The sequence below is a fragment of the Canis lupus genome, chromosome 35, assembly GCF_048164855.1.
Source record: "Canis lupus baileyi chromosome 35, mCanLup2.hap1, whole genome shotgun sequence".
In the NCBI taxonomy this organism is placed as follows: Eukaryota; Metazoa; Chordata; class Mammalia; order Carnivora; family Canidae; genus Canis; species Canis lupus.
The window spans coordinates 32,875,381-33,019,559 of NC_132872.1; positions in this window are offsets into that span (position 1 = coordinate 32,875,381).

The window sequence follows — 144,179 nt, forward strand, 5'->3', positions numbered from 1 at the left end:
TGAGTTCCTGTACGTTTGTTGTTAATTGGTTTCTATATTTAGGTACTCCCATGTTGGCAACATAAATATTTAGTTGTTTGATCTTGATAGAGAGTCTTTTTAATTATGAAATAATGCCCTTCTTCATCTCTTCTTACAGCATTTGTTCTTTCTTTTTTGAAATTTAAATATTTTATTTATTTATTCATGAGAGATACACAAAGAAGCAGAGGCAGAAACATAGGCAGAGGGAAAGGCAGGCTCCCCAAATGGAGGCCGATGTGGGACTCGATCCTGGGATCCCAGAATCACACCCTGAGCCGAAGGCAGATGCTCAACCAGTGAGCCACCAGGTGTCCCCTAGGGTTTGGTTTCAAATCTCGTTTGTCTGATATAAGTATGGGTCCTCCAGCTTTCTTTTGATATCCATTAGCATGATAGATGATTTTCCATCCCCTGACTTTCAATCTCCTGGTGTCTATAAGTCTAATGTGAGCATCTTGTAGGCAGCATACAGATGGATCTTGTTTTTTAAATAACGACTAAAGTGAGAGAGTGAGGGAGAGAGAGAGAAAAAGAGAGAGAGAGAGGCAGAAAATTAGGCAGTGAGAGAAGTAGGCTCCCCACCAGGAGCAGAATATGGGACTTGATCCCAGACTCCAGGATCACACCCTGAGTCAAAGGCAGAGGCTCAACCCCTGAGCCACCCAGGCATACCGGATCCTGTTTTTTAAGCCACTCTGATACCCTATACCTTTGATTGGAGCATTTAGTCTATCAGCATTCAGAGTGATTATTCAAAGATATGAACTTTGTGCCTTTGTGTTTCCGGAAGAGATTGTGTTTCCAGTGACTTTCTCCGGTCCTTTCTAGTCTATGTTTCTTTTGGTCTCTTTATTTCCCCCACTAGAAGAGTCCCTCTTAAAATTCCTTACTGGACTGATTAAGTGGTCATGAACTCCTTTATATGTTGCCTGTCTAGGAAAATCTTTATCTCTCCTTCTCTCCTGAATGACACCCATGCTGAAAGAAGAATTCATACAAATTGGACTCCAATAAAAAGAAATTTAAAAACCTAAAATAAATTCTTTCTAATATGATTGAGGAAAATGGCATGTAGGAGGAAAACCAGAAGCACAAAGAGAGAAGGAGATATTTCACCCTCTGTAGCCTTCACAGGGAACTGGTGTCCTTTCCTAGCAGGCCCCCCCCCCATCCGTAGGATGCTTCCTTCCCCTCTGTGCCCTTGTTGGAACCCAGCAGGCACATCTCCGTGCCTTCAGCACGTCTGCAGTCGTGGTTTATAGCGTCTTCCATGTATCCTATTGGGGATCACAGCGTGGTGTATGTAACCATCCGGCTGCTGTTTGACAACATTGGGGGATTCTGACTTTTGTTGGTTTGGGGGTGTGTGTGTCTATCCCATGCAGCTATCACATGCAGCTATCGTATCCTCTGGCTGGGTAACCCAAAACCCGGAAATGGTTGGCACAACATCATTTCTGGTGCTGGCGCTGGGTGGCTAGCTGGGCTCTCCTGTCCACCCCGGGGCTCGCTCATGCAGTGTCTTTCTGCTGGAGAGTCAGCTGAGCTGGAAGGTCCGGCTCGGCCACATTCCCATGTCTGGCAGTGGGTCCTGCCGAGCGCCGGCTGCTTCTCTTCTCCCCAATGCCTCTCCAGCAGGGAGCCAGACATTCGGGCCACCCTTGGGGGTAGCTCCTGAGGAACCAGCTGCCCATGGCGGGGAGCCATGAGGCTGCCTGTATGTGGGAGTCAGAGTGGGGATGGGGCTGGGGTTCCTTGTTCCCCTGTACTGACTGGCCTTCAGGCCGAGCCTCATGCTCACCCACCCCCTACTCACTCGGGCAAGGAGGGTGCGCTCCACACGTTGGTGTGAGAGATCCAGCACCAAAAGGTGTTCACGCTGAGTCCACCTGGTGAGGGTGGTCCAGGTGGATGAGCTGCAAGTGTGGGACCCAGGAAATTTAACAAAAATCCCCTACCCCTGGACAAGCAGAGCAGAAGTGATTCAATTTTGTGATACATCCGCCACCTCCCCCTACGACCCCCAAATGACCTTCTTATGGCTTAAGGTGCTGCCCCACCCTAGTCATTCCGCTGGGCACACCCTAATGGGAAATCTGCTCATAACAATGTAACCGTGCTTTGTGCCGCCAAAACCCCGCAGCGATTCTGACCAAAGTAATAGACCAGCTCAAGTGGATACTATAGGGTAAGGTGTAATTCAATTGGCCACCTACATGTGGACCGACATGACTGTGCAAATTTCTGCATATCCCATGGTCCCCTGGTCCCTATAAAGCTGCCTCGCCTCTTAGTCTCAGGGTCCAAGTCCCTGCTGCAATGTGTCTGGTGCACTTGGACCAACTTTTGGTTGGTCCCAGTGGGGGCTCCAGCTTGTAAAGAAACCCTCGGGAGTTTGCATTGGTGTCGGCTCCTTGGTGGTTTCTTGGATTCGCAATCTTGGGCACAACACAAGGGCCTGCTGTCCTGAAATCACTTCCATGGCCACACGACCACCCCGCAGGCCCTCTGTGCCCCAGGCACCCAGGCACGGGGATGCAGGGAGGGAGAAAGTGCCCCGGAATCCGGCCAGCCCCGGCCCCCTGGACAGAGGGAGCAGTGACCTCTCAGGTCACTTTGCACAGACCCTGGTGACCTGAGGCTCCCTGGCTGTCACACTCTCCTGCCCATTCTGGCCCACGGGGTACAGGCTGAGTCCGAGTAAAGTCTGTGAGGCCTGACCCTGGCGTCCGGCCACCCCTGGATGGCACGTGGGGACGTCAGCTGTGTGTGACTAGCGGCACCCCTGCATGGGCTGGTTGGGGCCTCAGTGATGCCCCCTCCTCCTCACTGTGGGTCTCTCCACGCCCCATGCACAGAGTTCTGGGAGACACCGAAACGGGCTGGTTGTGCATTTTTGCACCACAACACTTTATTGACTTTCTACAGCAAACAGGCTCAGAGCAGAGGGTGTGCGTCTTCCCCTGGGGAAGGAGACCCTTCTGTCTTAGGGGAGAGCAAGAATCACACGGAGTGGGGGGGCGAGAGCTGGAGTCCCCCACCTGGGAGCATGTGTGGACTCTGCTTGGAGGTGTGTGTCCTGAGGTTACAGCCTGAGTGACGGTTCTGAGGACAGCAGAGCTGACCTGGAACTGCAGCTCCTGGGCTCCTGGGCTGCATCCCTGCAGGGCAGCTGGACCCCAGCCTCGGGACCCCTGGGGCCCCAGCACCTGTAGGAGCTTGCTTCCTGGTGTGGGTGTGGGTGGGGCCCACCGACCTACCCCTCCTCTCCCCACCCTGTGGTGTACCGGGATCCCCCGGTCTGCCCTAGGTCAGCGACCTGGATCTGTGGGTGCACACCCAGTGCCCAGGAGGCCACATCCAACTGTGAGAAGGCTCGCTCATACCAGGGCCAGAATCCAGGGCTGGCCAGGGCCATGGGGGGCTGGATCCTATTAGTCTTTGTGTTGGGCCTGGTTGGGGCTCAAATCAACCCAACCCCCCAGAGCCTGGCACCCAGTCAGCCCAGGTTCCTCTAGGTTAGGGGCTGGTGTCCTGTGCAGGGTGTGCCCCGCTCCAGGAGGGACAGTGGGCATGGCAGTGCACAGTGGGTCCTCTGCACCACTCACCTGCACACACCCTGTTGTGGGCTCCCTGTCTTCCCTCCTCCCTCCCACCCCTGGGTACTCTATGGGATACCTGAGGTTCTGATGGGAGCAGGGTATCCATAGAACCCTGGGGGAGGCTGAGCATGTCCCACAGGGGGCAGCTGCATCGGGTCCTTGCTCAGGGACGATAGTGTGGGGGTGGATGGTGTGGGGGCATGGGTATGATGGTGGTAGAGTGTGGGGGATGGTGTAGGGGGGATTGTGTTGGGGTATAGTGTGGGTGGGGATTGTGTGAGGCTGTGTGTGTGTGAGGGGGATGGTGTAGGGGTTATGCCATGGGGGATGATGATCTTAGGTGATGGTGTGGGTCTGGGAAATGGGATGGGGTGGGGGGGCTGGCAGACACACGGCAAACCCTTTATCTAAGATCCACAGGGGAAATCTACAGAAAAAGGTGACCCCGGTCTGGGGTTTGCTGTGACACTTGCCCCTGGGGCCCCGTGTGTTCAGTGCAGGGCCCTGTCTGGACCGGGGACAATATCTCGGGTCATCATACTATGTATGTTTACAAATTGCAAATTGTCTCAAATTCAATGCATAGAATTTAGAAATATATAAAGCACCGAGAGGGGGTGTCACCCTGACCCGTCCGACCCTCATCAGATCGATGTGTGTCCTCCTCCAGTCACAACCATGCACCCTGCCCCCTTGTTCCCTTACTGACCCCCACGGCCCGCACCCCCAACCCCTGCTTTTCAGGGGGCCGTCCCTCACCCCTTTGGTTTTCAGCTCACATGGCATCCCCTGGAGGCCCCATCCTAGTGGCCTCCTCATCCCCGAGACTCCAGGGGAGGGGTCACGGGGGTCATCCCCAGCACCTTACCATGCCGCCGTGTGTTGTTGGCTTCTGTTCTTCCCCCGGCCTCAGAAGCCCCGTGTTCCCTACCCAGAAACCCCTGGTCTTCCCCGGGAGCCCGATTCCCCCCTGGCCCCTCAGCCTCACCCTACCCTGTAGTAGTATCAAAACATGTGACTGCTGAACGTCCTGTTGACGTCCAAGTCTACCTCCGTGATGTCCTAGGAGGAGACCAGGGCCTCCTCTTTCATTTACTGTGGGAAAACCAAGGAGGAGATGCAGGCATCAGGGACACAGACCCCGACATGTCACAAGCTGCCGTGCTGAGCAGGGAGCCCTGGGGCAACCATGCAAGTGTGTCCTGCAGAACCTCCTTCCTTCCTCTGGGAGGCTGGGGATGGCAGGAGTGCCCACCGTGCCCATGGGACCTGTGTGAGGGCCTGTGCACAGCTGTTGTGGGCGGGGAGGTGACTGAGGGTCAGCCTGGGTGGGATGGCATAGGGGTTCAGCCCAGGTGGAGGGGACATGGGGGTGTTGTGCCCAAGATTGCGAATCCGAGAAACCACTACAGAGCTGACACTGATGCAAACACACAAGGTTGATTTCCAAACTCGAGCTTGGGTCCAAGTACACCGGACACAGCTGAGCAGGGACTTGGACCCCGAGGTGGTGTTTTGCTTTTAAGGGCTTGTCTCGGGGACCTCCAGAATGGCTGGAGTAATTCCTCAAGTTCTGTTTACATTTTGATATGGGGCCTTCAAGGGCATTGACCTCTGTTCTCATTCTAATAGACGCCTCCAGCCCTTGGTGTGGGCTCAGTTCTTATTCTAATGTGGGGCTTTCTAGGACATTAAGCTGTAAACTTTTGTTTTTTTCCTGTAACTGTAGGCATGTAAATTTCAGCTCTTCTTCACAGGGGCCTGGGATGGCTTGACATGTTCGAACTCTGAACTTAAAGTGGAAAGGCCTTCATTTTCTTGGCCTACTTGAGTCCCGTCTCATCCTATCTTGCTCCTTTCACCTTCCCCAGAGCTCCTGAGAGAGCAATTGCAAATGACCACAGCATGGCAGCCTGTGTTGGGGGACAGGACCAGGGATTTGGGATCAGGAAGAGCTGGGGTTCGGTCATCCCGGCTGTGCAGCGGGATTCCATGCTGCAGACTCTTATTCCCTAAGGCTATCTTGACAACTGACTTTGTACATACAAAAGCTGTCCTTTATCTTTAAAGTTGAAGAGCCAGTCAAAGCCTTTTTTCTCTGCCTATCTGATTGCTCATATTCCAATCTGAGATGTATTTCCTGTTAATAAGGATAATTTACTATCCGTAGTACTATGCTTAAAATATTCTGACACAAGTAATTCAGAGGGATGAGGGTTTCTCATCTCTTTCTTCACAGCTCAGTCACTTATCAGGAAATGCATCTTTATGGATTTGGAAAGAACTGAGAGACATTATTACCAATGGTCTTATTATTATGTGAAGGATTCTTCCCTGAGATTCTTCCCCTGTTTCAACTGACACTGAAACACTGTGAACTCTTTGGAAGACAAATGTCAAGGAAATAAATGTTATGCATTACTAATTTTAAATGCCCTTGCAATATGGTGTCTATTATACTAGAAGTACTTTTATCTGATTTTTGCTATTTGTTATCCGTTCCTGCTTTTCAGGTTGAGGAGGAATTATACGTGTTCATAAGTGTTTTTATTTCCTTCTTTTTTTTATGTATTTATGATAGTCACAGAGAGAGAGAGAGAGAGAGAGGCAGAGACACAGGCAGAGGGAGAAACAGAGGGAGAAGCAGGCTCCATGCACCGGGAGCCCGACGTGGGATTCGATCCCGGGTCTCCAGGATCGCGCCCTGGGCCAAAGGCAGGCGCCAAACCGCTGCGCCACCCAGGGATCCCGTTTTTATTTCCTTCTGATATAAAATTCTTACTTTGTTCCCATCGAAGGAACTCTTTAAGAATAAGGCAAAAGTTAATTCAACGATTCTTAAAATGTCTTTACACTTGGAGCCTGATTCATTTAAGTCAATTTTCATTTTTTTTAATTTATTTTTTATTGGTGTTCAATTTACTAACATACAGAATAACACCCAGTGCCCGTCACCCATTCACTCCCACCCCCCGCCCTCCTCCCCTTCTACCACCCCTAGTTCGTTTCCCAGAGTTAGCAGTCTTTACGTTCTGTCTCCCTTTCTGATATTTCCCACACATTTCTTCTCCCTTCCCTTATATTCCCTTTCACTATTATTTATATTCCCCAAATGAATGAGAACATATAATGTTTGTCCTTCTCCGACTGACTTATATTACTAAGTCAATTTTCAAAATAAATCTTATGTATTAGGAAAAAAACAAAGATTTATAGGGAAATTGAGAAGATAGTACAGAGCATTCGCATGCACTTGCACTCAATTTCTCCCATTATTGATATCTTATATTAGTATGGTACAGATATTAGCTAATGAATCAATATTAAAATAGTCGCATTAACCAAAGATGAAATTTATTCAGATTTCCTTAGTTTTTGCTAAGTTACCATCCCTCATATCACATTCCATTTGTCCTCCTGTTTTCTTACGCTCCTCTGGATTGTGACATTCTTTCAGCCTTTCCTAGTTGTTGTTGCCCTGGAACACTTGAGAAGTAGAGTATTTTGTAAAATTTCCTTCAGTTGGGACATGTGTGTTGTTTATCTCATGATTGAAGTGTTTTTGCGGATTATATACAGAGATATACTGCCATTTTCATTATATCATATAAAGGATAGATACTCTCAACATGATTTATCAGACTTGGTATCGATCTGATCATCTTGCTGAGGTAGTGTTTGTCATCTTTTCCCGTAGTTAAGTGATGATTCTTCTTCTTCTTCTTCTTCTTCTTCTTCTTCTTCTTCTTCTTCTTCTTCTTCATTTTTATTATTATTATTATTATTATTATATTATCATTGTTATTTTAAGTTTTTCATAATATATTCTGTAGAAGGAAGTTACTATGTGTATTCCACACCTAAGAGTGGGAAGCTATGCTCATCAACTTGAAGGTGGAATGTCTGCACAAATTGTTTGAAATTCTTCTACATGGGAGATTTCTCTTCTTGTGGGTTTTTTTTTCTTTTTCAAAGATGTTATTTATTTATTTGAGAAAGAGAGGAGAGAAAAACCATGAGTGACAGGGGCAGAGGGAGAGGGAGAAGCAGGTTCCCTGCTGAACCACGAGCCTTCCTTGGGACCTGGATCATGATCTGACTTAAGGCAGAAGCTTAACTGTCTGAGCCACCCAGGTGCCACTATTTCTTTCTTTCCCTCTTTCTTTCTTTTTTAAAAATAATATATTTACTTTTTATTGGTGTTCAATTTGACAACATATAGAATAACACTCAGTGCTCATCCCGTCAATTGCGCCCCCTCAGTGCCCATCACCCATTCACACGGACCCCTGCCCTCCTCCCCTTCCATCACCCCTAGTTCGTTTCCCAGAGTAGGAGTCTTTATGTTCTGTCTCCCTTTCTGATATTTCCCACACATTTCTTCTCCCTTCCCCTATATTCCATTTCACTATTATTTATATTCCCCAAGTGAATGAGAACATACAATGTTTGTCCTTCTCTGATTGACTTACTTCACTCAGCATAATACCTTCCAGTTACATCCACCTTGAAGCAAATGGTGGGTATCTGTCGTTTCTATTCGATGAGTAAGGCCCACCTTTTCTCTCCCTTGATCTTCTGAGTCTCCTATGATATGAATGTTATTGTTTTAATAAGTGGCTGAGATCCCTAAATCTGCCTCTGTGGTCCATAACTTTCCTTGTTTTTAAGGCTTCCACTTGGGACTGCATCTCATTTATAGCATTTTTAATGTTTGCCTGACTAAATTTTAGTTCTTCTATTTCTACTGTAAGGGATTCTCTAGTTTTCTTCTGTGCTCTTTTTCCAGCCCAGATGCTATCTTTATAATCATTGTTTTATTTTTATTTTTTTTTTAAATTTTTTTTAAAGATTTTATTTATTTATTCATGATAGTCACACAGAGAGAGATTGAGAGGCAGAGACATAGGCAGAGGGAGAAGCAGGCCCCATGCAGGGAGCCCGATGTGGGATTCGATCCCGGGTCTCCAGGATCGCGCCCTGGGCCAAAGGCAGGCACCAAACCGCTGCGCCACCCAGGGATCCCTATAATCATTGTTTTAAACTGTAGTTAGACATCATATATTTGTATTGATGGACTTCCTGGCTGAGAGTACTACCTCATGTTATTTTATGGAGGTGAATTTCTCGATCTCATTACTTTTTCCAGAAAAGAAAGAAGGAAGAAAAAGAAAAACCAAGAAAAACAATAACAACTGCCCTCCCCCCAAAAAACCACTAGATTATTTTGGTCTCCTTGTTAAAAGATTCTAAATCCAAAAATAACAAACAAAATTAAAGTTCCATGAGAGTAAAAATAAGAAATATACAAGGTACATACATAAAAAATAAAATAAGGCAATTAATAAAATAGAATCAAAGAAAATAAATGATAATAAAGCACAAAGTACAAAGGAACTAGACCCTACTTTCCAGGCAGCGCTAAGGATCTGCATCCTCTGTGGTCCGACAACTTGGTGGCAGCGAGTGGTCTGTGCAGGGTCTGGGGATGGCCCATGGCGCTGATTGACAGGTGCACATCTGCCTGGGAGATACACCTGCAGGGTCAGGGGCGGGGTGGTCTTCAGCGCCTCTGGCCTCCAGCGGTTGGCGCTGTGCTGCTCCTTGAGACTCAGCGCTGTTTGGTGTGATGCAGTTGGGGACGCTGGGTCCTCTGGTTCTGGGGCTAAGGATCCCACCCCCCAGTCTGCAGGCCCTCCACAGAAGAGCCCCCAAGCGCATCTCTCAGAACCCTGCTTTCACTTTGCCCACGTCTGAAATGCTTTTGGTTTTGTTTTCTTATCTCAGACTGTTGTGCCCAAGATTGCGAATCCGAGAAAGCACGGAGAAGCCCACAACGATGCAAACACATGAGGGTTTATTTACAAGCTCGAGCTTCTGTCCAAGTATGCCTGACACAGAGGAGCAGGGACTTGGACCCCAAGGTGGGTTTTTGCTTAGTTTTAAGGGCTGGTCTTGGGAAACTCCAGAAGGGCTAGAGCAATTCCTCAAGTTCTCTTTACATTTTGATATGGGGCCTTCAATGGCATTGAGCTCTGTTCTCATTCTAATAGGGGCTTCCTGCCCTTGGCCTGGGCTCAGTTTTGATTCTATTGTGGGGCTCTCTAGGACATTAAGCTGTAAACAGCAAAGGTTCCACACCTGGAAGGGGGACGTCACACTGTTCCTATATGCTGAAGATGCGGTACTGGAAACATGAAACCTTGGAGCCTCCACCAAAACCTGTTAGAACTAAGGAGTGAGTTCAGTAAAGTCACGGGACACAAACTGACCCTACAGATCAGAGTAGCCTTGCTGTGTCCCGACAATGAGCACTCAGGAAGGAAATGAAGGACGTGACTTCATTCTTCTCAGGAGCATCAAGGAGAATAAATAATGAGACTGAACCAAAGGAGCACAAGACTTGTGCACTGAGCCATACCAGTCTCTGGGAGGCCTTCCTGGGCTCGTGGGGTGGGAGCCTCATCTTGTGAAAATGTCCGCATTTCCTGAAGCCACCCCTCAGTTTCAATGTTATTCCTATCAAAATCATGGTGGCAGATGTTAGAAATAGGAAAAGAAAAACCCATAACATTCATCCGCCCTCACAAATGACCCCGGACATGAACTCAGTACTGGAGGAGCAGGAGAAAGCGGGACGCAGCACTTCCCTATTTCAAACAATGTCGCAGAGACACAGGATAAAGCATTGTGCTTCTTGGGCCCCCAACTGGCTCCGTTGGTTAAACATCTAACTCCTGACCTCACCTCCGGTCCTGATCTCAGGAGTCGTGAGTTCTAGCTCTGGGCTGGGCCATGGACGAGGCGTGGAGCCTACTTAGGCAAACCAGTCCCACGGGGGGTGGTCCCGGCATAAGCTGAAGGAGCAAAACAGAGAGTCCAGAAGGAAATGTGCTCTGATACAACTGATTTTTTAAACTTAGTTTAATTTAAACCAAATTAATTATGGATAGTGTATAATACTTTCAGAGGAAGAATTCAGGGATTCACCAGTTGGGGATAACAGCAGTGCTCATGACATCACGTGCCCTCTTTCATGCTGGTCCCCTGTTAATCCCCCCGCCTCCAAATATCCACATCATTGCAAATGGCAAGATTTCATTCTCTTTGATAGCTGAGTGCCATTCCTCTGTCTGTGACCATCATCTCTCTCCCATCCTTTTTATCCATCATCTGCCACAGGGCACCAAGGCTCCTGCCACAGTGTGGCTACTGTGGACCCGGCTGCTGTGGACATTGGGGTGCAGGTGTCCTGGTCTCACTGCATCTGTACCTTTGAAGTGAGTTCAGGCTGTTCACCTGCTGGTCGCAGGGCGGCTCTATTTGTAACTTCCTGAGGAGCCTCCACACTGTTTCCAGGGTGTCTGCACCAGCACGCAGTCTTGCCCACAGTGGAAGAGGGTTGAGTGAGTTTTGCGGGACATGGTAAAAGTCTGGTCCACATTTCATTTCACGTCCTGTGGGCTCCAATTCCTTGTCCTTAAGTATTTCTGAGGAAGCTTGGTGTAGGGCTCCGTTTCAGTGAGAAGTTTCCGAAGCTAACAGGCCACAGCTGGAGCCTGGAAGAAGGCAGTTGCATCCCCTGTAGCGCCCGCTGCCTCCTGCACAGACTCCTGCAGCGCCTGAGCGCCCCGCAGGGGGCACCTGAGCCCAGGCCCAACCCAGGGGGCATGAATGAGGAGTAGGCCTCCTCTGCCTGCACTATTGGGAGCCAGCTTGTGCTGGGGAGGCATGAGGAGGACGTGGGGACGTGTGCACCCTGATGAGCCACAGCTTCAGGAAATTGTTGGCTCGCATCCATGCTGAAAGGAGCCCCTGGGCCTCCTCAGGACCCATGGGGAGGCTTCAGGAAGATGTGGGCCTGTATCCACGCTGACAGGAGCCCCTGGGCCACCTCAGGACATAAGTTGAGGCTTCTGGAAGATGGGGGCTGCATTCACGGTGACAGGAGCCCCGGCCTCCTCAGAACCCTCGGTGACACTTCGGGAGGACGTTGTGTCACTTCGACACAACAGGATGCTGACTCCTTAGTACCCCCGGTGTTGACTTGAGGAAATATGAGATGCGTCCATGCAGACAGAAGACCCCAGCCTTGTCAGGCCTGTGGTGAGGCCTAAGAAAAATGGTGCCGCATCCACACTGACAGGAGTCTCCAGCCTCCTCAGGACCCACTGTGAAGGTTTGGGAAGATTTGGGGCCACATCTATGCTGACAGGAGCCCCCAGCATCCTCAGGTCTTATGGTGAGGCTTGAAGAAAATGTGGGGCCACCTCAACACTTACAGGACCCCCGTCCTCCTCAGGCCCTGCACTTTGGTTTTGGGAAATATAGGGCTGCGTCTATGCTAATAGAAGCCCACAGCTCCTCAGGACGCACGGTGAGTTTTCCGGGGGATGTGGGACCATGTCCAGGCTGAAAGGAGCCCCCAGCCACCTGAAGACCTGCTGTGAGGCTTCCAGATGATGTGAGGCATAGTCCACAGTGAGAGGAGACCCAGCGTCCTCAGGACCCGCTGACTATGACTCAGGAACACGTGGGGCCATGTCCGCACTCACAGGAGCCCTGCTTCCTCAGGACCCCCTGGAGGACTCTGGAGGTGCCTTTGGGGGCCACGTCCACATCAGAAGGGACTCCTCAGAACCACAGGGTAAGTGAATGGGTAGAATGAATGGTAGGGCCAGGGGAGGGGACGCAGTTGGTGGTTAGCCTTAGGTTATATGTTAGGTGTTTGTGATTAAGCTTATGGTTACGTATTACAGGTTAGGGTGAGGGATAAGGGTAAGGGTCAGTGGTTAGGAGTTAGGATGGGGCTTAAGAATTAGGGAACAGGGTTAGGGTTAGCAACAGGATTTAGAGTTAGGTTTAGGGTTTGGGCTTTAGGGATTAGGACAGGAGGTTTAGAGGTGGGGTTAGGGTTATGCTTACAGTTAGGGTTGGGCTTAGGTTTGCAGTTAGGGTTAGGGGTTAGGGTGTGAGTTAGGGTTAGGGGTAAGTGTTAGGGGTTAGGGTAAAAGTTAGGGCTAGGTTTAGGGATAGGGCAAGGGTTAGGTTATGATAGGGGTTAGGACAAGGGTTAGAGTTAGGGATTAGGGTCAGGTCAGGGTCAGGTTACGGTTTTGGAAAAGGGTAAGAGACAGGTTTAGGGAGTGGTTTAGGAGTTAGTTTTAGGGTACAGGTTAGAGTGCTGTTTGGGGTATGAGATAGGATTAGTATTAAAGGGTTAGGGTTAGGGTACAGGTTAAGGTTAGGAATCGGATTTAAGTACATTAAGTTAAGGTTAGGGTTAGAGGTTAGGGTTAGATTTAAGATAGAGGTCAGGGATAAGGGTTTAGAATAGGTTTAGGAGTTAGGGTGAGGGTTGGCAGGAAGGTTCAGTGAATATGTTTTGGTCTTGGGGTTTGTGTTTGGTTGTCGATTAGTGATGGGTCTTGTTTAAGGTTTAGATTAACATTAGGATTAAGTGTAGGGTTAGGGTTATGTCTGTGTATGGTTAGAGTTTGGGTCTTGGCATGTGCCTGCGCTGGGACTCCTACTATCTTGGGCAGTTAGTTTTATGTACTCTATTTAGGTTTGGGTTCAAAGATAGCCTGACTCCACCAAGTCAGTGACCTCCCCAGAGCTTCAAAATCCAGGCTTCTGCTGAGGTGAGAATAGACATGGCAGGCTTCTCCCGTGCTGAGATAAGGAGGGGATTTGTGGCTCTAAATACTCTTTCTTTGGATTTTTTTTTAATTTTTATTTATTCATGATAGGCACACAGTGAGAGAGAGAAAGGCAGAGACACAGGCAGAGGGAGAAGTAAGCTCCATGCACCGGGAGCCCGACGTGGGATTCGATCCCGGATCTCCAGGATCGCGCCCTGGGCCAAAGGCAGGCGCCAAACTGCTGCGCCACCCAGGGATCCCTTTCTTTGGATTTTTAGGTGCCTTTCAGATTTTATCTCTAGTGCGCACATGTTTTTTTAATTTTTTTTATTTATTTATGATAGTCACAGAGAGAGAAAGAGAGAGAGGCAGAGACACAGGTAGAGGGAGAAGCAGGCTCCATGCACCGGGAGCCCGATGTGGGATTCGATTCCGGGTTTCCAGGATCGAGCCCTGGGCCAAAGGCAGGCGCCAAACCGCTGCGCCACCCAGGGATCCCTTTATCTCTAGTGCGCACATGTTTTATCAATACTACCAATTATTATTTTAAAGTTTTACTTCAATTCCTGTTTGTAAACACAGTATGATATATTTTCAGGTTTGCCACTTAGTGATTCAACCCTTGGATACAACACCTGGTACTGGTCACAGGTGCCCTCCACTGTCCCTATCCCCTGATTCCCCATCCCCCCACCTTCCTCTGATGTTTATTAGTTTATTCTCTGTGGTTAAGAGTGGATATCTTGGTTTGCTTCTCTCAGCTCCCTGCACCCCTTTGCCAGTTTGTTTGGTTTCTTAAAATTCACATGTGAGTGCAATTGTATGGTATTTGGTATCTATCTTTCTCTGACTGAGTTCATTTAGCATAAATCCTTTCCACTTCTTCCACGTCATTGTAAATGGCTTCATTTCATCCCTTCTGATGACCGAGTGATGTCACAGTGTGTATATTTACCACATTATCTCTGCCCATTCATCTGCCGATGGACATAGGCCTGTATCCACAGTTTGGCTGTTGTTGATATCGCTGCTACAAACACTGGGCTGTGTGCCCCTCCTCAAATCTTCTAAAGTACTTTTGTATCCTAGGGGTAAATACCCAACTCTGCTATTTTGGAATCGTATGTTAGCTCTATTTTTAACTTCTTTTTAAAAAAAATTTTTTATGAATGTCACAGAGAGAGAGGCAGAGACACAGGTAGAGGGAGAAGCAGGCTCCATGCACCGGGAGCCCGATGTGGGATTCGATCCCAGGTCTCCAGGATCGTGCCCTGGGCCAAAGACAGGCACCAAACCACTGCACCACCCAGGGATCCCCCTTTTTTTTAACTTATCGAGGACCCTCCACACTGTTTTCCACAGTGGCTACATCTGTTCGCATGCCCACCAGGAGTGTAAGTGGGCTACCCCTTCTCCATAGCCTCACCAACACCTGTTTTGTCTTGAGTTGTTAATTTTAGCCATTATGACACCTCTCAGGTGACATATCCCTGTGGTTTTGATTTGCATTTCCCTGATGATTGGTGACGCTTATTGTCTTTCCGTGTGTCTGGTGGCCTTCTGGCTGTCTTGTCAGAGACAAAGTCCATTCATTTTTCTGCCCATTTCCAGTTGCATGATTTGTTTTTAGGATCTTGAGATTTATATTTCCTTTATGTGTTTTGCATACTAACTCTTCATTGGATGTGTTGTTTACCAATGTCTCCTTTCATTTTATATGTTCTCTTTTAGCTTTGGTTGTTTCCTTCACTTTGCGGAAGCTTTTCAATTTGATGAAGTCCCAATAGTATTTTTGCTTTTGTTCCCTCACCTCAGAGGAATATATAGAAAGAAAATCCAGTGGCCAATGTCAAAGACGCTGCTGCCTATCTTTTCTTCTTTGATTGGTTTCAGGTCTCACATTTAGGTCTTTCATCCATTTTGAATTTATTTTTTATATATATGGTGTAAGAAAGTGGTCCAGTTTCATTCTTCTGCATGTGGCTGCCTGGTTTTCCCAACACCATTTGTTCTTATCCTGCGGTCAAGGTTAGGGTTTGTTGAAGAGACTGTGCCATTGGATATTCCTTCCTGCCTTGTTGTCCATTATGGGTCATAGATACATGTTTGTATCTTGTTTTGGCTTTCCATTCTGTTCTATTGATCTAAGCGTCTCTTGTTGGGAGAACCCTGATTGCTGATTCAATTTCTTTGCTGGTTAACTGTCTGTTCAAATTTCTTATTTCTTCATTTTTCATTTTTGCTATGTTATATATATCTAGGAATTTATCTATTTCTTCCAGGTTCTAGGTTGCTGGCATATAATTTTTCATCATATTCTCTTATAATTGTTTGTATTTCTCTAGTGTTGGTGGTTATTTCTCTTTTCTCAGATGTGATTTTATTTGGGTCCTTTCTCATCTTTTTATCTTTTTTCTTTTTTAAAGATTTTATTTATGTATTCATGAGAGACACAGAGATGCATAGGTCTATAGGCACAGGGAAAATGAGGCTCCATGCGGGGAGCCTGATGTGGGACTTGATTCCCGAGGACCCCAGGATCATGACCTGAGCCAAAGCATATGTTCAACCACTGAGGCACCCAGGTGCCTTTCTGATTCAATTCCTTTGCTAGTTATGGGTCTGTTCACATTTTCTATTTTTCCTATATCAGTTTTGCTTGTTTGCACATTTCTAGGGATTTGTCCATTTCTTCCAGGTCGCCCTATTTGTTAGCATACAATCTTTCATAGTATTCCCTTATGATTGTCTTATTTTTCTGCTGTTGATTGTGATCACTCTTCTCTCATTTGTGATTTTATTTATTTATGTCTTTTCTCTTTTCTCGTCATAAGGTTGGCTAGGGCTTGATCCATTTTATTAATTATTTTTTTTATTTATGATAGTCACAGAGAGAGAGAGAGAGGCAGAGACACAGGCAGAGGGAGAAGCAGGCTCCATGCACCGGGAGCACGACGTGGGATTCGATCCCGGATCTCCAGGATCACGCCCTGGGCCGAAGGCAGGCGCCAAACCGCTGCGCCACCCAGGGATCCCTTTTTTATTAATTATTTTGAAGAACCAGCTCTTAGTTTCGTTATTCCATTCTACTGTTTTTTTTATTTCTGTTTTGTTTATTTCTGCTCTCATCTTTATTTTTTCCCTTCTTCTGTAGGCTTTAGGCTTTGTTTCCAATTCCTTTTCCTGCTCATTTAGGCGTAAGGTTAGGTTGTGTATTAGACACTTCTTGTTTCCTGAGATAGGCCTGTATTGCTATGTATTTCCCTCTTTGGACTGCCTTTGCTACATCCCAGAGGTTTGAAGAAACATGTTTTCATTTTCATTTGTTTTAAATTTCCTCTTTAATTTCCTGGTTGCTCCATTCATTCTCTAGTATGATGTTCATAATCTCCATGTATTTTTGGTCTGTCCAAATTTTTTTTCTTACTGTCGACTTCGTGTTTCATAGCACCGTGTTAAAAAAAGTACAGGGTGTGATATCAACCTTCTTGTACCTGTTGTACCTGTTGAGGGCTGATTTGTGGCCCATGATATGATCTGTTCTGGAGAATGTCCCATGTGCACTTGAAAGGAGTGTGTATTTTGCTTTAGGAAGAAATGTTCAGACTATATCTGTTGAGTCCCTGTGGTCCAGTGTGTCAAGGCTATTGTTCCCCTGTTGATTTTCTGCATAGATGATTGGACAATTGCCATAAGTGAGTAGGTGTTAAAATCCCCTGTCATTGTATTATTATCAGTGAGTTCCTGTACGTTTATTGGTATTTGGTTTCCATATTTAGGTACTCCCATGTTGGCAGCATAAATATTTAGTTGTTTGATCCTGATAGTCTTTTTAACTATGAAATAATGCCCTTCTTCATCACTTCTTACAGTATTTGTTCTTTCTTTTTTGAGATTGAATGTTTTATTTATTTATTCATGAGAGATACACAGAGAAGCAGAGGCAGAAACATAGGCAAGGGAGAGAGGTTCCCCAAATGGATGCCGATGTGGGACTCAATCCTGGGATCCCAGGAACACACCTTGAGCCGAAGGCAGATGCTCAACCACTGAGCCTCCAGGGGAACCCCAGGGTTTGGTTTCAAATCTAGTTTGTCTAATATAAGTATTGGTCCTCTAGCTTTCTTTTCATAACCATTAGCGTGATAGATGATTTTCCATCCCCTGACTTTCAATCTGCTGTTGTCTATAGGTCTAAGGTGAGCATCTATTAGGCAGCATACCGACGGACCTTGTTTTTTTAATAACAATTATATTTTTGAGAGCATGAGAGAGAGAGAGAGAGAGAGAGAGAGAGAGAGAGAGAGAGGTGGGCAGAAAATTAGGCCAAGAGAGAAGCAGGCTCCCCACCAGCAGCCCAATATGGGACTCGATCCCAGACTCTGAGATCACACCCTGAGTCAAAGGCAGAGGCTCAACCCCTGAGCCACCCAGGCATCGCGGATCCTGTTTTTTAAGGCACTCTGATACCCTATATCTTTTGATTAGAGCACTTAGTATCAGCATTCAGAGTGATTATTCAATGATATGAACTTTGTGCCTTTCTGTTATCGGTAGAGTTGGTGTTTCTGGTGATGTTCTCTGGGCCTTTCTAGTCTTTGTTGCTTTTGGTCTCTTTTTCTCCCCCACTAGAAGAGTCCCTCTTAACATTCCTTACTGGACTGGTTTAGCGGTCATGAACTCCTTTATACTTTGCCTTTCTGGGAAAATCTTTCTCTCTGTCCTGAATGACACCATTGCTGAAGCAAGAATTCATACAAATTGGACTCCAATAAAAAGAAATTTAAAAACATAAAATAAATTTTAGTTATTATGATTGAAGAAAATGGCATTTAGTAGGAAAAGAAGAAGCTGAAAGAGAGGAGGAAAGATTTCACCATCCGTAGCCTTCACAGGGACCTGGTGTCCTTTCCTAGGAGGGGCACCCCCTCCGTAGGATGCTTCCTGCCCTTCTGTGCTCCTTTTTGGAACACAGCAGGCACATCTCCGTGCCTCCAGCACCTCTGCAGTCATGGTTTATAGCGTCTTCCATGTATCCTTTTGGGAAACACGGCGTCATGTATGTAACCATCCAGCTGCTGTTTGACAATATTGGGGCGATTCTGACTTTTGTTGGTTGTGGGGTGTGTGTGTGTATCACATGAAGTTATCACGTGCAGCTATCGGATCCTCTGGCTGGGTAACCCAAATGCCGAAATGGTTGGTAAAACATCATTTGTGGTGCTGATGCTGGGTGGCTAGCTGGGCTCTCCTGGCTGACCCGGGGCTCGCTCCTGTAGTGAATTTCAGGCAGAGGGTCAGCTGAGTTGGAGGGTCAGCTCGGCCACATTCCCATGTCCAGCAGTGGGTCTTGCCGAGCGCCGGCTGCTTCTCTTCTCCCTGATGCCTCTCCAGAAGGGAGTCAGTCCTGGGGGCCGCCCTGGGGGGAGCTCCTGAGGACCCGGGTGCCCATGGCGGGGGCCCTGAGGCTGCCTGTGTGTGGAGATCGGGGTGGGGACGGGGCTGGGGTTCCTCAGTCCCCTGTGCTGCCTGGCTTTCAGGCCGAACCCCATGCTCACCCAGCCCCTACTCACTAGGGCGAGGAGGGTGTCCTCCACACACTGCTGTGATAGATCCAGCACCTCAAGGTGTGCACGCTGAATCTGCCTGGTGAGCGTTGTCCAGGTGCGCGACCTGCAAGTTGGGACACAGGAAATTTAACAAAATCCCCTACCCCTGGACAAGCAGAACAGGACTGATTTCATTTTGTGCTACACCCGCCACCTTCCCTATGACCCCCACATGAGCAGCTTATGGCTTAAGGCGCTGCCCCACCCAAGTCAAGCTGCTGGGCACACCCTAGCCGGAAATTGGCTCATAACAATGTAACCCTACTTTGTGTCCCCCCAAACTGCGCACCGATTCTGACCAAAGTAATAGGCCAGCTCAAGTGGATACTATAGGGTAAGTTGTAATTCAATCAGCCACCTGCGTGTTTACCGACATGACTGCAAATTTCTGCATATCCCACGGTCCACTGATCCTATAAAGCTGCTATGCCTCTTGGTCTCGGGGTCCAAGTCCCTGCTCCGCTGTGTCAGGTGCACTTGAACCCAAGCTCCAGCTTGTAGAGAAACCCTCGGTGTTTCCACCAGTCTCAGCTCCTTGGTGGTTTCTCAGATTCATAGTCTTGGGCACAACACAAGGGCCTGCTATCCTGACATCCCCTCCAGGGCCACGCTGAGCGCCCCACAGGCCCTCTGTGCTACAGGCACACTGGCATGGAGATGCAGGGAGGGTAGTACGTGCCCCGCAACCGGGCCAGCCCCGGCCTCCTGGACAGAGGGAGCACAGACCTCCCAGGTCGCTTTGCACAGAAACTGGTGACCTGAAGTTCCCTGGCTGTCACTCTGTCCTAGCCCATTCTGGCCCATGGGGCACAGGCTGAGTCCCAGTATAGTCTGTGGGGTCCTGTTCCTGGCGACTGGTAGCCCCTGGAAGACACGTGGGGACGTCAGCTGTGTGTGCCTTGCGGTGCCCTTGCAGGGGCTGTTTGGGGCCTGGGTGATACCCCCTCATCCTCTCTGTGGGTCTCTTGACGCCCCGTGCACAGAGTTCTGGGAGACACAGAAAAGGGCTGGCTGTGCACAACACTTTATTGACTATCTACAGCAAATGGGCTCAGAGCCGTGGGTGCGCGCTTTCACCTGGGGAGGGAGACCTTTCTGTCCTTTACGGGAGGACAAGAATCACATGGGTTGAGGGTCGAGTGCTGGAGTCCCCCACCTGGGAGCATGTGTGGACTCCGTGTGGGGGCGTGTGTCCTGAGTTTTCAGCCTGAGAGACGGTTCTGAGGACAGCAGAGCTGAACTGGACCTGCAGCTCATGGCCTCCTGCGCTGGGTTCCCACAGGGCAGCTGGACCCCGGCCTCAGGCCCCCTGGGGCCCCAGTATCTGGAGGAGCTTGCCTCCTGGTGTGGGTGCCGGTGGGGCCCACCGGTGTACCTCTGCTCTCCCCACCCTGGGGTGTACCAGGATCCTCAGGGCTGCCCTAGGTCAGCGACCTGGATCTGTGGGTCACGCCCAGGACCCAGGAGGCCACATTCAGCTGTGAGAGGGCTCGCTCAGTGTGGGGCCAGAATCCAGGGCTGCCCAGGGCCATGGGGAGCTGGAACCCATTAGTCTTGTGTTCGGCCTGGGCGGGGCCGAAATCAACCCAGCCCCCACAGATCCTGGTGCCAGGGCAGCCCAGGACCCACTGGGTTAGGGGCTGTTGTCCTGTGCAGGATGTGTCACCCTCCAGGAGGGAGAGTGGGCAGAGGCAGGGCACAGTGGGTCCTTTGCACCACCCACCTGCACCCACTCTGTTGGGGACTCCGTGCCTTCCCTCCTCCCTGCAACCCCTGTGTGCTCTATTGGACACCCGGTCTTCTGATGGAGCAGGGTATCCAGAGAATCCTAGGGAGGCTGAGCATGTCCCATAGGGGGCACCTGTACCGGGTTTGCTGGGGGCCGATGGTGTGGGGTAGATGGTGTGGGACCAGGGGCATGATGGTGGTGGAGTGTGTGGGATGGTGTAGGGGGGATGGTGTTGGGGTGTAGTGTGAGTTAGGATTGTGTGGGGCTGTGTGGCTGTGAGGGGGATGGTGTTATGTGGGACGCCATTGGGGATGATGATGTAGAGGGACGATGTGGGAGTGGGGAATGAGAAGGATGGCGTGGGGGGCTTGCGGACACAGGGCATCCCCTTCCTCTAAGATGCACAAGGAGACGTCTACAGTTAAAGGCGACCCCAGTCTGGGGTTTGCTGTGACACCTGCCCCTGTGGCGCCGTGTGGTAAGTGCAGAGCCCTGGCTGGACCGGGGTCATTATCTGGGGGGTCATCATACTATGTATGTTTTCAAATTGCAAATTGTCTCAAATGAAATGCATAGAATTTAGAAATATATAAAGCACCGAGAGTGGGTGTCACTCTGACCCGTCCGACCCTCATGGGATTGATGTGTGCCTGCTCCAGCCGCGGCCATGCCTTCTGACCCCCAGGTCTGGTTCCTGCCCCCCACGTCCCCCACCCCATCCCCTGCTTCTCAGGGCGCCATCCCTCTCCCCTTTGGGGTTCAGCTCCCATGGAAACCACTGGAGGCCCCATCCAATTGGCATCCTCATCCCAGAGGCCCTGGGGTTGGGGGCATGTGGGTCATCCCCATCACCCTACCATGGAGCGGTGTGTTGTTGCCTGCTGTTGCTCCCCCCGGCTTAGGAAGCCCCGTTTTCCCTACCCGGAAGCCCCCAGGCCTCCCCTGGGGCCCCTAAGCCCCCTGGCCCAGCAGTCTCACCCGACCCCCTAGCAGGCCCAAAACATAGTGTGGCTGCCGAACGTCCTGTTGATGTCCAGGTCTATCTGCGTGATGTCCCTGGATGAGACCAGGGCCTCCTCCTTCATTTCCTGTGGGAAAACCGGGGAGCAGGAGCCCGCATCAGCGACACAGACCCCGACCTGTCACGAGTTGCCATGCTGGGCAGGGAGCCCTGGGGACACCATGGGAGTGGGTCTGCCGAAACCTCCTGCCTTGCCCTGGGAGGCCGGGGATGGCGGGAGTACCCACCGAGACCATGGGATCTGTGTGAGGGCCTGTTCCAAGCTGTTGTTGGCGGGGAGGAGACTGAGGGTCAGCCTTTGGGGGAGGGGACAGGTGGTCAGCCCAGGTGGGGAGGGGACATGGAGGTATTGTGCCCAAGATTGCAAATCCGAGAAACCACTGAGGAGCCAACACCGATGCAAACACACGATGGTTGATTTCCAAACTCGAGCTTGCGTCCAAGTACACCTGACACAGCGGAGCATGGACTTGGACCCCGAAGTGGGTTTTAGCTTAGTTTTAAGGGCTGGTCTCGGAGACCTCCAGAAGGGCTGGAGCAATTCCTCAAGTTCTGTTTACATTTTGATATGGGGCCTTCAAGGGCATTGAGCTCTGTTCTCATTATAATATGGGGCTTTCTGGGACCTTAAGCTGTAAGCTGTTTTTTTTCCTTTTCCTGTAACTGAAGTAATGTAAATTTTAGCTCTTATTCACAGGGGCCTGGGATGGCAGTACTTGTGCTAACAGTGAACTTAAAGTGGAACCGCCTCAATTTTGTCAGCCTCCACACAGACAAGTTACTGAAGTTTAAAACTCCAAATTTTAGGGGCTGCCTTGGTGGAGACCTGTGCTCTTCCTGCCCGGGAGGGTGTCCTCCCACTCCTGGCCTTTGCTGGCCTGTCCCAGGAACGTGGCCCTGTAACTGCACAGGGGTTTGCAGCTTATGGTCACACAAGGCAGAGAGCTGGCCCGAGTCCCACTGCTCCCAGCCGTATTCCCACTCCTGTGCCTGGGAACAGTTGGTGCCACCATCCTTGGGACCTTTGGATCCTGAGCCCACCCTGTCGCTCCAGGGACTGCCCCTGACTTCTCCACCTGAACACCTTAAGGCTGGTCTGTCCCCCACTCTAGGAGACATCTGAAAGTTCACATTTTGTGCTCTGCTGCTAAATATTGTGCATAGAACCATCAGCTGGATCCCTGCCCTTGTATGTCTCCCCAAGTTAAACATTGATATTTTTAAGATTTTATTTTTCTGTAATCTCTACAGCCAACATTGGGCTTGAACATGCTACCCCAAGAACAAGAGTCCCATGTTCTTACGAACCACACTGAGCCAGTTAGGCTCCCTTTGATTGATTGATACATGTTAATTGAAGCAGGGGTGTTGCATGTGTCAGGGCAGAAACTGAGCCCACGCTTTGAGGTGTGGTGGAGTCATTTGGACCTTGATCAATGTTAAAGAAACCACAGCTTCCCTGGGAGCCCAGGGAGCAGGGACCACATACGTGAAAATTTGATAATTTCCTTTTCTGTAGTAGTTATCTTACTGACTATTTATTTAAAGTGCTATTCAATGGTAAATGTCAATCTAGGATTGGGATACAGTGAGAACATTCTAGGATTCGGAGGTTACTAAAGCTCCCCGTCAAGGACTTAATGTTCCAGTTCAATGCAGAGATAGGCAAGGAAGCAAAGAGTTATGAAACATGGCACTGGGGTGCCTGGCTGGCCTGGTTGGGGTATCTTGAACTCAGGGTTATGAGTTTGAACACCGTGTTGGGTATAGACAGGACATAAAATTAAAATATTTAACAAATAATAAATGGATGAACAAATAAAGCATGATATCAAAGGTAAGTGCCTGCTTATGTCTCACCTGCGACCTATTCTTGATCACCCCATTTGGACTACTTGGCCCAGATGACGTCCTCCACAAGGGACAGTCCCGCTCGAGTGATAGTGGGCGTCTTTCATTGTAAGACCTGTGGTTCCCCTCGTTCTGTAGGGAGAGAAGAGCCATGAAGGCACGAGTTCGGGGGATCAGCATACACCTAGAAAATGATCGTTTCTGAACCCTGTAGCCAGAGCTCAGCATCCTTTTAGGATCGGATATCATAAAGAAGCCTCTTTGGTCATTGTTTTGGATGCAGGGTGGAGGGTAAACTAGAATTAGGAAGAAGAAAGGAGGAGGAAATCCAGAAGCTGAAGGAGAGGAGGAAAGATTTCAAAATCCGTAGCATTCACAGGGACCTGGTGTCCTTTCCTAAGAGGGCCCCCCCCCATTGAAGTATGCTTCCTAGCCCTCTGCTCTCCTTGTTGGAACCCAGCAGGCACATCTCCGTGCCTCCAGCACCTCTGCAGTCGTGATTTATAGCGTCTTCCATGTATCCTACTGGGGACCATAGCGTCGTGTATGTAACCATTCGACGACTGTTTGACAACACTGGGGGATTCTGACTTTTGTTGGTTTCGGGGTGTCTGTGTGTCTATCACATGCAGTTATCACGTGCAGCTATTGGATCCTCTGGCTGGGTCACCCAAACACCGAAATGGTTGGCAGAACATCATTTCTGGAGCTGGCGCAGGACAGCTAGCTGGACTCTCCTGGCCGACCCGGGGCTGGCTCGTGCAGTGACTTTCCGCTGGAGGGTCAGCTGAGCTGGAAGGTCTGGCTCGGCCACATTCGTATGTCAGGCAGTGGGTCCCGCTGAGCGCCAGCTGCTTCTCTTCTCCCCAGTGCTTCTCCAGCAGGGAGCCAGACCTCGGGGCTGCCCTGGGGGGATCTCCAGAGGCGCCAGGTGCCCATTAAGGGGAGCCATGGTGCAGCCTGTGTGTGGGAGTAGGGGTGGTGATGGGCTGGTGTTCCTTGGTCCCCTGTGCTGCCTGGCCTTCATGCCGAACCCCATGCTCACCCAGCCCCTACTCACTAGGGCGAGGAGGGTGCCCTCTACACGCTGGTGTGAGAGATCCAGCACCACAAGGTGTGCACACTGAGTCCACTTGGTGAGGGTGGCCCAGGTGCATGAGCTGCAAGTGTGGGACCCAGGAAATTTAACAAAAATCCCCTACCCCTGGACAAGCAGAGCAGGACTGATTCCATTTTGTGCTACACCCGCCACCTCCCCTATGACCCCCACATAACCTGCTTATGTCTTAAGGCGCTGCCCCAACCCAGTCATGCTGCTGGGCACACCCTAATCGGAAATCGGCTCATAACAATGTAACCCTGCTTTGTGCCTGCCAAAACTGCACGCCGATTCTCACCAAAGAAATAGGCCAGGTCAATGGATCCTATAGGGTAAGGTGTAATTCAATCGGCCACCTGCGTGTGGACCGACACGACTGTGCAACTTTCTGTATATCCCATGGGCCACTGGCCCCTTTAAAGCTGCTACGCCTCTTAGTCTCAGGATCCAAATCCCTGCTCCGCTGTGTTGGGGGCACTTGGACTCAAGCTCCAGCTTGTAAAGAAATCCTCGGGATTTTGCATCAGTGACGGCTCAACGGTAGTTTCTTGGATTTGCAATCTTGGGCACAACAAAAGGGCCTGCTGTCCTGACATCCCATCCAGGGTCACGCTGACAGCCCCGTAGGCCCGCTGTTCCCCAGGCACACAGGCACAGAGATACGGGGAGGGGAGAAGGTACCCCTGAAACCAGCCAGCCCCGGCCCCCTTGACAGAGGGAGCACAGACCTCCCAGGTCGCTTTACAGAGACCCTGCTGACCTGAGGCTCCGTGGCCGTCACTCTGTCCTAGGCCCTCCTGGCCTGTTGGGCACAGGCTGAGTCACAGTATAGTTTGTGGGGTCCTGACCCTGGCGTCTGGCCGCCCCTGGACGGCACGTGGGGGCGTCAGCTGTGTGTGCCTTGCGGTGATCCTGCAGGGGCTGTTTGGGGACTGGGTGGTGCCCCCTTCTCCTCTCTGTGGATCTATCCACGCCCCGTGCACAGAGTTCTGGGAGACACAGAAACGGTCCGTCTCTCCATTTTCGCATTACAACAATTTATTGACATTCTACAGCAAATGGGCTCAGAGTAGAGGGTGTGCGACTTCCCCTGTGGAGGGAATGTCTGTCCTTTAGGGGAGGGCAAGAATCACATTGGTGGGATGCGCGTGCTGGAGTCCCCCACCTGGGAGCATGTGTGGACCTTGGGTGGGGGCGTGTGTCCTGAGGTTTCAGCCTGAGAGATGGTTCTGAGGACAGCAGAGCTGACCTTGACCTGCAGCTCATGGGTTCCTAGCTGGGTCCCCGCAGGGCAGCTGGACCCCAGCCACGGGGCCCCTGCGGCCTCAGCACCTGCAGGAGCCTGCCTCCTAGTGTGGCTGTGGGTGGGTCCCACCGGCCCACCTCTGCCCTCCCCAACCTTGTGTGTCCTGGGATCCCCAGGGCTGCCCTAGGTCAGCGACCTGGATCTGTGGGGCACGCCCAGGGTCCAGGAGGCCACATCCAGCTGTGAGAGGGCTCGCTCAGCGTGGGGCCAGAATCCAGCGCTGGACAGGGCCATGGGGGGCTGGATCCCATTAGTCTTTTTGCTGGGACTGTGGTGGGGGCTCAAATCACCCCCGCCCTCACAAAGCCCGGGGCCAGGCCAGCCCAAATCCCCCTGAGTTAGGGGCTGGTGTCCTGTGCAGTGTAAGCCGCCTTCCAGGAGGGACAGTGGGCGTAGACAGGGCACAGTGCGTCCTCTACAAAACTCACCTGCACACACCCTGTCGGGGGCTCCCTGTCTTCCCTCCTCCCTGCAACCCCTGGGTACTCTATGGGACACCCGGGCTTCTGATGGGAGTAGGGTATCCAGAGAACCCCGGGGAGGCTGAGCTTGTCCCACAGGGGGCACCTGTATCGGGTCCTTTCTTGGGGCCAATGTTGTGGGGGTGGAAGGTGTGGGGGCAGGGGTATGATGGTGGTGGGGTGTGGTGGATGGTGTAGGGCGGATGGTGTTGAGGTATAGTGTGGGTGGGGATTGTGTGGGGCTGTGTGGGTTTGAGGGGGATGGTGTAGGTGGGTTGCCATTGGGGATGATGATGTAGGGGGATGGAGTGGGAGTGGGGAATGAGGGGGATGTCGTGGGGGGCCTGCGGACACAGGGCATCCCCTTCCTCTAAGATGCAAAAGTAGACGTTTACACTTTAAGGAGACTCCAGTCTGGGGTTTGCTGTGACCCCTGCCCCTGGGGCCGGGTGTGGACAGTGCAGGGCCCTGGCTGGACCGGGGGCATTATCTGGGGTTCATCATACGATGTGTGTTTTCAAATTGCAAATTGTCTCAAATCAAATGCATAGAATTTAGAAATATATAAAGCACCGAGAGTGGGTGTCACTCTGACCCATCCGACCCTCATGGGATCGATGTGTGTCCTGCTCCAGCCATGGCCATGCTGCCTGGCCCCCAGGTCTGGTTCATACCCCTCACATCCCCCACCCATCCCCTGCTTCTCAGAGGGCCGTCCCTCTCCCCTTTGGGGTTCAGCTCCCATGGCAAGCCCTGGAGGCCCCATCCTAGTTGCCTCCTCATCCCCGAGGCCCCGGGGGTGTGGCATAGAGGTCATCCCCAACACCCTACCATGGAGCAGTGTGTTGTTGGCTGCTGTTTTGCCCCCTGCCTCAGAAGCCACGTTTTCCCTACCCAGAATCCCCTGGTCCTCCCCTGGGTCCTGATCCCCCCTGGCCCCTCAACCTCACCCTAACCCGTAGTAGTCCCAAAATATGATGTGACTGCTGAACATCCTGTTGACGTCCAGGTCCACCTGCGTGATGTCCCTGGATGAGACCAGGTCCTCCTCCTTCATTTCCTGTGGAAAAACCGGGGAGAAGGAGCACATTCACCCCCACCCCTGCCCTCCTCCCCTTACATCACCCCTAGTTCGTTTCCCAGAGTTAGGAGTCTTTATGTTCTGTCTCCCTTTCTGATATTTCCCACACATTTCTTCTCCCTTCCCTTATATTCCCTTTCACTATTATCTATATTCCCCAAGTGAATGAGAACATACAATATTTGTGTTTCTCTGATTGACTTACTTCACTTAGCATAATACCTTCCAGTTCCATCCACGTTGAAGGAAATGGTGGTTATTTGTCATTTCTAATGGCTGAGCAAGCCCACATTTCCTCTGTCTTCATCTTGGGAGTCTCCCATGATATGAATGTTATTGTTTTAATAAGTGGCTGAGTTCCGAAGTCTGCCTTTGTGGTCCATAACCTTCCTTGTTTTTATGCTTCCACTTAGTACTGCATCTCAGTTATAGCATTTTTAACGTTGGCCTGACTAGATTTTACTTCTTTTATTTCTACAGAAAAGGATTCTCTAGTTTTCTTCTGTGCTCTTTTTCCAGCCCAGATGCTATCTTTAAATCATTGTTTTAGACTGTAGTTAGACATCATATATTTGTATTGATGGACTTCCTGGCTGTGAGTACTACCTCATATTATTTTGTGGAGCTGAATTTCTCCATCTCATTATTTTTTTCCAGAAAAGAAAGAAGGAAGAAAAAGAAAAACCAAGAAAAACAATAACAACTGCCCTACCCCAAAAAACTATCAGATTATTTTTGCCTCGTTGTTAAAAGATTCTAAATCCCAAAATAAGAAACACAATTAAAGTACCATGAATCTAAAAATGAGAAATATATAAGGTACATACATAAAAATTAAATAAGGCAATTAATAAAAAAGAATCTAAGAAAATAAATGAAAATAAAGCACAAAGTACAAAGGAAGCTAGACCCTACTTTCCAAGCAGAGCTGAAGCTCTGCAGCCTCTGTGGTCTGACACCTTGGTGGCAGCGAGTGGTCTGTGCAGGGTCTGGGGATTGGCCATGGCGCTGATTGTCAGGTGCACATCTGCCTGGGAGATGCATCAGTGGGGTCAGAGGCGGGGTGGGCGTCAGCGCGTCTGGCCCCCAGCGGGTGGCGCTGTGCTGCTCCCTCAGACCCGGCCCAGATGGGCGGGATATGGGTGGGGTCTCTGGGTCCTCTGGCTCCGGGGCTGAGCATCCTACCCCCAATCTGCAGGGGCCTCCACAGAAGAGCCCCCAAGCCCCCGGGTCTCTGTCGCTTCTCTCAGAATCCTGCGATCACTCCCTGCGTCCGAGCTTCTTTTGGTTTTCTTTTTTTATCTCAGACTGTTGTGCCCAAGATTGCGAATCCGAGAAACCTCCGAGAAGCTGACACTGACGCAAACACACGAGGGTTTATTTAACACCTCGAGCTTGTGTCCAAGTATACCCGACAGAGCGGAGCAAAGACTTGTACCCTGAGGTGGGTTTTAGCTTAGTTTTAAGGGCTGGTCTCAGGGACCTCCAGAAGGGCTGGAGTAATTCCTCAAGTTCTGTTTACATTTTGATTTGGGCATTGAAGCTCAATGAGCTCTGTTCTCATTCTAATAGGGGCTTCCTGCCCTTGGTCTGGGCTCAGTTTTGATTCAATTGTGGGGCTTTCTAGGACATTAAGCTGTAAAAATAAAAGGATTCACACCTGGAAGGGGGACGTCACACTGTCCCTATATGCTGAAGATGCAGAACTAGAAACAGGAAACACGAGAGTCTACACCAAAACCTGTTAGAACTAAGGAGTGAGTTCAGGAAAGTCACGGGACACAAACTGACCCTACAGAGCAGAGTAGCCTTGCTGTATCCTGACAATGAGCACTTAGGAAGGAAAGGAAGGACGTGAAGGCCTTCTCAGGAGCATCAAGGAGAAATAATGAGACTGAACCAAAGGAGCACAAGACTTGTACACTGAGCCATACCAGGCTCTGGGAGGCCTTCCTGGGCTCGTGGGGTGGGAGCCTCATCTTGTGAAAATGTCCACAGTTCCTGAAGCCACCCTCAGTTTCAATGTCATTTCTATCAAAATCATGGTGGCAGAACTTAGAAATAGGAAAAAAAAACATAACATCCATCCTCCTCAACAAATATCCCCGGACAGCAAATCAGTATTTGAGAAGTAGGACAGAGTGAGATGCAGCAATTTCCTATTTCCCCTGTTATGCCCCAACCCATCCAGCGACCCTCAGTTCATTTCCTATCGTTAAGAGTCTGTATTTCCTGCATCTGTTTTGATCTTATTTGTCTTTCCTTCCCTTCACAGTAGTTCATCTGTTTGGCTTCTTTAATTCCACCTATGAATGACACCACACGGTCATTCTCTTTCCCGAGTGACTTACTTCACTTAACATGATCCCTTTAGTTCTATCCACATCATTGCAAATGGCAAGATTTCCTTCTCTTTGATACCTGAGTACCATTCCTCTCTCTATGACCATCATCTATCTCCCATCCTCTTTATCCATCATCTGCCACAGGGCACCGAGGCTCCTCCCACAGTGTGGCTACTGTGGACCCAGCTGCTGTGGACATTGGGGTGCAATTGTCCCACTTTTTACTGCATCTGTATCTTTGGAGTGAGCTCCAGGCCGTTCACCTGCTGGTCGCAGGGTGGCTCTATTTTAACTTCCTGAGGGGCCTCCACACTGTTTCCAGGGCGGCTGCGCCAACCTGCGGTCCCGCCCACCGTGAAAGAGAGTTGAGTGAGATTTGCAGGACGTGGTAAAAGTCTGGTCCACATTTCATTTCGCGTCCTGTGGGGTCCAATTCCTTGTCCTTAAGTATTTTTGGGAAAGCCGGGTGTTGGGCTCCTTTTCATTGAGATGTTTCCGAAGCTAACAGGCCCCAGGTGGAGCCTGAAAGGAGGCAGGTGGGGCCCATGGAGCACATGCTGCCTCCTGCACAGCCTCCTGCAGTGCCTGAGTGTCCCGCATGGGACGCCTGAGCCCAGCCCCCTCCCATGGGGCGCCCATGTGCAGTAGGCCTCCTCTGCCTGCACTAACAGGAACCAGCCTGTACTGGGGAGACCTGAGGAGGATGTGGGGACGCCATCTACGAGATGAGCTGAAGCCTCCACAGGACCCTCGGGAAGTCTTCAGGGGGAAATTGGGTCGCGTTCATGCTGACAGGAGCCCCAGTCTCCTCAGGACCCGCGGGGAGGCTTTAGGAAGATGTGGGCCTGCATCCACCCTGACAGGAGCCCTGGGCCGCCTCAGGACCCGCGGGGAGTCTTCAGGAAGATGTGGGTCCACATCCATACTGACAGGAGCCCTGAGCCACCTCAGGACCCTCGGGGAGGTTTCAGTAAATTGTGGGCCTGCATCCACACTGACAGGAACCCCTCAGCAGCCTCAGGACCTGCGGGTGGCTTCAGGAAATGTGGTGCCACGTCCACTCTGGCAGGAGCTCCCAGGCCCCTCAGGACATAAGTTGAGGCTTCTGGAAGCTGGGGGCCACATTCATGGTTACAGGAGCCCCGGCCTCCTCAGAACCCTCGGTGATGCTTCGGGAGGACTTGGGGCCACATGGACAGAACAGGACCCTGACTTCCTCAGGACCCCCGGTGTAGATGGGGAAATATGGGGATGCGTCCATGCGGAAAGATGACCCCAGCCTTGTCAGGGCCTGTGGTGAGGCCTGAGAAAAATGTGGGTGCCGCATCCACACTGACAGGAGTCTCCAGCCTCCTCAGAACCCACTGTGAAGGTTTGGGAAGATTATGGGCCACATCCATGCTGACAGGAGGCCCCAGCCTCCTCAGGTCTTATGGTGAGGCTTGAGGAAAAGGAGGGGCCACGTTAACCCTGACAGGAACCCCGTCCTCCTCAGGACCAGCACTTTGGCTTCAGGACATATGGGGCCATGTCCATGCTGACAGGAGCCCCCGGCTTCCTGAGGACCTGCTGTGAGGCTTCCAGAGGATATGAGAAATAGTCCACAGTGAAAGGAGACGCAGCGTCCTCTCGACCCGCTGACTATGACTCAGGAACACGTTGGGCCATGTCCACACTCACAGGAGCCCGGCTCGCTTGGACCCCCTGGAGGACTCTGGAGGAGCCATTGGGGGCCACGTCTACATCAGAAGGGAGTCCTCAGAACCACATGGTAAGTGAAAGGGTAGAATGAATGGTAAGGTTAGGGGAGGGGAGGCAGTTGGTGGTTAGCCTTAGGTTATATGTTAGGTGTTAGTGATTATGCTTATGGTTACAGATTAGAGGTTAGGTGAGGCATAAGGGTAATGGTCAGTAGTTAAGAGTTAGGATGGTGGTTAGGGTAAGGGACAGGATTTACTGTTAGGGTTAGGGTTTAGGCTCTAGGGATTAGGGCAAGAGGTTAGGAGTTGGGGTTAGGGTTATGGTTAGAGTTAGGGTTGGGCTTAGGTTTGCAGTTAGGGTTAGGGGTTAGGGTGTGAGTTAGGGTTAGGGGTTAGGGTGAGGGGTTAAGCTTATAGTTAGGGCTAGGTTTAGAATTAGGGCAAAGGTTAGGGTTAGGATAGGGGTTAGGACTAGGTTTCGGGTTATTGTTTGGTTAGGGGTTAGGGTTAGGGACAGGTCAGGGTCAGGGTAGGGTTTTGGAAGAGGGTAAGAGATACATTTAGGGTGTGGGTTAGGGGTTAGTTTTAGGGTAAGGGTTAGGGTACAGTTTGGGGTATGAGATAAGATTAGTATTAGAGGGTTAGGGTTAGGGTACAGGTTAAGATCAGGAATAGGATTTGAGTACATTAAGTTAAGTTTAGGTTTAGAGGTTAGGGTTAGGGTTAGATTTAAGGTAGAGGTCAGGTTTAAGGGTTTAGAATAGGTTTAGGAGTTAGGGTGAGGTTTGGCAGGAAGTTTCAGTGAATGTGTTTCGGTCTTGGGGTTTGTGTTTGGTTTTCGATTAGTGATAGGTCTTGTTTAAGGTTTAGGTTAACATTAGGCTTAAGTGTAGTGTTAGGGTTATATCTGTGTATGGTTAGAGTTTGGGTCTTGGCATGTGCCTGCACTGGGACTCCTAGTATCTTGGGCAGTTTAGTTTTATGCACTCTATTTAGGTTTTGGGTTCAAAGATAGCTTGACTCCACCAAGTCAGTGGCCTCCCCAGAGAATGAAAATCCAGGCTTCTGCTGGGGTCAGAAAAGACATGGCAGGCTTCTCCCGAGCTGAGCTAAGGAGGGGATTTGTGGATCTAAATACTCTTTATTTGGATTTTCAGTGTCCTTTCTGATTTTATCTCTTGTGCGCACATGTTTCATCAATACTATCAATTATTATTCTAAAGTTTTACTTGAATTCCTCTTTGTAAACACAGTATGATATAGTTTCAGGTTTACCACATAGTGATTCAACCCTTGGATACAACGCCTGGTACTGGTCACAGGTGCTCTCCACTATCCCAATCGCCTGATTCCCCATCCCTCCCACTTTCCTCTGGTATCTATTAGTTTATTCTCTGTGGTTAAGAGTGAGTTTCTTGGTTTGCTTCTCTCATCCCACCCCATCGATCCCCTTGCCAGTTTGTTTGGTTTCTTAAAATTCACATGTGAATGCAATTGTATGGTATTTGGTATCTGTCTTTCTCTGACTGAGTTCATTGAGCATAAGTCCTTTCCACTTCTCCCACATCATTGTAAATGGCTTCATTTCATCCCTTGTGATGACCAAATGATGTCGCAGTGTGTATATTTACCACATCGTCTCTGCCCATTCATCTGTCGATGGACATCTGAGCTGTATCCACAGTTTGGCTATTGTTGATAACGCCACTACAAACACTAGGCTGCGTGTCCCTCTTTGATTCTAAGAGACTACTTTTATATCCTCGGGATAAATACCTAGCTGTGCAATTTTGGAATCATAGGGTACTTCTACTTTTAACTTCTTGAGGACCCTCAACACTGTTTTCCACAGTAGCTGCACCTGTTCACAGGACCACGAGGAGTGTAAGGGGGCTCCGCCTTCTCCATAGCCTCACCGACACCTGTTGTTTCTTGTGTTGTTAATTTTAGCCATTCTGACGGCTGTCGGGTGACATCTCATTGTGATTTTGGTTTGCATTTCCCTGATGATGGGTGACGCTGTGTGTCTGTCCATGTGTCTGGTGGCCATCTGTATGTCTTGTCAAAGACAAAGTCCATTCATGTCTTCTGCCCATCTGCAGTTGGATAATTTGTGTTTAGGAAGCTGAGATTTATATTTGCTTTACGTATTTTGCATACTAACTCTTTATTGGATGTGTTGTTTACAAATATCTCCTCTCATTTTGTATGTTGCATTTTAGCGTTGCTTGTTTCCTTCACTTTGCAGAAGCTTTTCAATTTGATGAGCTCCCAATAGGATTTTTGCTTTTGTTTCACTCACCTCAGATGCATACTTGGAAAGAAGATCCAATGGCCAATGTCAAAGATGTTGCTGCCTATCTTTTCTTCTTTGTATGGTTTCAGGTCTCACATTTAGGTCTTTCATCCATTTTGAATTTATTTTTTATGTATATGGTGTAAGAAAGTTGTCCAGTTTCCTTCTTCTGCATTTGGCTGCCTGGTTTTCCCAACACCATTTATTCTTATCCTGGGGTCAGGGTTAGGGTTTGTTGAAGAGACTGTCTTTGTGCCATTGGATATTCCTTCCTGCCTTGTTGTCGATTAATGGACCATAGAGTTACAGTTTTTTTTAATTTTTTTATTTATTTATGATAGAAAGAGAGAGAGAGAGAGAGGCAGAGACACAGGCAGAGGGAGAAGCAGGCTCCATGCAGCGGGAGCCCGACGTGGGATTCGATCCCGGGTCTCCAGGATCGCGCCCTGGGCCAAAGGCAGGCGCCAAACCGCTGGGCCACCCAGGGATCCCCGAGTTACAGGTTTGTATCTTGTTTCGGCTTTCCATTCTATTCTATTGATATAAGCGTCTCCTGTTGTGAGATTCTTGATTGCCGATTCAATTTCATTGCTGGTTATCTGTGTGTTCAAGTTTCTTATTTCTTCCTTTTTCATTTTTGCTATGTTATATATTTCTAGGAATTGATCTATTTCTTCCAGGTTCGGGGCTGCTGGCATATAATGTTTCATAATATTCTCTTATAAATGTTTGTATCTCTAGTGTTGGTGGTTATTTCTCTTTTCTCATTTGGGATTTTATTTGGGTCCTTTCTCATCTTTATATCTTTTTCTTTTTTAAAGATTTTATTTATGTATTCATGCGAGACGCAGAGAGACAGAGGTATAGGCAGAGGGAAAATGGGGCTCCATGTGGGGAGCGTGATGTGGGACTTGATGCCCCAGGATCCTGGGATCGTGACCAGAGCCAAAGCACATGCTCAACCACTGAGGCACCCAGGTGCATTGCTGATTCAATTCCTTTGCTAGTTATGGGTCTGTTCACATTTCTATTTCTTCCTATTTCAGTTTTGATTGTTTGCACATTTCTAGGGATCTCTCCAATTCTTCCTGTTCTCCCAGTTTGTTAGCATATAATCTTTCATAGTATTCCCTTATAATTGTCTTATTTTTCTGGTATTGATTGTGATCTCTCTTCTCACATTTGTGACTTTATTTATATAGGTCTTTTCTCTTTTCTCGTTGATAAGGCTGGCTAGGGCTTGTCTATTTTATTAATTATATTGAAGAACCAGCTCTTTGTTTCGTTATTCCATTCTACTGTTTTGTTGTTTCTGCATTGTTTATTTCTGCTCTCATCTTTATTTTTTCCCTTCTTCTGTAGGCCTCAGGCTATGTTTGCTATTCCTTTTCCAGCTCCTTTAGGTGTAGGGTTAGGTTGTGTATTGGAGACGTCTTGTTTCTTGAGCTAGGCTGCTATGTACTTCCCTCTTAGGACTGCCTTTGCTACATCCCAGAGGTTTTGAGAAACATACTTTCATTTTCATTTGTTTTATTTTATTTTATTATTATTTTTTTTTAGATTTTTAAAATTTTTTTTATTGGTGTTCAATTTACTAACATACAGAATAACCCCCAGTGCCCGTCACCCATACACTCCCACCCCCCGCCCTCCTCCCCTTCTACCACCCCTAGTTCGTTTCCCAGAGTTAGCAGTCTTTACGTTCTGTCTCCCTTTCTGATATTTCCCACACATTTCTTCTCCCTTCCCTTATATTCCCTTTCACTATTATTTATATTCCCCAAATGAATGAGAACATATAATGTTTGTCCTTCTCCGACTGGCTTACTTCACTCAGCATAATACCCTCCAGTTCCATCCACGTTGAAGCAAATGGTGGGTATTTGTCATTTCTAATAGCTGAGTAATATTCCATTGTATACATAAACCACATCTTCTTTATCCATTCATCTTTCGTTGGACACCGAGGCTCCTTCCGCAGTTTGGCTATCGTGGCCATTGCTGCTATAAACATCGGGGTGCAGGTGTCCCGGCGTTTCATTGCATTTGTATCTTTGGGGTAAATCCCCAACAGTGCAATTGCTGGGTCATAGGGCAGGTATATTTTTAACTGTTTGAGGAACCTCCACACAGTTTTCCAGAGTGGCTGCACCAGTTCACATTCCCACCAACAGTGTATGAGGGTTCCCTTTTCTCCGCATCCTCTCCAACATTTGTTGTTTCCTGCCTTGTTAATTTTCCCCATTCTCACTGGTGTGAGGTGGTATCTCATTGTGGTTTTGATTTGTATTTCCCTGATGGCAAGTGATGCAGAGCATTTTCTCATGTGCATGTTGGCCATGTCTATGTCTTCCTCTGTGAGATTTCTGTTCATGTCTTTTGCCCATTTCATGATTGGATTGTTTGTTTCTTTGGTGTTGAGTTTAATAAGTTCTTTATAGATCTTGGAAACTAGCCCTTTATCTGATATGTCATTTGCAAATATCTTCTCCCATTCTGTAGGTTGTCTATGAGTTTTGTTGACTGTATCAATTCGGCCTGACATTTTCATTTGTTTTAAATTTCCTATTTAATTTCTTGGTTGCTTCATTCATTCTCTAGTAGGATGTTCATAATCTCCACGTATTTTTGGTCTGTCCAATTTTTTTTTCTTACTGTCTACTTCAAGTTTCATAGTGTCATGGTCCAAAACTGTACAGGGTGTGATATCAACCTTTTTGTACCTGTTGTACCTGTTGAGGGCTGATTTGTGGGCCAGGATATCTGTTCTGTAGAATGTCCCATGTGCAGTTGAAAGGAACGTGTAGGGATCCCTCGGTGGCGCAGCAGTTTAGCGCCTGTCTTTGGCTCAGGGTGCGATCCTAGAGACCCAGGATCGAATGCCACATCGGCCTCCCGGTGAAAGGAGTCTGCTTCTCGCTCTGCCAATGTCTCTGCCCCTCTCTCACTCTCTCTCTCTATGTGCTATCATAAATAATAAAAAATGAAAGGAATGTGTATTCTGCTTTAGGATGAAATGTTCAGACTCTATCTGTTGAGTCCCTGTGGTCCAGTGTGTGAAGGCTATTGTTACCCTGTTGATTTTCTGTATAGACGATCGGTCCATTGCCATAAGTGGGTGTTAAAATCCCCTGTCACTGTATTATTATCAGTGAGTTCCTGTACTGTTGCTGTTAATTGGTTTCTATATTTAGGTACTCCCATGTTGGCAGCATAAATATTTAGATGTTTGATCTTGATAGAGAATCTTTTTAATTATGAAATAATGCCCTTTTTCATCTCTTCTTATACTAGTTGTTCTTTCTTTTTTGAAATTTAAATATTTTATTTATTTATTCATGAGAGATACACAGAGAAGCAGAGGCAAAACATAGGCAGAGGGAAAGGCAGGCTCCGCAAAGGGAGGCCGATATGGGACTCGATCCTGGGATCCCAGGATCACCCCTGAGCCGAAGGCAGATGCTCAACCACTGAGCCACCAGGTGTCCCCCAGGGTTAGGTTTCAATTCTCCTTTGTCTGATATAAGTATGGGTCCTCCAGCTTTCTTTTGATATCCATTAGCATGATAGATGATTTTCCATCCCCTGACTTTCTATCTCCTGGTGTCTATAAGTCTAATGTGAGCATCATGTAGGCAGCATACAGATGGATCTTGTTTTTTAAATAATGATTTTATTTATGAGAGAGAGAGAGAGAGAGAGAGAGAGGCAGAAAATTAGGCAGAGAGAGAAGTAGGCTCCCCACCAGGAGCAGAATATGGGACTCGATCCTAGACTCCAGGATTATACCCTGAATCAAAGGCAGAGGCTCAACCCCTGAGCCACCCAGGCCTCCTGGATTCTGTTTCTTAAACCCCTCTGATACCCTATATCTTTTGATTGGAGCATTTAGTCTATCAGCCTTCAGAATGATTATTCAAAGATATGAACTTTGTGCCTTTGTGTTTCCGGAAGAGTTGGTGTTTCTGGTGAGTTTCTCTGGTCCTTTCTAGTCTTTGTTTCTTTTGGTCTCTTTTTCCCCTCACTAGAAGAGTCCCTCTTAAAATTCCTTACTGGACTGGTTAAGTGGTCATGAACTCCTTTATATGTTGCCTGTCTAGGAAAATCTTTATCTCTCCTTCTCTCCTGAATGACACCCTTGCTGAAGAAAGAATTCATACAAATTGGACTCCAATAAAAAGAAATTTAAAAACATAAAATAAATTCTTTCTAATATGATTGAGGAAAATGGCATGTAGGAGGAAAACCAGAAGCACAAAGAGAAGGGGAGAGATTTCACCCTCTGTAGCCTTCACAGGGACCTGGTGTCCTTTCCTAGGAGGTGCCCCCTGTCCGTAGGATGCTTCCTTCCCCTCTGTGCTCCTTGTTGGAACCCATCAGGCACATCTCCGTGCCTCCAGAATGTCTGCAGTCGTGGTTTATAGCGTCTTCCATGTATCCTATTGGGGATCACAGTGTCTTGTATGTAACCATCCGGCTGCTGTTTGACAACATTAGGGGGATTCCGACTTTTGCTGGTTTTGGTGTGTGTGTGTCTATCACATGCAGCTATCACGTGCAGCTATTGGATCCTCTGGCTGGGTAACCTAAAACCCCGAAATGGTTGGCAAAACCTCATTTCTGGTGCTGGCGCTGGGTGGCTAGCTGGGCTCTCCTGTCCACCCCGCGGGTAGCTCATGCAGTGACTTTCCACTAGAGGGTCAGCTGAGCTGGAAGGTCCGGCTCGGCCACATTCCCATGTCCGGCAGTGGGTCCTGCCAAGCGCTGGCTGCTTCTCTTCTCCCCAATGCCTCACTAGCAGGGAACCAGACATATGGTCCACCCTTGGGGGGAGCTCCTGAGGAGCCGGCTGCCCATGGCTGGGAGCCATGGGGCTACCTGTATGTGGGAGTCATGGTGGGGATGGGGCGGGGGTTGTCGGTCCCCAGTCCTGACTGTCCTTCTGGCCGAGCCCCATGCTCATCCACCCCCTACTCACTCGGGCAAGGAAGGTGCCCTCCACACATTGGTGTGAGAGATCCAGCACCACAAGGTGTGCACGCTGAGTCCACCTGGTGAGGGTGGCCCAGGTGCATGAGCTATAAGTGTGGGACCCAGGAAATTTAACAAAAATCCCCTACCCTTGGACAAGCAGAGCAGGACTGGTTCCATTTTGTGCTACACCCGCCAACTCCCCTATGACCCTCAAATGACCTGCTTATGGCTTAAGGCGCTGCCCCACCCTAGTCAGGCTGCTGGGCACACCCTAATTGGAAATCGGCTCATAACAATGTAACCCTGCTTTGTGCCTACGAAAATCGTGCACCAATTCTGACCAAAGTAATAGACCAGCTCAAGTGGATACTATAGGGTAAGGTGTAATTCAATCGGCCACGTACATGTGGACCGACATGACTGTGCAACTTTCTGCATATCCCATGGTCCACTGGCCCCTATAAAGCTGCCTCGCCTCTTAGTCTCAGGGTCCAAGTCCCTGCTCCAATGTATCTGGTGCACTTGGACCCAAGCTCCAGCTTGTAGAGAGACCCTCGGGAGTTTGCATTGGTGTCGGCTCCTTGGTGGTTTCTCAGATTCGCAATCTTGGGCACAACAGAAGGGCCAGCTGTCCTGAAATCACTTCCACAGCCACGCTGACTGCCCTGCAGGCCCTCTGTGCCCAAGGCACCCAGGCACGTGTTGCGGGAAGGGGAAGAAGTGCCCCAGAACCCGTCCAGGCCCGGTCCCCTGGACAGAGGGAGCAGTGACCTCTCAGGTCACTTTGCACAGACCTTGGTGACCTGAGGCTCCTTGGCTGTCACTCTGTCCTGTCCATTCAGGCCCACGGGGCACAGGCTGAGTCCCAGTAAAGTCTGTGAGGCCTGACCCTGGCGTCTGGTCACCCCTGGATGACACGTGGGGACGTCAGCTGTGTGTGCCCAGCAGGGCCCCTGCATGGGCTGCTTGGGACCTTGGTGGTGCCACCTCCTTCTCTCTGGGGGTCTCTACACGCCCTATACACAGAGTTCTGGGAGACACAGAAATGGGCTGGTTGTGCATTTTCACACCACAACACTTTATTGAATTTGTACAACAAACGGGCTCAGAGCAGAGGGTGCGTGCCTTCCCCTGGGGAAGGAGACCTTTTTGTCTTTAGGGGAGGGTAAGAATCACACAGGGTGAGGGGGCGAGTGCTGGAGTCCCCCACCTGGGAGTATGTGTGGACTCTGGTTGGGGGCGTGTGTCCTGAGGTTTCAGCCTGAGAGACGGTTCTGAGGACAGCAGAGCTGAGCTGGAACTGCAGCTCATGGGCTCCTGTACTAGGTCCCTGCAGGGCAGCTGGACCCCGGCCTCGGGACCCCTGGGGCCCCAACACATGTAGGAGCCTGCCTCCTGGTGTGGGTGTGGGTGGGGCCCACCGGCGTACCCCTCCTCTCCCCACCCTGGGGGGTACCGGGATCACCCAGTCTGCCCTAGGTCAGCGACCTGGATCTGTGGGGCACGCCCAGTGCCCAGGAGGCCACATCCAACTGTGAGAAGGCTTGCTCATCCCGGGGTCAGAATCCAGGGCTGGCCAGGGCCATGGGGGGGCTGGATCCCATTAGTCTTTGTGTTGGGCCTGGTGGGGGCTCAAATCAACCCAGCTCCCCAGAGCCTGGTGCCCAGTCAGCCCAGGTCCCTTTAGATTAGGGCCTGGTGTCCTGTGCAGGGTGTGCCGCGCTCCAGGAGGGACAGTGGGCGGAGGCAGGGCACAGTGGGTCCTCTGCACCACTCACCTGCACACACCCTGTCGGGGGCTCCCTGTCTTCCCTCCTCCCTGCAATCCCTGGGAACTCTATGGAAGACCCAGGCTTCTGATGGGAGCAGGGTATCCAGAGAACCCCGTGGAGGCTGAGCATGTCCCACAGGGGGCAGCTGCACCAGGTCCTTGCTCAGGGCCGATGGTGTGGTGGTGGATGGTGTGGGGGCAGGGGTATGATGGTGGTGGAGTGTGGGGGCCGGTGTAGGGGGGATAGTGTTGGGGTATAGTGTGGGTGGGGATTGTGTGGGGCTTTGTGTGTGTGAGGGGGATGGTGTAGGGGCAATGCCTTGGGGGATGATGGTGTAGGGGGATGATGTGTTTCTGGGAAATGGGGGGATGGGGTGGGGGGCTGGCAGACACACGGCAAACCCTTTCTCTAAGATGCACAAGGAATATGTCTACAGATAAAGGTGACCCCAGTCTGGGGTTTGCTGTGACACCTGCCCCTGGGGCTCCGTGTGGTGAGTGCAGGGCCCTGGCTGGACCGGGGGCAATATCTCGGGTCATCATACTATGTATGTTTACAAATTGCAAATTGTCTCAATTTAAATGCATAGAATTTAGAAAAAATAAAGCACTGAGAAGGGGTGACACCCTGACCTGTCCGACCCTCATCGGATCGATGTGTGTCCTCCTCCAGTCACAGCCATGCACCCAGCCCCCAGGTCCCCTTACTGCCCCCCACGGCCCGCAACCCTGCCCCCTGCTTTTCAGAGGGCTGTCCCTCACACCTTTGGGTTTCAGCTCACATGGCAACCCCTGGAGCCCCCATCCTAGTGGCCTCCTCATCCCTGAGACCCCGGGGGAGGGGGCACGGGGGATATCCCCTGCACCTTACCATGCAACTGTGTGTTGCTGGCTGCTGTTCTTCTCCCCGCCTCAGAAACCCTGTGTTCCTGACCCAGAAGCCCTGGTCCTCCCCTGGAGCCCGATCCCACCTGGCCCCTCAGCCTCACCCTACCCTTTAGAAGTACCAAAACATGATGTGACTGCTGAATGTCCTGTTGACGTCCAGGTCTACATGCGTGATGTCCTAGGACGAGACCAGGGCCTCCTCCTTCATTTCCTGTGGGAAAACCGGGGAGGAGGAGCAGGTGTCAGGGATACAGACCCCAACTTGTCACGGGCTGCTGTGCTGGGCAGGGAGCCCTGGGGCAACCATGGGAGTGTGTCCTGCAGAAACCTCCTTCCTTCCTCTGGGAGACCGGGGAAGGTGGGAATGCCCACTGTGACCGTGGAACTGTGTGAGGGCCTGTGCCCAGCTGTTGTGGGCAGGGAGGTGACTGAGGGTCAGCCTGGGTGGGATGGCATAGGGGTTCAGCCCAGGTGGGAGGGGACATGGGGTTGTTGTGCCCAAGATTGCGAATCTGAGAAACCACTACGGAGTTGATACCAATGCAAACACATGAGGGTTGATTTCCAAACTCGAGCTTGCGTCCAAGTACACCTGAACCCAATACAGCGGAGCAGGGACCTGGACACCGAGTTGGGTTTTAGCTTAATTTTAAGGCCTTGTCTCACGGACCTCCAGAAGGGCTGGAGCAAATCCTCAAGTTCTGTTTACATTTTGATATGGGGCCTTCATGGGCATTGAGCTCTGTTCTCATTATAATAGGCGCTTCCAGCCCTTGGCGTGGGCTCAGTTCTTATCCTATTGTGGGGCTTTCCAGGGCAATAAGCTGTAAACTTTCGTTTTTTTCCTGTAACTGAAGTAATGTAAATTTCAGCTCTTCTTCACAGGGTCCTGGGATGGCTTGACGTGTTCGAACGCTGAACTTAAAGTGGAAAGGCCTTTATTTTGTTGCCTCTTGCGTCCATTCCCATCCTATCTAGCTCCTTCCCCCTTACCTGGAGCTCCTAAGAGATCAATTGCAAATGACCTCAGCCTGACAGCCAGCGTTGGGGGACAGGCCCAGGGATTAGGGATCAGGAAGACCTGGCTCCTGGGCGTCCCAGCTATGCAGCGGGATTCGATGCTGCAGACTCTTACTCCCTGAGGCTATCTTGACAACTGACTTTGTACATACAAAAGCTGTCCTTTCTCTTTATAAGATGAAGAGCGAGTCAAAGTGTTTTTTCTCTGCACTTCCGATTGCTCAGATTCCAATCTGAGACGTATTTCCTGTTAATAAGGATAATTTAGTATCCGTAGTACTATGGTTAAAATATTCTGACACAAGTAAATCAGAGGGATGAGGGATTGTCTTCTCTTTCTTCACAGCTCAGTCACTCATTAGGAAGTGCATCTTTATCATTTGGAAAGAACTGAGAGACATTATTACCAATGGTCCTATTATTATCTGAAGGATTCTTCCCTGAGATTCTTCCCCTAATTCAACTGACACTGAAACACTGTGAACTCTTTGGAAGACAAATGTCCAGGAAATAAATGTTATGCATTGCTAACTTTAAATGCACTTGCAGGGATCCCTGGGTGGCGCAGCGGTTTGGCGCCTGCCTTTGGCCCAGGGCGTGATCCCGGAGACCCGGGATCAAATCCCACATCGGGCTCCCGGTGCATGGAGCCTGCTTCTCCCTCTGCCTGTGTCTCTGCCTCCCTCTCTCTCTCTCTCTGTAACTATCATAAATAAATAAAAATTTAAAAAAAATTAAAAAAAATAAATGCACTTGCAATATGGTGTCTAATATAAAAGAAGTATTTTTATCTGATTTTTGCTATTTATTATCCGTTCCTGCTTTTCAGGTTGAGGAGGCATTATACGTGTTCATAAGTGTTTTTCTTTCCTTCTGATCTAAAATTCTTACTATGTTCCCATCAAGGAACTCTTTAAGAATAAGGCAAAAGTTAATTCAACGATTCTTAAAATGTCTTTACACTTGGAGCCTGATTCATTTAAGTCAATTTTCAAAATAAATCTTATTTATTAGGAAAAAAACAAAGATTTATAGGGAAATTGAGAAGATAGTACAGAGCATTCACATGCACTTGCACTCAATTTCTCCAATTATTGATATCTTATATTAGTACGGTACAAATATGAGCTAATGAATCAAAATATTCGCATTAACCAAAGACCATACTTTATTCAGATTTCCTTAGTTTTTGCTAAGTTACCACCCCTCATATGACATTCCGTTTGTCCTCATGTTTTCTTAGGCTCCTCTGGATTGTGACAGTCTTTCAGCCTTTCCTTGTTTTGTTGAACTAGAACACTTTGAGAAGTAGAGTATTTTGTAAAATTTCCCTCAGTTGGGACATGTCTGTTGTTTATATCATGGTTTGAATATTTCTGTGGATTATATACAGAGATATACTCCCATTTTCATTATAGCATATAAAGAATAGATACTATCTACATGATTTATCAGTCTTGGCATCGTTCTGGTCATCTTGCTGAAGTAGGGATTGTCAGCTTTCTCCGTAGTAAACTGATTCTTTATGATTATGATTATGATTATTATTATTATATTAGCATTATTATTTTAAGTTTTTCATAATATATTTTGTAGCAGGAAGTTACTATGTGTATTGCACACATAAGAGTGGGAAGCTATGCTCATGAACTTGACGGTGGAATGTCTGCACAAATTGTTTGAAATTCTTCTACATGGGAGATTTATCTTCCCTCTAGGTTTGTTTCATTGTTTTTCTTCAAAGATGTTATTTATTTATTTTAGAGAGAGAGGAGAGAAAAAGCATGAGTGAGCGGAACAGAGGGAGAGGGAGAAGCAGGTTCCCAGATGAACAGGGAGCCTGCCTTGGGACCTGGATCATGATCCGAGCCTAAGACAGAAGCTTAACTGACTGAGCAACCCAGGTGCCACACTTTGTTTCTTTCTTTTTTTTTAATATTAAATTTACTTTTTATTGGTGTTCTATTTGCCAGCATACAGAATAACACCCAGTGCTCATCCCATCTAGTGCCCCCCTCAGTGCCCGTCACCCATTCACCCCCATCCACCGCCCTCTTCCCCTTCAATCACTCCTAGTTCTTTTCCCAGAGTTAGGAGTCTTTATGTTCTCTCTCCCTTTCTGATATTTCCCACACATTTCTTCTCCTTTCCCCTATATTCCCTTTCACTATTATCTATATTCCCCAAATGAATGAGAACATACAATGTTTGTCCTTCTCCAATTGACTTACGTCACTCAGGATAATACCTTCCAGTTCCATCCACTTTGAAGCAAATGGTGGGTATTTGTCGTTTCTAATGGCTGAGCAAGGCCCACCTTTTCTCTCTCTTCATCTTCTGAGTCTCCTATGATATGAATATTATTGTTTTAATAAGTGGCTGAGTTCCCAAAATCTGCCTCTATGGTCCATAACGTTTCTTGTTTTTAGGGCTTCCACTTGGGACTGCATCAGAGTTATAGCATTTTCAATGTTGGCCTGACTAGATTTTAGTTCTTTTATTTCTACAGTAAGGGATTCTCTAGTTTTCTTCTGTGTTCTTTTTCCAGCCTAGCTGCTATCTTGATAATCATTGTTTTAAACTGTATTTGACATCATATATGTGTATTGATGAACTTCCTGGCTGTGAGTAATACCTCATGTTATTTTATGGAGGAGAATTTCTCCATTTCATTATTTTTTCCAGAAAAGAAAGAAGGAAGAAAAAGAAAAACCAAGAAAAACAATAACAACTGCCCCCCCCCCAAAAAAAACCCACCAGGTTATTTTGGCCTGATCATTAAAAGATTCTAAATCCCAAAATATGAAACACAATTAAAGTACCATGAAAGTAAAAATAAGTAATATATAAGGTACATACATAAAAGTTAAAATAAGGCAATTAATAAAATAGAATCAAAGAAAATAAATGCAAAAAGAGCACAAACTACAAAGGAATCTAGACTCTACTTTCGAGGCAGAGCTGAAGCCCTGCAGCCTCTCTGGTCTGACAACTTGGTGGCAGCAAATGGTCTGTGTGGGGTTTGGGCATGAGCCGGGGCGCTGATTGTCAGGTGCACATCTGCCTGGGAGTTGCACCTGTGGGGGTCAGAAGCAGGGTGGGCGTCAGCGCCTCTGGGCTCCAGCGGGCGGCGCTGTGCTGATGGGCGGGATGCGGGTGGGGTCTCTGTGTCCTCTGGCTCTGGGGCTGAGCATCCTGCCCCCCAGTCAGCTGGCACCACCGCAGGAGAGCTCCCAAGCCCCCGTGTCTCCGCTGCTTCTCTCAGAACCCTGCATTCACTCTACCTGTGTCCAAGCTTCTTTTGGTTTTGTTTTTTTATCTCAGACTGTTGTGCCCAAGATTGCGAATCCGAGAAACCACCGAGAAGCTGACACTGATGCAAACACACGAGGGTTTATTTACAAACTCGAGCTTGTGTCCATGTATACCCGACACAGTGGAACAGGGACTAGGAACCCAAGGTGGTTTTTAGCTTAGTTTTAAGGGCTGGTCTCGGGGAACTCCCGAAGGGCTGGAGCAATTCCTCAAGTTCTGTTTACATTTTTATATGGGGCCTTCAAAGGCATTGAGATCTGTTCTAATAGGGGCTTCCTGCATTTGGCCTGGGCTCAGTTTTTATTCTATTGTGGGGCTTGCTGTGTCCTGACAATGAGCACTCAGGAAGGAAATGACGGACGTGACTCCCTTCTCAGGAGCATCATAAAGAATAAATAATCAGACAGAACCAAAGGATCACAAGACTTCTGCACTGAGCCATACCAGGCTCTGGGAGGCCATCTTGGGCTCGTGGTTTGGGAGCCTCATCTTGTGAAAATGTCCGCAGTTCCTGAAGCCACCCTCTATTTCAATGTCATTCCTGTCAAATCATGGTGGCACATCCTATAAATAGGAAAAAAAAAAAACATAACATCCATCTGCCCCCACAAATGACCCCGGAGAGCAAATCAGTATTGGAAAAGCAGGACAGAGTGGGACGCAGCACTTTCCTATTTCAAACGATGTCACAGATACACAGGATAAAGCAGTGTTGTCCTCGGGACCCCACCTGGCTCCCTCGGTTAAGCATCCGACACTTGACCTCACCTCCCGTCCTGATCTCGGGGTCATGAGTTCTAGCCCTGGGCTGTTCCATGGACGAGACCTGACGCCTACTTAAACAAACCAGACCCACGAGAGTTGGTCCCACCATAAGCTGAAGGAGCAGAACAGAGAGTCCAGAAGGAAATGTGCTCTGATACAACTGATTTTTTTAACTTAATTTAAACCCAATTAGTTAACGTATAGTGTATTATTCTTTCAGAGGAAGAATTCAGAGATTCACCAGTTGGAGATAACCGCAGTGCACGTGACATCACATGCCCTCCTTCATGCCAGTCCCGTTATGCTCTCCCCCGTCCCCTCCCCTGCTGTGACACTCAGTTTGTTTCCTAAATATAAGAGTCTGTATTCCCTGCATCTGTTTTCATCTTGTTTGTTTTTCCTTCCCTGCATAGATGTTCATCTGCTTTGCTTCTTTAATTCCACCTATGAATGACACCACACGGTCATTCTCTTTTCCGACTGACCTATTTCACTTAAGATGATCCCTCTCCTTCTATCCACGTCATTGCAAATGGCAAGATTTCCTGCTCTTTGATAGCTGAGTACCATTCCTCTCTCTATGACCATCATCTATCTACCATCCTCTTTATCCATCATCTGCCACAGGGCACCGAGGATCCTCCCACAGTGTGGCTACTGTGGACCCGGCTGCTGTGGACATTGGGGTGCAGGTGTCCCATGTCTCACTGCATCTGTATCTTCGGAGTGAGCTCCAGGCTTTACACATGCTGGTCGAGGGTCGGGTCTATTTGTAACTTCAGGAGGAGCCTCCACACTGTTTCCATGGCGTCTGCACCAACCCGTGGTCCTGCCCACAGTGGAAGAGGGTTGAGTGAGTTTTGCAGGACGTGGTAAAAGTCTGGTCCACATTTCGTTTCGCGTCCTTTGGGCTCCAATTCCTTCTCCTTAAGTATTTTTGGGGAAGCTGTGTGTTGGGCTCCTTTTCAGTCAGACGTTTCCGAAGCTAACAGGCCACAGCTGGAGCATGGAAGGAGGCAGAGGTGGGCCTGGGGATGGGCACGTGCCTCCTGTAGCGCCTGAGGATCCCGCAGGGGTGCCTGAGCCCAGGCACCGCCAAGGGGCAGGCATGTGCAGTAGGTCTCGTCTGCCTGCACTAACAGGAGCCAGCCTGTACTGGGGAGGCCTGAGGAAGACATGGGTACATGTCCACGCTGATGAGCCACAGCCTCCTCAGAACCTGCAGGGAGTCTTCAGGGGGATATTGGGCAGCCTTCATGCTGACAGGAGCCCCAGTCTCCTCAGGACACACGGTGAGGCTTCAGGAAGATGTGGGCCCACATCCACCCTGACAGGAGCCCTTGGACCACTTCAGGACCTGCGGGGAGGCTTCAGGAAATTGTGGGCCCGCACCCACCCTGACAGGAGCACCTGGGCTGCCTCAGGACCCACGGGGAGGCTTCAGTAAGATGTGGGCCCCCATCCACGCTGACAGGAGCCCCTGGGCCACCTCAGAACATGTGGGGAGGCTTCTGAAAGACGGGGCACTGCTACCACTCTGGCAGGAGCTAATTGGCCCTTCAGGACATAAGTTGAGTCTTCTGGAAGCTGGGGGCCGCATCCACAGTGAGAGGAGCCTCGGCCACCTCAGAACCTGCGGTGACACTTCAGGAGGATGTGGGGCCACGTCCACACAACTGGACGCTGATGTCCTCAGGACCCCCGGTGTAGACTTCGGGAAATATGGGGATGCGTCCATGTGGATATAAGACCCCAGCCTTGTCATAGCCAGTGGTGAGGCCTAAGAAATATGTGGATGCCGAATCCACACTGATAGAAGTCTCCAGCCTCCTGAGGACACACTGAACGATTGGGATGATTTGGGACCACGTCCATTCTGACAAGAGCCCCCAGCCTCCTCAGGTCTTATGGTGAGGCTGAGGAAAATGTGGGGCCACGTCAAGACTGAGAGGACCTCCGTCCTCCTCAGGACCTGCACTTTGTCTTCGGGACACATGGGGCTGTGTCTAGGCTGACAGGAACCTACAGCCTCCTCAGGACCCGGGGTGAATTTTCAGGGGACATGGGGCCATGTCCAGGCTGACAGGAGCCCCCGGCCTCCTGAGAACCTGCTGTGAGGCTTCCAGAGGATGTGAGGCATCCAGAAGGATGTTCCTCCTCCTTCCAGAGGAGGCATACTCCACGTTGACAGGAGACCTGGCATACTCAGTACCCGCTGACTATGACTCTGGAACACGTGGGGCCACGTCCGCATTCACAGCAGCCCGGCTTCCTTAGGACCCCCTGCAGGACTCTGGAGGCGCCATTGGGGGCCACGTCCATGTCAGAAGGGACTCCTCAGAACCATAGGATAAGTGAATGGGTAGAATGAATGGTAGGGTCAGGGGAGAGGAGTCAGTTGGTGGTTAGGCTTAGGTTAGATGTTGGGATAGTGATTATGCTTATGGTTACAGATTAGAGGTTAGGGTGAGGGATAAGGGTAAGGGTCAGTGGTTAGGAGTTAGGATGGGGGTTTGGGTTAGGGACAGGAGTTAGAGTTAGGGTTAAGGTTTAGACTTTAGGGATTAGGGCACGAGGTTAGGAGTTGGGGTTTGGGTTATGGTTAGAGATAGGGTTCGGCGAGGCTTGCAGTTAGGGTTAGGGGTTAGGGTGTGAATTAGGGTTAAAGGTTAGCGTTAGGGGTTAGAGTTAAAGTTAGGGCTAGGTTTAGGGTTAGGGTGAGGGTTAGGTTTAGGATACGGGTTAGGGCTAGGATTAGGGTTAGAGTTTGGTTAGGGGTTACGGTTAGGGTCAGGTCAGGGTCAGGGTACGGTTTTGGAAAAGGGTAAGAGAGGGTTAGACAGTGGGTTAGGGATTAGTTTTAGGGTCCGGGTTAGGGTACAGTTTGGGATATGAGATAGGATTAGTATTAGAGGGTTAGGGTTAGGGTACAGGTTAAGTTTAGGAATAGGATTTGAGTACATTAAGTTAAGGTTATGGTTAGAGGTTAGGGTTAGGGTTAGATTTAAGATAAGCGTCAGGGTTAAAGGTTTAGAAGAGGTTTAGGAGTTAGGGTGAGGGTTGGCAGGAAGGTTTAGTGAATGTATTTCGGTCTTGGGGTTTGTGTTTGGTTTTTGATTAGTGATAGTTCTTGTTGAGGGTTAGGTTAACATTAGGCTTAAGTGTAGGCTTAGGGTTATGTCTGTGTATGGTTAGAGTTTGTGTCTTGGCATGTGCCTGCACTGGGACTCCTAGCATCTTGGGCAGTTTATTTTTATGCACTCTAGGGATCCCTGGGTGGTGCAGCGGTTTGGCGCCTGCCTTTGGCCCAGGGCGCGATCCTGGAGACCCGGGATCGAATCCCACATCAGGCTCCCGGTGCATGGAGCCTGCTTCTCCCTCTGCCTGTGTCTCTGCCTCTCTCTCTTTCTCTCTCTCTATCATAAATAAATAAAAAATTAAAAAAAAATAAAAATAAAAATTGTTATGCACTCTATTTAGGTTTTGGTTTCAAAGATAGCCTGACTCCACCAAGTCAGCGGCCTTCCCTGAGAATCAAAATCCAGGCTTCTCTGGGGTGAGAATAGGCATGGCAGGCTTCTCCTGAGCTCAGCTAAGGGGAGGGGATTTGTGGCTCTAAAGACTCTTTATTTGGATTTTCAGTTTCCTTTCTGATTTTATCTCTTGTGTGCCCATGTTTCCTCTATACTACCAATTATTATTTTAAAGTTTTACTTGAAGTCCTGTTTATAAACATAGTATGATATAGTTTCAGTTTTACCACATCGTGATTCAACCCTTGAATACAACGCCTGGTACTGGTCAGAAGTGACCTCCACAATACCCATCCCCTGATTCCCCATCCCCCCACCTTCCCCTGGTATTTATTAGTTTATTCTTTGTGGTTAAGAGTGTGTTGTTTTGTTTGCTTCTCTCATCCCCCCCTCTGCCCCTTTACCAGTTTGTTTGATTTCTTAAAATTCACATGTGAATGCAATTGTATGGTAGTTGGTATCTGTCTTTCTCTGAGTTCATTTAGCATAAGTCCCTTCCACTTCTCCCACGTCATTGTAAATGGCTTCATTTCATCCCTTCTGATGACCGAGTGATGTTGCAGTGTGTATATTTACCACATCGTCTCTGCCCATTCTTCTGTCGATGGACATCTGGGCTCTATACACAGTTTCGCTGTTATTGATAACGCTGCTACCAACACTGGGCTGTGTGTTCCTCTTCAAATCTACTAAACTACTTTTGTATTCTCGGGGTAAATACCTGGGTTTGCAATTTTGGAATCGTAGGGTAGCTCTATTTTTAACTTCTTTTTTTAAATTTTTTTTTATGATAGTCACAGAGAGAGAGGCAGAGACACAGGCAGAGGGAGAAGCAGGCTCCATGCACCGGGATCCCGACGTGGGATTCGATCCTGGGTCTCCCGGATCACGCCCTCGGCCAAAGGCAGGTGCCAAATCGCCGCGCCACCCAGGGATCCCCTATTTTTAACTTCTCGAGGACCCTCCAGACTGTTTTCCACAGTGGCTGAACCTTTATTTATGTATTCATGAGAGACACAGAGAGGCAGAGTTTTAGGCAGAGGGAAAATGAGGCTCCATGCGGGGAGCCAGATGTGGGACGTGATCCCCCAGACCCCGGGATCATGACCTGAGCCAAAACAGATGCTCAACCACTGAGGCACCCAGGTGCCTTCCTGATTCAATTTCCTTGCTACTTATGGGTCTCTTCATATTTTCTATTTCTTCCTCTTTCAGTTTTGCTCATTTGCACATTTCTAGGGATTTGTCCATTTCTTCCAGGTCTCCCAGTTTGTTAGCGTATAATCTTGCATAGTATTCCCTTATAATTGTCTTATTTTTCTGGTGTTGATTTGATCTCTCTTCTCTCATTTGTGATTTTATTTATTTAGGTCTTTTCTCTTTTCTCGTTGATAAGGCTGGCTAGGGCTTGATCCATTTTATTAATTATTTTAAAGAACCTGCTCTTAGTTTCGTTATTCCATTCTACTGTTTTGTTTATTCTGCATTGTTTATTTCTGCTCTCATCTTTTATTTTAATTTATTTTTTATTGGTGTTCAATTTACTAACATACAGAATAACCCCCAGTGCCCGTCACCCATTCACTCCCACCCCCCCGCCCTTCTCCCCTTCCACCACCCCTAGTTCGTTTCCCAGAATTATCTGCTCTCATCTTTATTTTTTCTCTTTTTCTGTTGGCTTTAGGCTTTGTTTGCATTTCCTTTTCCAGCTCCTTTAGGTGTATGGTTAGGTTGTGTATTGGAGACTTCTTGTTTCTTGAGGTAGGCCTGTATTGCTATGTACTTCCCTTTAGGACTGCCTTTGCTACAACCCAGAGGTTTGGAGAAACATGTTTTCATTTTCATTTGTTTCAAATTTCCTCTTTAATTTCCTGGTTGCTCCATTCATTCTCTATTTGGATGTTCATAATCTCCACGTATTTTTGGTATGTCCAATATTTTTTCTTACTTTCGACTTCGAGGTTCATAGCGTCATGGTCCAAAAATGTACAGGGTGTGATATCAACCTTGTTGATATCAACCATGTACCTGTTGTACCTGTTGAGGGCTGATTTGTGGCCATGATATGATCTGTTCTGGAGAATGTTCCATGTGCACTTGGAAGGAATGTGTATTCTGCTTTAGGTTGAAATGTTCAGACATTATCTGTTGAGTCCCTGTGGTCCATTGTGTCAAGGCTATTGTTCCCCTGTTGATTTTCTGCATAGACGATCGGCCCATTGCCATAAGTGGGTGTTAAAATCCCCTGTAATTGTATTATTATCAGTGAGTTCCTGTACGTTTGTTGCTAATTGGTTTCTATATTTAGGTACTGCCATGTTGGCAGCATAAATATTTAGTTGTTTGAATTTTTTTTTTAAATAAATTTATTTTTTATTGGTGTTCAATTTACCAACAAACAGAATAACATACATACAGAATAACACCCAGTGCTCATCCCGGCAAGTGCCCCCCTCAATGCCCCTCACCCATTCACCTGTACCCCCTGCCCTCCTCCTCTTCCAGCTCCCTAGTTCCTTTCTCAGAGTTAGGAGTCTTTATGTTCTCTCTCCCTTTCTGATATTTCCCACACATTTCTTCTCCATTCCCTTATATTCCCTCTCACTATTATTTATATTAACCAATTGAATGAAAACATACGTTTGTCCTTCTCCAATTGCCTTACTTCACTCAGCATAATACCCTCCAGTTCCATCCACGTGGAAGCAAATGGTGGGTATTTGTCGTTTTTAATGGCTGAGTAATATTCCATTGTATACATAAACCACATGTTCTTTATCCATTCATCTTTCAGTGGACACCATGGCTCCGTCCACAGTTTCGCCTTTGTGGACATTCCTGCTAAAAGCATCAGGGTGCAGGTGTCCCGGCGTTTCAGTGCATGTGAATATTTGGGGTAAATCCCCAAGAGTGCAATTGCTGGGTCGTAGGGCAGGTCTATTTTTAACTCTTTGAGGAACCTCCACACAGTTATCCAGAGTGGCTGCACCAGTTCACATTCCCACCAACAGTGTATGAGGGTTCCCTTTTCTCCGCATCCTCTCCAAAATTTGTTGTTTCCTGCCTTGGTAATTTTCCCCATGCTCACCGGTGTGAGGTGGTATCTCATTGTGGTTTTGATTTGTATTTCCCTGAGGCAAGTGATGCTGAGCATTTTCTCATGTGCATGTTGGCCATGTCTATGTCTTCGTCTGTGAGATTTCTGTTCATGTCTTTTGCCCATTTCATGATTGGATTGTTTGTTTCTTTGCTGTTGAGTTTAAGAAGTTCTTTATAGATCTTGGAAACTAGCCATTTATCTGATATGACATTTGCAAATATCTTCTCCCATTCTGTAGTTTGACTTTCAGTTTTGTTGACTGTATTCTTTGCTGTGCAAAAGCTTCTTATCTTGATGAAGTCATAATAGTTCATTTTTGCTTTTGTTTCTTTTGCCTTCGTGGATGAATCTTGCAAGAACTTACTGTGGCCGCATTCAAAAAGGGTGTTGCCTGTGTTCTCCTCTAGGATTTTGATGGATTCTTGTCTCACATTTAGATCTTTCATCCATTTTGAGTTTATCTTTGTGTATGGTGAAAGAAAGTGGTCTAGTTTCATTCTTCTGCATTTGGTTGTCCAATTTTCCCACCACCATCTATTGAAGATACTGTCTTTCTTCCAATGGATAGTCTTTCCCCCTTTATCGAATATTAGTTGACCATAAAGTTCAGGGTCTCTATTCTGGTCCATTGATCTATGTGTCTGTTTTTGTGCCAGTTCCACACTATCTTGATGACCACAGCTTTGTAGTACAACCTGAAATCTGGCATTGTGATGCCTCTAGATATGGTTGTCTTTTTTAAAATTCCCCTGGCTATTCGGGATCTTTCCTGATTCCACACAAATCTTAAAAAATAATTTTTTCTAACTCTTTAAAGAAAGTCCATGGTATTTGTATAGGGATTACATTAAACATGTACATTGTCCTTGGTAACATTGACATTTTCATAATATTCATTCTGCCAATCCATGAGCATGTAATATTTTTCCATCTCTTTTTGTCTTCCTCAATATCTTTCAGAAGTGTTCTATAATGTTTAGGGTATAGATGCTTCACCACTTTGGTTAGGTTTATTCCTAGGTATCTTATGCTTTTGGGTGCAACTGTAAATGGGATTGACTCCTTAATTTCTCTTTCTTCAGTCTCATTGTTAGTGTATAGAAATGCCATTGATTTCTGGGCATTGATTTTGTATCTGGCAACGCTACCATTTGCTGTATGAGTTCTAGCAATCGTGGGGTGGAGGCTTTTGGTTTTCTAGGTAGAGTATCATGTCATCGGCAAAGAGGGAGAGTTTGACTTCTTCTTTGCCAATTTGAATGCCTTTAATGTCTTTTTGTTGTCTGATTGCTGAGGCTAGGATTTCCATTACTATGTTGAATAGCAGTGGTGAGAGTGGATATCCATGTCTTGTTCCTGATCTTAGGGGAAAGGCTCCCAGTGCTTCCCCATTGAGAATGATACTTGCTGTTGGCTTTTGTAGATGGCTTTTAAGACGTCGAGGCATGTTCCCTCTATCCCTACCCTCTGAAGTGTTTTGATCAGGAATGGATGCTCTATTTTGTCAAATGCTTTCTCTGCATCTAATGAGAGGATCATATGTTTCTTGGTTTTTCTCTTGCTGATATGATGAATCACATTGTTTGTTTGACGAGTGTTGAACCAGCCTTGTGTCCCTGGGATAAGTCCTACTTGTTCATGGTGAATAATTTTCTTAGTGTACTGTTGGATCCTATTGGCTAGTATCTTGTTGAGAATTTTTGCATCCATGTTCATCAGGGATATTGGTCTATAATTCTCCTTTTTAGTGGGGTCATTGTCTGGTTTTGGAATTAAGGTGATGCTGGCTTCATAGAACTAATTAGGAATTCTCCATCTCTTTCTATCTTTCCAAACAGCTTTAGTAGGATAGGTATGGTTTCTTCATTAAACGTTTGATAGAAGGGATCCCTGGGTGGCGCAGCGGTTTGGCGCCTGCCTTTGACCCAGGGCGTGATCCTGGAGACCCGGGATCGAATCCCACGTTGGGCTCCCGGCATGGAGCCTGCTTCTCCCTCTGCCTGTGTCTCTGCCTCTCTCTCTCTCTCTCTGTGACTATCATAAATAAATAAAAATTTATTTAAAAAAAAAACAAAAAAAAAAAAACAAAAAACGTTTGATAGAATTCCCCTGGGAAGCAATCAGGCCTTGGAGTTTTGTGTCTGGGGAGGTTTTGGATGACTGCTTCAAAATCCTCCCAGGTTATTGGCCTGTTCAGGTTTTCTATTTCTTCCTGTTCCAGTTTTGGTAGTTTCTGGCTTTCCAGGAATGCATCCATTTCTTCTAGATTTCCTAATTTATTGGTGTATGTCTTTTCATAATATGTTTTTATAATTGTTTGTATTTCCTTGGTGTTGGTAGTGACCTCTCCTTTCTCATTCATGATTTTATTAATTTAAATATTCTCTCTTCTTTTTAATAAGTTTGGCTAATGGTTTACCTATCTTATTAATTCGTTCAAAGAACCAACTCCTCGATCCATTGATCTGTTCCACCATTCTTCTGGTCTCGATTTCCTTGAATTCTGCTCGAATTTTAATTAACTCTATTCTTCTGTTGGGTGTAGGATCTATCTGCTGTTTTTTCTCTAGCCTCTTTATGTGTAAGTTTAACTTTTGTATTTGAGTAGTTTCCGGTTTTTGAATGGATGCTTGTATTGTGATGTATTTCCCCCTTAGGACTGCTTTTGCTGCATCTCAAGGATTTTGAACGGTTGTATGTTTATTCTCAGTAGTTTCCATGAATCTTTTTAATTCTTCCTTAATTTCCTGGTTGACCCTTTCGTCTTGTAGCACGATGATCCTTCACGTCCACATGTTTGAGGTCCTTCCAAACTTCTTGTTGTTATTTAGTTCTAATTTCAATGCATTATGGTCTCAGTATATGCATGGGGTTATCCCAGTCTTTGATATCAGTTCAGACCCTATTTGTGACCCAGTATGTGGTCTATTCTGGAGAAAGTTCCATGTGCACTTGAGAAGAATGTGTATTCAGTTGAGTTTGGATGTAAAGTTCTGTAGATATCTGTGAAATCCAACTGGTCCAGTGTATCATTTAAAGCTCTCGTTTCTTTGGAGATGTTGTGCTTAGAAGACCTATCAAGGGTAGAAAGAGCTGGATTGATTTCACCAAGTGTAAGTGTATTATTATCTAAATTATCTTCACTTAGGTTATTAATTGGTTTAAATATTTGGCAGCTCCTACATTTGGGGCATATATTGAGGATTGTTAAGTCCTCTTGTTGGATAGATCCCTTAAGTGTGATTTAGTGTCCCTCTTCATCTCTCACTACAGTCTTCGGGGTAAATTTTAGTTTATCTGATATAAGGATGGCTACCCCTGCTTTCTTTTGAGGACCATTTGAATGGTAAATGGTTCTCCAATATTTTATTTTCAGATTGTAGGTGTCCTTCTGTCTAAAATGAGTCTCTTGTAGACAGCAAATAGATGGGTCCTGCTTTTTTATCCAGTCTGAAACCCTGCGCCTTTTGATGGGGTCATTAAACCTGTTCACGTTCAGAGTTACTATTGACAGATATGAGTTTAGTGTCATCATGATATGTATTCAGTCCTTGTTTTTGTCGATTGTTCCACTGAACTTCTTCTGAAAGGGGAATTTTAAGAATCCCCCTTGAAATTTCTTGCAGAGCTGGTTTGGAGATCACATATTCTTTCATTTCCTTCCTGTCTTGGAAGCTCTTTATCTCTCCTTCCGTTTTGAATGAGATCCTTGTTGGATAAAGTATTTTTGCATGTTCTTCTCATTGAGGACCCTGAATATATCCTGCCAGCCCTTTCTGGGCTGCCAGGTCACTGTGGAGATATCTGCTCTTACCGTAATGCTCCTCCCCACAAAGGTCAGGCATTTCTTGTCTCTTGCTGCTTTAAGGATCTTCTCTTTATCCTTGGAATTTGCAAACCTCACTATTAAATGTCAAGGTGTTGGATGGTTTTTATTGATTTTAGGGGGGATCTCTCTATTTCCTGGATCTGAATGCCTGTTTCCCTTCCCAGATTAGGAAAGTGTTCAGCTATGATTTGTTCAAATAACTACTCTGGCCCTCTGTCCATTTTGGCACCCTCGGGAACCCCAATTACACATAGGTTTTTCTTCCTCAGGTTGTTGTTTATTTCCCTTAATCTGTCTTCCTGGTCTTTTAATTGTCTGTCTCTTTATTCCTCAGTTTCCCTCTTTGCCATCAACTTTTCTTCTATGTCACTCACTGATTCTTCCACCTCGTTAACCCTCATCGTTAGGACTTCTAGTTTGGATTGCATCTCATTCAATTGATTTTTACTTTCTGCCTGATTGGATCTAAATTCTGCAGTCATGAAGTCTCTTGAGTCTTTATGCTTTTTTCTAGAGCCACCAGTAGCTGTATAATAGTGCTTCTGAATTGGCTTTCTGACATTGAATTGTAATCCAGATTTTGTAACTCTGTGTGAGAGAGGACTGTTTCTGATTCTTTCTTTTGAGGAGAGCTTTTCCATCTAGTCATTTTGCTGAGTGCAGTGTGGCCAAAAACAAATTATATTGGGAAAAGGAGAAAAAGAGAGGAGAGAAAGAAGGAAAGAAAAGAGAAAAAGAAAAAAGAATAAAGGAAGAAAGAAGGAAAAAAGAGAATAAAAGAGAAAGAAAAAGAAAGAAAGGGGAAAAAGGTTGGGGGAAGCAATCAGAAATGAAAAAAAAATATGGGGGAGTATCTTCTGATTCTGTATACTTTAGTCCCTTGACTTCCCCTGGAACTTGTCCGTCTAGCTGGTCTTCTGGGAGAGGGGCCTGTTGTGCTGATTGTCAGGTGTTAGCCTTGGGGAGCTGCTCTGTCCCCTGCCTGGTGCCGGGCTCAGTGGGGGTAGTTTACCCTGTGAGGCCCGAGGAGGAACAACCCCTGTGTCAGCGGCCAGCTCCGGAAACCTGTATTCAGCCCCCGCAGTAACTCAAGAGTAGTCCATCTGAAGGGCCTGGAGGCTCTGGGGTGGGGCTGCTGATCTCCTCACCTCTGGGCAGGAGCGTCCATGCTGTCCTGGGCCCTCTGGGCCTCTGCCTGTCCTGGGGGAGGCCAAATCCTGGGCTGTATCCCGAAGCCCTGTACTCCGGGGCCTGGGCTGTTGGATTCTTGCTCCCGGCAGCAAAGCCGCCTCACTGCAGAGCCACCGCCCAAGCCCCTCCGAGTTGCTCCTGGAGCCCCACAGCACCCTCCGCACGGAGCCTCTTCCTCTGCAGGAGGAGCCGCTGCCAAGCTGCTCCTGGGGCCATGAAAACCCTCCTCGCAGAGCCGCCACCCGAGGCCCACAGAGCTGCTCCCAGGTCAATGCATGTGTCCTGCAGCCCTCAGGGAGCTCGGTGCACTCTCCTGGGAGTGCACGTGTCTCTTAGAGTCCCAGGGAGCCATAGGGCATCCCTGCCCTCCTGGGGTCCTGCTCTGACTCCTTGAAGGCGCCATTCCGCCCTGGAAGATTAGTGCAGCTCCTCCTTCTCTCAGCACAGAGCTCTTCTGTCCTGTGGGAACTCGCCCCGGCCTTAGCCGGGCTCCTCGCAGGGCCCCCACACTTGGATGCCTTTTGTTTCTTTATTTCTTTTTCCCGTCTTCCTACCTTGATAGAATCATGAACTTTTCTCACTGTAGCATTCAATCTGGTCTCTGTTTAAATCTCAGGCCAAATTCGTAGATTTTCTGGATGACTTGAAGGTTATCTAGGTAATTTCGTGGGGACAGGTGATTTGGGGACACTACACTTCTGCCATCTTGCCCCTCCTCCTGTATGTTGCCATTTACCTTTGGTTGTTTCCTTCACTTTGTGGAAGCTTTTCAATTTGATGAAGCCCCAATAGTATTTTTGCTTTTGTTTCCCTCACCTCAGAGGCATATCTGAAAGAACATCCAATGGTCAATGTCAAAGTCATTGCTGCCTATCTTTTCTTCTTTGTATGGTTTCAGGTCTCACATTTAGGTCTTTCATCCATTTTGAATTTATTTTTTATATATATGGTGTAAGAAAGTGGTCCAGTTTCATTCTTCTGCATGTGACTGCCTGGTTTTCCCAACACCATTTGTTCTTATCCTGGGGTCAGGGTTAGGGTTTGTTGAAGAGACTGTCTTTGTGCCATTGGATATTCCTTCCTGCCTTGTCGATTAATGGATCATAGAGTTACAGGTTTGTATCTTGTTTCAGATTTCCATTCTGTTCTATTGATCTAAGCGTCTCTTGTTGGGAGATTCTTGATTGCTGATTCAGTTTCTGTGCTGGTTATCTGTCTGTTCAAGTTTCTTATTTCTTCCTTTTTCATTTTTGCAATGTTATATATTTCCAGGAATTTATCTATTTCTTCCAGGTTCTTGGTTGCTGGCATATAATTTTTCATAATGTTCTCTTATAATCGTTTGTATTTCTCTAGTGTTGGTTGTTATTTCTCTTTTCTCATTTGTGATTTTATTTGGGTCCTTTCTCATCTTCTTATCTTTTTCTTTTTTAAAGATTTTATTTATGTATTCATGAGAGACACAGAGAGGCAGAGGTATAGGCAGAGGGAAAATGAGGCTCCATTCGGGGAGCCTGATGTGGGACTTGATCCCCCAGGTCTGCGGGATCATGACCTGAGCCAAAGCAGATGCTCAACCACTGAGGCACCCAGGTGCCTTGCTGATTCAATTCCTTTGCTAGTTATGGGTCTGTTCACATTTTCTATTTCTTCCTATTTCAGTTTTGCTCGTTTGTACATTTCTGGAGATTTGTCCATTTCTTCCAGGTCTCCCAGTTTGTTAGCGTATAATTTCTTAGTATTCACTTATAATTGTCTAAATTTTCTGGTGTTTATTTGATCTCTCTTCTCTCATTTGTGATTTTATTTATTTAGGTTTTTTCTCTTTTCTCACTGATAAGGCTGGCTAGGGCTTGATCCATTTTATTATTTATTTTGAAGAACCAGCTCTTAGTTTCGTTATTCCATTCTACTGTTTTGTTGTTTCTGCATTGTTTATTTCTGCTCTCATCTTTATTTTTTCCTTTCTGTAGGCTTTAGGATTTGTTTGCTATTCCTTTTCCAGCTCCTTTAGGTGTAGGGTTAGGTTGTGTATTGGAGATGTCTTGTTTCTTGAACTAGGCCTGTATTGCTATGTATTTCCCTCTTAGGAATGCCTTTGGTACATCCCAGAGGTTTGGAGAAACATGTTTTCATTTTCATTTGTTTTAAATTTCCTCTTTAATTTCCTGATTGCTCCATTCATTCTCTAGTAGGATGTTCATAATCTCCACGTATTTTTGGTCTGTCCAATTTTATTTCTTACTGTCGACTTCAAGTTTCATAGCGTCGTGTTCCAACAATGTACAGGGTGTGATATCAACCTTCTTGTACCTGTTGCACCTGTTGAGGGTTGATTTTTCGGCCATGATATGATCTGATCTGGAGAATGTCCCATGTGCACTTGAAAGGAGTGTGTATTCTGCTATAGGATGAAATGTTAATACTATATCTGTTGAGTCCCTGTGGTCCAGTGTGTCAAGGCTATTGTTCCCCGGTTGATTTTCTGCATAGATGATCAGTCCATTGCCATAAGTGGCTGTTAAAATTCCCTGTCATTGTATTATTATCAGTGAGTTCCTGTACGTTTGTTGTTAATTGGTTTCTATATTTAGGTACTGCCATGTAGGCAGCATAAATATTTAGTTGTTTGATCTTGATAGAGAGTCTTTTTAATTATGAAATAATGCCCTTCTTCATCTCTTCTTACAGTGTTTGTTCTTTCTTGTTTGAAATTTAAATATTTTATTTATTTATTGATAAGAGATACACAGAGGAGCAGAGGAAGAAACATAACAGAGTGAGAGGCAGGCTCCCTAAGGGGAGGCAGATGTGGGACTCGATGCTGGGATCCCAGGATCACCCCCTTATCTGAAGGCAGATGCTCAAACACTGAGCCACCAGGTGTCCCCCTGGGTTTGGTCTCAAATCTCGTTTGTCTGATATAAGTATGAGTCCTCCAGCTTTCTTTTGATATCCATTAGCGTGATAGATGATTTTCCATCCCCTGACTTTCAATCTGTTGGTGTCTATAGGTCTAAGGTGAGCATCTTGTTGGCAGCGTACAGATGGATGTTGTTTTTTTAATAATAATTTTATTTATCAGAGAGACAGAGAGAGAGAGAGGCAGGAAATTATGCAGAGAGAGAAGCAGTCTCCCCACCAGCAGCCCAGTATGGGACTCGATCCCAGACTCCAGGGTCACACCCTGAGTTAAAGGCAGAGGCTCAACCCCTGAGCCACCCAGGCATCCCGGATCCATATTTTTAGCTACTCTGTTACTCTATATCTTTTGATTGGAGCATTTAGTCTATCATCATTCAGAGTGACTATTTAAAGATATGAACTTTGTGCCTCTGTGTTACCGGAAGAGTTGGTGTTTCTGGTGACGTTCTCTCGTCCTTTCTAGTCTTTGTTGCATTTGGTCTCTTTTTTTCCCCCCACTAGAAGAGTCCCTCTTAAAATTCCTTACTGGACTGGTTTAGCGGTCATGAACTCCTTTATATATTGCCTGTCTGGGAAAATCTTTATCTCTCCTGAATGACACCCTTGCTGAAGAAAGAATTCATACAAATTGGACTGCAATAAAAGGAAATTTAAAAACATAAAATAAATTCTTGCTAATATGATTGAGGAAACTGGCATTTAGGAGGAAAACCAGAAGCAGAAAGAGAGGAGGACATATTTCACCCTCCGTAGCCTTTACAGGGACCTGGTGTCCTTTCCTAGGAGGGGCCCCCCCTCCGGAGGATGCTTCCTGCCCCTCTGCCTCCTTGTTGGAACACAGCAGGCACATCTCTAGCACCTCTGAAGTCATGGCTTATAGCGTTTTCCCTGTATCCTATTGGGGACCACAGCATTGTGTAAGTAACCATCTGGCTGCTGTTTGACAGTACTGGGGGATTCCGTATTTTGTTGCTTTTTTGTTGTTGTTGCTTTTGAGGTGTGTGTGTGTCTATCCCATACAGCTATCAAGTGCAGCAATCGGATCCTCTGGCTGGGTCACAAAAAAAACCCCGAAATGGTTGGCACAACATCATTTCTGGTGCTGGCGCTGGGCAGTTAGCTGGGCTCTCCTGGCAGCGCTGGGGCTCGCTCATGTAGTGACTTTCAGCTGGAGGGTCAGCTGAGCTTGAAGTTCTGGCTCGGCCACATTCCCATGTCCAGCAGTGGGTCTGGCCGCTCCTGGAAGGCACGGGGGGACGTCAGCTTTGTGTGCCTGGTGGCGCCCCTGCACAGGCTAGTTGGGGCCTAGGTGGTGCCCCCTCCTCCTCTCTGGGGGTCTCTACATGCCCTGTGCACAGAGTTCTGGGAGACACAGAAACGGGCTGGCTGTGCATTTTCACACCACAACATTTTATTGACTTTCTACAGCAAACGGGCTCAGAGCTGTGGGTGCGTGCCTTCACCTGGGGAAGGAGACCTTTCTGTCCTTTACGAGAGGACAAGAATCACATGGGTTGGGGGTCGAGTGCTGGACTCCCCCACCTGGGAGCATGTGTGGACTCCGGGTGGGGGCGTGTGTCCTGAGGTTTCAGCCTGAGAGACGGTTCTGAGGACAGCAAAGCTGAACTGGACCTGCAGCTCATGGGCTCCTGCACTGGGTTCCCGCAGGGCAGCTGGACCCTGGCCTTGGGCCCTCTGGGGGTCCCAGCACCTGGAGGAGCCTGTCTCCTGATATGGGTGCGGGTGGGGCCCACCAGCTTGCCTCTCCTCTCCCCACACTGGGGTGTCCCAGGATCCCCAGGGCTGCCCTAGATCAGCGACCTGGATCTGTGGGGCACGCCCAGGGCCCAGCAGGCCACATCCAGCTGTGAGAGGGCTTGCTCAGCCCGGGACCAGAATCCAGGGCTGGCCAGGGCCATGTGGGCCTGATTCCATTAGTCTTTGTGTTGGGACTGGTGGGGGCTCAAATCAACCCAGCACCCACAGAGCCTGGGCCCAATCAGCCCAGGTACCTCTGGGTTAGGGACTGGTGTCCTGTGCAGGGTGTCCCACGCTCCAGGAGTGACAGTGGGTGGAGGCAGGGTACAGTGGGTCCTCTGATTCACTCACCTGCTCACACTGTTGGGGGCTCCCTGCCGTCCCTCCTCCCTGCAACCCCTGGGTACTCTATGGGATACCCGGGCTTCTGATGGGAGCAGGGTATCCAGAGAACCCCGGGGAGGCTAATCATGTCCCACAGGGGGCAGCTGCACCGGGTCCTTGCTTGGGGTCGATGGTGTGGGGGCATGGGTATGATGGTGGTGGAATGTGGGGGATGGTATAGGGGGGATGGTGTTGGGGTATACTGTGGGGGGATTATGTGAGGCTGTGTGTGTGTGAGGGGGATGGGGTAGTGGCGATGCCATGGGGATGATGATGTAGGGGGATGGTGTGGGTCTGGGGAATGGGGGGATGGCGTGGGGGGCCGGTGGACACAGGGCATCCCCGTTCTCTAAGATGCACACAGAGACATCTACAGATAAAGGCGACCCCATTCTGGGGTTTGTTGTGACACCTGCCCCTGGGGCCCCATGTGGTGAGTGCAGGGCCCTGGCTGGACTGGGGACATTATCTAGGGGTCATCATAATATGTATGGTTAAAATTGCAAATTGTCTCAAATTAAATGCACAGAATATAAAAATATATAAAGCACCGAGAGTGGGTGTCACTCTGAACCGTCTGACCCTCTTGGGATCGATGTGTGTCTTGCTCCAGCCGCGGACATGCAGCCTGGCCCCCAGGTCCTGTTCATGCCCCTCACGTCCCCCACCCCATCCCCTGCTTCTCAGGGGGCCGTCCCTCTCCCCTTTGGTGTTCAGGTCCCATGGCAAACCCTGGAGTCCCCATCCTTGTGGCCTCCTTATGCCTGAGGCCCCGGAGGTGTGGTCATCCCCATCACCCTACCATGGAGCGGTGTGTTGTTGGTTGCTATTGCTCTCCCTGGCCTCAGAGGCCCCGTTTTCCTTACCCAGAAGCCTCCAGGGCCCCAAAGCCCCCTGGCCCAGCAGCCTCATCTGACCCCCTAGCAGTCCTAAAACATGATGTGGCTGCTGAACTTCTTGATGATGTCCAGGTCTATCTGCGTGATGTCCCTGGAGGAGACCAGGGCGTCCTCCTTCATTTCCTGTGGGAAAACCGGGGAGGAGAAGCAGGCGTGAGGGACACAGACCCGACCTGTCACGAGGTGCCGTGCTGGGAAGGGAGCCCTGGGGCAACCATGGGAGTGTCTACTGCCAAAACCTCCTTCCTTCCTCTGGGAGAGCAGGGAAGGCAGGAGTGCCCACCATGCCCATGGGACCTGTGTGACGGACTGTGCCCAGCTGTTGTAGGTGGGGAGGTGACTGAGTGTCACCCTGGGTGGGAGGGGATAGGGGTTCAGCAAGGTGGGAGAGGACATGACGGTGTTGTGCCCAAGATTGTGAATCCGAGAAACCACTAAGGAACTGACACCAATGCAAACACACAAGGGTTGATTTCCAAACTCGAGCTTGTGTCCAAGTACACCCAACACAACGCGGCAGGGACTTGGACCCCGAGGTGTGTTTTAGCTTAGTTTTAAGGGCTTGTCCCGGGGTCCTCCAGAAGGGCTTCCTCAATTCCTCAATTTCTGTTTACATTTTGATTTGGGGCCTTCAAGGGTATTGAGCTCTGCTCTCATTCTAATAGGTGCTTCCAGCCCATGGCATGGGCTCAGTTTGATTCTATTGTGGGGCTTTCTAGGACATTGAGCTGTAAACTTTTGTTTTTTTCCTGTAACTGAAATAATGTAAATTTCAGCTCTTCTTCACAGGGGCCTGGGATGGCTGGACTTGTTCGAACACTGAACTTAAAGTAGAAAGGCCTTCATTTCAACGGCCTCTTTGCATTTTGTCCCATCCTATCTAGCTCTTTCCCGCTTCCCCGGAGCTCTTAAGAGAGCAATTGCAAATGACCTTAGCTTGGCAGTGTGTGTTGGGGGACAGGACCAGGGATTTAGGATCAGGAAGAACTGGCTCGTGGGCGTCCCAGCTGTGCACCGGGATTCCATGCTGCAGACTCTTATTCCCTAAGGCTATCTTGACAACTAACTTTGTACATAGAAAAGCTCTCCTTTATCTTTAAAAGATGAGGAGCGAGTCAAAGTGTTTTTACTCTGCCCATTGATTGCTCAGATTCCAATCTGAGACGTATTTCCTGTTAATAAGGATAATTTACTATCCATAGTACTATGGCTAAAATATTCTGACACAAGTAATTCAGAGGGATGAGGGTTTCTCATCTCTTTCTTCACAGCTCAGTCACTCATCAGGAAATGCATCCATATGGATTTGGAAATAATTGAGAGACGTTAGTACCAATGGTCCTATTATTATGTGAAGGATTCTTCCCTGAGATTCTTCCCCTGTTTCAACTGACACTGAAACACTGTGAACTCTTTGGCAGACAAATGTCAAGGAAATAAATGTTATGCATTGCTAATTTTAAATGCAGTTGCAATTGGTGCCTATTAGAAGTATTTTATCTGATTTTTGCATTTATAATCCTTTCTTTTCAGGTTGAGGAGGCATTATACGTCTTCATAAGTGTTGTTATTTCCTTCTTATATAAAAGTATTACTTTGTTCCCACTGAAGGAACTCTATAAGATTAGGCAAAAGATAATTCAACAATTCTTAAAATGTCTTCACACTTGGAGCCTGATTCATTTAAGTCAATTTTCAAAATAAATCTTATTTATTAGGAAAAAACAAAGATTTATAGGGAAATTGAGAAGATAGTACAGAGCATTCGCATGCACTTGCACTCAGTTTCTCCAATTATTGATATCTTATATTAGTACGGTACAAATATTAGCTAATGAATCAAGAGTAAAAAATTTGCATTAACCAAAGACCATACTTTATTCAGATTTCCTTAGCTTTTGCTAAGTTACCATCCCTCATATCACATTCCATTTGTCCTCATGTTTTCTTAGGCTTCTCTGGATTGTGACAGTCTTTCAGGCTTTCCTTGTTGTTGTTGAACTGGAACACTTTGAGAAGTAGAGTATTTTGTAAAATTTCCCTCAGTTGGGACATGTCTCATTTATCTCATGATTGAACAGTTTTTGTGGATTATATACAGAGATATACTGCCATTTTCATTATATCATATAAAGGATAGATACTATCAACATGATTTATCAGTCTTGGTATCGATCTGATCATCTTGCTGAGGTAGTGTTTCTCAGCTTTCTCCGTAGTAAACTGATTCTTTATTATTATTGTTATTAATTATTATTATTATTATATTATCAATATTATTTTAAGTTTTTCATATTATATTTTCTAGGAGGATGTTACTATGTGTATTCCGGAAATAAGAGTGGGAAGCTATGCTCATGAACTTGACGGTGAAATGTATGCACAAATTGTTTGAAATTCTTCTACATGGGAGATTTTTCTTCCTTCTGGGTTTTTTGTTTGTTTCTTTTTCAAAGATGTTTTCTATTTATTTGAGAGAGAGATTAGAGAAAAAGCATGAGCGAGAGGGGCAGAGGGAGAGGGAGAAGCAGGTTCCCTGCTAAACAGGGAGCCTGCCTTGGGACCTGGATCATGATCTGAGCCTAAGGCAGAAGCTTAACTGACTGAGCCACCCAGGTGCCACTCTTTCATTTTTTCTTTCTTTTTTAATAATAAATTTATTTTTTTATTGGTGTTCAGTTTATCATCATACAGAAGAACACCAAGTGCTCATCACCCATTCACCCCCACCGCCTGCCCTCCTCCCCTTCCATTACCCCTAGATCAATTCCCTGAGTTAGGAGTCTATGTTCTGTCTCCCTTTCTGATATTTCTCACACATTTCTACTCCCTTCCCTTATATTTCCTTTCACTATTACCTATATTCGCCAAAGTAATGAGAACATACAATATTTGTCCTTCTCCGATTGACTTACTTCACTCAGCATAATACCCTCCATTTCCATCCACGTTGAAGCAAATGGTGGGTATTTGTCATTTCTGATGGCTGAGCAAGGCCCACCTTTTCTCTCTCTTTATCTTCTGAATCTCCTATGATATGAATGTTATTGTTTTAATAAGTGGCTGACTTCCCTACGTCTGCCTCTGTGGTCCATAACCTTTCTTGTTTTTAAGGCTTCCACTTGGGACTGCATCTCAGTTATAGCATTTTTAACATTGGCCTGACAAGATTTTAGTTCTTTTATTTCTACAGTAAGGGATTCTCTAGTTTTCTTCTGTGTTCTTTTTCCAGTCCAGCTGGTACTTTATAATCATTGTTTTAAACTGTAGTTAGACATCATATATGTGTATTGATGGACTTCCTGACTGTGAGTACTACCTCATGTTATTTTATGGAGGTGAATTTCTCCATCTCATTACTTTTTCCAGAAAAGAAAATGGGAAGAAAAAGAAAACCAAGAAAAACAATAACAACTGCCCTCTAAAAAAAAACACCAAATTATTTTGGTCTGCTCGTTAAATATTCTAAATCCCAAAATATGAAACACAATTAAACTACGATAAAAGTAAAAATAAGAAATATATAAGGTACATCCATAAAAATTAAATAAGGCAATTAATAAAAAAGAATCAAAGAAAATAAATGAAAATAAAGCACAAAGTACAAAGGAAGCTAGACCCTACTTTCCAGGCAGAGCTGAAGCTCTGCAGCATCAGTGGTCCAACAACTTGGTGGCAGTGAGTGGTCTGTGCCGGGTATGGGGATGGGCTGTGGCCCTGATTATCAGGTGCACATCTGCCTGGTAGATGGAACTGAGGGGTGAGAGGCGGGTTGGGTGTCAGCGCCTCTGGAGTCTAGCAGGAGGGGCTCTGCTACTCCCTGAGACCTGACCCTGATGGGCGGGATGCGGGAGGGGTCTCTGGGTCCGCTGGCTCTGGGGCTGAGCATACTGCCCCCCAGTCTGCAGGGGCCTCCACAGAAGAGCCCCCAAGCCCGCGGGTCTCCGCTGCTTCTCTCAGAACCCTGTGTTCACTCTACCTGCGTCCGAGCATCTTTTGTTTTTGTTTTTTTATCTCAGACTGTTCTACCCAAGATTGCGAATCCGAGAAACTAAGAAGCCGACACTGATGAAAACACACGAGGGTTTACTTACAAGCTTGAGCTTTTGTCCAATTATACCCAACAGAGCGGAGCAGGGAGTTGGACCCCGAGGTAGGTTTTAGCTTAGTTTTAAGGGCTTGTCTCTGGGACCTCCAGAAGGGCTGGAGCAATTCCTCAAGTTCTGTTTACATTTTGATATGGGGCCTTCAAGGGATTGAGCTCTCTTCCCATTCTAATAGGGACTTCCTGCCCTTGGCCTGGGCTCAGTTTTGATTCTATTGTGGGGCTTTCTAGGTCATTAAGCTGTAAACTTTTGTTTTTTTCCTGTAACTGAAGTAATGTAAAATTCAGCTGTTCTTCACAGGAGCCTGGGATGGCTGGGCATGTGCTAACACTGAATTTAAATTGGAATGGCCTTAATTTTCTAGGCCTCCATGTGTCCTGTCCTATCCTATCTAGCTCCTTCCCCCTTCCCCAGAGCTCCTAAGAGAGCCATTGCAAAAGACCTCAGCATGGCATCCTGTGTTGGGGGACAGGCCCAGGGATTTGGGATCAGGAAGACCTGGAGCACGAGAGTCCTAGCTGTGCAGCGGGGTTCGATGCTGCAGACTCTTATTCCCTAAGGCTATCTTGACAACTGTCTTTCTACATAGAAAACCTCTCCTTTGTCTTTAAAAGATGAGGAGCGAGTTAAAGCATTTTTTCTCAGCACATCTCATTGCTGAGATTCCAATCTGAAACATATTTCCTGTTAATAAGGATAATTTACTTCTATCGGTAGTACTATGGTTAAAATATTCTGACACAAGTAATTCAGAGGGATGAGGTTTTCTCATCTCTTTCTTCACAGTTCAGTCACTCATCAGGAAATGTATCTTTATGGATTTGGAACGAACTGAGAGACATTATTGCCAATGGTCCCATTATTATGTGAAGGATTCTTCCCTGAGATTCTTCCCCTGGTTCAACTGACACTGAAACACTGTGAACTCTTTGGAAGACAAATGTCAAGGAAATAAATGTTATGCATTGCTAAATTTAAATGCACTTGCAATATGGTGTCTATTGTACTAGATGTATTTTTATCTGATTTTTGTTATTTATTATCCGTTCCTGCTTTTCAGGTTGAGGAGGCATTATACGTGTTCATAAGTGTTGTTCTTTCCTTCTGATCTAAAATTCTTACTTTGTTTCCATCAAAGGAACTCTTTAAGAATAAGGCAAAAGTTAATTCAACTATTCTTAAAATGTCTTCACACTTGGAGCCTGATTCATTTAAGTCAATTTTCAAAATAAATCTTATTTATTAGGAAAAAAACAAAGATTTATAGGGAAATTGAGAAGATAGTATAGTGCATTCACATGCACTTGCACTCAATTTCTCCAATTATTGATATCTTATATTAGTACGGTACAAAGATTAGCTAAGGAATCAATATTAAAATAGTCGCATTAACCAAAGAGCATATTATGTTCAGATTTCCTTAGTTTTTGCTAAGTTACCCACCCTCATATCACATTCCGTTTGTCCTCCTGTTTTCTTAGGCTCCTCTGGTTTGTGACAGTCTTTCAGCCTTTCCTTGTTGTTGTTGAACTGGAACACTTTGAGAAGTAGAGTCTTTTGAAAAATTTCCTTCAGTTGGGACATGTCTGTTCTTTATCTCATGATTGAACTGTTTTTGTGGATTATATACAGAGATATAATGCCATTTTCATTATATCATATAAAGGATAGATACTATCAACATGATTTATGAGTCTTGGTATCGATCTGATCATCTTGCTGAGGTAATGTTTGTCAGCTTTCTCCGTAGTAAACTGATTCATTATTGTTATTATTTTATTATTATTATTATATTATCATTATTATTTTAGGTTTTTCTAAATATATTTTGTAGAGGAAAGTTACTTTGTGTATTGCACACTTAAGAGTGGGAAGCTATGCTCATGAACTTGTGGGTGGAATGTCTGCACAAATTGTTTGAAATTCCTCTACATGGGAGGTTTCTCTTCCTTCTGGGTTTGTTTGTTTCTTTTTCAAAGGTGTTATTTATTTATAGGAGAGAGAGAGGAGAAAAACATGAGCGATAGGGGCAGAGGGAGAGGGAGAAGCAGGTTCCCTGCTGAACAGGGAACCTGCCTTGGGACCTGGATCATGATTTGTGCCTAAGTCAGAAGCGTAACTGAGCCACCCAGGTGCCACTCTTTCTTTCTTTCTTTTTTTTAAATAATAAAGTTATTTTTTTATTGGTGTTCAGTTTGCCAAATCAGAATAACACCCAGTGCTCATCCCATCTAGTGCCCCCCTCAGTTCCCGTCACCCGTTTACCCTCAACCCTGCCCTCCTCCCCTTCAGTCACCCCTAGTTCAATTCCAAGTTAGGAGTCTTTATGTTCTGCCTCCCTTTCTGATATTTCCAACATATTTCTACTCCCTTCTCTTATATTCCCTTTCACTATTACCTATATTCCCCAAATGAATGAGAACATACAATGTTTGTCCTTCTCCGATTGTCCTACTTCACTCAGCATAATACCTTCCAGTTCCATCCACCTTGAAGCAAATGGTGGGTATTTGTCATTTCTGATGGCTGAGTAAGGCCCACCATTTCTCTCTCTTCATCTTCTGAGTCTCCTATGATAGGAATGTTATTGTTTTAATAAGTGGCTAACTTCCCTACGTCTGCCTCTGTCATCCATAACCTTTCTTGTTTTTAAGGCTTCCAGTTGGGACTGCATCTCAGTTATAGAATTTTTAACATTGGCCTGACTTGATTTTAGTTCTTTTATTTCTACAGTAAGGGATTCTCTAGTTTGCTTCTGTGCTCTTTTTCCAGCCCAGCTGCTAACTTTATAATCATTGTTTTAAACTGTAGTTAGATACCATATATGTTTATTGATGAACTTCCTGGCTGTGAGTACTACCTCATGTTATTTTATGATGGAGAATTTGTCCATCTCATTATTTTTTCCAGAAAAGAAAGAAGGAAGAAAAAGAAAAACCAAGAAAAACAATAACAATTGCCCTCCAAAAAAAAAAAAAAAACACACCAATTTATTTTGGCCTGCTTGTTAAAAGATTCTAAATCCCAAAATATGAAACACAATTAAACTACCATAAAAATAAAAATAAGAAATATATAAGGTACATACATAAAATTAAAAGAAGGCAATTAATAAAAAAGAATCAAAGAAAATAATTGAAATTAGAGCAGAAACTACAAAGGAATAGACCCTACTTTCCAGGGAGAGCTGAAGCTCTGAAGCCTCTGTGGTCTAACAACTTGGTGGCAGCGATTGGTCTGTGTGGGGTCTGGGTATGGGCCTTGGCGCTGATTGTCAGGTGCACATCTGCCTGGGAGTTGCACCTGCGGGGGTCAGAGGCGGGGTGGGTGTCTGTGCCTCTGGGCTCCAGCGGGCAGCACTGTGCTGCTCCCTGAGTCCTGGCTCTGATGGGCGGGATGCCGGTGGGGCAGCTGGGTCCTCTGGCTCTGGGGCTGAGCATCCCGCCCCCCAGTCTGCTGGGGCCTCCACAGAAGAGCCCCAAAGCCCCCGGGTCTCCGCCGCTTCTCTCAGAACCCTGTGTTCACTCTACCTGCGTCCGAGCTTCTTTTGTTTGTTTTTTTTTTATCTCAGACTGTTGTGCCCAAGATTGCGAATCTGAGAAATCACCAAGAAGCCAACACCAACGCAAACACACGAGGGTTTATTTACAAGCTCGAACTTGTGTCCAAGTATACCCGACAGAGCGGAGCAGGGACTTGGACCCCGAGGTGGGTATTAGCTTATTTTTAAGGGCTGGTCTCGGGGAATTCCCAAAGGGCTGGAGTAATTCCTCAAGTTCTGTTTACATTTTGGTATGGGGCCGTCAAGGGCATTGAGATCTGTTCTAAGAGGGGCTTCCTGCCCTTGGCCTGGGCTCAGTTTTTATTCTATTGTGGGGCTTGCTGTGTCCTGACAATGAGCATTCAGGAAGGAAATGATGGATGTGACTCCCTTCTCAGGAGCATCACAGAGAATAAATAATGAGACTGAACCAAAAGAGCACAAGACTTGTGCACTGAGCCATACCAGGCTCTGGGAGGCCGTCCTGGGCTCGTGGGTTGAAACCCTCATCTTGTGAAAATGTCCGCAGTTCCTGAAGCACCCTCAATTACAATGTTTTTCCTTTCAAATCATGGTGGCAGATCCTATAAATAATGAAAAAAAACCCATAACATCCATGTGCCCCGAAATATGACACCGGACAGCAAATCAGTATTGGATAAGCAGTACAGATACGGATGCAGCAGTTTCCTATTTCAAACGATGTCACAGAGACACAGGATAAAGCAATGTTGTCCTCGGGACCCCGCCTGGCTCTGTCGGTTAAGCATTGGACTCCTGACCTCATCTCCGGTCCTGATCTCCTGGTTGGGAGTTCTAGCCCTGGGCTGGTCCATGGACGAGGCCTGACGCCTACTTAAACAAACCAGACCCACGAGGGTTGGTCCCAGCATAAGCTGGAGGAGCAGAACAGAGAGTCCAGAAGGAAACATGCTCTGATACAACTGATTTTTTAACTTAATTTAATTTAAACCCAATTAATTAACGTATAGAGTATTATACTTTCAGAGGAAGAATTCAGGGATTCACCAGTTGGAGATAACCACAGTGCTCGTGACATCACGTGCCCTCCTTCATGCCGGTCCCCTGTTAACCCCCCCACCCTGCTTCCAATGACCATCAGTTTGTTTCCTATCATTAAGAGTCTATATTTCCTGCATATGTTTTCATCTTATTTGTTTTTCCTTCCCTTCACAGTTGTTATCTGCTTTGGTTCTTTAATTCCACTTATGAGTGACACCACACGGTCATTCTCTTTCCCGTCTGACTTATTTCACTTAACCTGATCCCTCTAGTTCTATCCACGTCATTGCAAATGGCAAGATTTCCTTCTCTTTGATAGTTGAGTACCATTCCTCTCTCTATGACCATCATCTATCTCCCATCCTTTTTATCCATCATCTGCCAGAGGGCACCGAGGCTCCTCCCACAGTGTGGCTACTATGGACCCGGATGCTGTGGACATCGGGACATGCAGGTGTCCTGATTCTCACTGCATCTGTATCTTCGGAGTGAGCTCAGGCCATTCACCTGCTGGTCGCAGGGAGGCTCTATTTGTAACTCCTGAGGAGCCTCCACACTGTTTCCAGGGCGACTGCACCAACCAGCCCGCAGTCCCGCCCACAGTGGAAGAGGGTTGAGTGAGTTTTGCAGGACATGGTAAAAGTCTGGTCCACATTTCATTTCGCATTCTGTGTGCTCCAATTCTGTGTCCTTAAGTATTTCTGGGGAAGCCGGGTGTTGGGCTCTATTTAAGTGAGACGTTTCTGAAACTAACAGGCCACAGCTGGAGCCTGGAAGGAGGCAGGTGTGGCCCCTGGAGTGCCTGCTGCCTCCTGCAGCGCCTGAGCATCCCACAGGGGGCGCCGGAGCCCAGGCCCCACCCAGGGGGCATGAATGTGCAGTAGGCCTCCTCTGCCTGCACTGACAGGAGCCAGCCTGTGCTGGGGAGGCCTGAGGAGGACGTGGGTCCACGTCCATGCTGATGAGCCGCAGCTTCAGGAAATTGTGGGCTCACATCCACACTGAAAGGAGCCCCTGGGCCGCCTCAGGACCCAGGGGTGGTCTTAAGGAAGTTGTGGGCCCGCATCCACACTGACAGGAGCATCTGGGCCACCTCAGGACATAAGTTGAGGCTTCTGGAAGCTGGGGGCCGCATTCACGGTGACAGGAGCCCCTGCCTCCTCAGAACCCTCGGTGACGCTTTGGGAGGACGTTGGGTGACATCGACACAACAGGATACTGATTTCCTTAGGACCCCCGGGGTTGACTTAGGGAAATATGGGATGCGTCCATGCAGACAGAAGACCCCCGCCTTGTCAGGGCCTTTGGTGAGGCCTAAGAAAAATATGGGTGCCTCATCCACACTGACAGGATTCTCCAGCCTCCTCAGGACCCACTGTGAAGGTTTGGGAAGATTTGGGGCCACATGTATGCTGACAGGAGCCCCAGCCTCCTCAGGTCTTATGGTGAGGCTTGAGGAAAATGTGGGTCACCTCAACACTGACAGGACCCCTGTCCTCCTCAGGACCTGCACTAAAGCTTCAGGAAATATGGGGCTGCGTCTATGCTGACAGGAGCCCACAGCCTCCTCGGGATCCGCGGTGAGTTTTCAGGGGACGTGGGGCCATGTCCAGGCTGACAGGAGCCCCCGACCACCTGAGGACCTTCTGTGAGTCTTCCAGAGGATGTGAGGCATAGTGCACAGTGACAGGAGACCCGCCGTCCTCAGGACCCGCTGACTCTCACTCAGGAACAAGTGGGGCCATGTCCACACTCACAGGAGCCCTGCTTCCTCAGGACCCCCTGGAGGACTTTGGAGGTGCTTTTGGGGGCCTCGTCCACATCAGAAGGGACTACTCAGAACCACAGAGTATGTGAATGGGTAGAATGAATGATAGGATCAGGGGAGGGGAGTCAGTTTGTGGTTAGGCTTAGGTTAGATATTAGGTATTTGTGATTAAGCTTCTGGTTACGGAATAGAGGTTAGGGTGAGGGATAAGGGTAAGGGTCAGTGGTTAGGAGTTAGGATGGGGGTTAGGGATTAGGGAACGAGGTTAGGGTTAGTGACAGTATTTAGAGTTAGGGTTAGGGTTTAGTTAGGGTTTAGGGATAGGGCTGGAGGTTTGGAGGTGGGGTTAGGGTTATGGTTGCAGTTAGGGTTGGGCTTAGGTTTGCAGTTAGGGTGAGGTGTTAGGGTGTGAGTTAGGGTTAGGGGTAAGGGTTAGTGGTTAGGGTAAATTTTAGGGCTAGGTGTAGGGTTAGGGCGAGGGTTAGGTTTAGGATAGGGGTTAGGGCTAGGGTTATGATTAGTGTTTAGTTAGGTTTTAGGGTCAGGTCAGGGTCAGGGTATGGTTTTGGAAAAGGGTAAGAGATAGGTATAGGGAGTGGTTTAGGAGTTAGTTTTAGGGTACAGGTTAGAGTACAGTTTGGGGTATGAGATAGGATTAGTATTAGAGGGTTAGGGTTAGGGTACAGGTTAAGGTTAGGGATAGGATTTGAGTACATTAAGTTAAGGTTAGGGTTAGAGGTTAGGGTCAGATTTAAGGTAGGGGTCAGGGTTAAGGGTTTAGAATAGGTTAAGGATTTAGGGTGAGGGTTGGCAGGAAGGTTCAGTGAATGTGTTTTGGTCTTGGGGTTTGTGTTTGGTTTTCGATTAGTGATGGGTCTTGTTTAAGGGTTAGGTTAACATTAGGCTTAAGTGTAGAGTTACGGTTATGTCTTTGTATGGTTAGAGTTTCTGTCTTGGCATGTGCCTGCACTGGGACTCCTAATATCTTGGGCAGTTTAGTTTTATGCACTCTATTTAGGTTTTGGGTTCAAAGATAGCCTGACTCCACCAAGTCAGTGGCCTCCCCAGAGAATCAAAATCCAGGCTTCTGCTGGGGTCCGAATAGACATGGCAGGCTTCTCCGGAGCAGAGCTAAGGAGGGCATTTGTGGCTCTAAAGACTCTTTATTTGGATTTACAGTTGCCTTTCTGATTTTATCTCTGTGCGCACATGTTTCCTCTATACTACCAATTATTATTTTAAAGTTTTATTGAATTCCTGTTTGTGAACACAGTATGATATAGTTTCAGGTTTGCCACATAGGTTAGACCCTTGGATACAACACCTGGTACTTGTCACAGGTGCCCTCCACTGTCCCTATCCCCTGACTCAACATCCCCCCCACCTTCCCCTGGTATTTATTAGTTTATTCTCTGTGGTTAAGAGTGTGTATCTTGGTTTGCTACTCTCAAAAAATTCACATGTGAATGCAACTGTATGGTATTTGGTATCTGTCTTTCTCTGACTGACTGAGTTCATTTAGCATAAATCCTTTCCACTCCTTCCATGTCATTGTAAATGGCTGCATTTCATCCCTTCTGATGACCCAGTGATGTCGCAGTGTGTATATTTACCACATCTTTCTGCCCATTCATCTGTCGATGGACATCTGAGCTGTATCCACAGTTTGGCTGTTGTTGATAATGCTGCTACAAACACTGGGCTGTGTGTCCCTCCTCGAATCTACTAAAGTACTTCTGTATCCTCGGGGTAAATATCTAGCTCTGTAATTTTGGAATCATAGGGTAGCTCTATTTTTAACTTCTTTTTTTTAAATTTTTTTTTATGATAGTCACAGAGAGAGAGGCAGAGACACAGGCAGAGGGAGAAGCAGGCTCCATGCACCGGGAGCCCAAAGTGGGATTCGATCCCAGGTCTCCAGGATCGCGCCCTGGGCCAAAGACAGGCACCAAACCACTGCACCACCCAGGGATCCCTTTTTTTTTTAACTTCTCGAGGACCCTCCACACTGTTTTCCACAGTGACTACATCTGTTCGCATGCCCACCAGGAGTGTAAGGGGGCTACTCTTTCTCCAAAGCCTCATCAACACCTGTTGTTTCTTGTGTTGTTAATTTTAGCCATTATGACGGCTCTCAGGTGACATATCATTGTGGTTTTGGTTTGCATTTCCCTGATGATGGGTGACGCTTTGTGTCTTTCCATGTGTCTGGTGCCATCTGGCTGTCTTGTCAGAGACAAAGTCCATTCATTTTTCTGCCCATCTCCAGTTGCATAATTGTTTTTAGGATCTTGAGATGTATTTCCTTTATGTGTTTTGCATACTAACTCTTTATTGGATGTGTTGTTTACCAATATCTCCTTTCATTTTGTATGTTGCCTTTTAGCTTTGCTTGTTTCCTTCATTTGCGGAAGCTTTTCATTTTGATGAAGTCCCAATAGCTATTTTGCTTTTGTTCCCTCACCTCAGTGGCATATCTAGAAAGAAAATTCATTGTCCAATGTCAAAGACTTTGCTGCCTATCTCTTCTTCTTTGATTGGTTTCAGGTCTCACATTTAGGTCTTTCATCCATTTTGAATTTATTTTTTATATATATTGTGTAAGAAAGTGGTCCAGTTTCATTCTTCTGCATGTGGCTGCCTGGTTTTCCCAACACCATTTGTTCTTATCCTGGGGTCAGTGTTAGGGATTGTTGAAGAGATTTGTCTTTGTGCCATTAGATATTCCTTCCTGCCTTGTTGTCGATTAATGGATCATAGAGTTACAGGTTTGTATCTTGTTTCGGCTTTCCATTCAATTCTATTGATCTAAGCGTCTCCTGTTGGGAGATTCTTCATTGCTGATTCATTTCGTTGCTGGTTATCTGTGTGTTCAAGTTTCTTATTTCTTCCTTTATCATTTTTGCTCTGTTATATATTTCCAGGAATTGATCTATTACTTCCAGGTTCTAGGTTGCTGGCATATATTTTTTCTTAATGTTCTCTTATAAACATTTGTATTTCTCTAGTGTTGGTTGTTATTTCTCTTTTTTCATTTGTGATTTTACTTGTGTCCTTTCACATCTTTGTATCTGTTCTCTTTTTTAAATATTTTATTTATGTATTCATGCAAAACACCGAGAGGCAGAGGTATAGGCAGAGGGAAATGAGGCTCCATACGGGGAGCCTGATGTGAGACTTGATCCCCCAGGACCCCGGGATTATGACCTGAGCCAAATCAGATGCTCAACCACTGAGGCACCCAGGTGCCTTGCTGATTCAATTCCTTTGCTAGTTATGGGTCTGTTTATATTTTCTATTTCTTCATATTTCAGTTTTGCTCGTTTGCACATTTCTAGGGATTGGTCCATTTCTTCCAGGTCTTACAGTTTGTTAGCGTATAATCTTTCATAGTATTCCCTTATAATTGTCTTATTTTTCTGGTGTTGATTTGATCTCTCTTCTCTCATTTGTGATTTTATTTATTTAGGTCTTTTCTCTTTTCTTGTTGATAAGGCTGGCTAGGGCTTGATCCATTTTATTATTTATTTTGAAGAACCAGCTCTTAGTTCTGTTATTCCATTCTACTGTTTTGTTGTTTCTGTATTGTTTATTTCTGCTGTCATCTTAAATTTTTCCCTTATTCTGTAGCCTTTAGGCTTTGTTTGCTATTCCTTTTTCAGCTCCTTCAGGTGTAGGGTTAGGTTTTGTATTGGAGACTTCTTTTTTCTTGAGGTAGGCCTGTATTGCTATGTACTTCCCTCTTAGGACTGCCTTTGGTACATCCCAGAGGTTTGGAGAAACATGTTTTCATTTTCATTTGTTTTAAATTTCCTCTTTAATTTTCTGGTTGCTCCATTCATTCTCTAGTAGGATGATCATAAACTCCAAGTTCTTTTGGTCTGTCCAATTTTTTTCTTACTGTCGACTTCCAGTTTCATAGCGCCTTGGTCCGAAAATGCACATGGTGTGATATCAACCTTCTTGTACCGGTTGTACCTGTTGAGGGCTAATTTGTGGGCCCTGATATCTGTTCTGGAGAATGTCCCATATGTAATTGAACGGAATGTGTATTCTGCTTTCGGATCTAATATTCTAACTCTATCTGTTGAGTCCCTGTGGTCCAGTGTGTCAAGGCTATTGTTCCTTTGTTGATTTTCTGCATAGACGATTCGTCCATTGCCATAAGTGGGTTTTGAAATCCTCTGTCAGGATATTATTATCAGTGAGTTCCTGTACGTTTGTTGCTAATTGGTTTCTATATTTAGGTACTCCCATGTTGGCAGCATAAATATTTAGTTGTTTGATCTTATGGTCTTTTTAATTATGAAATAATGTTCTTCTTCATCTCTTCTTACAGTATTTGTTCTTTCTTTTTGAGATTTAAATATTTTATTTATTTATTCATGAGAGATACACAGAGAAGCGGAGGCGGAAACATAGGCAGAGGGAGAGGCAGGCTCCCCTCAGGGAGGCCGATGTGGGACTCGATCCTGGGATCCCAGGATCACACCCTGAGTCGAAGGCAGATGCTCAACCACTGAGCATGTGTCCCCCAGGGTTTGGTTTCAAATCTCGTTTGTCTGATATAAGTATGTGTCCTCCAGCTTTCTTTTGATATCCATTAGCGTTTTAGATGATTTTCCCTCTCCTGACTATCAATCTGCTGGTGTCTATAGGTCTAAGGTGAGCATCTTGTAGGCAGCATACGGATGGATGTTGTTTTTTTAATAACAATTTTATTTATGAGAGAGAGAGAGACAGAGAGAGAGGCAGAAAATTAGGCAGAGAGAGAAGCAGACTCCCCACCAGGAGCCCAATATGGGACTCAATCCCAGACTACAGGATCACAGCCTGGGTCAAAGGCAGATACTTAACCCCTGAGCCACCCAGGCATCCCGGATCCTGTGTTTAAGCCACTCTGATATGCTATATCTTTTGATTGGAACATTTAGTCTATCGGCATTCAGAGTGATTATTCAAAGATATGAATTTGTGCCTTTGTGTTACAAGAGGAGTTGGAGTTTCTGGTGACGTTATCTGGTCCTTTCTAGTCTTTGTTGCTTTTGGTCTCTTTTTTTCCCCCACTAGAAGAGTCCGTCTTAAAATTCCTTACTGGACTGGTTAAGTGGTCACTGTTTTTTTTTTTTTTTTAAGTGGTCACTGGTTAAGTGAACTCCTTTATATTTTGCCTGTCTGGGAATTCATTATCTCTCCTTCTCTCCTGAATGACACCCTTGCTGAAAGAAGAATTCATACAAATTGGACTCCAATAAAAAGAAATTTAAAAACATAAAATAAATTTTTGGTCTTATGATTGAGGAAAATGGCATTTAGGAGGAAAACCAGAAGCTAAGAGAGAGGAGGACAGATTTCACCCTCTGTAGCCTTCACAGGGACATGATGTCCTTTCCAAGGAGGGGCCTCCCTCCGTAGGATGCTTCCTGCCCCTCTGTGCTCCTTGTTGGAAACCAGCAGGCACATCTCTGTGCCTCTAGCACCTCTGCAGTCATGTTTTTTTGCGTCTTCCGTGTTTCCTACTGGGGACAACAGCGTCGTGTATGTAACCATCTGGCTGCTGTTAGACAACATTGGGGGGGATTCCGACTTTGGAATTCATTTTGGGGTGTGTGTGTTTCTATCACATGTCTCTGTCACGTGCAGCTATCTGATCCTCTGGCTGGGTCACCCAAATGGCGAAATGGTTGGCACAACATCATTTCTGGTCCTGGCGTTGGGCGGGTATCTAGGCTCTCCTAGCAGACCCAGGGCTCGCTCGTGCAGTGACTTTCAGCTGGAGAGTCAGCTGAGCTGGAAGGTCCGGCTTGGCCATATTCCCATGTGCTGCAGTGGGTCCTGACATGCGCTGGCTGCTTATCTTCTCCCTGATGTCTCTCCAGCAGGGAGCCAGACCTTGGGGCCGCCCTGGCGGGAGCTCCTGACGATTCAGCTGCCCATAGCGGGAAGTCCTGGGGCTGCCTGTGTTTGGGAGTCTGGGTGGGGATGGGGCTGGGTTTCCTTGGTCCCCTGTGCTGCCTGGCCTCCAGGCAGAGCCCCATGCTTACCCAGCCCCTAGTCACTAGGGCGAGGAGGGTACCCTCCACACCCTGGTTTGAGAGATCTAGCACCACGTGGTGTGCACACTGAGTACACCATGTGAGGGTGGCCCACGTTTGTGAGCTGCAGTGTGGGACGCAGGAAATTTAACAAAAATCCATTACCCCTGGACAAGCAGAGCAGGACTGATTCCATTTTGTGCTCCACCTGCCATCTCCCCTATGACCCCACATGGCTTGCTGAGGTGTAAGGCTCTGCCCCACCCGACTCAAGCCGCTGGGCACACCCTAATCCGAAATCGGCTCATAACAATGTAACCCTGCTTTGTGCCCCACAAAGCTGTGCGCCAATTCTGACCAAAGTAATAGGCCAGTTCAAGTCGATACTATAGGGTAAAGTGTAATTCAATCGGCCACCTGCGTGTGGACCGACATGACTACGCATCTTTCAGCATTCCCATGGGCCACTGACTCCTATAAATCTGCTACGCCTCTTAGTCTCAGGGTCCAAGTCCCTACTCCTCTGTGTTGGGTGCCCTTGGACCCAAGCTCCAGCTTGTAAAGAAACCCTCGGGAGTTTGCATCGGTGTGGGCTCCTTGGTTGTTTCTCGGATTCGCCATCTTGGGCACAACACAAGGCCCTGTTGTCCTGACATCTCTTCCAGGGCCACGCTACCGCCCCACAGGCCCTCTGTGCCCCAGGCATAGGGATGCAGGGAGGGGTGGAAGTGCCCCGGAACACAGCCAACCCCAGCCCCCTGGACAGAGGGAGCACAGACCTCCCAGGTCACTTTCCACAGACTCTGGTGACCTGAGGCTCTCTGGCTGTCACTCTGTCCCAGCCACTCCTGGCCCTCGGGGCACCGGCTGAGTCCCAGTAAAGTCTGTGGGGCCTGACCCTGGTGTCTGGCCGCCCCTTGAATGCACGTGTGGATGTCAGCTGGGTGTGCCTGGCAGCGCCACTGCAGGGGCTGTTTGCGGCGTGGATGTACCCCCTCCTCCTCTCTCGGGTCTCTCCTCACCCTCTGCACAGAGATTTGGGAGACACAGAAAGGGGCTGGCTGTGCATTTTTGCACCACAGCACTCTATTGACTTTCTACAGCAAACGGGCTCAGAGCAAGGGTGCGTGCCTTCCCCTGGGGAGGGAAACCATTCTGTCCTTTATGGGAAGGCAAGAATCACATGTGGGGCAGGGGCTAGTGCTGGATTCCCCCACCTGGGTGCATGTTTGGACTCAGGGTGAGGACGTGTCCTGAGGTTTCAGCCTGAGAGACGGTTCTTAGGACAGCAGAGCTGACCTGGACTTACAGCTCATGGGCTCCTGCGCTGGGTCCCCACAGGGCAGCTGGACCCGGACTTGGGTCCCCTGGGGTCCCAGAACCTGGTGGAGCCTTCCCCTGGTGTTGGTGTGGGTGGGGCCCACCAGCCTACCCCTCCTCTCCCCAACCTGGGGTGTCCCGGCATCCCCAGGCCTGCCTAGTTCAGTGACTTAGGCACGTGTTGGGCACGCCCAGGGCCCAATAGGCCACATCCAGCTGTGGGAGGACTCTCTCAGCCTGGGGCCAGAATCCAGGGCTGGCCAGGACCATGGGGGGCTGGATCCCGTTAGTCTTTGTTTTGGGCCTGGGGGGCTCATATCCCCCCAGCCCCCACAGAGCCCAGGGCCAGGCCATCCCATGTCCCTCTGGGTTAGGGGCTGGTGTCCTATGCAGGGTGTACTGCCCTTCAGGAGGGACAGTGGGTTGAGGCAGTGCACAGTGGGTCTTCTGCACCACTCACCTGCACCCACCCTGTCGGGGTTCCCTGCCTTCCCTCGATCCTGCAACCCCTGGGTACTCTATGGGAAACCCGGGCTTCTGATGGGAGCAGGGTATCCAGAGAAGCCTGGTGAGGCTGAGTATGTCCCACAGGCGGCAGCTGCACTGGGTCCTTGTTGGGGGCAGATGGTGTGGGGGTGGATGTTGTGGGGACAGCGGTATGATGGTGGTGGAGTGTGGGGTATGGTGTGGGTGGGGATTGTGTGGGGCTGTGTGGGTGTGAGGGGGATGGTATAGGTGGGATGCCATTGGGGATGATGATGAAGGGGGATGGAGTGGGGGTGGGGAATGAGGGGGGATGGCGTGGGGGGCCTGCCGACACGGGGCATCCACATTCTGAAAGATGCACACGGATACGTCTAATGATAAAGGCGACCTCAGTCTGGGGTTTGCTGTGACACCTGCCCCGGGGGCCCCGTGTGGTCAGTGCAGGGCGCTGGCTGGACCGGAGACATTATCTGGGGGTCATCATACTATGTATGTTTACAAATTGCAAATTGTCTCAAATTAAATGCATAGAATTTAGATATATATAAAACACCAAGTGTGGGTGTCACCCTGACCTGTCCGACCCTCATCGGATCGATGTGTGTCCTGCTCCAGCCATGGCCATGACGACTGGCCCCCAGGTCCAGTTACTGCCCTCCACAGGCCCCACCACAGCCCCCTGCTTTTCAAGGGGCCGTCCCTCACCCCTTAGGTTTTCACCTCGCATGGAAACCCCTAGAGGTGTCAACGTAGTGACCTCCTCATCCCCAAAGCCCTAGGGGTTGGGGCACGGTGGTCATCCCCGGCACCCTACCATACAGTGTTGTGTTGCTGGCTGCTGTTGCTTCCCCCGGCCTCTTAAGCCCTGTGTTCCCTACCCAGAAGCCTCTGGGACTCCCCCGGGGCCCTGAAGCCCCCTGACTCAGCAGCTTCACCCCACTCCCTAACAGTCCCAAAACATGATTTGGCTGCCGAACGTCCTGTTGATGTCCAGGTCTATCTGCGTGATGTCCCTGGAGGAGACGAGGGCTCCTCCTTCATTTCCTGTGGGAAAACCGGGGAGGAGGAGCTGGCACAGACCACGGCCTGTCACCAGCTGCCATCCTGGGCAGGGAGCCCTGGGGCCACCATGCTAGTGTGTCCTACCGAAACCTCCTTTCTTCTCCTGGGTGGCCGGGGACGGCCAGAGTGCCCACCGTGGCCGTGAGACCTCTGTGAGGGACTGTGCTGAGCTGCTGTGGGCGGGAGGTGACTGAGGGTCAGCCTGGGTTGGAGGGGACAGGGGATCAGCCCAGGTGGGGAGGGGACTTGCGGGTGTTGTGCCCAAGATTCTGAATTGGAGAAACAACTAAGGAGCCGAGACTGATGCAAACACGTGAAGGTTGATTTACAAAATCGAGCTTGGGTCCAAGTATACCCCACACAGTTGAGCAGGGACTTGGACCCCAAGGTGGGTTTTAGCTTAGTTTTAAGGGCTGGTCTCAGGGACCTCCAGACGGCTGGCGGAATTCCTCAAGTTCTGTTTATATTTTGACATGAGGCCTTCAAGGGCATTGAGCTCTGTTCTCATTCTAATATGGGGCTTTCTGGGATCTTAAGCTGTAAGCTGTTTTTTTCTTTTTTTCCTGTAACTGAAGTAATGTAAATTTTAGCTCTTATTCATAGGGTTCTGGGATGGCAGTTCTTGTGCTAACCGTGAACATAAAGTGGAACGGCCTCAATTGTCTCAGCCTCCACAAAGACAAGTGACTGAATTTTAAAACTCCAAATTTTAGGGGCTGCCCTGGTGGAGACCTGTGCAATTCCTGCCAGGGAGGGTGTCCTCGCACTCCTGGCCTTTGCTGGCCGGCCCCAGGAACTGGGCCCCGTGACTGCACAGGGTTTGCAGCTTATGGCCACACAGGGCAGACAGTTGGCCCGAGTCCCGCTGCTCTCAGCCGGGTTCCTGGTCCTATGCCTGGGAACAGTTGGCGCCATTGTCCTTGGGACCCCTGGGATCCTGAGCCCACCCTGTCGCTCCAGGGACTTCCCCCTACTTCTCCACCTGAACACCTTAAGGCTGGTGTGTCCCCCACTCTAGGAGCCTTCTGAAAGTTCAGATTTTGTGCACTGCCGCTTATAATATTGTGCGTAGAACTGTCAGTTGGCTCTCTACCCATGTGGGATCCGGGGCTGTGTCTCCCCAAGATCAACTGATTGATTGTTTTTAAGATTTTATTTTTCTGTAATCTCTACAGCCAACATGGGGCTAGAACTTGCTACCCCAAGAACAAGAGTCCCATGTTCTTATGAACAACACCAAGCCAGTCAGGCTCTCTTTGATTGATTGATACATGTTAATTGAAACAGGGGTCTTGTATGTGTCAGGGCAGAAACTGAGCCCACACTTTGAGGTGTGGTGGAGTCATTTGGACCTGATCAATGTGAAAGAAACCATAGCTTCCCTGGGAGCCCAGGGAGCAGGGCCCACACACGTGAAAAGTTGATAATTTCCTTTACGGTAGTAGTTATTTTACTGACTATTTATTTAAAGTGCTATTCAATGGTAAATGTCAATCTAGGAATGGGATACAGTGAGAACGTTCTAGGATTCGGAGGTAACTAAAGCTTCCTGTCAAGGACTCAATGTTTCAGTTCGATGCAGAGATAGGCAAGGAAGCAAAGAGTTATGAAACATGGCAGTGGGGTGCCTGGCTGGCCTGGTTGGGGGATCTTGATCTCAGGGTTGTGAGTTTGAACTCCATGTTGGGTATAGAGAGGACATGAAACGAAAATATTTAACAAATAATAAATGGATGAACAAATAAAGCATGACATCAAAGGTAAGTGTTTGCTTATGTCTCACCTGCGAACTATTCTTGATCGCCCCGCTTGTACTACTTGGCCCAGATGAGGTCCTCCACAAGGGATAGTCCCGCTCGATGGGAAGTGGGCATCTTTCATGATAAGACCTGTGGTTCCCCTCGTTCTGCAGGGAGAGAAGAGCCATGAAGCCACAAGTTCGGGGGATCAGCATACACCTAGGCAATGACCATTTCTGAACCCGGTAGCCAGAGCTCGGCCTCCTTTTAGGACGCGATGTCATAACGAAGCCTCTTTGGTCATTGTCTTGGATGCAGGGTGGAGGCTAAACTAGAATTAGGAAGAACAAAAGAGGAGGAAAACCAGAAGCTGAAAGAGAGGAGGACAGATTTCACCATCTGTAGCCTACACAGGGACCTGGTGTCCTTTCCTAGGAGGGACACCCCCTCCGTAGGATGCTTCCTGACACTCTGTGCTCCTGTTTGAAACCCAGCAGTTACATCTCCGTGCCTCCAGTACCTCTGTAGTCATGGTTTATAGCGTCTACCATGTATCCTATTGGGGACCACACCGTCGTATATGTAAGCATCCGGCTGCTGTTTGACAACATTGGGGGGATTCCGACTTTTGTTGGTTTTGGCTTGTGTGTGTGACTATCACATGCAGATATCACGTGCAGCTATCTGATCCTCTGGCTGGGTCACCCAAATGCCGAAATGGCTGGCACAACATCATTTCTGGTGCTGGCGCTGGGGAGATAGCTGGACTCTCCTTGCCGACTGGGGGCTCGCTCCTGCACTGACTTTCTGCTGGAGAGTCAGCTGAGCTGGAAGGGCCGAGTTGGCCAAATTCCCATGTCCGGCAGGGGGTCCCACTGAGCGCCTGCTGTTTCTCTTCTTCCAGATGCCTCTCCAGCAGGGAGCCAGACCTCAGTGTCGACCTGGGGGGAAATCCTGAGGAGGTAGCTGCCCATGGCGGGGAGCCCTGTTGCTGCCTGTGTGTGGGAGTCGATTTGGGGTCGGGGCTGGGGTTCTTGGTCCCCTGTGATGCCAGGCCTTCTGGCGAGCCCCATGCTCACCCAGCCCCTACTCACTAGGGCAAGGAGGGTGCCCTCCACACGCTGGTTTGAGAGAATCAGCACCACAAGGTGTGCAGGCTGAGTCCACCTGGTGAGGGTCGCCCAGGTACGTGAGCTGCAAGTGTGGGACCCAGGAAAGTTAACAAAAATCCCCTACCCCTGGACAAGCAGAGCAGGACTGATTCCATTTTATGCTACACCCGCCTCCTCCCCTATGACCCTCACATGAGCTTCTTTTTGCTTAAGGCGCTGCCCCACCCTAGTCAGGCCACTGGGCACACCCTATTCGGAAATTGGCTCATAACAATGTAACCCTGCTTTGTGCCCCCCAAAACTGTGCGACAATTCTGACCAAAGTAATAGGCCAGCTCAAGTGGATACTATTTGGTAAGGTGTAATTCAATTGGCCGCCTGCCTGTGGACCAGCATGACTGTGTAACTTTCTGCGTATCCCATGGGCCACTGACCCCTATAAAGCTGCTATGCCTCTTATTCTCGGGATCCACGTCCCTGCTGCGCTGTGTTGGGTGCAATTTCACCCAAGCTCCAGCTTGTAAAGAAACCCTCGGGAGTTTCCATCGCTGTGGGCTCCTTGGTGGTTCCCCTGATTTACAATCCTGAGCACAACACCAGGGCCTGGTGTCCTGACATCCCTTCCAGGGCCACGCTGACCGCCCCACAGGCCCTCTGTGCCCCAGGCACACAGGCACGGGGATGCGGGGAGGGGAATAAGTGCCCCGGAACTTGGCCATCCTCGTTCATCAGGACAGAGGATGCACAGACCTCCTGGTCGCTGTGCACAGACCTTGGTGACCTGAAGCTCCCTGGCTGTCACTCTGTCCCAGCCCCCCCTGGCCAGGGGACACAGCCTGAGTCCAAGCAAAGTCTGTGGGGTCCTGACACGGGCGTCTGGCTGCCCCTGGATGGCACGTGGGGACGTCAGCTTTGTGTACCTGACGGCGCCCCTGCAGGGGATGTTTGGGGCCTGGATGGTGCCCCTCCCTCCTCTCTGGGTGTCTCTCCACGCCCCATGCACAGAGTTCTGGGAGACACAGAAACGGGCTGGCTGTGCATTTTCGCACAACGATTTATTGACTTTCTACAGCAAAGGCGCTGAGAGCCTAATGCGCACCTTCCCCTGGGGAGGGAGACCTTTCTGTCCTTTAGGGGAGAGCAAGAATCACACGGTGTGGAGGGGCGGGTGCTAGAGTCCACATTGTGGGAACATGTGTGGACTCCGGGTGGGGGCGTGTGTCCTGAGATTTCAGCCTGAGTGACTGTTCTGAGGACAGCAGAGATGACCTGGACCTGCAGCTCATGGGCTCCTGTACTGGGACCCACAGGGCAGCTGGACACCTGCCTTGGGCCCTCTGGGGCCCCAATACCTGGAAGAGCCTGCTTCCTGGTGTGGGGTCGGGTGGGGCCAACCGGCCTATCCATCCACTCCCCACCCTGGGGTGTCCCAGGATCCCCCAGCTTGCCCTAGGTAAGTGACCTGGATCTGTGGGGCATGCCCAGGGCCCAGGAGGCCACATCCACCTGTGAGAGGGCTCTCTCAGCCTGGGGCCAGAATCCAGGGCTGGCCAGGACCATGGGGACCTGGATCCCATTAGTCTTTGTGTTGGGCCTGGGAGGGGCTCAAATTAACCTAGCTCCCACAGAGTGCAGAGCCAGGTCAGCCCAGGTCCCTCTGGGTTAGGGGTTGGTGTCCTGTGCAGGGTGTGCTGCCCTCCAGGACGGACAGTGGGCGAGGGCAGGACCCAATGTGTCCTCTGCACCACTCACCTACCCCCAGCCTTTCGGGGATTGCTGCCTTCCTTCCTCCCTGCAACCTCTGGGTTCTCTATGGGAGAATTGGGCTTCTGATGGGAGCAGGGTATCCAGAGAACCCCAGGGAGGCTGAGCATGTCCCACAGGGGGCAGCTGCACTGGGTCCTTGCTGGGTGCCGATGGTATGGGGGTGGATGGTGTGGGGTAGGGATATGATGGTGGTGGTATATTAGGAAGGTACAAATATTAGCCTTGAATCAATATTAAAATATTCTCATTAACCAAAGACCATACTTTATTCCGATTTCCTTAGTTTTTGCTAAATTACCATCCCTCATATCACATTCCATTTGTACTCAAGTTTTCTTAGGCTCCTCTGGATTGTGACAGTCTTTCAGCCTTTCCTTGTTATCATTGAACTGGAACACTTTGAGAAGTAGAGTATTTTGTAAAATTTACCTCAGTTGGGAAATGTCTGTTGTTTATCTCATGATTAAACTCTTTTTATGGATTATATAAAGAGATATACTGCCATTTTCATTATATCATATAAAGGATAGATATTATCAACATGATTTATCAGTCTTCGTATCGATCTGATCATCTTGCTGAGGTCGTGTTTGTCAGCTTTCTCCATAGTAAAGTGATTCTTCTTCTTCTTCTTCTTCTTCTTATTATTATTGTATCAATTTTATATACTGATTTTCATATTATATTTTGTAGAAGGAAGTTACTATGTGTATTCCGAAAATAAGAGTGGGAAGCTATGCTAATCAACTTGAGGGTGGAATGTCTGCACAACTTCTTTGAAATTCTTCTACATGGGAGATTTTTGTCCTTCTGGGTTTGTTTGTTTGTTTCTTTTTAAAGGTGTCATTAATTTATTTGAAAGAGAGAGGACAGAAAAACCAAGAGCGAGAGGGGCAGATGGAGAGGGAGAAGCAGGTTCCCTGCTGAACAGGGAGCCTGCCTTGGGACCTGGATCGTGATCTGAGCCTAAGGCAGAAGCTTAAGTGACTGAGCCACCCAGATGCCACTTTTTCTTTCTTTTTCTTTTTTTAAATAATAAATTTATTTTTATTGGTGTTCAATTTGCCCACATACAGAACAATACACAGTGCTCAGCCTGTCAGTAACCGTCATTCATTCACACCCATCCCCACCCTCCTCCCCTTCCATCACCCCTAGTTCATTTCCCAGAGTTAGGAGTCTTTATGTTCTGTCTCCCTTTCTGATATTTCCCACACATTTCTTCTCCGTTCCCTTATATTCCCTTTCACTCTTATTTATATTCCCCAAGTGAATGAGAACATGCAATGTTTGTCCTTCTCCGATTGACTCACTTCACTCAGCATAATACCTTCCAGTTCCATCCACTTTGAAGCAAATGGTGGGTATTTGTCATTTCTAATGTCTGAGCAAGTCCCACCTTTTCTATCTCTTCATCTTCTGAGTCTCCCATGATATGAATATTATTGTTTTAATAAGTGGCTGACTTCCCTACGTCTGTCTTGTGGTCCATAACCTTTCTTGTTTTGAAGGCTTGCACTTGGCACTGCATCTCAGTTATAGCATTTTTAACGATGGCCTGACTAGATTTTAGTTCTTTTATTTCTACAGTAAAGGTTTCTCTAGTTGTCTTCTGTGCTCTTTTTCTAGCCCAGCTGCTGTCTTTATAATCATTGTTTTAAACTGTAGTTAGACATCATATATGTGTATTGATGAACTTTCTGGCTGTGAGTAGAACCTCATGTTATTTTATGGAGGTGAATTTCTCCATCTCATTATTTTTTCCAGAAAAGAAAGAAGGAAGAAAAAGAAAAAAACAAGAAAAACAATAACAACTGCCCTCCCCCCCAAAAAAACCCCACCAGATTATTTTTGCCTGCTTGTTAAAGATGCTAAATCCCAAAGTAAGAAAAACAATTAAAGTACCATGAAAGTAAAAATAAGAAATATATACGGTACATACAGAAAAATTAAAATAAGGCAATTAATAAAAAAGAATCAAAGAAAATAAATGAAAATAAAGCACAAAGTACAAAGGAATCTAGTCCGTACTTTCCAGGCAGAGCTGAAGCTCTGCAGCCTCTGTGGTCCGACAACTTGGTGGCAGCGAATGGTCTGTGCAGGGTCTCAGAATGGGTCTTGGCACTGATTCTCAGGTGCACATCTGCCTGGGAGATGCACCTGTGGGGTCAGAGGCGGGGTGGGCGTCAGAGCCTCTGGGCTCCAGTGGGCAGCACTGTGCTGCTCCCTGAGTCTCCGTGCTGATGGGCGGGATGTGGGTGGGGACGCTGGGTCCTCTGGCTCAGGGGCTGAGTTTTCCGCCCCCCCACCTGTCTGCAGGGGCCTCGACAGAAGAGCCGCTAGGCCCATGAGTCTCCGCTGCTTCTGTCAGAACCCTGCTTTTACTCTGCCTGCGTCCGAGTTTCTTTTGGTTTTGTTTTTTTTTATCTCAGACTGTTGTGCCCAAGATTGCGAATCCGGGAAACCACCGAGATGTCGACTACGATGCAAACACATGAGGGTTTATTTACAAGCTCGAGCTTGTGTCCAAGTATACCCGACGGAGCGGAGCAGGGACTTGGACCCCGAGGTGGGTTTTAGCTTAGTTTTAAGGGCTGGTCTTGGGACCTCCAGGAGGGCTGGAGCAATTCCTCAAGTTCTGTTTACATTTTGATATGGGGCCTTCTAGGGTATTGAGCTCTGTTCTCATTCTAATAGGGGCTTCCTGCCCTTGACCTGGACTCAGTTTTATTCTATTGTGGGGCTTTCTAGGACATTAAGATGTGAACAGTAAAGGTTTCACAACTGGAAGGGGAACTCACACTGTCCCTATATGCTGAAGACGTGGTACTAGGAACAGGAAAGCTTAGAGCCTCCACCAAAACCTGTTAGAACTAAGGAGTGAGTTCAGTAAAGTCAGGGGACACAAACTGACCCAACAGCTCTATTTGTAACTTCCTATGGAGCCTCCACACTGTTTCCAGGGCGGCTGCACCAGCCCGCGGTCCCGCCCACAGTGGAAGAGGGTTGAGTGAGTTTTGCGGGACTTGGTAAAAGTCTGGTCCACATTTCGGTCTTGGGGTTTGTGTTTGGTTTTCGATTAGTGATAGGTCTTGTTTAAGGTTTAGGTTAACATTAGGCTTAAGTGTAAGGTTAGGCTTATGTCTGTGTATGGTTAGAGTTTGGGTCTTGGCATGTGCCTGCACTGGGACTCCTAATATCTTGGGCAGTTTAGTTTTATGCATTCTATTTAGGTTTTGGGTTCAAAGATAGCCTGACTCCACCAAGTCAGTGGCCTCCCCAGAGAATCAAAATCCAGGCTTCTGCTGGGGTCAGAATAGGCACGTCAGGCTTCTTCTGAGCTGAGCTAAGGAGGGGATTTGTGGCTCTAAAGACTCTTTATTTGGATTTTTTAGTTGCCTTTCTGATACAGAGGCATACATGTTTCATCAATACTACCTATTATTATTTTAGTTTTACTTGAATTCCTGTTTGTATACACAGTATGATATAGTTTCAGGTTTACCACATAGTGATTCAACCCTTGGATACAACGCCTGGTACTGGCCACAGGTGCCCTCCACTATCCCCATCCCCTGATTCCCCAGCCCCATCACCTTCCTCTGGTATTTATTAGTTTATTCTCTGTCGTTAAGAGTGTGTTTTTTTGTTTGCTTCTCTCATCCCCCCTCTGCCCCTTTGCCAGTTTGTCTGGTTTCTTAAAATTTACATGTAAATGCAATTGTATGGTATTTGGTATCTTTCTCTGACTGACTGAGTTCATTAAGCATAAGTCCTTTCCACTTCTCCCACGTCATTGTAAATGGCTTCATTTCATTGCTTCTGATGACCCAGTGATGTCGCAGTGGGTATATTTACCACATCGTCTCTGCCCATTCATCAGTCGATGGACATCTGGGCTGTATCCACAGTTTGGCTGTTGTTGATAATGCTGCTACAAACAATGGGCTGCTTGTCCCACTTGGAATCTACTAAACGACTTTTGTATCCTCGGGGTAAATACGTAGCTCTGCAATTTTGGAATCGTAGGGTAGCTCTATTTTTAACTTCTTTTTAAAAAATTTTTTTATGATAGTCACACAGAGAGAGGCAGAGACACAAGCAGAGAGAGAAGCAGGCTCCGTGCACTGTGAGTCCGACATGGGATTCGATCCTGGGTCTCCAGGATCGCGACATGGGCCAAAGGCAAGTGCCAAACCCCTGTACCACCCAGGGATCCCCAATTTTAACTTCTCGAGGACCCCCCACAGTGTTTTCCACTATGGCTGCACCTGTTCGCATGCCCACCAGGAGTGTAAGGGGTCTTCCTCTTCTCTATAGCCTCAACAACACCTGTTGTTTCTTCTGTTGTTAATTTTAGCCATTCTGATGGCTGTCAGGTGACATCTTATTGTGGTTTTCATTTCCATTTCCCTGATGGTGGGTGACGCTGAGTGTCTTTCTATGTCTGGTGGCCATCTGGATGTCTTGTCAGAGACAAAGTCTATTTCTTCTGCCCATCTGCAGTTGGATAAGTTGTGTTTAGGATGCTGAAATATATATTTGCTTTACGTATTTTGCATACTAACTGTTTATTGGATGTGTTGTTTACCGATATCTCCTTTCATTTTGTATGTTGCCTTTTAGCGTTGGTTGTTTCTTTCATTTTGCAGAAGCTTTTGAATTTGACGAAGTCCCAATAGTATTTTTGCTTTTGTTTCCCTCAACTCAGAGGCATATCTAGAAAGAAGATCCAATGGCCAATGTCAAAGACGTTGTTGCCTATCTTTTCTTCTTTGTATGGTTTCAGGCCTCACATTTAGGTCTTTCATGCATTTTGAATTTATTTTTTATATATATTGTGTAAGAAAGTGGTCCAGTTTCATTCTTCTGCATGTGGCTGCCTGATTTTCCCAACACCATTTGTTCTTATCCTGGGGTCAGGGTTAGGGTTTGTTGAAGAGACTGTCTTTGTGCCATTGGATGTTCCTTGCTGCCTTGTTGTCGATTAATGGATCATAGAGTTACGGGTTTGTATCTTGTTTCGGCATTCCATTCTATTCTATTGATCTAAGCATCTCCTGTTGGGAGATTCTTGATTCCTGATTCAATTTCGTTGCTGGTTATCTGTCTGTTCAAGTTTCTTATTTCTTCCTTTTTCATTTTTGCTATGTTATATATTTCCAGGAATTGATCTATTTCTTCCAGGTTCTAGGTTGCTGGCATATAATATTTCATAATGTTGTCTTATAAACATTTGTATTTCTCTAGTGTTGGTTGTTATTTCTCTTATCTCATTTGTGATTTTATTTGGATCCTTTCTCATCTTTTTATCTTTCTTCATTTTTAAAGATTTTATTTATGTATTCATATGAGACACAGAGAGGCATGGGTATAGGCAGGGCGAAAATGAGGCTCCATGCAGGGAGCCTGATATGGGACATGATTCCCCAGGACCCCGGGATCATGCCGTGAGCCAAAGCAGATGCTCAACCTGAGGCACCCAGGTGCCTTTCTGATTGAATTCCTTTGCTTGTAATGGGTCTACTCACATTTTCTATTTCTTCCTCTTTCAGTTTTGCTCGTTTTCACATTTCTAGGGATCTCTCCAATTCTTCCTGGTCTCCCAGTTTGTTTGCGTATAATCTTTCATAGTATTCCCTTATAATTGTCTTATTTTCTGGTGTTGATTGTGATCACTCTTCTCTCTTTTGTGATTTTATTTATTTAGTTCTTTTCTGTTTTCTTGTTGATAAGGCTGGCTAGGGCTTGATCCATTTTATTAATTATTCTGAAGAACCAGCACTTAGTTTTGTTATTCCATTCTACTGTTTTTTTTATTTCTGTATTGTTTATTTCTGCTCTCATCTTTATTTTTTCCCTTCTTCTGTAGGCTTTAGGCTTTGTTTGCTATTCCTTTTCAAGCTCCTTTAGGTGTAGGGTTAGGTTGTGTATTAGAGACTTCTTGTTTCTTGAGGTAGGCCTGTATTGCTATGTACTTCCCTCTTTGGACTGCCCTTTCTACATCCCAGTGGTTTTTTTTTTAATTTTATTTATTTATTTATGATAGTCACAGAGAGAGAGAGAGAGAGGCAGAGACACAGGCAGAGGGAGAAGCAGGCTCCATGCACCGGGAGCCCGACGTGGGATTCGATCCCGGGTCTCTAGGATTGCGCCCTGGGCCAAAGGCAGGCGCCAAACCGCTGCGCCACCCAGGGATCCCTATCCCAGTGGTTTGGAGAAACATGTTTTCATTTTCATTTGTTTTAAATTTCCTCTTTAATTTCCTGGTTGCTCCATTCATTCTCTAGTAGGATGTTCATAATCTCCACGTATTTTTGGATTGTCCAAATTTTTTCTTACTGTCGACTTCGAGTTTCATAGAGTCGTGGTCCAAAAAGGTACATGATGTGATATCAACCTTCTTGTACCTGTTGAGGGGTGATTTTATGAGAGGACTTTTGTGTTCCATATAGGGGACACAAAATCCCCTGTCATTGTATGATTATCAGTGAGTTCCTGTACGTTTATTGGTAATTGGGTTCCATATTTAGGTACTGCCATGTTGGCAGCATAAATATTTATTTGTTTGATCCTGATAGAGAGTCTTTTTATTTGAAATAATGCCCTCCTTCATCTCTTCTTACAGTATTTGTTCTTTCTTTTTGAGATTTAAATATTTTATTTATTTATTCATGAGAGATACACAGAGGAGCAGAGGCAGAAACATAGGCAGAGGGAGAGACAGGCTCCCCAAAGGATGCAAATGTGGGACTCGATCCTGGGATCCCAGGATCAACCCCTGAGCCAAAGGCAGATGCTCAACCACTGAGCCACCAAGTGTCCCCCAGGGTTTGGTTTCAAATCTAGTTTGCCTAATATAAGTATTGGTACTCCAGCTTTCTTTTCATAACCTTTAGCGTGATAGATGATTTTCCATCCCCTGACTTTCAAACTGCTGGTGTCTATAGGTCTAAGGTGAGCCTGTAGTAGGCAGCATACTAATGGATCTTGTTTTTTAATAATAATTTTATTTTTGAGAGCATGAGAGAGAGAGAGAGAGAGAGAGAGAGAGGCAGAAAATTAGGCAGAGAGAGAAGCATGCTCCCCACCAGGAGCACAATATGGGACTCGATCCCAGACTCCAGGATCACACCCTGAGTCAAAGGCAGAACTCAACACCTGAGCCACCCAGGCATCCCTGATCCTGTTTTTTAAGCCACTCTGACACCCTATATCTTTTGATTGGAGCATTTAGTATCAGCATTCAGAGTGCTTATTCAAAGATATGAACTTGTGCCTTGTTGTTAGTGGTAGAGTTGGTGTTTCTGGTGACGTTCTCTGGTCCTTTCTAGTCTTTGTTGCTTTTGGTATCTTTTTTTCCCCCACTAGAAGAGTCCCTCTTAAAATTCCTTACTGGACTGGTTTAGCGGTCATGAACTCCTTTATACTTTGCCTGTCAGGGAAAATCTTTCTCTCTCCTTCTCTCCTGAATGACACACTTCCTGAAAAAAGAATTCATACAAATTGGACTCCAATAAAAAGAAAGTTAAAAACATAAAATAAATTTTTGCTCATATGACTGAGGAAAATGGCATTTAGAAGGAAAAGCAGAAGCTGAAAGAGAGGAGGACAGATTTCACCATCCATAGCATTCACTGGGACCTGGTGTCCTTTCCTAAGGGCCCCCCCCTCCGTAGGATGTTTCCTGCCCTCTGTGCTCCTTTTTGGAACCCAGCAGGCACATCTCCGTGCCTCCAGCACCTCTGCAGTCGTGGTTTATAGCGTCTTCCATGTATCCTATTAGGGACCACAGCGTCATGTATGTAACCATCCAGCTGCTGTTTGACAGCATTGGGGTGATTCTGACTTTTGTTCGTTGTGGGGTGTGTGTTTGTCTATCACATGAATCTATCACGTGTACCTATCGGATCCTCTGGCTGGGTAACCCAAACACCAAAATGGTTGGTACAACATCATTTCTGGTGCTGGCGCTGGGTGGCTAGTGGGGCTCTCCTTGCTGACCCGGGGCTCGCTCCTGTAGTGAATTTCAGCTGGAGGTTCAGCTGAGGTGGAAGGACTGGCTCAGCCAACCCCATGTCCGACAGTGGGTCTCGCCGAGCACCGGCTGCTTCTCTTCTCGCCGATGCCTCTCCAGCAGGGAGTCAGACCTCAGGGCAACCCTGGGGGGAGCTCCTGAGGAGTCGGGTACCCATGGTGGGGAGTCCTGGGGCTGCCTGTGTGTGGCGGTTGGGGTGGGGACGGGGCTGGGGTTCTTTGGTCCCCTGTGCTGCCTGGCTTTCAGGCCGAGCCCAATGCTCACTCAGCCCCTACTCACTAGGGCAAGGAGGGTGCCATCCACACGCTCGTGTGAGACATCCAGCACCACAAGGTGTGCACGCTGAGTACACCTGGTGAGCATTGCCCAGGTGGATGAGCTGCAAGTTGGGACCCAGGAAATTTAATAAAAATCCCCTACCCCTGGACAAGCAGCGCAGGACTGATTCTATTTTGTGCTACACCCGCCACTTCCCCTCTGACCCCCACATGACCTGCTTATGGCTTAAGGTGCTGCCCCACCCGAGTCAAACAGCTGGGCACACCCTAATCGGAAATTGGCTCATAACAATGTAACCCTGCTTTGTGCCCCCCAGAACTGTGAGCCGATTCTGACCAAAGTAATAGGCCAGCTCAAGTGGATACTATAGGGTAAGATGTAATTCAATCAGCCACTTGCATGTGGACCGACATGACTGTGCAAATTTCTGCATATCCCACGGTACACTGCCCCTGTAAAGCTGCTATGCCTCTTAGTCTCGGGGTTCAAGTCCTTGCTACGCTGTGTCGGGTGCACTTGGACCCAAGCTACAGCTTGTAGAGAAACCCTCGGGAGTTTGCATTGGTGTCAGCTCATCGGTGGTTACTCAGATTCGCAGTCTTGGGCACAACACAAGGGCCTGCTGTCCTGACGTCCCTTCCACGGCCACTCTGAGCGCCCCACAGGCCTTCAGTGCCCCAGGCACACTGGCACGGGGATGCAGGTAGGGGAGTACATGTCCCGGAATCGGGCCAGCCTCGGCCCCCTGGACAGAGGGAGCACAGACATCCCAGGTCGCTTTTCACAGACCTGGTGACCTGAGGCTCCCTGGCTGTCACTCTGTCCCAGGCCCTCCTGGCCCATGGGGCACAGACTGAGTCCCAGTATAGTGTGTGGGGTCCTGACCCTGGCATCTGGCCGCCCCTGGAAGGTACATGGGGATGTCAGCTGTGCCTTGCAGTGCACATGCAGGGTCTGTTGGGGCCTGGGTGGTGCCCCCTCCTCCTCTCTGGGGGTCTCTCCACGCCCCGTACACAGAGTTCTGGGAGACACAGAAACGGGCTGGCTGTGCATTTTCACACCACAACACTTTATTGACATTCTACAGCAAACGGGCTCAGAGTCGAGGGTGCATGCCTTCCCCTGGGAAGGGAGACCATTCTGTCCTTTAGGGGAGGGCAAGAATCACATGGGTGCGGGGCAAGTGCTGGAGTCCCCCACCAGGGAGCATGTGTGGACTCCGGGTGGGGGCGTGTGTCCTGAGGTTTCAGCATGAGAGACTGTTGTGAGGATAGCAGAGCTGACCTTCACCTGCAGCTCATGGGTTCCTGCGCTGGGTACCCGCAGGGCAGGTGGACCCCGGTCGTGGGGCCCCTGTGGCCCCAGCACCTGGAGGAGCCTGCCTCCTGGTGTGGGTGTGGGTAGGGTCCACCGGCCTACCTCTGCTCTCCCCAACCTTGGGTGTCCCGGGATCCCCAGGGCTGCCCTAGGTCAGTGATCTGGAACTGTGGGGCACCCCCAGGGCCCAGGAGGCCACATCAAGCTGTGAGAAGGCTCGCTCAGTGTAGGGCCAGAATCCAGGGCTGGACAGGGCCATGGGGGGCTGGATCCCATTAGTCTTTTTGTTGGGCCTGGGGCGGGGTCTGAAATCACCCCCACGTTCACAGAGCCTGGGGCCAGGCCAGCCCAGATCCCCCTGGGTTATGGGCTGGTGTCCTGTGAAGGGTGTGCCACCCTCCAAGAGGGACAGTGCATCCTCTGCTCCACTCACCTGCACACACCCTGTTGGGGGCTCCTTGTCTTCGCTCCTCCCTGCAACCCCTAGGTAGTCTATGGGACCCCCAGGCTTTTGATGGGAGCAGGGTATCGAGAGATCCCCGGGGAGGCTGAGCATGTCCCACAAGGGGCACCTGCACCGGGTCCTTGATGGGGGCTCATGGTGTGGGGGTGGATGGTATGGGGGCATGATGTTGGGGTATAGTGTGGGTGGGGATTGTGTGGGGCTGTGTGGGTTTGAGTGGGATGGTGTAGGTGGGATGCCATGGGGAATGATGATGTAGGGGGATGGAGTGGGAGTGGGGAATGAGGGGGATATCATGGCGGGCCTGCGGACACAGGGCATCCCCTTCCTCTAAGATGCACAAGGAGACGTCTACACTTAAAGGCAACTCGAGTCTGGGGTTTGCTGAGACACCTGTCCCTGGGGCGGGGTGTGGTCAGTGCAGGACCCTGGCTGGACCAGGGGCATTATCTGGGGTTCATCATACTATGTGTGTTTTCAAATTGCAAAATGTCTCAAATTAAATGCATAAAACTTAGAAATATATAAATCACCAAGAGTGGGTTTCACTCTGACCCGTCCGACCCTCATGGAATCAATGTGTGTCCTGGTCCAGCCGTGGCCATGCCGCCTGGCCCCCAGGTCTAGTTCCTGCCTCCCACATCCCCCACCTCTTCCCCTGCTACTCAGAGGACCATCCCTCTCCCCTTTGGGGTTCAGCTCCCATGGCAAGCCCTGGAGACCCCATCCTAGTGGCCTCCTCATGTCCGAGGCCCCAGGGGTGGGGGCACAGAGGTCATCCCCAACACCCTACCATGGTGTGTTGTTGGCTGCTGTTCTGCCCCCTGACTCAGAATCCCCGTTTTCCCTACCCAGAATCCCCGGGTCCTCCACTGGGTCCTGATCCCCCCTAGCCCCTCAACCTCACCCTACCCCTAGTCCCAAAATATGATGTGACTGCTGCACATCCTGTTGACGTCCAGGTCCACCTGCGTGATGTCCCTGGAGGAGACCAGGTCCTCCTCTTTCATTTCCTGCGGGAAAACCTGGGAGGAGGAGCTGGCATCAGGGACACAGACCCCGACCTGTCACCAGGTGCTCTCCTGGGCAGGGAGCCCTGGGGCCACCATGGGAGTGTGTCCTGCCGAAACCTCCTTCCATTGCCTGGGAGGCCGGGGACGGCGGGAGTGCCCACCATGCCCATGAAACTGTGTGAGGACCTGTGCCCAGCTGTGGTGGGTGGGGAGGTGACTGAGGGTCAGCCTGGGTGGGAGGGGACAGGAGGTCAGTCCAGGTGTGGAGGGGTCATTCAGGTGTTGTGTCCAAGATTGCGAATCCGAGAAACCACTAAGGAGCCGACACTTATGCAAACACACATGGGTTGTTTTACAAACTCAAGCAAGGGTCCAGGTATACCCCACACAGTGGAGCAGGGACTTGGACCCCGAGGAGGGTTTTAGCTTAGTTTTAAGGGCTGGTCTCAGGGACCTCCAGAAGGGATGGAGCAATTCCTCAAGTTCTGTTTACATTTTGATATGGGTCCTTCAAGGGCATTGAGCTCTCATTCTAATTGGGGCTTCTAGCCCTTTGCTTAGGCTCAGTTTTTATTCTATTGTGGGGCTTTCAAGACATTAAGCTGTCAACTTTTGTTTTATTCCAGTAACTGAAGTAATGCAAATTTCAGCTCTTCTTCACAGGGGCCTGGGATTGCTGGACGTGTGCTAATACTGATCTTAAAGTAGAATGGTCATAATGTTCTCGGCCTCCACGCATCCCGTCCTGTCCTATCTAGCTCATGCCCCCCTCCCTGGAGCTCCTAAGAGAGACATTGCAAATGACCTCAGCCTGGCAGCCTGTGTTCGGCGACAGGCCCAGGGATTTGGGATCAGGAAGACCTGGGGCACGGGCGTCCCGGCAGTGCAGCAGGATTAGATGCTGCAGAATCTTATTCCCTAAGGATATCTTGACAACTGACTTGGTACATAGAAAAGTTCTCCTTTGTCTTTAAAACTTGAGGAGCAATTTAAAGCATTTTTTCTCTGCCCATCTGATTTCTCAGATTCTAATCTCAGACGTATTTCCTGTTAATAAGGATAATTTATTATCCATAGTACTATGTTTAAAATATTCTGACACAAGTAATACAGAGGGATGAGGCTTTCTCATCTATTTCTTCACAGCTCATTCATTCATCAGGAAATGAATCTTTATGGATTTGGAAATAATTGAGAGACATTAGTACCAGTGGTCCTATTATTAAGTGAAGGATTCTTCCCTGAGATTCTTCCCCTGTTTCAACTGACACTGAAACACTGTGAACTCTTTGGAAGACAAATGTCAAGGAAATAAATGTTATACATTGCTAATTTTAAATGCACTTGCAATATGGTGTCTATTATACTAGAAGTATTTTTATCTGATTTTTGCTATTTATTATCCTTTCCTGCTTTTCAGGTTGAAGAGGCATTATACGTGTTCATAAGTGTTTTTCTTTCCTTCTGATATAAAATTCTTACTATGTTCCCATCGAAGGAAATCTTTAAGAATAAGGCAAAAGTTAATTCAATGATTCTTAAAATGTCTTCACACTGGAGCCTGATTCATTTAAGTCAATTTTCAAATTAAATCTTATTTCTTAGAAAGAAAACAAAGCTTCATAGGGAAATTGAGAAGATAGTACAGAGAATTCTCATGCACTTGCACTCAATTTCTCCAATTATTGATATCTTATATCAGTACGGTACAAATATTAGCTAATAAATCAAAATATTCGCAATAACCAAAGACCATACTTTATTCAGATTTCCTTAGTTTTTGCTAAGTTTTTGCCATCCCTTATATCACACTCCATTTGTCCTCATGTTTTCTTAAGCTCCTCTGGATTGTGACAGTCTTTCAGCCTTTCCTTGCTGTTGGTGAACTGGAACACTTTGAGAAGTAGAGTATTTTGTAAAATTTCCCTCAGTTGAGACATGTCTGTTGTTTATCTCATGATTGAACTGTTTTTGTGGATTCTATACAGAGATATACTGCCATTTTTATTATATCATATAAAGGATAGATACTATCAACATGATTTATCATTCTTGGTATAGATCTGATCATCTTGCTGAGGTAGTGTTAGGTTTCTCCATAGTAAAGTCATTCTTTATTGTTATTAATATTATTATTATTATATTATCATTATTAAGTGTTTCATAATATATTTTGTAGAACGAAGTTACTATGTGTATTCCACACATAAGACTGGGAAGCTATGCTCATGAACTTGAGTGTGGAATGTCTGCACATAACCTTTCTTGTTTTTAAGGCTTCCACTTGGGACTGCATCTCAGTTATAGCATTTTTAACGTTGGCCTGACTTGATTTTAGTTCTTTTATTTCTACAGTAAGGGATTCTCTAGTTTTCTGTTGTGCTCTTTTTCCAGCCCAGATGCTATCTTTGTAATCATTGTTTTAAACAGTAGTTAGACATCATATATTTGTATTGATGGACTTCCTGGCTGTGAGTACTACCTCATGTTTTTTTATGGAGGTGAATTTTCCATCTCATTATTTTTTCCAGAAATAGAAAGTAGGAAGAAGGAAGAAAAAGAAAAACCAAGATAAACAATAACAACTGCCCTCCCCCCAAAAGAATCACCAGATTATTTTGGTCTGGTTGTTAAAAGATTCTAAATCCCAAAATAAGAAACAAAATTAAAGTACCATGAAACTAAAAATAAGAAATATATAAGGTACATACATAAATATTAAAATAAGGCAATTTATAAAATAGAATCAAAGAAACTAAATGAAAATAAAGCACAAAGTACAAAGGAAGCTAGACCCTACTTTCCAGGCAGAGCTGAATCTCTACAGCCTCTGTGGTCTGACACCTTGGTGGCAGGGAGTGGTCTGTGCGGGGTCTGAGGATTGGCCATGGCAGTGATGTCAGGTGCACATCTGACTGCTGTGTCAGAGGCGGGTTGGGTGTCAGCCCTTCTGGCCTCCAGTGGGCAGTGCTGTGCTGCTCCCTGAGACTTGGCGCTGATGGGCGGGATGCGGGTGGAGACGCTGTGTCCCCTGGCTCCGGGGCTGAGCATTCCACCCCCCAGTCTGCAGGCCCTCCACAGAAGGGCAGCCAAGCCCCCGGGTCTCCGCCGCTTCTCTCGGAACCCTGCTTTCACTCTGCCCACATCCGAGCTCCTTTTGGTTTTGCTTTTTTATCTCAGACTGTTGTGCCCAAGATTGCGACTCCGAGAAACCACCCAGAAGCCGATTCCGATGCAAACACATGTGAGATTATTTACAAGCTTGATCTTGTGTCGAAGTATACCCAACACAGCGGAGCAGAGACTTGGTCCCCGAGGAGGGTTTTAGTTTAGTTTTAAGGGCTGGACTCGGGGACCTCCAGAAGGGCTGGAGCAATTCCTCAAGTTCTGTTTGCATTTTGATATGGGGCCTTCAAGGGCATTGAGCTCTGTTCTCATTCTAATAGGGGCTTCCTGCCCTTGGCTTGGGCTCAGTTTTGATTCAATTGTGGGGCTTTCTAGGACATTAAGCTGTAAACAGCAATGGTTCCACACCTGTAACGGGGCATCGCACTCTCCCTATATGCTGAAGACGCGGTACTAGAAACAGGAAACCCGAGAGCCTCCACCAAAACCTGTTAGAACTAAGGAGTGAGTTCAGTGAAGTCACGGGACACAAACTGACCCTACAGAGCAGAGTAGCCTTGCTGTGTCCCGACAATGAGCACTCAGGAAGGAAAGGAAGGACATGAAGGCCTTCTCAGGAGCATCAAAGAGAATAAATAATGAGACTGAACCAAAGGAGCACAAGACTTGTGCTCTGAGCCAAACCAGGCTCTGGGAGGCCGTCCTGGTCTTGTGGGGTGGGACCCTCATCTTGTGAAAATGTCCGCAGTTCCTGAAGCTACCCTCAGTTTCAATGTCATTCCTATCAAAATCATGGTGGCAGATCTTAGAAATAGGAAAAAACCACCCATAACCTACATCCCCCCCCCCAACAAATGCCCTGAACAGCAAATCAGTATTGGAGAAGTATGACATAGTCGGACCCAGCACTTTCTATTTCAAATGATATCACAGAGACACAGGATAAAGCAGCGTGGTTCTCGAGCCCCCGCCTGCTCCATTGGTTAAGCATCCGACTCCTGACCTCACCTCTGGTCCTGATCTCAGGGGTCTTGAGTTATAGCCCTGGGCTGGGACATGGACGAGGCGTGGAGCCTACTTAGACAAACCAGACCCACGGAGGGTGGTCCCGGCATAAGCTGAATGAGCAAACCAGAGATTCCAGAAGGAAATGTGCTCTGATACAACTGATTTTTTTAACTTAATTTAATTTAAACCCAATTAATAAACGTATAGTGTATTATACTTTCAGAGGAAGAATTCAGGATTCACCAGTTGGAGATAACAGCAGTGCCCGTGACATCGCGTGCCCTCCTTCATACCGGTCCCCTGTTATCCCTCCCCCCTTCCAGAGACCCTCAGTTCTGTTCCTATCAAGAGACTGTATTCCCTGTATCTGTTTTCATCTTATTTTTTTTCTTTCCCTTCACAGTAGTTCATCTGCTTTGCTTCTATAATTCCATCTATGAATGACACCACACGGTCATTCTCTTTCCTGACTGACTTACTTCACTTAACATGATCCCTTTAGTTCTATCCACATCATTGCAAATGGAAAGATTTCCTTCTCTTTGATAGCTGAGTACCGTTTCTCTCTCTATGACCATCATCTATCTCCCATCCTCTTTATCCATCATCTGCCTCAGGGCACTGAGGTCCTCCCACAGTGTGGCTACTGTGGACCCGGCTGCTGTGGACATTGGGGTGCAGGTGTCCCGAGTCTCACTGCATCTGTATCCTCGGATTGAGCTCCAGGCCGTTCACCTGCTGGTCGCAGGTCAGCTCTATTTGTAAATTCCTGAGAGACCTGCACACTGTTTCCAGGGCGGCTGCACCAACCTGCGGTCCCACCCACAGTGGAAGAGGGGTGAGTGAGATTTGCAGGAAGTGGTAAAAGTCTGGTCTACTTTTCATTTCGCGTCCTCTGGACTCCAATACCTTGTCCTTAAGTATTTCTGGGGAACCCGGGTGTTGGGCTCCTATTCAGTGAGATGTTTCTGAAGCTAACAGCCCCAGCTGGAGCCTGAAAGGAGGCTGGTGGGGCCCATGGAGCACCCGCTGCCTCCTGCACAGCCTCCTGCAGCGCCTGAGCATCCCACAGGGAGCGCCCAAGACCAGGACCTTCCCAAAGGGCACGCATGCGCAGTAGGCCTCCTCTGCCTGCACTAACAAGAGCCAGCCTGTGCTGGGGAGGCCTGAGGATGACGTGGGGACGTGTCTATGCTGATGAGCTGCAGCCTCCTCAGGACCCGTGGGGAGTCTTCAGGACGAAATTGGGCCGCGTTCATGCTGTCCGGAGCCTCGGTCTCCTCAGGACGCGCGGTGAGGCTTTTGGAAAATGTGGGCCGACATCCACCCTGACATGAGCCCCTGGGCCGCCTCAGGACCTGAGGGGAGGCTTCAGGAAGATGTGGGCCCTCATCCACGCTGACCAGAGCCCTGAGCCACCTCAGCACCTGCGTCGAGGCTTCAGGAAATTGTGCGCCCGCATCCACGCTGACAGGAGCCCATGAGCAGCCTCACGACCTTCAGGGAGGTTTCAGGAAGATATGGGCCCCCATCCACGCTGACAGGAGCCCGTGAGCCGTCTCAGGACCTGAGAGGAGGCTTCAGGAAGATGTGGCGCTGCGTCCACTCTGGCAGGAGCTCCCGGGCCCTTCAGGACATAAGTTGAGGCTTCTGGAAGCTGGGGGCCGCATTCATGGTTACAGGAGCCCCGGCCTCCTCAGAACCCTCGGTGATGCTTCGGGAGGACTTGGGGCCACATGAACACAACAGGACGCTGACTTCCTCATGACCCCCAGTGTAGACTTTCAGAAATATGGGGATACGTCCATGCGGACAGAGGACCCCAGCCTTGTCAGAGCCTGTGATGAGGCCTAAGAAAGATGTGGATGCCGAATCCACACTGACAGGATTCTCTGGCCTCCTCAGGATGCACTGTGAAGGATTGGGATGATTTGCGACCACATCCATGCTGACAGGAGCCCCCAGCCTCCTCAGATCTTATGGTGAGGCTGAGGAAAATGTGGGGCCATGTCAAGACTGAGAGGACCCCCGTCCTCCTCAGGACCTGCACTTTGGCTTCGGGACACATGGGGCTGTGTCTAGGCTGACAGGAACCCACCGCCTCCTCAAGACCCGTGGTGAGTTTTCAGGGGACGTGGGGCCATGTCCAGGCTGACAGGAACCACCAGCCTCCTGAGAACCTGCTGTGAGGCTTCCAGAGGATGTGAGGCATACTCCACGGTGACAGGAGACCCGGTGTCCTCAGGACCCGCTGACTATGACTCTGGAACATGTGGGGCCATGTCCGCACTCACAGGACCCCAGATTCCTCAGGAATCCCTGGAGGACTCTGGAGGCGCCTTTGGGGGCCACGTCCATGTCAGAAGGGACTCCTCAGAAACATAAAGTGAATGGGTAGAATGAATCGTAGGGTCAGGGGAGAGGAGGAAGTTGGTGGTTAGGCTTAGATTAGATGTTAGGGGTTAGTGATTATGCTTATGGTTACGGATTAGAGGTTAGTGTGAGGGATAAGTGTAAGGGTCAATGGTTAGGAGTTAGGATGGGGGTTTGGGTTAGGGACAGGAGTTAGAGTTAGGGTTAGGGTTATATTTTAGGATTTAGGGCAGGAGGTTATGAGTTGGGGTTTGGATTATGGTTAGAGTTAGGGTTGGGCTAGGTTTGCAGTTAGGGTTAGGGGTTAGGATGTGGGTTAGAGTTAGGGTTAGGGGATAGAGTTAAAGTTAGGGCTAGGTTTAGGGTTAGGGCGAGGGTTAGGTTTAGTGTTTGGTTAGGTTTAGGGTTAGGGTCAGGTCAGGGTCAGGGTACAGTTTTGGAAAAGGGTAAGAGAGAGTTAGGCAGTGGGTTAGGGATTAGTTTTAGTGTACGGGTTAGGGTACAGTTTGGGGTATGGGATAGGATTAGTATTAGAGGGTTAGGGTTAGGGTAGAGGTTAGGGTTAGGAATAGGATTGGAGTACATTAAGTTAAGGTTATTGTTAGAGGTTAGCGTTAGGGTTAGATTTAAGGTAAGGGTCAGGGTTAAGGGTTTAGAATAGATTTAAGAGTTAGGGTGAGGGTTGGCAGGAAGGTTCAGTGAATGTGTTTCGGTCTTGGGGTTTGTGTTTGGTTTTTGATTAGTGATAGTTCTTGTTTTAGGGTTAGTTAACATTAGGCTTAAGTGTAGGGTTAGTTATGTCTTTGTATGGTTAGAGTTTGTGTCTTGTCATGTGCCTGCACTGGGACTCCTAGCATCTTGGGCAGTTTAGTTTTATGCACTCTATTTAGGTTTTGGTTTCAAAGATAGCCTGACTCCACCAAGTCAGTGGCCTCCCCAGAGAATCAGTATCCAGGCTTCTGCTGGGGTCAGAATAGGTATGGTAGGCTTCTCCTGAGCTGAGCTAAGGAGGGGATTTGTGGCTCTAAGGACTCTCTGTTTGGATTATCAGTTGCCTTTCTGATTTTATCTCTTCTGCGCACATGCTTCCTGTATACTACCAATTATTATTTTAAAGTTTTACTTGAATTCCTCTTTGTAAACTCAGTATGATATAGTTTCAGATTTACCACATAGTGATTCAACCCTTGAATACAACACCTGGTACTGGTCAGAGTTGACCTCCATTGTCCCCATCCCCTGATTCCCCATCCCACACACTTTCCTCTGGTATTTATTAGTTTATTCTCTGTGGTTAAGAGTGTGTTTCTTGGTTTGCATCTCTCATCCCCGCCTTCGCCCCTTTGCCATTTTGTCTGGTTTCTTTAAATTCACATGTGAATGCAATTGTATGGTATTTGGTATCTTTCTCTGACTGACTGAGTTCATTTAGCATAAGTCCATTCCACTTCTCCCACATCATTGTAAATGGCTTCATTTCATCCCTTCTGATGACAAAGTGATGTCGCAGTGTGTATATTTACCATATTGTCTCTGCCCATTCATCTGTCTATGGACATCTGGGCTGTATACACAGTTTCGCTGTTGATAATGCTGCTACCAACACTGGGCTGCGTGTTCCCCTTCGAATCTACTAAATTACTTTTGTATCCTCGGGGTAAATACCTAACTGTGCAATTTTGGAATCGTAGGGTAGCTCTATTTTTAACTTTTAATTTTTTTAATGATAGTCACAGAGAGAGAGGCAGAGACACAGACAGAGGGAGAAGCAGGCTCCATGCACCAGGAGCCCGATGTGGGATTCGATCCCGGGTCTCCAGGATCGCGCCCTGGGCCAAAGGCAGGCGCCAAACTGCTGCACCACCCAGGGATCCCTATTTTTAACTCTTTGAGGAACCTCCTCACAGTTTTCCAGAGTGGCTGCACCAGTTCACATTCCCACCAACAGTGTAAGAGGGTTCCCTTTCCTCCGCATCCTCTCCAACATTTGTGGTTTCCTGCCTTGTTAATTTTCCCCATTCTCACTGGTGTGAGGTGGTTTTCTTTGTGGTTTTGATTTGTATTTCCCTGATGGCAAGTCATGCAGAGCATTTTTTCATGTGCATGTTGGCCATGTCAATGTCTTCCTCTGTGAGATTTCTCTTCATGTCTTTTGCCCATTTCATGATTGGATTGTTTGTTTCTTTGGTGTTGAGTTTAAGAAGTTCTTTATAGATCTTGGAAACTAGCCCTTTATCTGATGCGTCTTTTTCAAATATCTTCTCCCATTCTGTAGGTTGTCTTTCAGTTTCGTTGACTGTATCCTTTGCTGTGCAAAAGCTTCTTATCTTGATGAAGTGACAATAGTTCATTTTTGCTCTTGTTTCTTTTGCCTTCGTGGATGAATCTTGCAAGAAGTTACTGTGGCTGAGTTCAAAATGGGTGTTACCTGTGTACTCCTCTAGGATTTTGATGGACTCTTGTCTCACATTTAGATCTTTCATCCATTTTGAGTTTATCTTTGTGTATGGTGAAAGAGAGTGGTCTAGTTTCATTCTTCTCCATGTGGATGACCATTTTCCCAGCACCATCTATTGAAGAGACTGTCTTTCTTCCAATGGATAGTCTTTCCTCATTTATCGAATATTAGTTGACCATAAAGTTCAGGGTCCACTTCTGGGTTCTCTATTCTCTTCCATTGATCTATGTGTCTGCTTTTGTGGCAGTACCACACTGTCTTCATGACCACAGCTTTTTAGTACACCCTGAAATCTGGCATTGTGATGCCCCCAGATATGGTTGTCTTTTTAAAATTCCCCTGGCTATTCGGAGTCTTTTCTGATTCAAAACAAATCTTAAAATAATTTGTTCTAACTCTCTGAATAAAGTCCATGGTATTTAGATAGGGTTTGCATTAAACATGTACATTGCCTGGGTACAATTGACATTTTCACAATGTTAATTCTGCCAATCCATGAGCATGGAATATTTTTCCATCTCTTTGTGTCTTCCTCAATTTCTTTCAGAAGTGTTCTATTGTTTTTAGGGTATAGATCATTTACCTACTTGGTTAGGTTTATTCCTAGGTATCTTATGATTTGGGTGCAATTGTAAATGAAATTGACTCCTTAATTTCTCTTTCCTCAGTCTCATTGTTAGTGTATAGAAATGCCATTGATTTCTGGGCATTGAGTTTTTATCTTCCAACGCTACCAAATTGCTGTATGAGTTCTAGCAATCTTAGGGTGGAGGCTTTTGAGTTTTCTAGGTAGAGTATCATGTCATCAGAGAAGAGGGAGTGTTCGACTACTTATTTGCCAATTTGAATGCCTTTAATGTCTTTTTGCTGTCTGACTACTAAGGCTAGGACTTCCAGAGTATGTTGAATAGCAGTGGTGAGAGTGGACATCCCTGTCTTGTTCCTGATATTAGGGGAAAGGCTCCCAGTGCTGTCCCGCTGAGAATGATATTTGCTGTGGGCTTTTCCTAGATTGCTTTTAAGATTACGAGAAATATTCTGTCTCTCCCTATGCTCTGAAGTGTTTTGATCAGGAATGGATGCCCTATTTTGTCAAATGCTTTCTCTGCATCTAATGAGAGGATCATATGGTTCTTGGTTTGTCTCTTGCTGATATGTTGAATCACATTGATTGTTTGACAAGTGTTGAACCAGCCTTGTGTTCCGAAGATAAATCCTACTTGGTCATGCTGAATAAATTTCTTAAAGTACTTTTGGATCCTATTGGCTAGTATCTTGTTGAGAATTTTTGCATCCATGTTCATCAGGGCTATTGGTCTGTAATTCTCCTTTTTGGTGTAGTCTTTGTCTGGTTTTGGAGTTAAGGTGATGCCGGCCTCCTCGAACGAATTTGGAGGTAGTGTCTCTGTTTCTATCTTTCCAAACAGTTTTAGTAGGATAGATGTGGTTTCTTCTTTAAACGTTTGATAGAATTCTCCTGGGAAGCCATCTGGCCCTGGACTTTTGTGTCTTGGGAGGTTTTGGATGACTGCTTCAATTTCCTCCCTGGTTATTGGCCTGTTTCGGTTTTCTATTTCTTCCTGTTCAAGTTTTGGTACTTTCTGGCTTTCCAAGAATGCGTCCATTTCTTCTAGATTGCCTAATTTATTGGTGTATGGCTGTTCATAATATGTTTTTAAAATCGTTTGTATTTCCTTGGTGTTGGTAGTGACCTCGCCTTTCTCATTCATGATTTCATTAATTTGAATATTTTCTCTCTTCCTTTTAATAAGTTTGGCTAATGGTTTATCTATCTTATTAATTCGTTCAAAGAACCAACTCCTCATTCCGTTGATCTGTTCCAGAGTTCTTCTGGTCTCGATTTCCTTGAATTCTGCTCGAATTTTAATTAACTCTATTCTTCTGTTTGGTGTATGATCTATCTGCTTTTTTTTCTCTAGCCTCTTTATGTGTAAGGTTAGCTTTTGTATTTGTGTAGTTTCCCGTTTTTTAATAGATGCTTGTATGGTGGTGTTTTTCCCCCTTAGGACTGCTTTTGCTGCATCCTAAAGATTTTGAACGGTTGTATGTTCATTCTCATTAGTTTCCATGAATCTTTTTAATTCTTCCTTAATTTCCTGGTTGACCTTTTCGTTTTTAACAGGATGGTCCTTAACCTCCATGTGTTTGAGGTCCTTCCAAACTTCTTGTTGTGATTTAGTTCTAATTTCAAAGCATTAGGTCTGAGAATATGCAGGGGACGATCCCAATCGTTTGGTATCGGTTCAGACCCTATTTGTGACCCAGTATGTGGTTTATTCTGGAGAAAGTTCCATATGCACTTGAGAAGAATGTGCATTCAGCTGAGTTTGGATGTAAAGTTCTGTAGATTTCTGTGAAATCCATCTGGTCCAGTGTATCATTTAAAGCTCTCGTTTCTTTGGAGATGTTGTGCTTAGAAGACCTATCAAGGGTAGAAAGAGCTAGATTGAAGTCACCAAGTATAAATGTATTATTATCTAAGTATTTCTTTACTTTGTTTATTAATTGGTTTAAATATTTTGCAGCTCCCACATTCGGGGCATATATATTGAGGATAGTTAAGTCCTCTTGTTGGATAGATCCCTTAAGTACGATTTAGTGTCCCTCTTCATCTCTCACTATAGTCTTCGGGGTAAATTTTAGTTTATCTGATATAAGGATGGCTACCCCTGCTTTCTTTTGAGGACCATTTGAATGGTAAATGGTTCTCCAACATTTAATTTTCAGATTGTAGGTGTCCTTCTGTCTAAAATGAGTCTCTTGTAGACAGCAAATAGATTGGTCCTGCTTTTTTATCCAGTCTGAAACCCTGCGCCTTTGATGTGGTCATTAAGCCCGTTCATGTTCAGAGTTTCTATGGACAGATATGAGTTTAGTGTGATCATGATATCTATTCAGTCCTTTTTTTTGTCGATTGTTCCACTGAACTTCTTCTGAAAGGGGAATTTTAAGAGTCCCCCTTAAAATTTCTTGCAGAGCTGGTTTGGAGTTCACATATTCTTTCAGTTTCTGCCTGTCTTGGAAGCTCTTTATCTCTCCTTCCATTTTGAATGAGAGCTTTGCTGGATAAAGTATTCTTGGTTGCATGGTCTTCTCATTGAGGACCCTGAATATATCCTGCCAGCCCTTTCTGGCCAGCCAGGTCTCTGTGGAGACGTCTGCTGTTACCCTAATGCTCCTCCCAATAAAGGTCAGGGATTTCTTGTCTCTTGCTGCTTTAAGGATCTTCTCTTTATCTTTGGAATTTACAAATTCACTATTAAATGTCGAGGTGTTGGACGGTTTTTATTGATTTTAGGGGGTTATCTCTCTATTTCCTGGATCTGAATGCCTGTTTCCCTTCCCAGATTAGGAAAGTTTTCAGGTATGATTTGTTCAAATACTTATTCTGGCCCTCTGTCCATTTTGGTGCCCCCGGGACCCCCAATTACACATAGGTTTTTCTTCCTCAGGCTGTCGTTTATTTCCCTTAATCTGTCTTCCTGATCTTTTAGTTGTCTGTCTCTTTTTACCTCAGTTTCTCTCTTTGCCATCAACTTGTCTTCTACATCACTCCCTCGTTCTTCCACCTTGTTAACCCTCGTTGTTAGGACTTCTAGTTTGGATTTAATCTCATTCAATTGATTTTTCACTTCGGCCTGATTGGATCTAAATTCTGCAGTCATGAAGTCTCGTGAGTCCTTTTTGTTTTTTTCTACAGCCACCAGTAGCTGTATAATAGTGCTTCTGAATTGGCTTTCTGACATTGAATTGTAAATCAGATTTTGAAACTCTGTGGGAGAGAGGACTGTTTCTGATTCTTTATTTTGAGGTGAGGTTTTCCTTCTAGTCATTTTCCTCAGTGCAGAGTGGCCACAAACAAATTGTATTGGGAAAAGTAGAAAAAGAGAGGAGAGAAAGAAGGAAAGAAAAGAGAAAAAGAAAAAAGAATAAAGGAAGAAAGAAGAAAAAATGGAATAAAAACAGAAAAAAAAAGAAAGAAACGGGGGAAAAAGGGTGGGGGAAGCAATCAGGAATAAAAAAAAACATGGGGGGGATCCCTGGGTGGTGCAGCGGTTTGGTGCCTGCCTTTGGCCCAGGGCGCGATCCTGGAGACCCGGGATCGAATCCCACATCAGGCTCCCGGTGCATGGAGCCTGCTTCTCCCTCTGCCTCTGTCTCTGCCTCTCTCTCTCTCTCTCTCTCTCTCTCTCTCTCTGTGACTATCATAAATAAATAAAAATTTAAAAAAAACATGGGGGAGTATCTTCTGATTCTGTATACTTTAAGTCCCTTGACTTCCCCCTGGAACTTGTCCGTCTAGCTGGTCTTCTAGGGGAGGGTCCTGTTGTGCTGTTTTCAGGTGTTAGCACTTGGGGGAGCTGCTCTGTCACCTGCCTGGTGCAGGGCTCTGTGGGGATTGTTTACCCTGTAAGGCCCAAGGAGGAACAACCCCAGTGGCAGCGGCCACCTCTGGAAACCTGTATTCAGCCCCCGCAGTAACTCAGGAGCAGTCCATCTGCAGGGCCTGGAGGCTCTGGTGTGGGGCCGCTGATCTGCTCAGCTCTGGGCAGGAGCGTCCTTGTTGTCCTGGGCCCTCCGGGCCTCTGCCTGTCCCGGGGGAGGCCAAATCCTGGGCTGTGTCCTGGCGCCCTGTGCTCTGGGGCCTGTGCTGTTGGATTCGCGCTCCTGGCTGCGCAGCCGCCTATTCCCAGAGCTGCCGCCCAGCCCCTCTGAGCTGCTCCTGGTCGCGCAGCCCCCTCAGGGAGCTGCCACCTGAGCACCTCCGAGTTGCTCCCAGAGCCACGCAGCCCCCACTGCACTGAGCCCCTTACTCTGCCAGAGGCACCGCTGCCAAGCTGCTCCCGGGGCATGCAACCCCCTACATGCAGAACGCTGCCCGAGCCCCTCTGAGCTGCTCCCAAGTCAGTGCATGTGCCCTGCAGCCCTTAGGGAGCTTGGTGCACTCTCCTGGGAGTGCAAGTGTCTGTTCATGTCCCAGGGAGCCCGTGGGTATCCCCGCACTCCTGGGGTCCTGCTCTGAATCCCTGCAAGCGCCATTCCACCCAGGAAGATTGGTTCAGATCCTGCTTCTCTGGGACAGAGGTCTCCTGACAGGGGGGCACTCGCCCTGGCCTTTGCCCAGCCCCTCGTGGGGCCCCTCCCACTTGGATGCCTTTTGTTTCTTTATTTCTTTTTCCCCGTCTTCCTACCTTGATAGAAGCGCTAACTTTTCTCACTGTAGCATCCGATCTCTTCTCTGTTTAAATCTCAGGCTGAATTCCTAGATTTTCAGGATGATGTGAAGGTTATCTAGGTAATTTGGTGAGGACAGGTGACTTGGGGACCCTACTCTTCCGCCATCTTGCCCCTGCTCCTGTATGTTGCCTTTTAGCTTTGGTTGTTTCCTTCACTTTGTGGAAGCTTTTCGATTTGATGAAGTCCCAATAGGATGTTTGCTTTTGTTTCCCTCACCTCAGAGGCATATCTACAAAGAAGATCCAATGGCCAATGTCAAAGACGTTGCTGCCTATCTTTTCTTCTTTGTATGGTTTCAGATCTCACATTTAGGTCTTTCATCCATTTTGAATTCATTTTTTATATATATGGTGTAATTAAGTGGTCCAGTTTCATTCTTCTGCAATTGGCTGCCTGGTTTTCCCAACATCATTTGTTCTTATCCTGGGGTCAGGGTTAGGGTTTCTTGAAGAGACTGTCTTTGTGCCATTGGATATTCCTTCCTGCCTTATTGTCCATTATGGATCATAGATACATGTTTGTATCTTGTTTTGGCTTTCCATTATGTTCTTTTGATCTAAGCATCTCCTGTTGGGAGAACCCTGATTGCTGATTCAATTTCTTTGCTGGTTAACTGTCTGTTCAAATTTCTTATTTCTTCATTTTTCATTTTTGCTATGTTATATATTTCTAGGGATTGATCTATTTCTTCCAGGTTCTAGGTTGCTGGCATGTAATTTTTCATCATAATCTTTTATAATTGTTTGTATTTCTCTAATGTTGTTATTTCTCTTTTCTCATTTGTGATTTTATTTGGGTCCTTTCTCATCTTTTTATCTTTTTTCGTTTTTAAAGATTTCATTTATGTATTCATAAGAGACACAGAGATGCATAGGTATAGGCACAGGGAAAATGAGGCTCCATGCGGGGAGCCTGATGTGTGACTTGATTCCCCAGGACCCCGGGATCATGACCTGAGCCAAAGCACATGCTCGACCACTGAGGCACCCAGGTGCCTTGCTGATTCAATTCCTCTGCTAGTTATGGGTCTATTCACATTTTCTATTTCTTCCTATTTCAGTTTTGCTTGTTTGCACATTTCTAGGGATTTGTCCATTTCTTCCAGGTATCCCAGTTTGTTAACATATAATCTTTCATAGTATTCCCTTATGATTGTCTTATTTTTCTGGTGTTGATTGTGATCTCTCTTCTCTCTTTTGTGATTTTATTTATTTAGGACTTTTCTCATTTCTCGTTCATTTGGCTGGCTAGGGCTTGATCCATTTTATTAATTATTTTGAAGAACCAGCTCTTAGTTTCGTTATTCCATTCTACTGTTTCTGTATTGTTTATTTCTGCTCTCATCTTTATTTTTTCTCTTCTTCCGTAGGCTTTAGGCTTTGTTTCCCATTCCTTTTCCAGCTCCTTTAGGTGTAAGGTTAGGTTGTGTATTAGAGACTTCTTGTTTCCTGAGATAGGCCTGTATTGCTATCTACTTCCCTCTTTGGACTGCCTTTGCTACATCCCAGAGGTTTGGAGAAACATGTTTTCATTTTCATTTGTTTTAAATATCCTCTTTAATTTCTTGGTTGCTCCATTCATTCTCTCGAAGGATATTCATAATCTCCACGTATTTTTGGTCTGTCCAAATTTTTTCTTACTGTCGACTTCAAGTTTCATAGCGTCGTAGTCGAAAATGTACAGGGTGTGATATCAACCTTCTTGTACCTGTTGTACCTCTTGAGGCCTGATTTGTGGGCCAAAATATGATCTGTTCTGGAGAATGTCCCATGTGCACTTGAAAGGAATGTGTATTTTGCTTTCGGAAGAAATGTTCAGAAAATATCTGTTGAGTCCCTGTGGTCCAGTGTGTCAAGGCTATTGTTCCCCTGTTGATTTTCTGTGTAGATGATCAGTCCATTGCCATCAGTGGGTAGGTTTTAAAATCCCCTGTCATTGTATTATTATCAGTGAGTTCCTGTACGTTTATTGGTAATTGCGTTCCATATTTAGGTACTCCTATGTTGGCAGCATAAATATTTAGTTGTTTGATCCTGATAGAGAGTCTTTTTAACTATGAAATAATGCCCTTCTTCATCACTTCTTACAGTATTTATTCTTTCTTTTTTGAGATTAAATATTTTATTTATTTATTCATGAGATATACACAGAGAAGCAGAGGCAGAAACATAGGCAGAGGGAGAGAGGCTCCCCAATGGGATGCCTATGTGGGACTCGATCCTGGGATCCCAAAAACACACCTTGAGCTGAAGGCAGATGCTCAACCACTGAGCCACCAGGTGACCCCCAGGGTTTGGTTTCAAATCTAGTTTGTCTAATATAAGTATTGGTCCTCCAGCTTTCTTTTCATAACCATTAGCGTGATAGATGATTTTCCATCCCCTGACTTTCAATCTGCTGTTGTCTATAGTTCTAAGGTGAGCATCTACTAGGCAGCATACCGATGGACCTTGTTATTTTAATAAAAATTTTATTTTTGAGAGCATGAGAGAGAGAGAGAGAGAGAGAGAGGCAGAAAATTAGGCCAAGAGAGAAGCAGGCTCCCCACCAGGAGCCCAATATGGGACTCGATCCCAGACTCTAGGATCACACCCTGAGTCAAAGGCAGAGGCTCAACACCTGAGCCACCTAGGCATCTTGGATCCTGTTTTTTAAGCCACTCTGATACCCTATATCTTTTGATTGGAGCATTTAGTATCAGCATTCAGAGTGCTTATTCAAAGATATGAACTTTGTGCCTTTGTGTTACCAGTAGAATTGGTGTTTCTGGTGACGTTCTCTGGTCCTTTCTAGTCTTTGTTGCTTTTGGTCTCTTTTTCCCCCCACTAGAATAGTCCCTCTTAAAATTCCTTACTGGACTGGTTTAGCGGCCATGAACTCCTTTATACTTTGCCTGTCTGGGACAATCTTTCTCTCTATCCTGAATAACACCCTTGCTGAAGAAAGAATTCATACAAATTGGACTACAATAAAAAGAAATTTAAAAACATAAAATAAATTTTTCCTATTATGACTGAGGAAAATGGCATTTAGGAGGAAAAGCAGAAGCTGAAAGAGAGATGGAAAGATTTTACCATCCGTAGCCTTCACAGGGACCTGGAGTCCTTTCCTAGGAGGGCCCCCCCTCCGTAGGATGCTTCCTGCCCCTCTGCGCTCCTTTTTGGAACCCAGCAGGCACATCTCCGTGCCCCCAGCACCTCTGCTCTCATGGTTTATAGCGTCTTCCAGGTATCCTATTGGGGACCATGGCGTCGTGTATGTAGCCATTCATCTGCTGTTTGACAACAATGGTGGGATTCTGACTTTTGTTTGTTGTGGGGTGTGTGTGTGTCTATCAAATGAAGCTATGACGTGCAGCTATCAGATCCTCTGGCTGGGTAACCCAAACGCCGAAATGGTTGGTACAACATCATCTCTGGTGCTGATGCTGGGTGGCTAGCTGGGCTCTCCTTGCTGACCCGGGGATCGCTCCTGTAGTGAATTTCAGCTGGAGGGTCAGCTGAGGTGGAAGGTCTGTCTCAGCCACATTCTCATGTCCGGCAGTGGGTATTGCCGAGCGCCAGCTGCTTCTCTTCTCCCCGATGCCTCTCCAGCAGGGAGTCAGACCTCGGGGCTGCCCTGGCGGGAGCTCCTGAGGAGCCCGGTGCCCATGGCGGGGAGCCCTGATGCTGCCTGTTTGTGGAAGTCGGGGTGGGGATGGGGCTGGGGTTCCTCAGACCCTGTGCTGCCTGGCTTTCCGGCCGAGCCCCATGCTCACCCAGCCCCTACTCACTAAGGCGAGGAGGGTGTCCTCCACAGGCTGGTGTGATAGATCCAGCACCACAAGGTGTGCACGCTGAGTCCACCTGGTGAGCATTGCCCAGGTGCGTGAGCTGCAATTTGGGACCCAGGAAATTTAACAAAAATCCCCTACCCTTGGACAAGCAGAGCAGGACTGATTCCATTTTGTGCTATACCCGCCACCACCCCTATGACCCCCAAATGACCAGCTTATATCTTAAGGTGCTGCCCCACCCAAGTCAAGCTGCTGGGCACACCCTAATCGGAAATCGGCTCATAAAAATGTAACCCTGCTTTGTGTCCCCCAAAACTGCGCACCGATTCTGACCAAAGTAATAGGTCAGGTCAAGCGGATCCTATAGGGTAAGGTGTAATTCAATCAGCCACCTGCATGTGGACCAACATGACTGTGCAAATTTCTGCATATCCCACAGTCCACTGACACTATAAAGCTGCTATGCCTCTTAGTCTCGGGGTCCAAGTCCCTGCTCCGCTGTGTCAGGTGCACTTGGACTCAAGCTCCAGCTTGTAGAGAAACCCTAGGGAGTTTGCATAGGTGTTGGCTCCTAAGTGGTTTCTCAGATTCGTAGTCTTGGGCACAACACAAGGGCCAACTGTCCTGACATCCCTTCCAGGGCCACACTGAGCGCCCCACAGGCCCTCTGTGGCCGAGGCACACTGGCATGGGGATGCGGGGAGGGTAGTACATGTCCCGGAACCAGGCCAGCCCCGGCCTCCTGGACAGAGGGAGCACAGACCTCACAGGTCACTTTGCACAGACCCTGGTGACCTGAGTTTCCCTGGCTGTCACTCTGTCCTAGTCCATTCTGGCCCACGGGGCACAGGATGAGTCCCAGTATAGTCTGTGGGGTCCTGATCCTGACATCTGTCCACCCCTGGAAGGCACATGGGGACATCAGCAATGAGTGCCTTGTGGTGCCCTGCAGGGGCTATTTGGGGCCCGGGTGATGCCCCCTCCTCCTCTCTGTGGGTCTCTCCATGCCCTGTGCACAGAGTTCTGGGAGACACAGAAAAAGGTTGGCTGTGCATTTTCACACCACAACACTTTATTGACTTTCTACAGTAAACGGGCTCAGAGGCGTGGGTGCGTGCCTTCACCTGGGGAGGGAGACCTTTCTGTCCTTTACGGGAGGAAAAGAATCACATGGGTTGGGGGTCGAGTGCTGGAGTCCCCCACCTGGAGCATGTGTGGACTCCGGATGGGGGCGTGTGTCCTGAGGTTTCAGCCTGAGAGACGGTTCTGCGGACAGCAGAGCTGAACTGGACCTGCAGCTCATGGGCTCCTGCGCTGGGTTCCCTCAGGACAGCTGGACCATGGCCTCGGGCCCCCTGGGGCCCCAGTATCTGGAGGAACCTGCCTCCTGGTGTGGGTGCGAGTGGGGCCCACTGGCCTACCCCTGCTCTCCCCACCCTGGGGTGAACCGGGATCCTCAGGGCTGCCCTAGGTCTGCGACCTGGATCTGTGGGTCACGCCCAGGGCCCAGGAAGCCATATCCAGCTGTGAGAGGGCTCGCTCAGCGTGCGGCCAGAATCCAGAGCTGCCCAGGGCCATGGGGGGGCTGGAATCCATTCGTCCTTGTGTTGCCATTGGTGGGCCCCAATCAACTCAGCCCTCACAGATCCTGGTGCCAGGGCAGCCCAGGTCCCACTGGGTTAGGGGCTGTTGTCCTGTGCAGGTTGTGTCACCCTCCAGGAGGGAGAGTGGACGGAGGCAGGGCACAGTGGGTTCTTTGCACCACTCACCTACACCCACTCTGTTGGAGACTCCGTGCCTTCCCTCCTCCCTGCAACCCCTGTGTGCTCTATTGAACACCCGGTCTTCTGATGGGAACAGGTTATCCAGAGAACCCCAGGGAGGCTTAGCATGTCCCACAGGGAGCAGCTGCAATGGGTTTGCTGGGGGCCAATGGTGTGGGGTAGATGGTGTGGGACTAGGGGTATGATGGTGGTGGAGTGTGGGGGATGGTTAGGGGGGATGGTGTTGGGGTGTAGTGTGGGTTAGGATTCTGTGGGGCTGTGTGGCTGTGAGGGGGATGGTGTTTTGTGGAATGCCATTGGGGATTATGATGTAGGGGGATGATGTGGGGTTAGGGAATGAGCAGGATGGTGTGGGGGGCCTGCGGACACAGGGCATCCCCTTCCTCTAAGATGCACAAGGAGATGTCTACCGTTAAAGGCGACCCCAGTCTGGGGTTTGCTCTGACACCTGCCCCTGTGGCACCGTGTGGTCAGTGCAGGGCCCTGGCTGGACCGGGGTCATTATCTGGGAGTCATCAAACTATGTGTGTTTTCAAATTGCAAATTGTCTCAAATGAAATGCATAGAATTTAGAAATATATAAAGCACCAAGAGTTGGTGTCACTCTGTCCCGTCCGACCCTCATGGGATTGATGTGTGCCTGCTCCAGCCGCGGCCATGCCTTCTGACCCCCAGGTCTGGTTCCTGCCCCCCACTTCCCCCACCCCATCCCCTGCTTCTCAGAGCGCCATCCCTCTCCCCTTTGGTGTTCAGCTCCCATGGCAACCACTGGAGGCCCCATCCAATTGGCCTCCTCATCTCTGAGGCCCCGGGTTTGGGGGCATGTGGGTCATCCCCATCACCCTATCATGGAGCAGTGTGTTGTTGGCTGCTGTTGCTCCCCCCGGCTTCAGAAGCCCCGTTTTCCCTACCCTGAAGCCCCCAAGCCTCCCCTGGGGCCCCTAAGCACCCTGGCCCAGCAGCCTCACCCGACCCCCTAGCAGGCCCAAAACATAGTGTGGCTGCCGAATGTCCTGTTGATGTCCAGGTCTCCCTGCGTGATGTCCCTGGAGGAGACCAGGGCCTCCTCCTTCATTTCCAGTGGGAAAACCGGGGAGCAGGAGCCCACGTCAGGGACACAGATCCCAACCTGTCACGAGCTGCCATGCTTGGCAGGGAGCCCTGGGGCCACAATGGGAGTGGGTCTGCTGAAACCTCCTGCCTTTCCCTGGGAGGCTGAGGATGGCGGGAGTGCCCACCGAGCCCATGGGACCTGTGTGAGGGCCTGTCCCAAGCTGTTGTGGTTGGGGAGGTGACTGAGGGTCAGCCTGGGATGGAGGAGATGTGGGGTCAGCCCAGGTGGGGAGGGGTCATGGAGGTTTTGTGCCCAAGATAGAAAATCTGAGAAACCACTGAGGAGCCTACACCGATGCAAACACACAATGGTTGATTTCCAAACTCGAGCTTACGCCCAAGTACACCCGACACAGCGGAGCATAGACTTGGACCCCGAAGTGGGTTTTAGCTTAGTTTTAAGGGCTGGTCTCAGGGACCTCCAGAAGGGCTGGAGCAATTCCTCAGGTTCTGTTTACATTTTGATATGGGACCTTCAAGGGCATTGAGTTCTGTTCTCATTCTAATATGGGGCTTTATTCGACTTTAAGCTGTAAGCTGTTTTTTTCTTTTTTTCCTGTAACTGACATAATGCAAATTTTAGCTCTTATTCACAGGGGCCTGGGATGGCAGTACTTGTGCTAACAGTGAACTTAAAGTGGAACTGCCTCAATTTTGTCAGCCTCCACACAGACAAGGTACTGAAGTTTAAAACTCCAAATTTTAGGGGCTGCCCTGGTGAAGACCTCTGCTCTTCGTGCCCGGGAGGTTGTCTTCCCACTCCTGGCCTTTGCTGGTCTGTCCCAGGAATGTGGCCCCGTGACTGCACAGGGGTTTGCAGCTTATGGCCACACAGGGCAGACAGCTGGCCCAAGTCCTGCTACTCTCAGCCGCATTCCCGCTCCTGTGCCTGGGAACAGTTGGTGTCACCGTCCTTGGAACCCATGGGATCCTGAGCCCACCCTGTCGCTCCAGGGACTGCCCCTGACTTCTCCACCTGAACACCTTAAGGCTGGTGTGTCCCCCATTGTAGGAGACTTCTGAAAGTTCACATTTTGTGCTCTGCTGCATAATATTGTGCGTAGAACCATCAGCTGGCTCCCTGCCCTTGTGGGATCAGGGGCTATGTCTCGCCAAGATAAACTGATTGATTTTTTTTAAGATTTTATTTTTCTGTAATCTCTACAGCCAACATTGGTCTTGAACATGCTACCCCAAGAACAAGAGTCCTATGTTCTTACGAAGCACACCGAGCCAGTTAGGCTCCATTTGATTGATTGATACATGTTAATTGAAACACGGATGTTGCATGTGTCAGGGCAGAAACTGAGCCCACGCTTTGAGGTGTGGTGGAGTCATTTGGACCTTGATCAATGTTAAAGAAACCATAGCTTCCCTGGGAGCCCAGGGAGCAGGGACCACATACGTGAAAATTAGATAATTTCCTTTTCTGTAGTAATTTTACTGACTATTTAAAGTGCTATTCAATGGTAAATGTCAATCTAGGATTGGGATACAGTGAGAACGTTCTAGGATTCGGAGGTTACTAAAGCTCCCCGTCATGGACTCAATGTTCCAGTTCGATGCAGAGATAGGCAATGAAGCAAAGAGTTTTGAAACATGGGACTGGGGTGCCTGGCTGTCCTGGTTGGGGTATCTTGAACTCAGGGTTATGAGTTTGAACACCGTGTTGGGTATAGACAGGACATAAAATTAAAATAGTTAGGGGATCCCTGGGTGGTGCAGCGGTTTAGCACCTGCCTTTGGCCCACGGCGCGATCCTGGAGACCCGGGATCGAATCCCACATCAGGCTCCCAGTGCGTGGAGCCTGCTTCTCCCTCTGCCTGTGTCTCTGCCTCTCTCTCTCTCTCTCTCTCTCTCTGTGACTATCATATATAAATAAATTTAAAAAATGGTTAACAAATAATAAATGGGTGAAAAAATTAAGCATGATCAAAGGTAAGTGCTTGCTTATGTCTCACCTGCGACCTATTCTTGATCACCCCACTTGCACTACATGGCCCAGATGACGTCCTCCACAAGGGACAGTCCTGCCCGAGTGGAAGAGGGCATCTTTCGTTGTAAGACCTGTGGTTCCCCTCGTTCTGCAGGGAGAGAAGAGTCATGAAGGCACGAGTTTGGGGGATCAGCATACACCTAGAAAATGATCATTTCTGAACCTGGTAGCCAGAGCTCAGCCTCCTTTTAGGACCGGATATCATAAAGAAGCCTCTTTGGTCATTGGTTTGGATGCAGGGTGGAGATAAACTAGAATTAGGAAGAACAAAGGAAGAGGAAATCCAGAAGCTGAAAGAGAGGAGGAAAGATTTCTCAATCCGTAGCCTTCACAGGGACCTGGTGTCCTTTCTTAAGAGGGCCCCCCCCCATTGAAGTATGCTTCCCCTTTGCTCTCCTTGTTGGAACCCAACAGGCACATCTCTGTGCCTCCAGCACCTCTGCAGTCGTGATTTATAGCGTCTTCCATGTATCCTATTGGGGACCACAGCGTCGTGTATGTAGCCATTCGACTGCTGTTTGATAACATTGGGGGATTCCGACTTTTGTTGGTTTCAGGGTGTGTGTGTGTGTGTCTATCACATGCAGCTATCACGTGCAGCTATCGGATCCTCTGGCTGGGTCACCCAAACACCGACATGGTTGGCACAACATCATTTCTGGTGCTGGCGCTGGGCAGCTTGCTGGACTCTCCTGGTTGACCCGGGGCTGGCTCATGCAGTGAATTTCCGCTGGAAGGTCAGCTGAGCTGGAAGGATTGGCTCGGCCACATTCCCATGTCTGACAGTGGTTCCCGCTGAGCGCCAGCTGTTTCTCTTCTCCCCGATGCCTCTCCAGCAGGGAGCTGGACCTCGGGGCCGCCCTGGGGGGATCTTCAGAGGCGCCGGGTGCCCATTACGGGGAGCCATGGGGCAGCCTGTGTGTGGGAGTAGGGGTGGTGATTGGGCTGGGGTCCTCGGTCCCCTATGCTGGCTGGCATTCATGCCGAGCCCCATGCTCACCCAGCCCCTACTCACTCGGGCGAGGAGGGTGCCCTCTAAAGGTTGGTGTGAGATCCAGCACACAAGGTGTGCACACTGAGTCCACCTGGTGAGGGTGGCCCAGGTGCATGAGTTGCAAGTGTGGGACCCAGGAAATTTAACAAAAAGCCCCTACCCAAGGACAAGCAGAGCAGGACTGATTCCATTTTGTGATACACCTGCCACCTCCCCTATGACCCCCACATAACCTGCTTATGTCTTAAGGCGCTGTCCCAACCCTGTCAAGCCGCTGGGCACACCCTAATCGGAAATCGGCTCAACAATGTAACCCTGCTTTGTGCCTGCCAAAACTGCACGACAATTCTGACCAAAGTAATAGGCCAGGTCAAGTGGATCCTATAGGGTAAGGTGTAATTCAATCGGCCACCTGCGTGTGGACCGACACGGCTATGTAACTTTCTGTGTATCCCATGGGCCACTGGCCCCTTTAAAGCTGCTACGCTTCTTAGTCTCAGGGTCCAAATCCCTGCTCCACGGCCATGCCGCCTGGCCCCCAGGTCCGGTTCATGCCCCTCATGTCCCCCACCCCATCCCCTGCTTCTCATGGGGCAGTCCCTCTCCCCTTTGGGGTTCAGCTCCCATGGCAAGCCCTGGAGGCCCCATCCTAGTTGCCTCCTCATCCCCGAGGTCCCAGAGGTATGGGCATAGAGGTCATCCCCAACACCCTACCATGGAGCGATGTGTTGTTGGCTGGTGTTTTGCCCCCTGCCTCAGAAGCCCCGTTTTCCCTACCCAGAATCCCCCGGTCCTCCCCTGGGTCCTGATCCCACCTGGCCCCTCAACCTCACCCTACCCCGTAGTAGTCCCAAAATATGATGTGACTGCTGCACATCCTGTTGACGTCCAGGTCCACCTGCGTGATGTCCCTGGAGGAGACCAGGACCTCCTCTTTCATTTCCAGTGGGAAAACCGGGGAGGAGGAGCTGGCGTCAGGGACACAGACCCCGACCTGTCACCAGGTGCTCTCCTGGGCAGGGAGCCCTGGGGTCACCATGGGAGTGTGTCCTGCCAAACCCTCCTTCCTTCCTCTGGGAGGCTGGGGACAGCTGGAGTGCCCACCGTGCCCATGGAACTGTGTGAGGGCCTGTGCCCAGCTGTTGTCAGTGGGGAGGTGACTGAGGGTTAGCCTGGGTGGGAGGGGACAGAGGTCAGTCCAGGTGGGGAGGGGTCATGGGGGTGTTTTGCCAAAGATTGCGAATCCGAGAAACCACTAAGGCACCGACACCGATGCAAAGACACGAGGGTTGATTTCAAAACTCGAGCGTGGTTCCAGGTATATCCCACACAGTGGAGCAGGGACTTGGACCCCAAGGAAGGTTTTAGCTTAGTTTTAAGGGCTTGTCTCGGGGACCTCCAGAAGGGCTGGAGCTATCCCTCAAGTTCTGCTTACATTTTGACATGGGTCCTTCAAGGGCATTGTGCTCTCTTCTCATTCTAATTGGGGCTTCCAGCCCTTGGCTTAGGCTCAGTTTTTATTCTATTGTGGGGCTTTCTAAGACATTAGCAGTAAACTTTTGTTTTTTTCCTGTAACTGAAATAATGCAAATTTCAGCTCTTCTTCACAGGGGCCTGGGATTGCCGGACCTGTGCTAATACTGAACTTAAAGTAGAATGGCCGTAATGTTCTCGGCCTCCATACATCCTGTCCCGTCCTATCTAACTCATGCCGCTCTCTCTGGAGCTCCTAAGAGAGAAATTGCAAATGACCTCAGCGTGGCAGCATGTGTTGGGGGACAGGCCCAGGTATTTGGGATCAGGACGACCTGGGGCACGGGCGTCCCGGCTGTGCAGCAGGATTCCATGCTGCAGACTCTTTTTCCCTAAGGCTATCTTGACAACTGACTTTGTACATAGAAAAGTTCTCCTTTGTCTTTAGAAGTTGAGCAAGTTAAGCATTTTTTCTCTGCCCATCTGATTGCTCAGATTCCAATCTGAGACATATTTCCTGTTAATAAGGATAATTTACTATCTGTAGTACTATGGTTAAAATATTCTGACACAAGTAATTCAGAGAGATGAGGGTTTCTCATCTCTTTCTTCACAGCTCAGTCACTCATCAGGAAATGCATCTTTATTGATTTGGAAATGATTGAGAGATATTAGTACCAATGGTCCTATTATTATGTGAAGGATCCTTCCCTGAGATTCTTCCCCTGTTTCAACTGACACTGAAACACTGTGAACTCTTTGGAAGACAAATGTCAAGGAAATAAATGTTATACATTGCTAATTTTAAATGCACTTGCAATATGGTGTCTATTATAATAGAAGTATTTTTATCTGATTTTTGCTATTTATTATCTTTCCTGCTTCAGGTTGAGGAGGCATTATACATGTTCAGAAGTGTTTTTCTTTCCTTCTGATATAAAATTATTACTTTGTTCCCATCGAAGGAACTCTTTAAGAATAAGGCAAAAGTTAATTCAACGATTTTTAAAATGTCTTCACACAGGAGCCTGATTCATTTAAGTCAATTTTCAAATTAAATCTTATTTCTTAGAAAGAAAACAAAGTTTTATAAGGAAATTGAGAAGATAGTACAGAGAATTCTCATGCACTTGCACTCAATTTCTCCAATTATTGATATCTTATATCAGTACGGTACAAATATGAGCTAATGAATCAATATTAAAATAGTCGCATTAACCAAAGACCATACTTTATTCAGATTTCCTTAGTTTTTGCTAAGTCTCCATTAATCATATCACACTCCATTTGTCCTCATGTTTTCTTAAGTTCCTCTGGATTGTGACAGTCTTTCAGCCTTTCCTTGTTGTTGTTGAACTGGAACACTTTGAGAAGTAGAGTACTTTGTAAAATTTCCCTCAGTTGGGACATGTCTGTTGTTTATCTCATGATTGAACTGTTTTTGTGGATTATATACAGAGATATACTGCTATTTTTATTATATCATATAAAGGTTAGATACTATCAACATGATTTATCAGTCTTGGTATCGATCTGATCATCTTGCTGAGGTAGTGTTTGTCAGATTTCTCTGTAGTAAAGTGATTCTTTATTATTATTATTACTACTAATATTATTATTATTATATTATCATTATTATTTTAAGTTTTTCATATTATATTTTGTAGAAGGAAGTTACTATGTGTATTCCACACATAAGAGTGGGAAGCATGCTCATGAACTTGACGGTGGAATGTCTGCACAAATTGTTTGAAAATCTTCTACATGGGAGATTTCTTTTCCCTCTGGGTTTGTTTGTTTCTTTTTCAAAGATGCTATTCATTTATTTGAGAGAGAGAGGAGTGAAAAACATGTGCTAGAGGGGCAGAGGGAGAGAGAGAAGCAGGTTCCCTGCTGAACAGGGAGCCTTCCTTGGACCTGGATCATGATCCGACCCTAAGGCAGAAGCTTAACAGACTGATCCACCCAGGTGCCATTCTTTCTTTCTTTCTTTCTTTCTTTCTTTCTTTCTTTCTTTCTTTCTTTCTTTCTTTCTTTCTTTCTCTCTTTCTTTCTTTCTTTCTTTCTTTCTAATAATAAATTTACTTTTTATTGGTGTTCAATTTGCCAACATACAGAATAACACCCAGTGCTCATCCCGTCAAGTGCCCCCTTCAGTGCCCATCACACATTCACCCCCACCCCCGCCCTCCTCTCCTTCCATCACTCCTAGTTCGTTTCCCAGATTTAGGAGTCTTTATGTTCTATCTCCCTTTCTGATATTCCCCCACATTTCATCTCCCTTCCCTTATATTCCCTTTCACTATTGTCAATATCCCCCAAGTGAATGACAACATACAATATTTGTTCTTCTCTGATTAACTTACTTCACTCAGCATAATACCTTCCAGTTCCATCCACGTTGAAGGATATGGTGGTTATTTGTCATTTCTAATGGCTGAGCAAGGCCCACCTTTTCACTCTCTTCATCTTCTGAGTCTCCCATGATATGAATGCTATTGTTTTAATAAGTGGCTGAGTTTCCAAGTCTGCGTTTGTGGTCCATAAACTTCCTTGTTTCTAAGGCTTCCACTTGGGACTGCATCTCAGTTATAGCATTTTTAACGATGGCCTGACTAGATTTTAGTTCTTTTATTCCTACAGTAAGGGAGTCTCAAGTTTTCTTCTGTGCTCTTTTTCCAGCCCAGATGCTATCTTTATAATCATTGTTTTATTTTATTTTTTTTAATTTTTATTTATTTATGATAGTCACAGAGAGAGAAAGAGAGAGAGGCAGAGACATAGGCAGAGGGAGAAACAGGCTCCATGCACCAGAAGCCCGATGTGGGATTCGATCCCGGGTCTCCAGGATCGCGCCCTGGGCCAAAGGCAGGCGCCAAACCGCTGCGCCACCCAGGGATCCCTATAATCATTGTTTTAAACTGTAGTTAGACATCATATATTTGTATTGATGGACTTCCTGGCTGTGAGTACTACCTCATGTTATTTTATGGAGGCGAATTTCTCCATCTCTTTATTTTTTCCAAGAATAGAAAGAAGGAAGAAAAAGAAAAACAATAAAAACTGCCGTCCCAAAAAATCCACCAGATTATTTTGGCCTGGTTGTTAAAAGATTTTAAATCCCAAAATAAGAAACAAAATTAAAGTACCATAAAACTAAAAATAAGAAATATATAAGGTACATACATAAAAATTAAATAAGGCAATTTATAAAATAGAATCAAAGAAAATAAATGACAATAAAGCACAAAGTACAAAGGAAACTAGACCATACTTTCCAGGCAGAGCTGAATCTCTGCAGCCTCTGTGGTCCGACACCTTGGTGTCAGCGTGTGGTCTGTGCAGGGTTGGAGATTGGCCATGGCGCTGATTGTCAGGTGCACATCTGCCTGGGAGATGCACCTGCGGGGTCAGAGGCGGGGTGGGCATCAGCACTTCTGGCCTCCAGTGGGCAGTGTTGTGCTGCTCCCTGAGACTCGACACTGATGGGCGGTATGCGGATGGGGTCTCTGGGTCCTCTGGCTCTGGGGCTGAGCATTCCGCCCCCCAGTCTGCACGTCCTCCACAGAAGATTCCAAAGCCCCCAGGTCTCCGCCACTTCTCTCAGAACCCTGCTTTCTCTCTGCCCGCGTCCGAGCTTCTTTTGGTTTTATTTTTTATCTCAGACTGTTGTGCCCAAGATTGCGAATCTGAGAAACCACCGAGAAGCCAATTCCGATGCAAACACTCGAGGGACTATTTACAAGCTCAATCTTTTGTCCAAGTATACCTAACACAGCGGAGCAGGGAATTGGACCCTGAGGTGGGTTTTTGCTTAGTTTTAAGGGTTGGTCTCGGGGACCTCCAAAAGGGCTGGAGCAATTCCTCAAGTTCTGTTTACATTTTGATATGGTGCCTCAAGGGCAGTGGATCTTTTCTAATAGGGGCTTCCTGCCCTTGGCCTGGGCTCAGAGTTTATTCTATTGTGGGGCTTGCTGTGTCCAGACAATGAGCAATCAGGAAGGAAATGACGGACGTGAATCCCTTCTCAGGAGCATCACAGAGAATAAATAATGAGACTGTACCAAAGGAGCACAAGACTTGTGCACTGAGCCACAATAGGCTCTGGGAGGCCGTCCTGGGCTCATTGGTTTGGAGCCTCATCTTGTGAAAATGTCCGCAGTTCCTGAAGCCACCCTCAATTTCAATGTCATTCCTGTCAAGCATGGTGGCAGATCCTATACATAGGAAAAAAAAACCCAAAACATCCAACAGCCCCCACAAATGACCCCGGAGAGCAAATCAATATTGGAGAAGCAGGACAGAGCGGGACACAGCACTTTCCTATTTCAAACGATGTCACAGGGATCCCTGGGTGGCGCGGCGGTTTGGCGCCTGCCTTTGGCCCAGGGCGCGAACCTGGAGACCCGGGATCGAATTCCACGTCGGGCTCCCAGTGCATGGAGCTTGCTTCTCCCTCTGCCTGTGTCTCTGCCTCTCTCTCTAAGTTAATTTTTTTTAGATTTATTTGTTTATTTATTCAAAGAGAGAGAGAGGCGGAGAGAGAGGCAGGCTCCATGCAGGGAGCCCGATGTGGGACTCGATCCCAGGTCTCCAGGATCATACCCCAGGCTGCAGGCGGTGCTAAACCGCTACACCACCGGGGCTGCCCTGACTATAAGTTAATTAAAAAATTAAAAAAATTTTTAAAAAAATAATAAAACAAACGATGTCACAGAGACAAAGGATAAAGCAGTGTTGTCTTCGGGACTCCGCCTGGCTCTGTTGGTTAAGCATCTGACTCTTGACCTCACCTCCGGTCCTGATCTCGGGGCCGTGAGTTCTAGCCCAGGGCTGGTCCATGGACGAGGCCTGATGCCTACGTAAACAAACCAGACCCACGAGGGTGGTCCCAGCATAAGCTGAAGGAGCAGAACAGAAAGTCCAGTAGGAAACGTGCTCTGATACAACTGATTTTTTAACTTAATTTAATTTAAAGCCAATTAATTAACGTATAGCGTATTATACTTTCAGAGGATGAATTCAGGGATTCACCAGTTGGAGCTAACAGCAGTCCTCGTGACATCATGTGCCCTCCTTCATGCTGGTCCCCTGTTATCCCCTCCCTCGTCCTCTCCCTTGCAGCGACAATCAGTTTGTTTCCTATATGTAAGAGTCTGTATTCCCTGCATCTGTTTTCATCTTATTTGTTTTTCCTTCCCTTCACAGATGTTCATCTGCTTTGCTTCTTTAATTCCACCTATGAATGACACCACACGGTCATTCTCTTTTCCGACTGACCTATTGCACTTAAGATGATCCCTCTACTTCTATCCACGTCATTGCAAATGGCAAGATTTCCTTCTCTTTGATAGCTGAGTACCATTCCTCTCTCTATGACCATCATCTATTTCCTATCCTCTTTATCCATCATCAGTCAGAGGGCACCGAGGCTCCTCCCACAATGTGACTACTGTGGACACGTCTGCTGTGGACATTGGGGTGCTGGTGTCCCGAGTCTCACTGCATCTGTATCTTCGGAGTGAGCTCCAGGCCGTACACCTGCTGGTCGCAGGGCGGCTCTACTTGTACCTTCCTGAGGGGCCTCCACACTGTTTCCAGGACGGCTCCACCAGCCCGCTGTCACGCCCACAGTGGAAGAGGGTTGAGTGAGAGTTACAGGACGTGGTAAAGGTCTGGTCCACATTTCATTTCGTGTCCTTTGGGCTCCAATTCCTTCTCCTTAAGTATTTTTGAGGAAGCCGGGTGTTGGGCTCCTTTTCAGTGAGATGTTTCTGAAGCTAACAGGCCCCAGCTGGAGCCTGGAAGGAGGCAGAGGTGTGCCCAGGGATGGGCAGGTGCCTCCTGCACAGCCTCCTGTAGCATCTGAGCATCCCGCATGGGGCGCCCGAGCCCAGGCACTGCACAGGGGGCACTCATGCGCAGTAGGCCTCCTCTGCCTCCAGTAACAGGAGACAGCCTGTGCTGGGGAGGCCTGAGGAAGACGGGGGGACACATCCACGCTGATGAGCACAGCCTCCTCAGAGCCTGTGGGGAGTCTTCAGGGGGATATTGCTCAGCGTTCACGCTGACAGGAGTCCCAGTCTCCTCACGACACACGGTGAAGCTTCAGGAAGATGTGGGTCCACATCCACCCTGACAGGAGCCCCTGGACCGCTTCAGGACCTCCCAGGAGGCTTCAAGAAATAGTTGGCCCACACCCACCCTGAGAGGAGCCCCTGGGCTGCCTCAGGACCCACGGGGAGGCTTCAGTAAGATGTGGGTCCGCATCCACGCTGACAGGAGCCCCTGGGTCACCTCAGGACATGCGGGTTGGCTTCTGAAACATGTGGTGCCGCAACCGCTCTGGCAGGAGCTAATGGGCCCCTCAGGACATAAGTTGAGTCTTCTGGAAGCTGGGGGCCGCATCCACAGTGACAGGAGCCCTGGCCACCTTAGAACCTGCGGTGACGCTTCAGGAGGACATGGGGCCATGTCCACACAACCAGACGCTGATGTCCTCAGGACCCCCGGTGTAGACATTGGGAAATATCGGGATGCATCCATGCGGACAGAAGACCCCAGCCTTGTCAGAGCCTGTGGTGAGGCCTAAAAAAATGTGGATGCCGAATCCACACTGACAGGAGTATCTGGCCTCCTCAGGATGCACTGTGAATGATTGGGATGATTTGGGGCCACGTCCATTCTGACAGGAGCCCCCAGCCTCCTCAGGTCTTATGGTGAGGCTGAGGAAATTCTGGGGCCACGTCAAGACTGAGAGGACCCCCGTCCTCCTCAGGACCTGCACTTTGGCTTTGGGACACATGGGGCTGCGTCTAGGCTGACAGGAACCCACAGCCTCCTCAGGACTTGGGGTGAGTTTTCAGGGGACATGGGGCCATGTCCAGGCTGACAGGAGCCCCCGGCCTCCTGAGAACCTGCTGTGAGGCTTCCAGAGGATGTGAGGAATACTCCACAGTGACAGGAGACCTGGCGTACTCAGGACCCGCTGACTATGACTCTGGAACACGTGGAGCCACGTCCACGCTCACAGGAGCCCGGCATCCTCAGGACCCCCTGGAGGACACTGGAGGCGCCGTTGTGAGCCTCGTCCATGTCAGAAGGGACTCCTCAAAACCATAGGGTAAGTGAATGGGTAGAATGAATGGTACGGTCAGGGGAGGGGAGGCAGTTTGTGGTTAGGCCTAGGACTTAGTCATGTTAGGGGTTAGTCATTATGCTTATGGTTCTGGATTAGAGGTTAGGGTGAGGGATAAGGGTAAGGGTATGTGGTTAGGAGTTAGGATGGGGGTTTGGGTTAGGGACAGGAGTTAGAGTTAGGGTTAGGGTTTAGACTTTAGGGATTAGAGCAGGAGATTAGGAGTTGGGGTTTGGGTTATGGTTAGAGTTTGGGTTGGGCTAGATTTGCAGTTAGGGTTACAGGTTAGGTTGTGAGTTAGTGTTAATGTTTAGGGTTAGGGGTTAGAGTTAAAGTTAGGGCTAGGTTTAGGGTTAGGGTGAGGGTTAGGTTTAGGATAGGGGTTAGGGCTAGGGTTAGGTTTAGTGTTTGTTTAGGGGTTAGGGTTAGGGGCAGGTCAGGGTCAGGGTATGGTTTTGGAAAAGGGTAAGAGAGGGTTAGGCAGTGGGTTAGGGATTAGTTTTAGGGTACAGTTTATTGTACAGTTTGGAGTATGAGATAGGATTAGTATTAGAGGGTTAGGGTTAGTGTACAGGTTAAGGTTAGGATTAGGAATTGAGTACATTAAGATAAGGTTAGGGTTAGAGGTTATGGTTAGGGTTAGATTTAAGGTAAGGGTCAGAGTTAAGGGTTTAAAATAGGTTTAAGAGTTAGGGTGAGGGCTGGCAGGAAGGTTCAGTCAATGTGTTTCGGTCTTGGGGTTTGTGTTTGGTTTTTGATTAGGGATAGTTCTTGTTTAAGGATGACCTTAACATTAGGCTTAAGTGTAGGGTTAGGGTTATGTCTGTGTATGGTTAGAGTTTGTGTCTTGGCATGTGCTTGCACTGGGAATCCTAGCATCTTGGGTAGTTTAGTTTTATGCCATCTATTTAGGTTTCAGGTTCAAAGGTAGCCTGACACCACCAAGTCAGTGGCCTCCCCAGAGAATCAAAATCCAGGCTTCTGCTGGGGTGAGAATAGGCATGGCAGGCTTCTCCTGAGCTGAGGTAAGGAGGGGATTTGTGGCTCTAAATACTCTTTATTTGGATTTTCAGTTGCCTTTCTGATTTTATCTCTAGTGTGTACATGTTTCATCAATACTATCAATTATTATTTTAAAGTTTTACTTGAATTCCTCTTTGTAACCACAGTATGATATAGTTTCAGGTTTACCACATAGTGATTCAACCCTTGGATACAACGCCTGGTACTGGTCAGAGGTGACCTCCACTATCCCCATCCCCTGATTCCCCATCCCCCCCACCTTCCTCTGGTATTGATTACTTTATTCTCTGTGACTAAGAGTGTTTTTTTTTTGTTTGCTTCTCTCCTCCCCCCCTCTGCCCCTTTGCCAGTTTGTTTGGTTTCTTAAAATTCACATGTGAATGCAATTGTATGGTATTTGGTATCTGTCTTTCTCTGACTGAGTTGATTTAGCATAAGTGTCTTCCACTTCTCGCACGTCATTGTAAATGGCTTCATTTCATCCTTCCTGATGACCGAGTGATGTCGCAGTGTGTATATTTACCACATCATCTCTGCCCATTCATCTGTCGATGGACATCTGGGGTGTATACACAGTTTTGCTGTTGTTGATAATGCTTCTACCAACACTTGGCTGCGTGTTCCTCTTCAAATCTGCTAAACTACTTTTGTATCCTCGGGGTAAATACCTAGCTGTGCAATTTTGGAATCGTAGGGTAGCTCTATTTTTAACTTCTTTGTAAAAAAAAATTTTTTATGATACTCACAGAGGGAGAGGCAGAGACACAGGTAGAGGGAGAAGCAGGCTACATGCCCCGGGAGCCCGACGTGGGATTCGATCCCGGGTCTCCAGGATCAGGCCCTGGGCGAAAGGCAGGCTCCAAACCACTGCGCACCCAGGGATCCCCTATTTTTAACTTCTCGAGGACCCTCCAGACTGTTTTCCACAGTGGCTGCACCTTTATTTATGTATTCATGAGAGACACAGAGAGTCAGAGTTATTGGCAGAGGGAAAATGAGGCACCATGTGGGGAGCCTGATGTGGGACGTGATTCCCCAGGATCATGACATGAGCCAAAGCAGATGCTCAACCACTGAGGCACACAGGTGCCTTGCTGATTCAATTTCTTTGCTAGTTATGGGTGTGTTCATATTTTCTATTTTTTCCTATTTCAGTTTTGCTCGTTTGCACATTTCTAGGGATTAGTCCATTTCTTCCAGGACTCCCAGTTTGTTAGCATATCATCTTTCATAGTATTCCTTTATAATTGTCTAATTTTTCTGGTGTTGATTGTGATCTCTCTTCTCTCATTTGTGATTTTATTTATTTAGGTCTTTTCTCTTTTCTCGTTGATAAGGCTGGCTAAGGCTTGATCCATTTTATTAATTATTTTGAAGAACCAGCTCTTAGTTTCATTATTGCATTCTACTGTTTTGTTTTTTTCTGCATTGTTTATTTCTTCTCTCATCTTTATTTTTTCCCTTCTTCTGTAGGCTTTAGGCTTTGTTTGCTATTCCTTTTCCAGCCTATTGGGCGTAGGGTTAGTTTGTGTATTGGAGACTTCTTGTTTCTTGAGATAGGCCTGGATTGCTATGTACTTCCCTCTTAGGATCGCCTTTGCAACATCCCAGAGGTTTGGAGAAACGTTTTCATTTTCATTTGTTTTAAATTTGATCTTTAATTTCCTGGTTGCTCCATTCATTCTCTAGTAGGATGTTCATAATCTCCACGTATTTTTGGTCTGTCCAATTTTTTTCTTACTGTCGACTTCGAGTTTCATAGAGTCATGGTCTGAAAATGTACAGCGTGTAATATCAACCTTCTTGTACCTGTTGTACCTGTTGAGGGCTGATTTGTGGGCCATGATATGATCTGTTCTGGAGAATGTCCCATGTGCACTTGAAAGGAATGTGTATTCTGCTTTAGGAAGAAATGTTCAGACTATATCTGTTGAGTCCCTGTGGTCCAGTGTGTCAAGACTATTGTTCCCCTTTTGATTTTCTGCATAGACGATCGGTCCATTGCCATAAGTGGGTAGGTTTTAAAATCCCCTGTCATTGTATTATTATCAGTGAGTTCCTGTATGTTTGTTGTTAATTGGTTTCTATATTTACGTACTCCCATGTTGGCAGCATCAGTATTTAGTTGTTTGAACTTTTTTTTAAGATAAATTTATTTTTTATTGTTCTTCAATTTACCAAACAACAGAATAACACCCAGTGCTCATCCCGGCAAGGGACCCCCTCAGTGTCCTTCACCCATTCACCCACACCCCCCGCCCTCCTCCCCTTCCAGCATCCCTTGTTCCTTTTTCAGAGTTAGGAGTCTTTATGTTCTGTGTCCCTTTCTGATATTTCCCACACGTTTCTTCTCCATTCCCTTATATTCCCATTCACTGTTATTTATATTAACTAATTGAATGAGAATATATGTTTGTCCTTCTCCGATTGACTTACTTCACTTAGCATAATACCCTCCAGTTCCATCCACGTAGAAGCAAATGGTGGGTATTTGTTGTTTCTAATGGCTGAGTAATATTCCATTGTATACAAAAACCACATCTTCTTTATCCATTCATCTTTCGATGGACATCATGGCTCCGTCCACAGTTTCGGTATTATGGACATTCTTGCTAAAAACATCGGGGTGCAGGTGTCCCGGCATTTCATTGCATCTGAATATTTTGGGTAAATCCCCGAGAGTGCAATTGCTGGGTCATAGGGCAGGTCTATTTTTAACTCTTTGAGGAACCTCCACACAGTTTTCCAGAGTGGCTGCACCAGATCACATTCCTACCAAGAGTGTAAGAGGGTTCCCTTTTCTCCGCATCCTCTCCAACATTTGTGGTTTCCTGCCTTGTTCATTTTCCCCATGCTCACTGGTGTGAGGTGGTATCTCATTATAGTTTTGATTTGTATTTCCCTGAGGCAAGGGATGCACAGCATTTTCTCATGTGCATGTTGGCCATGTCTATGTCTTCGTCTGTGAGATTTCTCTTCATGTCTTTTGCCCATTTCATGATTGGATTGTTTGTTTCTTTGGTGTTGATTTTTTTTTCAAAGAAAGCCTTTATTTTTTATGTCATATTTTTTTAATTTATTTTTTATTGGTGTTCAATTTACTAGCATACAGAATAACCCACAGTGCCCGTCACCCATTCATCCCACCCCCGCCCTCCTCCCCTTCTACCATCCCTAGTTCGTTTCCCAGAGTTAGCAGTCTTTACGTTCTGTCTCCCTTTCTGATATTTCCTACACATTTCTTCTCCCTTCTCTTATATTCCCTTTCACTATTATTTATATTCCCCAAATGAATGAGAACATATAATGTTTGTCCTTCTCCGACTGACTTACTTCACTCAGCATAATACCTTCCAGTTCCATCCACGTTGAGCAAATGGTGGGTATTTATCATTTCTAATAGCTGAGTAATATTCCATTGTATACATAAACCACATCTTCTTTATCCATTCATCTTTCGTTGGACACCGAGGCTCCTTCCGCAGTTTGGCTATCGTGGCCATTGCTGCTATAAACATCGGGGTGCAGGTGTCCCGGCGTTTCATTGCATTTGTATCATTGGGGTAAATCCTCAACAGTGCAATTGCTGGGTCATAGGGCAGGTATATTTTTAACTGTTTGAGGAACCTCCACACAGTTTTCCAGAGTGGCTGCACCAGTTCACATTCCCACCAACAGTGTAAGAGGTTTCCCTTTTCTCCGCATCCTCTCCTACATTTGTTGTTTCCTGCCTTGTTAATTTTCCCCATTCTCACTGGTGTGAGGTGGTATCTCATTGTGGTTTTGGTTTGTATTTCCCTGATGGCAAGTGATGCAGAACATTTTCTCATATGCATGTTGGCCATGTCTATGTCTTCCTCTGTGAGATTTCTCTTCATGTCTTTTGCCCATTTCATGATTGGATTGTTTGTTCTTTGGTGTTGAGTTTAATAAGTTCTTTATAGATCTTGGAAACTAGCCCTTTATCTGATATGTCATTTGCAAATATTTTCTCCCATTCTGTAGGTTGTCTTTGAGTTTTGTTGACTGTATCCTTTGCTGTGCAAAAGCTTCTTATCTTGATGAAGTCCCAATAGTTCATTTTTGCTTTTGTTTCTTTTGCCTTCGTCGATGTATCTTGCAAGAAGTTACTATGGCCGAGTTCAAAAAGGGTGTTGCCTGTGTTCTTCTCTAGGATTTTGAAGGAATCTTGTCTCACATTTAGATCTTTCATCCATTTTGAGTTTATCTTTGTGTCTGGTGCAAGAGAGTGGTCTAGTTTCATTCTTCTGCATGTGGATGTCCAATACCTATTCTCCTAAAGCTTTTGGAAAGATAAAAAGAGATGGAGTACTTCCAAATTCGTTCTATGAGGCCAGCATCACCTTAATTCCAAAACCAGACAAAGACCCCACCAAAAAGGAGAATTACAGACCAATATCCCTGATGAACATGGATGCAAAAATTCTCAACAAGATACTGGCCAATAGGATCCAACAATACATTAAGAAAATTATTCACCATGACCAAGTAGCATTTATCCCTGGGACACAAGGCTGGTTCAACACCCGTAAAACAATCAATGTGATTCATCATATCAGCAAGAGAAAAACCAAGAACCATATGATCCTCTCATTGGATGCAGAGAAAGCATTTGACAAAATACAGCATCCATTCTTGATCAAAACACTTCAGAGCGTAGGGAGAGACAGAATATTTCTCTTAATCTTAAAAGCAATCTAGGAAAAGCCCACAGCAAATATCATTCTCAGTGGGGCAGCACTGGAGCCTTTCCCCTAATATCAGGAACAAGACAGTGATGTCCACTCTCACCATTGCTATTCAACATAGTCTGGAAGTCCTAGCCTTAGCAGTCAGACAGCAAAAAGACATTAAAGGCATTCAAATTGGCAAAGAAGAAGTCAAAATCTCCCTCTTCTCAGATGACATGATACTCTACCTAGAACACCCAAAAGCCTCGACCCCAAGATTGCTAGAACTCATACAGCAATTTGGTAGTGTTGCAGGATACAAAATCAATGCCCAGAAATCAATGGCATTTCTATACACTAACAATGAGACTGAAGAAAGAGAAATTAAGGAGTCAATCCCATTTACAATTGCACCCAAAAGCATAAGATACCTAGGAATAAACCTCACCAAAGATGTAAAGGATCTATACTCTCAAAACTATAGAACACTTCTGAAAGAAATTGAGGAAGACACAAAGAGATGGAAAAATATTCCATGCTCATGGATTGGCAGAATTAATATTGTGAAAATGTCAATGTTACCCAGGGCAATATACACGTTTAATGCAATCCCTATCAAAATACCATGGACTTTCTTCAGAGAGTTAGAACAAATTATTTTAAGATTTGTGTGGAATCAGAAAAGACCCCGAATAGCCAGGGGAATTTTAAAAAAGAAAACCATATCTGGGGGCATCACAATGCCAGATTTCAGGTTGTACTACAAAGCTGTGGTCATCAAGACAGTGTGGTACTGGCACAAAAACAGACACATAGATCAGTGGAACAGAATAGAGAATCCAGAAATGGACCCTGAACTTTATGGGCAACTAATATTCGATAAAGGAGGAAAGACTATCCATTGGAAGAAAGACAGTCTCTTCAATAAATGGTGCTGGGAAAATTTGGTGTTGATTTTAAGATTTTTTTATAGATCTAGGAAACTAGCCCTTTATCTGATACGTCATTTGCAGATATCTTCTCCCATTCTGTAGGTTGTCTTTTAGTTTTGTTGACTGTATTTATGCTGTGCAAAAGCTTCTTATCTTGATGAAGTAACAATAGTTCATTTTTGCTTTTGTTTCTTTTGCCTTTGTGGATGAATCTTGCAAGAATTTACTGAGGCCGAGCTCAAAAAGGGTGTTGCCTTTGTTCTCCTCTAGGATTTTGATGGACTCTTGTCTCACATTTAGGTCTTTCATCCATTTTGAGTTTATCTTTGTGTATGGTGAAAGAGAGTGGTCTAGTTTCATTCTTCTGCATGTGTATGTCCAATTTTCCTACCACCATCTATTGAAGAGATTGTCTGTCTTCCAATGCATAGTCTTTCCTCTTTTATCGAATATTAGTTGACCATAAAGTTCAAGGTCCACTTCTGGGTTCTCTATTCTGTTCCATTGATCTATGTGTCTGTTTTTGTGCCAGTTCCACACTGCCCTGATGACCACAGTTTTGTAGTACAGCCTGAAATCTGGCATTGTGATGCCCCCAGATATGGTTTTCTTTTTTAAAATTCCCCTGGCTATTCGGGGTCTTTTCTAATTCCACACAAATCTTGAAATGATTTGTTCTAACTCTCCAAAGAAAGTCCATAGTATTTTGATAGGGATTTCATTAAACGTGTACATTGCCCTGCTTAACACGACATTTTCACAATATTAATTCTGCCCATCCATGAGCATGGTATATATTTCCAACTCTTGGTGTCTTCCTCAATTTCTTTCCGAAGCGTTCTATAGTGTTTATGGTTTCGATCTTTACCTCCTTGGTTAGGTTTATTCCTAGGTATCTTATGCTTTTGGGTACAATATTAAATGAGATTGACTCCTTAATTTCTCTTTCTTCAGACTCATTGATAGTGTATAGAAATGGCATTGATTTCTGGGCATTTATTTTGTATCCTGCAACGCTACCAAATTGCTGTATGAGTTCTACCAATCTTGGCATGGAGGCTCTTGGGTTTTCTAGGTAGAGTATCATGTCATCGGTGAATAGGGAGAGTTTGCCTACTTTTTGGCCAATTTGAATGCCTTTAATGTCTTTTTTTTGTCTGATTGCTGAGACTAGGACTTCCAGCACTATTTTGAATAGGAGTGGTGAGAGTGGACATCCTTGTCTTGTTCCTTATCTTAGGGGAAAGGCTCCCAGTGCTTCCCCATTGAGAATGATATTTGTTGTGGGCTTTTCGTAGATGGCTTTTAAGATGTCGAGGAATGTTCCCGATATCCCTATGCTCTGAAGGGTTTCCATCAGCAATGAATGCTCTATTTTGTCAAATGCTTTCTCTGCATCTAATGGGAGGATCATATGCTTCTTGGTTTTTCTCTTGCTGATATGATGAATCACATTGTTTGTTTGATGAGTGTTGAATCAGCCTTGTGTCCCTGGGATAAATCCTACTCTTTCATGGTGAATAATTTTCTTAATGTACTGTTGGCTCCTATTGGCTAGTATCTTGTTGAGAATTTTTGCATCCATGTTCATCAGGGATATTGGTCTGTATTCTCCTTTTTGGTGGGGTCTTTGTCTGGTTTTGGAATTAAGGTGATGCTGGTCTCATGGAACGAATTTGGAAGTACTCCATCTCTTTCTATCTTTCCAAACAGCTTTAGTAGGAGAGGTATTGTTTCTTCTTTAAACGTTTGATAGAATTCCCCTGGGAAGCCATCTGGCCCTGGTCTTTTGTGTCTTGGGAGGTTTTGTATGACTGCTTGAATTTCCTCTCTTCTTATTGGCCTGTTCAGGTTTTCTATGACTTCCTGTTCCAGTTTTGGTAGTTTGTGGCTTTCCAGGAATGTGTCCATTCCTTCTAGATTGCCTAATTTATTGGCATATGGCTGTTCATAATATGTTTTTAAAATCATTTGTATTTCCTTGGTGTTGGTAGTGATCTCTCCTTTCTCATTCATGATTTTATTAATTTGAATCTTCTCTCTCTTCTTTTTAATAAGACAGGCTAATGGTTTATGTATCTTATTCTTTTCGAAGAAGCAACTCCTGGTTGTCGATCTGTTCTACAGTTCTTCTAGTCTCGATTTCGTTGATTTCTGCTCGAATCTTAAATAACTCTCTTCCTCTGCTGGGTGTAGGATTTATCTGCTGTTTTTTTCCCTAGCTAGTTTATATGTAAGGTTACCTTTGTATTCGAGTTCTTTACAGTTTTTGAATGGAGGCTTCTATTGTGATGTATTTCCCCCATAGGACTGCTTGTGCTGCATCCCAAAGATTTTGAACAATTGTATCTTCATTCTCATTAGTTTCCATGAATCTTCTTTTTAATAAATTAATTTTTTATTTGTGTTCAATTTACCAACATACATAAGAACACCCATTGCTCATCCCATCAAGTCCTCCCCTCAGTGTCCATCACCATTCTCCCCACCACCCACCCTCCTACCCTTCTACCACCCCTAGTTCGTTTCCCAGAGTTAGATGTCTTTATGTTCTGTCTCCAATTCTGATATTTCCCACACAATTCTTCTCCATTCCCTTATATTCCCTTTCACTATTATTTATATTCCCCAAATGAATGAGAACACACACTATTTGTCCTTCTCTGATGACATACTTCACTCAGTGTAATACCCTCCAGTTTCATCCACGTTGAAGCAAATGGTGGGTATTTGTCGTTTTTAATGGCTGAGTAATATTCCATTGTATACATAAACCACATCATCTTTATCCATTCATCTTTCGATGGACACCAAGCCTCCTTCCACATTTTGGCTATTGTGGACATTTCTGCTATACACATCAGGGTGCAGGTGTGCCGGCGTTTCATTGCATCTCAATCTTTGAGGTAAATCCCCAACTGTGCAATTGCTGGGTCGTAGGGCAGATCTATTTTTAACTCTTTGAGGAACCTCCACTCAGTTTTCCAGAGTGGCTGCACCAGATCACATTCCCACCAACAGTGTAAGAGGGTTCCCTTTTCTCCGCATCCTCTCCAACATTTGTGGTTTCCTGCCTTGTTAATTTTCCCCATGCTCATCTGTGTGAGGTGGTATCTCATTGTGGTTTTGGTTTGTATTTCCCTGATGGCAAGTGATGCAGAGCATTTTTTCATGTGCATGTTGGCCATGTCAATGTCTTCCTCTGTGAGATTTCTGTTCATGCCTTTTGCCCATTTCATGATTGAATTGTTTGTTTCTTTGGTGTTGAGTTTAATAAGTTCTTTATAGATCTTGGAATCTTGCCCTTTATCTCATACGTCATTTGCAAATATCTTCTCCCATTCTGTAGGTTGTCTTTTATTTTTGTTGACTGTATCCTTTGCTGTGCAAAAGCTTCTTATCTTGATGAAGTCACAATAGCTCATTTTTGCTTTTGTTTCTTTTGCATTCGTGGATGTATCTTGCAAGAAGTTACTGCGGCCAAGTTCAAAAAGGTGTTGCCTGTGTTCTCCTCTAGGATTTTGATGGACTCTTGTCTCACATTTAGATCTTTTATCTATTTTGAGTTTATCTTTGTGTATGGTGAAAGAGAGTGGTCTAGTTTCATCCTTCTGCATGTGGATATCCATTTTCTCAACACCATTTATTGAAGAGACTGTCTTTCTTCCAATGGATAGTCTTTCCTCCTTTATCAAATATGAATTGACCATAAAATTCGGGGTCCACTTCTGGGTTCTCTATTCTGTTCTATTGATCTATGTGTCTAATTTTGTGCCAGTACCACACTGTCTTGGTGAACACAGCTTTGTTGTACAACCTGAAATCTGGCATTGTGATGCCCCCAGATATGGTTTTCTTTTTTAAAATTCCCCTGGCTATTCGGGGTCTTTTCTGTTTCCACACAAATCTTAAAATAATTTGTTCTAACTCTCTGAAGTAATTTCATGGTACTTTGATAGGGATTGCATTAAACGTGAACATGGCCTGGGTAACATTGACATTTTCAAAATATTAATTCTGCCCATCCATGAGCATGGAATATTTTTCCATCTCTTGGTGTCTTCCTCAATTTCTTTCAGAAGTTTTCTATAGTTTTTAGGGTATAGATCATTTACCTCCTTGGTTAGGTTTATTCCTAGGTATCTTATGCTTTTGGGTGCAATTGTGAATGAGATTGACTCCTTAGTTTCTCTTTCTTCAGTCTCATTGTTAGTGTATAGAAATGCCATTGATTTCTGGGCATTTATTTTGTATCCTGCAACGCTACCAAATTGCTGTATGAGTTCTAGCAATCCTGGGGGGAGGGTTTTGTGTTTTCTAGGGAGAGTATCATGTCATCGGTGAAAAGAGAGAGTTTGACTACTTTTTGGCCAATTTGAATGCCTTTAATGTCTTTTTGTTGTCTGATTGCTGAGGCTAGGACTTCCAGTACTATGTTGAGTAGGAGTGGTGAGAGTGGACATCACTGTCTTGTTCCTGATCTTAGGGGAAAGGCTCCAAGTCCTGCCCATTGAGAATGATATTTGCTGTGGACTTTTCCTAGATGGCTTTTAAGATGTCAAGGATTGTTCCCTCTATCCCTACGCTCTGAAGTGTTTTGATCAGGAATGGATGCTCTATTTTGTCAAATGCTTTCTCTGCATCTAATGAGAGGATCATATGGTTCTTGGTTTTTCTCTTGCTGATATGATGAATCACAGTGATTGTTTTACGAGTGTTGAACCAGCCTTATGTCCCAGGGATAAGTCCTACTTGGTCATGGTGAATAATTTTCTTAATGTATTGTTGGATCCTATTGGCTAGTATCTTGTTGAGAATTTTTGCATCCATGTTCATCAGGGATATTGGTTTGTATTCTCCTTTTTGGTGGGGTCTTTGTCAAGTTTTGGAGTTAAGGTGATTCTGGCTTCATAGAACTAATTTGGAAGGACTCCATCTCTTTTTATTTTCCAAACAGCTTTAGTAGGATAGGTATGGTTTCTTCTATAAACGTTTGATAGAATTCCCCTGGGAAGCCATCTGGCCCTGGTCTTTTGTGTCTTGGGAGGTTTTGGATGACTGCTTCAATTTCCTCTCTGGTTATTGGTCTGTTCAGGTTTTCTATGTCTTCCTGTTCCAGTTTTGGTAGTTTGTGGCTTACCAGGAATGCGTCCATTTCTTCTACATTGTGTAGTTTATTTCCGTATAGCTGTTCATAATATGTTTTTAAAATCTTTTGTATTTCCTTGGTGTTGGTAGTGATCTCTCCTTACTCATTCATGATTTTATTAATTTGAGTCTTCTCTCTCTTCTTTTAAATAAGACTGGTTAATGTTTTATGTATGGTATTAATTCTTTCATAGAACCAACTCCTGGTTTTGTTGATCTGTTCCACATTTCTTCTGGTCTCGATTTCCTTTGAGGTCTGCTCGAATTTTAATTAACTCTCTTATTCTTTTGGGTGTATGATCTATCTGCTGTTTTTTTCTCTAGCTGCTTTATGAGTAAGGTTAGCTTTTGTATTTCCATTCTTTCCAGTTTTTGAATGGATGCTTGTATTGTGATGTATTTCCCCCTTAGGACTGCTAGTGCTGCATCCCAAAGATTTTGAACGGTTGTATCTTCATTCTCATTAGTTTCCATGAAACTTTTTAATTGTTGCTCAATTTCCTGGTTGACCCTTTCATCTTTTAGCAGGATGGTCCTTAACCTCCACGTGTTTGAAGTCCTTCCAAACTTCTTGTTGTGATTTAGTTCTAATTTCAAGGCATATGGTCTGAGAATATGCAGGGGACGATCTGAATCTTTTGGTATCGGTTCAGATGTGATTTGTGACCCAGTATGTGGTCGATTCTGGAGAAAGTTCC